Source organism: Cebidichthys violaceus, unplaced genomic scaffold (genome assembly GCF_023349555.1).
Source record: "Cebidichthys violaceus isolate CVI_PGR_0920_01 unplaced genomic scaffold, fCebVio1.0.p SCAF_123, whole genome shotgun sequence".
Lineage (NCBI taxonomy): Eukaryota > Metazoa > Chordata > Actinopteri > Perciformes > Stichaeidae > Cebidichthys > Cebidichthys violaceus.
Window position 1 is genome coordinate 284,740 of NW_027176289.1, and position 119,221 is coordinate 403,960.

General features: G+C 43.4%; 3 protein-coding genes and 1 long non-coding RNA gene across 5 annotated transcripts; all 4 read right to left on the reverse strand.

Annotated features, from left to right (window-relative positions):
* Positions 1-605: 605 nt before the first annotated feature.
* On the reverse strand, positions 606-1,602 carry LOC137869483 (uncharacterized). The gene is made up of 3 exons (XR_011102295.1): positions 1,515-1,602; positions 1,138-1,236; positions 606-999 (listed from the first exon to the last, which is right to left on the reverse strand). It is a non-coding gene; the product is annotated as an uncharacterized lncRNA (long non-coding RNA).
* A 6,576-nt stretch (positions 1,603-8,178) lies between these two features.
* On the reverse strand, positions 8,179-14,405 carry nr1d2a (nuclear receptor subfamily 1, group D, member 2a). The gene is made up of 8 exons (XM_068706911.1): positions 14,133-14,405; positions 11,576-11,803; positions 11,371-11,459; positions 11,119-11,263; positions 10,337-11,022; positions 10,027-10,212; positions 9,564-9,774; positions 8,179-9,375 (listed from the first exon to the last, which is right to left on the reverse strand). Exons 1-8 carry the CDS (start codon positions 14,161-14,163, stop codon positions 9,176-9,178), a joined length of 1,776 nt encoding a protein of 591 aa, XP_068563012.1. The 5' UTR covers positions 14,164-14,405; the 3' UTR covers positions 8,179-9,175.
* A 7,573-nt stretch (positions 14,406-21,978) lies between these two features.
* On the reverse strand, positions 21,979-31,084 carry LOC137869502 (ubiquitin-conjugating enzyme E2 E1). The gene is made up of 6 exons (XM_068706912.1): positions 31,003-31,084; positions 29,586-29,770; positions 27,049-27,099; positions 24,379-24,511; positions 22,763-22,910; positions 21,979-22,116 (listed from the first exon to the last, which is right to left on the reverse strand). Exons 2-6 carry the CDS (start codon positions 29,738-29,740, stop codon positions 22,019-22,021), a joined length of 585 nt encoding a protein of 194 aa, XP_068563013.1. The 5' UTR covers positions 29,741-29,770; positions 31,003-31,084; the 3' UTR covers positions 21,979-22,018.
* Positions 31,085-34,653: 3,569 nt separating this feature from the next.
* LOC137869503 (ubiquitin-conjugating enzyme E2 E2) lies at positions 34,654-58,524 on the reverse strand. Of its 2 annotated transcripts, none has more exons than XM_068706914.1 (6): positions 58,366-58,524; positions 56,585-56,800; positions 55,641-55,691; positions 40,749-40,881; positions 38,129-38,276; positions 34,654-37,196 (listed from the first exon to the last, which is right to left on the reverse strand). In XM_068706914.1, the coding sequence occupies exons 2-6, from the start codon at positions 56,761-56,763 to the stop codon at positions 37,099-37,101; spliced, it is 609 nt and encodes a 202-aa protein (XP_068563015.1). In that variant the 5' UTR covers positions 56,764-56,800; positions 58,366-58,524; the 3' UTR covers positions 34,654-37,098. The 2 variants fall into 2 exon arrangements, with proteins under 2 accessions (XP_068563015.1, XP_068563014.1); XM_068706913.1 differs by having other exon boundaries at positions 56,585-56,771; positions 58,366-58,523.
* Between the last annotated feature and the right edge of the window lie 60,697 nt (positions 58,525-119,221).

A 119,221-nucleotide genomic window follows, 5' to 3' on the forward strand; every position in this document is an offset into this window, starting at 1 on the left:
ACTTCTATTGAATTGAATTGAATATAATTTATTGTTAACTTCTAAAGGTATCTACAAATCTTTAAGTCTTCAAATCCCTTAGATGTTAATAAAAAACAGAAGCGAGGCATACAGAGAGGTCTACAATATACGTTTGATGGATATATCCAGGATTTCAAACTGATTCAGCTGCTAAAACAAGTTAAAAAGATAAAGATAGAAGCTAAAGCTGACAGATCTCAGTGTAAACGTAAACTACCACATCACCTGGAGATCGAGACAGAAGAAGCATGTTCTTACATTCAGTAGCTGGTGTAGAATAGCACATAGTTAATGTGTGCTAATGTTAGCTCCACAGGTTTTTACATAAATATTTACGTAGAAATGTAGCGTTTTAGAAACGTTTATACTTTTCCAACATCTCCTATTAACGAGTATCAATATTAGATTAGATTGTGGTGCAGGAAGTTGTTAAATACTTTTATTTTGGAGTTTCAGTCAGCACACAAACACTTAATAGGAAATGAATATACCAGAATTATCCTCTCATTAATCTATTTTTAATATATGTATTTAATGATTGTAGTTCTTTATAAATCCCTTTACAAATAAAACATGATGTACAAGAACAGCAATGCAAGATAATGAAAACTAGATCAATGACAACAACGTTCAGTATTATGGGAGACATTGATTGGAAAACAATACATCATTGTTATTAGTTTATATATTGGTCACACTCTATACACTAAGTCTAAGTTATACATAATGTGTAAAACACGCTGAATCAGAAATCAGAAAAGCTGCATATTTACACTGCAGATGCAACACTTTGATTTATTCAGTGTGAAAGCTAAAACAGAGAAAGTAAAACTGCTGCAATGATTCCAGTCTTTAACATAAAAGAGCACAAACATTCATGTATTCTTTGTTTCCAGAGTAACTGGAGAGTAACTTCTTTGTATGAACGATGCTGTGGTGCATCTCTCTGGGAGTTGTTCTCACAGCATCATCAAGCATCTAAACAGAAAGATAGAAGCATTTTTTGGTATTTGGAGAAGATTCAGTGTGTGTGTGTGTGTGTGTGTGTGTGTGTGTGTGTGTGTGTGTGTGTGTGTGTGTGTGTGTGTGTGTGTGTGTGTGTGTGTGCACGCGCACCTTGTACTGCTTTCATTGCTCAACTTGTATCTTCTCTGGAAGTTTCCTCCAGGTCAGTTGGAAGTCAGTCAAACCCTGCTGAGCAAGTGCTGCACTTAACTAAAGAAGAAAAGAAATGACACTTTAAGTATTTTGTTTCGTGCGCGCACACACACACACACACACACACACACACACACACACACACACCCTTAAAACCAAGTCTGAACTGTCAAACAGGCCTTTGAACAAGCGAGGACCGGTCAAAATGTCCTCACTTTGCAAAAATGTCCCCTCAGGTCTGAAAACTCCTAATGGTCCTTACAAAGATATATATTTAAAAGTGGAAACACACACACACACACACACACACACACACACACACACACACACAATACCTGCTTTAGCAGGTCGGCACTGAGGGCTGGATCTTCCATGTTCTTGCTGGAATGGATCCTTATCCTCACCACTGTTTCCCGTGCTTTGTAAACTGCACAGGGTCACAAATACCAGGAGGAAGTTTAAAACACACACACACACACACACACACACACACACACACACACACACACACACACACACACACACACACACACACACACACACACACACGAGATCTGTGTTTTCTATCAGCACCAGTGGAGCTAACCGGTGTCAGTCCTCAAGGAGGCGATTCAGAGCTAATCATGATTGATCAATGTTTCCATGACCACTGCAGTAAACAAACATGACACATATACCGATGCATGTTCAGCTAGCACTTTGTCAAACTGCACAGCTGTGGTAGTTTTGAGCAGAAGTGAACCCAGACAGGAGTCAGCTTTCTCCTGTCGTTTCATGCTATGGCGCCCTCTAGCTGCAACACTCAGAATGCAGCTTGCACTTGTGTTGCATTAAGATTTTTCAGGAGACGCATTCCTGAACGTGTGAAATCGATCTTGCTTAGCTCATCTGCGTTAGCCTACATGTGTGTGTTTGAGCCTTTAGTTTTTTTCAAACTCAATATAACATTTTAGACTGTTTCTGTGGTGGGTTGCAAAGGGTTCCAAGACATTTTCCAAGAAAGTCAAGATGGGGAATTATGGAAGATGTGCACAATTGAAATAAAAAAATCGACATTATCTTTTGGTGTGAACTACCGTTTTGGAGGGAAAGTTCAATACAACATTAAATGAGTTAAGTTCAACTCAACTAAATTGTTGATTTCTATTAGGAGGGTTTATAATTATGTCAGCTTAAGATAATAAAATGTTAGTTTCTATCGGCGTACAACATGATCAATACAGTCTAAAGAAATAAACTCTATATTTCCATTTTTTCCCCTGTTAATTCTCATGGAAAGTTTCCACCTTGAATATTCCCAAAATGGTGCAACCCTGCAGGAAACAACAGCAACAGGCAACAAAATTACAGCTTCAGTTTCTACTTTGGCTGAAAGCAACATTCAATCAGATCAATGCGTCTTCCATGCTGTGTCTAACATCTCATCTAACGGTAAGCTTAAAAAGGGGAAATGTTCGCGTGATTCACACCTCCAGTGCAGAAGAAAGGATAAGTCGAGTTGCAAGGCTTGTCAGTCCAGCTTCCGTTTGTCAACATTACGGTGGCACAGTTGTCTAACACGTTCAGCTCGCCGGGTTGTCCATTTTGCCAGTTCATGAATCCTTTGTTTTCTCCAGGTTCTCCGTACCAACCCCAGAGTTTACGTTTGTAAATGCCAATCCACGCTGGCCACACTTGACTACTAAATGACCCCAAGATTTGAGAGTTCATCACTGAATCTTTCATGGAGACCAGATCGCTTCCGTTAGCTTTGCAGCTGGCTTTGGCCTCAATCCAAGTACTTGGACTCTGATTAAGATAGTACTGCTCACCTGTTGAGATAAAGAAAATGAGTAAGTAGAAGAAATAGTTGAACAAAGGTTTTAAAAAGGTACCGTGAGCAAATGGATTCATATCACAGCTATTAGGTATTAGCCGTAGTACAGTAAAAAGGTGTGGCCAGCGTGGGCATCCGAAGTAAAGTATCAGTTGTTGCTAACTAACATTGATTACATGAGCCACTTGATGACAGGCCACCATTGTCAAGGATCATTAATGAGGGAAGACATCTCACTCCATAACACCACTGTGCTTCTCGAGTAAAATCATCAGTGGATTGCATCGTCAAATGTGCGTTCTCCTAGATAAACTTTCATTCATGTTATCATATCATATAATACATATAATATAGTAGTAAATGCATTTACTCAAATACAGTAACTCAGGACAATTTTGAGGTACTGTACATGAGTATTTCCATTTTGTGCTACTCTAATCTAATCCAAAATGTCAAGACTGTACCAACCACCCACCATCATGACAAACAAATGGTTTCTTATCGGAGCAGCTGGCATCTGTCCACGCCCCATCACTGCACATGGCCGCGCACATCGCAGCGTTTTTATTCGGAGGACTAAATTTCCAATTTGGAGCCGTGACTTGTCTTCCGTCAAGCCAGGTCCATTGTAAGCCATACACAAACAGTCCTATCCAGGCTTTGCCTGTGTATCCCCCCGTTGGAGTGTTGCAAACGGCGTTGGCGTCTTCCATGTTCTTTATTTGGGCCATTGTAATGTACTCTGAGTTGCAGTACCTTTGGGCATCCTCCCAAATCATCTCCTCTTCGATGAAGTAGTAGACGTATGGAAAAGAAGAGGAGAGGACGCAGAAACCTGAGCAGGGAAGTGTATTTGTTTTGACAGCTGTACTTTTTTTATACCAAATTGTAATTACCAAAAATTGAGCAGTGATACACTTCACAATTGGAAATGTGATGGTCCAATAAGATCTAATCTATCAATCATCACAAAAATCCCATCTCACCTGTGAGAAAGAGTGTCGCCAACACGGCCTTGTCCATGCTGACTTTGATTAACTCTAGACGAAAGAACATGAATGAACATAAAGTACATAAGTATTTGCATCAAAATATAGTTAAAGTACCAAAAGTAAATGTACGCTTTGTGCTAATTTCAGAATAAAGATTATAAAGATTATTGATCTATTAATGTGTTCATCACATGAATGTTGCAACTGTCAAAGCTTTATTTTTTCATTTTTACAATGAATCAATAAAGCCTTACCTTTATATTACACCATAATTTATGTGTTGATTGTATTTTGTATTGTTGATCTAAATCTGCAAACTTAACTATCAAATAAAAATAGTGCACTAAAAAAAGTATAATATTGGCTTCCAAAATGTGGAGTAGTTGAGTAGAAGTATAACGTAGCATAAAATGGAAGTACTCAAGTGCAGGTACCTTAGAATTGTACATTAGTACAGCACTTGAGTAAATGTACTTTCCACCACTGCTTGACACTAATATTACCAACAAATGAACCTAATGACCTAAACTGATATTTTGACAGGTATGAATACACGTTTGGCTCTTTGAGATTTCATTGATTTTGTCTTTTGTCACTTTGAAGTAAAAATGTTACAAACATCGGCCTCCTATTCGTTTCCAGAATGTAACCCAAACATGGTGAAGCTGCTTTGAGCTCATATGGTGCACAATACCTGAATATACACTTAACCTCAAGGCAAAATTAGTATTGTACTTTTACTTTTAATTAAAGACTCAGCTGTTTTCAGACCTGACTTCTCTTTGTGTTTACCTTTTGATTTTTTTGTTTTAGGCAAAACATGTTGAACCCTGTGTAGCTGTAAACAATTATGGAGACAATTATTTACTTTTTTGATCAAAGTCTTTTTTCACCCTCATTTTCCATTTTATCCTTCACGTTCATTCAATCAATTCAAATATGTATGTTGCTCTCAGTAGAGAGAAGTAAAGAATAAGAAACTCTCAAGTCAGTTTTGTATTCTATGGTGATACATTTATGACAAGCTGCATAAAAGTCTTTTCTCCTTTTGCACTAAGCAGTGTCAGATAGTTACAAAACCAATATATGAAGCTACATATTTACTAAGATTCACACTTACCAAATTTCAAATGTCTTCAGTTGATTGAGCTTGCGTGAGCATCTGTTTGTCCTCTTCAGTGTTTGACCACTACCGTTGTGTTTGAGGCTCCTTTTCTATGTTAATGCAAATCAGCACAGTTTGATCTACAGACGAACGATTAACTTTGAACGACACGGATTGGATGAGAAAACTGTGACCCACCCTCACTGACAAAAAAAAAAATAAAAAAAATAAAAAATCAACCTTTTCCACTGTCACGGCCGGAACAAAAGTTATTACTTGCAGATCATAACAGCAGAGATAATTTAGCTTTGTTTGATCTTTTTATAAAGACATGATTTGGAAATGCTCAAAACCTTAATGTCTGACCAAAAAAAAAACAGTGAATATTAAATCACAAATATCCTGAAATAACATTTTTTTTTAAATTACTAGATAAGTTAATAAGTTACTAGAAAGTCAATGTTTTTCCACCAGCCTTTGATATTTTAAATGCAACATCATTATTATTATTAATATTTTATCATTTTAAGAGCCTATTAAACTCATAGAAGGAACTTCAAAGTATATGTATCCCCTTGTGTTTAAAAGAAAGCTTCAATATTTTTGAGAAATATACTCATTTGCTTAGTAAGATGAGGTGATTGATACCATTCTGGTCTGTAGGCTATGCTTAGCTTAGCATAAAGACTGTAAGCGTGAGGAGACAGCTAGCCTGGCTAAACGAACAAGAGTATTCATTGATTAAGTCGAAGCTTTCTAAGTGCTGGTTGTTGTATTTTTTAACATTGGAAATGTCTATGTTTTATATGATGCAACAGCCAACAGCCGGCTAGCTTAGCTTAGCATAAAGACTGTAAGCAGGAGGACACAGATAGCCTGGCTTAACAATTATGATAATGTGTTGATTCGTAAGCTATAGTGCTGGTGGGTGTATTATTTTTTAACTCATGTTTGAAGGTCTATCTTAAATATAAGCAACAGCAACCAGCCGCTTAGCTTAGAATAAATACTGGTATTTACATTCTTTATGCTAAGCTAAGCTAACTTGCTGCCATCTGTAGCTTTAATATTTAACGTGTGGCATAACTCTTCTCATCTTCTCGGAAAGAAAGCAAAGAAGCGTGAAATGTCAAACTACAAGCTGCAGCTACATTCATGACACACACCTGGAGATTCTTGTCTTTTCTCTTCTATTACCACATTTACATCATCGTGAGACCCGAGTAGATGTCAACATCATGTGGTCAGTTAGATTTGAATGAATCATCTGGAAAAACAATGAATGCAAATAATAAGTTTGCAACATGTCTTTTTGGTGATCGGGTTTAAGAGAAATTTACCTGAACCAATCAGACAAATCAGAAAGAATTGGAGTAGTGCAGTAGTGATGTATGGGACAATGTGGAGGATACTTAGACTGAGTTTTGGTGAGACAGAGCACCTTAAACCCTTCAAATAAAACATACTTAAAAGGGAACAATCAAATGATCGGTTACAAAAAAAAAGTCACACCAAACAGATGGATTCATTCTTTTGTTTCCTGTCATTTAAACATTTGAAGGTAGCCTGCTAAATGTTTGATATTTTGAGTCCTTTTATGCCACTGATTTGATAACATGTAATAAAAAATGTGCCGCACATTGTTTTGTTAAATGATACCTGCTCTCCACGCTCTCACTTTAATTTCTACAAGGTCGATGACATAAAACATCAGACTTTAGTTCTTCGTCATCAGCTCAGAATGGATGTTGATGGTATTGTGTGACCTCGTGGATTTGAATGATACATTTAAAGAGATTTGAATACAGAGACGAACGTCGCGTTAAAACGTCCGTAGAGAAGAAATCTACGCTGACCTAAAAAAAACAATGAGTTTGAGTGAAGGACTTTGTGTGCACAGGTCAATATTTACCTGCTCATAGTTTGCGTGGGATGAAGTGGAGGAAGCAGCTCCAGACGTGTGACGCACCTCTGCAGGTGTTTTCACTTTGTGCTTGATGAAATGCAGCCGAGGTAGAAAGTCGTGCCGCAGGCTGCTCATGGATCATTGGACTCTAAACTCATTTTATATTTGTTGAAAATGTACATTCGGAGGGTTTTGAATACAAAGACAATCTCTTGTTAAAACATTGTCCTTTTGTGGAAAATAAATCTCTAAGTTGTCTTTCAGATACAGATATAAAATTGTGCTTTTAGTATAAAATCTGAGCGGTCAGGCTTCCTCAGATGTTTAAAGATTAGTTTTATACCTCTCTGGTCACTGATTTTGAGATTTGGCTCTTTGTCTTAACATACAAAATACGGCATGATGCTTGTGTGCATCTACTGTATTACCTGTCTGTGTGAGTGTATTCTGAACCCATTTTTTTAAGGTGATTTATAAGTTTAGGGTCTTTCATTTTGGCTGCAAGTCTGTGCACCTGCTCTGCATCAATCTGATTGTAATCAAGCCTAAAATGCCACCCGGTTCTGTTTTTTGGGGTCATCTGGGCTCAACTCAACCTCGACTAAAGGGCAGTTTCAGATCCTAACTGTCTTGTGTAGTAAAATGAGAGGTTCCTTCCTCGTATGTTTCTTTTTATTGTAAAGTTTCTTTGGAAAAAAAAAAAGTTGGTTATTGAAAAAAAAAAAAAAAAAAAAGGTGGAAAAACTGCGTTAATAATATATATTTTTTACACCCTGAGGAAATTTGAAACTCAAAGAAAATTGCACATTTCCAACTTGTGTACATGTGGTAGAACAATGGTGATGGCATGGGTGTTATGGGGCAATGTGGTGATGATGGGAAAAGTGAGAGAATAAAAGTTTCAGGTCTTCTTTAAAATAGATTGTTAGCTTAGCTGATTTGAAACATATGCCAGTAAATTGGAAAGTTGATCTGCAGGTGGATCGTTGGAGGCTAAGCTCATTCATATTACGCAACAATTTGCAAAGACAAACTTGTAACGTCAGGTTATCAAGTGGAAAGTGAGTTGAAATCAAGATGCTGCTGTTGAACAGCTCCACCTAGTGGAGAACAACTGCCACTCTGAAGTCAGCTTCATTCATTCAACAATACTTAGAGTAAACACACAAAGTACAAAGAGTATTTTTCACTTGTATTTATTCATACTATATCATTTATATTCTATGTTCATCAGATATTTATATATATATAAATTTATATAGTTATTTACATATGGCAGTGTTGCCAGTTGAAGAAACATATTTCAACAAAATGGATGACAAACATTAAAATTCAGTGCTATGCTGAAAGCACACAAAGCTCAATAAAAAAAAAAATATATATGTACACAAAAATGGGAAAAACAGCAGAAACACATGTGACAATGTTCACATGTAGCGTTTACATGTTACTTGGTTTTTCTGCTCCAGAACATGTGCAAATGTAGTGTTGCTTTAAAAAAAAATTAAAAAAAAAAAATGGCATCACCGACTCCCCCAGAAAAATCACCAGACAGTGTACAGGCAGTTGTAAAAAAAAAAAAAAAGGAAAAAAAATTAAATAAAAATAAAACATTCGACACTATTTACAGTGAAACTGTGAACTGATGCTTTCTGAGACGAGAGGGAGAAGACCCAAGTCAAAACTGTTTGCATTAAGTACAGCCATGCATTAGCAGCGGTCGTCACACATTCGTCGATACATTTCTCCGATTATCTCGCCGACATCAGTCAAGAATTATTGGACCAAACCAACATGCGGTGTGTCTGGTACACATCCCGTCTCTCACATTCGCCCGCTCGTCAGAGTACACACACTTTGGAATTAAACGGCTTTTGGGTCGAGCGATCGTTTTCATGAAGCCAGTCGTGTGTTCTTCGTTTCCTCTGGAAAATATAAAAAGCGCTGACACTTTTGTTTGCGCACGCTCTTCTATAAATACAGTACGTCTTTATATTCTTCTCTCTTCGGGTCTACTCAACAAAAATAGAATAAAAAATAACTTTTGAATACATTCTAGGAACAAACACGCGACTGGGTTGGTCGGGTGGAGGGCGAGGGCGCAGTAAGAGGCAGGTCCTGGTGGAGGTGTGTGGATAAGGTGGACAGGAAGCTTTTTTGTTGTTTTTGTTTTTTCTTCACGGGTGCACCGTGAAGGAGAGCAGCTCCTCCGAGTGCATGTTGTTGAGTGAACGCAGCTCGGGAAGCTTGAGCAGCAGCTTGGTGAAGGTGGTGGCCGAGTCCTCGCCGTGGTTCTGCATCACCAGGTTTCTCAAACCCCGGATCAGTTTGTCCTGCAGGGCCTCGACTGAGCCCAGGTCCTGGATCCCCGAGCGATCTGTGCCAGAAGAGAAACGGAGGGAGAACGGGTTAATGTTGGAGGCCAGAAAGCCCTTTCATTAACCATTAACGTTTTAGAGAGAGAGAGAGAGAGAGAGAGAGAGAGAGAGACAGAGAGACAGAGAGAGAGAGAGAGAGAGAGAGAGATTTCTATCAAAACCAATGTAAACAAACAAGTTTTCTTACCGGCTGAGACGAGCACCACGGCCGTGAAGAGGCTCATTTCGTCCGAGTCGAGCCGCAGCGCCGCCAGCTTCTCGCTGAACTCGCACATGGAGTTGAGCAGCTCGCCGGCGCCCAGCGACCGCAGCGTGTCGAGGCTGTAGCGTTTGCCGCTCAAGAAGGTCACCGTGCGCTCGACCACGTTGAACAGAGAGGCGAATCGGACCATCAGCACCTGGGAAGAGAGCGGAGGAGGTTGGTTTGAGTTGTGCAGGTAAAGACAAGTCTCATCTCTTATAAGTAGAAATGTCTTTTAATGCACCAAAAGAGAGTTTGTGAAGACTCTTTCATTTCCATTCCAACTGTTATCAGAGTAAATATTATCTGTTTAAAAAGCCACGGTGGCTCCTACATTCCGGGTATTCGAGGAGCCCGCCCGCGTTTGACTTCAAAAAGCGAGCGCAGAACAACACGGAGCGTTTATTACCTCAAAGGTTCCGGCCTTCAGCAGGCCGACCTGGTCGTGCTCGGGGAGGTCACGGAAGCCTGGGATCCTCTTGGCGAAGTCGACCACGTCCCGCACGGCCGGGGTGAAGCTCATGGAGAACTCCTCCCAGACCTCCTGGCTCGGCTTGCGGGGGTCCACGTAAGGTGATGAGTTCATGGGACAGACCTGGAGAAAAGTCAAGTCGGTCAGACAGGGACGAGGGGGGGGGGGGGGGTGAGGCGCCTAACTTTTGTTTTAGATGCAAGAATATTGATAGAAATTTCAAGAATGAGAAAGACAAACCACTCACCAAGTGTGCTCTGCTGTTCACGCAGCTGGTTGGTCCATTATAACCACTTGAGGCAGTTTGTGTGTTCACGCCATGCTGTCTTTGGCCGTCTTCTGATGGTTTACAGCTTGGGGTGCCGTTGAGCTGCTGCTGCTGCTGCTGCTGCTGCTGCTGCTGGTGAACTCCCCTCTCCTCCCTGTAAGCGGCGTTGGCGACGTGCTGGCCGTTACTGTAAGCGCCGTGCTGGTAACCCCCGACGGCCACGTTGTTGTTGTTGTTGTTCCAGCAGCTCGTCCCGGACGAGGGCGAGGCCTGGACCTGTTGGCTGTACGCGAAGGCGTCGCGGTGCTGCCTGCTCGCCGTCGCGGCCTCGTCCTCGCCGCTGTCCGACCCGCAGGAGGAGGCCGAGCTGGAGTTTATGTCCATTGAAACCACGGACTCAGAGTCCTGCGGGCACCTCGGGGAGGAAGGGTTGGAGCACGACGGGGAGTCGGAAGCGGAGGAGGACGAAGAGGAGGAGGAGGAGGAGGAGGATAGCGAGGAGCTGGCGTCGCTGGTCATGGCCTCCATGGGCAGCGACGGGCTCTGGTGGCCGTGCAGCATGCTGTGCAGCTGGCTGTTGTTGCTCATCATGTTGTTCATGGCGTTCTGCATCTCCAGCAGCATCCTCTGCTTTTCCCTCTTTGGGATGCGGCCAAATCGGACAGCTGGGAGTAAAAAAAAAGGAGTGCCGTTAGATTGTGTCGAGATTAAAACAACGTTTAACGAGCTTTTGGAGTTAATGATTCAACTCGACCGCTCACCATCTCTGGACATGCCGACGGACAGACACTTCTTGAAGCGACACTGCTGGCAGCGGTTCCTGTTGATCCTCATGATGGTGCAGTTCTCCATCTTAAGACACTTCTTGTACTGGATGTTCTGCTGGATGCTTCTCCTGAAGAAGCCCTGAAGAAGAACAAAAAAAAAAAAAAACACAAGAGGTGAGCACAAGTCGTTCCAAGTCAGCAAACAGGATGTGAATCAAGCTTCTTCCTCTGGGGAACTCGTCTCACCTTGCAGCCCTCGCAGGCGTGGACGCCATAGTGGAAGCCAGAGGCCACGTCGCCACACACCTTGCACAACAGCACCATGCCGTTAATTTCTGCGAGAGAAAAAAAAAAAAAATAAGACATAAGCAATGAATTATGGGTAACCAGATCAGATACGCAACATATTTCTCAATCGTCTTAATAATACGACTTTTGATGCTGTGCTTACTGGTAATGCTGCTCTTGGCTGATGTGGAGGAGCGCCCGGCCTTCTCCGCGCCGTGGCCTCGCTGCTTGGCCGGCGGGGAGATGTCCACCACCATGCCCACGGCCCTGCTGGGCAGCGACTGGCGGGACACCGACTGCGACGCGGTCAGGAAGCCTCTGCCGGGGGTGCTCATCACGAAGGACTCCGGGCTGGAGGCGGAGCCGGAGGAAATGTAGGCGATGACTCCTCCTGTGGAGAGAGAGAGACGGTGACACTGTTATAGCGCGGTAATTACCTCCCTTTTTTTTTTTATTTCAAGGCAATTACAAACACAGCATTCAAAATCTATGTTCTTAAGCTTTGTAAGACAAACACACACACACACCCATATCGACATCCAGATATTCAATGCAATTCCACTTTTCTAAATGCCAAGCATGCCACAGTCACTGTGACACAAGAGACGATAACACCGGTTAAACCGCAGTCGTTAGATCTTTTTTTATTGTTTTGTGTGCCAAATTACACTTGGCAGTACATCAAGTACACAAATGTGCCAACTTGACACGCCTAGACGAGCGGAGCGGTCCAGAATGTGTGCGTTTCCTGGTTTGTTCGCTGCTCAGATTGACCTGCTCTTATCAGCCACAGGGCTGGCTGGTTGGATAACACCGTTACATAACAAAACGCGTGTCTCCATGCCATGGGAGTGTGCTCCAGACAAGGGTCACTGAAGCACTGGAGCAACGAGAGCCGTCGTGGGAAGAAAAGAATGGCTTAAAAAAATAAAAAGAGGAAAAACAACCACTGGTGGGTTATGTAATGACAGGTTAGGCCAGATTACAGCTCCGGTTTGTTTTGTTAAAAAAAATAATTATAATAATAGTGTCACTGATGCACCAAGTAATAAATGGATTAGCTTTTAGGGAAAGTGCCCTTCGGCAAGGCACTAGAATCAGTGTTCATACATATTAAAAAAAAAAGCTATTATTTCCAAGACTTTTCAATGCCTTTGAGTCAAATGTCCATACATTCTCTGGAAAGACTTGTGTATGCAGAAAAAAAAAAAAAAAAAAAAGGTTAGAGTGTGACGTCACCCCACGCAGAGAACAAAGTAACGTCAAAACGACGTAACTGACGTTTAAGTATTGTTTTGCCAATGTAGATTTTTTTCCACCTCATGTACTCGATCTTAAAAGTTATGTGTGAAGTAAATCCCTATGGCTTCTCCAAAAAAAACAAAAACAAAAAAAAAAAAAAAACCTTTCGGGTTTATTTTTTTCCCCATGGTTTTCAAAAGACCGTTAAAACCCTGAAGAATGTAAAGTTAACTGGTGACGTGACTTGAGTCGGTAGTTTAAATTTTAAAAGCAGGTCAAATATGCTTGGTAAGTTTCCATTTCAAAATAAAACGTGTTTATCTTGGAGGTGACCGTGGCTAAGTGGAGAGCAGGGCTGTCTTTCAATCAGAGGGTCAGAGGTTCAATTCCCGGTCTCATGTCAATGTGTCCTTGAGCAAGACACTTAACCCCAAAAATTGCTCCCGTAGCTGTGTCCACGGTGTGTAGATAGACACTGAAATGTAAGTCGCTTTGGATAAAAGCGTCTGCTAAATGACTGTAATGTAATGTAATATTTGTGTAAAAGCCTGATTTTCTTCCTAAATTAAAACAGATGATTACCTAACCTCAACCATGACTGTTCGCTTTTTTTTTTTTCTTTACGGCCCACCCACACGTGGACCTGTCATGAATTTCTGTGAAACTGAAGCGCGAGGAGCAGTGAAAAGAAAAAAAGAAAAAAAAAAAAAAAGAAAATCTAGGTCAGTGGCTGCTGCTGTCTTTCCTCCTCCTCCCCTCCTCCTGTCTCACGTGTACCTCGCGGTGCAGCCTCGCGTGGCGCGTCCTGTGTACAGCGTGATTTATGCAACGTTCTGCGTCACGGGCTCCCCCTCCAGCCAATCCGAGAAGAGCTCTAACCTGAGACGCGTGCTCGCGGAGGACACGCCCCTCGGCCAATCAGAGGAGTGTTCCTATGAGAGCGTGTACACACGGAACACATGGCCTCGGCTACGCCGTCCATGTGAGCGGGTACGTGGGGAAGATAAACACGGTTGTTGTGTCAAATGTAAATGTAGCGCCGACGCGTCCTACGGAACTGGGGCACTCCTAACCCCGTTAACAAGACGCGGTTTCCGGGGAGCATTCGCGTTTTCACAGTTCAATAACTTATACAAAAATTGTGACATTGTTGACGATCATAGTTCTGAAAAACAGTTTAAATGGCAGGACTCCATTCATTTGTGTGTTGCCCTCTTAGTAAATACTTTATTCCCTGGATCCATTAAAAAAAATAAAATAAGTATGATGCATTCAGGGAACCACGAATGATTTTTCTACCACAAATAAAAAAGACAAAATCAAACGTGACGCTCTGTAACGGTGAGGTATTTAAAGACTGAACTGGGACTTTTAAAGAAGACCGTTATTCCCTTTAAATGTTAACACTCTGCACAGTGCATGCAATGAATGACAACGTTACATTCTCTGCCTAAAATCCTGATGAAGTGTCCTCTTACCGGGCTTGGTTGTCCCCATCTCCTCAGGCATCTCTTGATAGAGGAAATTAAAAAAAAAATCTCTCCCAACAGATGATTCAAACTGTCTGTCACGACGTCTGCAAATCTCACGGAAAGAACAATTAAACTTAACGTTTGTGCGCGAGTACTTTAAAGATGACGCTCATGTCAGAAGTCTATTTCTGTAAGTAATCTGCAGAGTTTCTCGATGGGAAGAAGGAGTCTAACACGTCTGGATCGATGGAGCTCCCCTCTTGTTGTGTGAGGAGCAGCGGCTCGTCAGGAGAACTAAATGTTCTCAATCGTGGGCTCGCCCATGTGACCTATTTGTCGGACACGCCCCCTCGCCATCCGCCCTTTGCGTCTCGAGCCACTTTAACCCAGTGACACACTTTCAGGACACCGGAGGGGGGGCGGAGCCAACGCGCCTCGTGGATTGTGCAGAGAGAGAGAGAGAGAGGAATGGTAACACGGCAGGTCACGTTGCAGAGCACAACGTGAACAACGCTGAACCGGAGCAGCAGAGTACAGTCACGCTGTCCGTGGACTACCAGGGCACCTTTGTGTGTGTGTGTGTGTGTGTGTGTGTGTGTGTGTGTGTGTGTGTGTGTGTGTGTGTGTGTGTGTGTGTGTGTGTGTGTGTGTGTGTGTGTTTTGTTTTTGTCAGTAACAAGCTGCAGCGGTACACGAGCAAAGGAGCACGTGGAGTGCGAATCTGTGTTATAAATGTTAAATGTTGCAGAGTAAAAAATAAAAAAAGTGTATTCCCTTCCAGTGCAGTACAGTGGAAGAGGGAGAAAATCATGTGTAACAAAAACACGCCGTCATGACTTCATCAGTTCATTAGCAGACTAACATTAAGACAATTGTTTTTGCTTTAATAGAAAATCAAATAAAGCAGTCTGGTTTAAAATAATGGATAATTTGCATATATTTCCAGAACAGAAATCTGGATATTTGGATGAATTCAGGTATGTTGACATTTGGGTTTTAAGGAGGGACCTTTGGATGTCTCTTTCTATCACTCCTTACATCTGAAAATACTGTCAACAGCCATTCACATTTTCTGCCATGTTTACAGGAATCAAATGTTATAAACGGAAAATTGGAGATGCAGCTTTTTTCACGTGTGCTCCTAAACTGTGGAACAGCTTACACCCAAAAAACACCAGAGAGTGCAGCCTCTGTTGACACATGTTGCAGCTGGAGGAGGTGGAGCACATTTCAGATACTTCATACTGTTGAATAGATGAATCTAAAGCACAGAATCACTTTTTATGAGTTCATCGTGTTGTTTTGTTTGTATAATCTAAACCTTTAAGGTAACTAGTGACTCCAGCTGTCGTATATTTTGAAGTATAAAGTAGAATAGAGTTGCAAGTAAAAGTACCTCAAATTGTAGCCTACTTAATGATAGTACTCAATGTACTGTGATTCCTTAACACCACTGGTAGAGTAGGCGACATGTACTGGTGAGGTGTACAAATACATTATATTAACTGAACGAACAAACAAAAACAAAGGCTAATAGAGTGTAAAACCATTATTTTATTTGTTTAATGCAAAAACATGTTCTTTTGAATTTCTGAATTGTATTACACATTTTTTTTTTTAACATAAATACTTCTTTAAGACAATTACTTGCTCTTGTCCTCTTCAAACATGTTTCGCAGTACAAGTATTATCACGGTACATAGTAGTATTAAAAGTACTCAGTGTGTCCGTTTCTGCCACTTTGGATTCAACCCAGTAATATACTACTTATATATTATGTGGTTACACGGTGTGGCGACCATGAATTTTGCTACATTTTTCTCTTAAATTGTTGTCTTTTTTTGTCGTTATTAATGGAGGCATATTAAAGGACACACTCATCAGAACAGGAGAAGGAAGCGTGGGCTTTGGATTAACTAGCTGGGAGCGGACCGCACGCCACTGAAAGCGGTGCGGAAAGGGAAGGCGAGCTGAGACTGAAGCTAAGCTAACCCAGCTAGGACCCCGGGGGCCCTATCCCGTCACCCAATCTGCTCCTTTCTGTTGTAGCAAATGGGCCACAACTGTCTTCTGTTGCGCAACCATCTTTTGCATGACAGTGAATTATCCTCAAACCACCCATCGAAATGTACTCTCGGCGGTTGACGAGCCCTTTTCCCACTCACATTCTTCAGGGCATGTTATAACCAAGGGACAGCTCATGGATATATATAGGCCGCTGTCAGCTGCCAAAGTCAATGCACTGAGGATAGCGTTGGGTAACTGAAACAGGTGCAGTCAGGCAGGTAAGTGCGGAATTAGGTGGGAGTGGGATCTATATTGACAGATATGGGACAATAACTGAACCAAACTTTACATCTGGAGCAGTTGTGGGAAGTAACTAAGTACATTTACTCAAGCAGCCTGTTGTACTTAAAGTTACTATGGGGAACTTTTACCCGCTTATGAAACAGACTCAATATAATAGGGATGGCTCTATATGACCTACATATGTAAACAAGAGCAAGAAGATCGTCTGTTTCTGTATAGTTCTTATTAATGCCTTCTTATTGTCGGATTGTACTTCTGTTCGCGATAAACGGGCTGTCAGGACAAAACGTTCTATTACGGAGCCACCGTTAGCAGGTGTATGAATGGTGCTAATGAACAGAGTTAACCGTATTCCAACATCTTAAATTATGAATCTTTCACAGCCACAAATGGAAACATTACCTCGTCGTTATGCATCCTGCAAACAGCTGTTTTAAAATGAAAAAGAAACATAGTATTGAAAAGAAGTCTCTTCTTTATTTCACCTTCCCAAAAACAAATGCACGTGCTGATCAACATCCTGGAAAACACTGCAGCTTGTGTCCACCGGGGGCGCCAAACGTTCCTCGTAGTAGCTTTAAGTTTAAGTTAAGTATGCTTTGTGTCATATTGGTGGATTTGGATGTGTCTTGCCACATGTTTAGTTTTCCTTTACAACCACACAAGCTCAATTAATGTCTTAATTATATTGAATACTTGGAAATATATGTCCCAGACTGACACCAGTGTCTCTTCCCACTGTGCTTTTAATGAAAACCTCTTTGTACACACAGTCGTTGAAAGTTGAAAGTGAAATTAAGTTTCGTGATTTCATTGCTTCACACGGAAATCCCCAAACTCCCCCAAGAATCCCAAAGATTTGACGACTGCAGGTGAAACGTCATACAGGTGTCAAAGTGAAATGGGTTTCAACAGAACTTCAAGTCACAGTGAAACCTCAGAGCGTCGTCACAGAGCAGTTAGTAGAGGGAAGGGACTTTATCAAATCCTTCCTACTAATCGAAAACAGACCGTTGGCCTCCACCTGCACGGCATTGTGTTCTCAAATTGTGACTAAATTAAACCGTAACCACATTATTTTGAAACCAGGTCTTTGCAGACTGACATCCAAACAACGCAAGTGGCGGTCGGGTTGCGCCATTAGGTCGTCATTAACGGTTTGAAGTGAAACGGTTCAATAACTATCGGATGTGTCGCCATAAAATCTGGCACGGGCATTCATCTCTTCCCCCGGAATCAATTGTATTCCCTTTGGTAGAACCCTTCACGTTTCATCCAGCGCCATCAAAATATTTGATTGTTTTACTGAAAGAAAACACTTTAAACATATATTTGACAATTAATTAACCAATTTAATTGAATGTAATTTAATGGACGCAGGATTAGAGCTTAGAAACTGTGTTTATTCTCTGTGCTCCTAACTCGCCTCTGAAATACTTCAACTTTAAACTGGATTTGTAACACAAACGTGACCTTCTAACACGATCTGTGTCCTGGATCAATTAGAAAACACAGTGTACAGCATGTACTATCAGCGCTAAACTAACCACAGGAATTGTACTCTGGCTGATCTATTTAAATATTCTTGGCAGCACAAAATGTTCGAGATGTTTCGTCAACCTTCATTATAATTATGTGTAATAACGTGATATTATTAAAATGCTTGATGTAGCATGCGTCAGTCCACTCTCAGGGCTGTTGTATGTGTGGAAAATGTTTTTGGCATTTGTACAAAATAGGAAGCGGCTTCAGCTCTTAGTGAGGAAAAAGAAAACAGAAAAGGGGGGAATAACCCCGTCACCCGTTCGCCCGCCCAGCACTCTTTGTGATTTAAGTTTGTGTTCAATGTTTGTGTTGTTCCTTAAATAATAAATTCATGAAAGATACATTCATGTTCAGATTCACTTGAGGGACTGTTTTCCCCAGAATGTGAGTAGTTCTATTGCTACCATGAGCCCATGTATTGTTGAAGCAGTTGATTTAAAGTTGAAAGCCTCGATATTCCCGGTGTAATCGGTCTCGAGTCATCGAATCATGGATGTAAATGATTAACATTTGCACTTGCTGAGTAAGTTCACGTTTATGATTTGTTACTGCATGTGTTCAAAGCCAGCTGTGTTTCTAAAATTAGGGAACTGTTAACTTTGGCCACTTTCTGTTTTGGAAAAAAAAAAAAAAAATGTTGGGTTCCTGGAAAAGACACTTTCATGAGAAGATTATTAAAAGAAGTGAGAGAGTCAAAAATCCCTGAGTCAGTTTAACAAACACGTGCACTTGTAACACTTGTGCACAGCGTGCGAGTATTTATTTACCACATTCAGCCGTCTGGCCCGAGTTCAGACTTCTGGGGAATGGCCTCCACTTGGCAGGTCATCTGGATCTTTTAATCATCCGAAGTATTTTAAGAACTGGACATTGAAACCCTTTTTTTAATAAATATTTAATATTCAAACACATCAAACACATCAATGCCCGATGCTGCGTAGTAGTTGTGTTCTTTCTTGTCTAGGAAGCAAACTTAACTGTGGAGAAATGAAACTCAACTCGTGACGTTGTGTGTCTGGTCATACTGGTTATAACGTTTTTTACGCCGCCCTCTTGGTCAGGTCTCTGTTGAAAAAGACACGTTTAGCTGGTTAACTAAAAGAACTTAAATAGAACACCTGAATGAATAATCTGTATTTTTACTGACTCAATAGCTTCACTCATTCCTAGTGAAGGGGTGAATCTTTGAAAACAGGCCAACTAATCTGTCACTGTGGGTTTTTTTCTTACTCTAGCTGGTGTATTTCTGTCAGCAGGCGTACGCGGGATTGACTCAGAACTAATTACATTAGTCACTACGGCGCACTAGCTCGGCTCATTGATGTGTTTTTAACGGACAATAAATTGGACAGAAGTGAAGCTCAGCGGCGCAGAGGAGTAAACTGACTGGGGTTCTTCAACGATAAGAAAAATATACTTATTATATAACATCATGTTTCTGAGATTCACCGCTGACGTTTACGGTTTCTGAGGTAAAAGACGGACAGAAAAGCAGATAATCCGATTAAAAAAAATACTGCATGACACGAGTTTATCAAAACTAACTGTCCCTAAAAATACCCAAAAAAATAAGTAAGTATTTGCCGTGTCAAGTTTACATGAAAGTACTGTATTATCATTGACTTTTGCCAACGTAAAAGACACATTTTTATCACCTGTCGCGTGAACTGCACTCGATACTCCCGCGTTAACATCTGGGGATAGGTCAGCGTGTTTCATACATCACGGATTTACGTAATTATATAGCAGTATTTCTATTGTAATAGAGCGTATTCCCTTTACTCCCATTGTTTAATCTCCCTGAGTCAATGTATCTAATCCACATTTACATCAGCAGTGCACCTGCGATGTTCCAGAGACGCTCGTTCACACCTGTTTAGTCTTTCAACCCACACAGGTTTCCAGTGGGGGGGGGTCTTTAAATCCCTGCCTGGCCCTTTAAGAAGGAGTGCACTGCCCCTTTAAATATCTGTGTATATCTCTTGACAGAGTACGTTTAATGAAAATATTTTGTCAAAGTACAATTGAGTAGCATTTACTTCCAAATGACGGGCGATTGATCCCACCTGCGTCAAACGATATCAGAGCCTGCGAATCGTTTTAAAGAGTATTTGTAACATTTCAACAGCTTCTTGGTGGAGATTCAACACTTCAACAGATGTGTGACAATTCACGAAAAACACCGACGTGTACCTGAACTACTCACTCAGTCACATCAGCAGACACTGAGTGAGTAGTTCATGTTCTACTAAAATACTCGGAGAATATGTAGGTGTGTTCATGACATCTGTTAGACATCTACAGACAAAGCAAAACCATTTAATTGATGAATCTCAACTATAAGCTGTTCATAAAAAAAATGTAAATTAAAATTCTATCAGTCAAACATTAAATTTGCTTCTTGTGCATTTTTGTCTTTTTTTTGCAAATTAATTACATTATATTAGTGTAGAGAGGTGAAGATAAGAGTCTGTAACCAACACTGTATTTAAAAAAAAAAAAAAAAGTATTTAAAGTTAGCTAGAGTATTTACACAATATTAGCATATCTCTATTATTAACATATCAATATTTCAGACAGCAGGTGACAGGATATGAAATGTTTTGGAAGACAGCGAAGCCATTGTTTTGTATTGTGAAGGTATATATATATATATATATATATATATGTATATATATATACACTCATTATCTAACAGTAAACAGTGTCACTGACAGAGAACACTGTGTGTTCTTACTCTACAGCGACGTGAAAAGCCAAATGTTTCAAAGCTGAAGTGGAGACTGAGACATCTGCCGACGGACGGAACATAACGCAGCTTTTTCTCGGCCTCTCCCGGCCTACATGATGTGGAAAATATCACTGCGACATTAAAAGTCATTCAGCCGCTGCGTCTCTGCAGCAAATCCAAACGCATTAACTACCGCCGAGAGAGAAAGGAGGTCACTAACACATCGGGAGCGTTATGTCATGCTTATAACAGAAGAAGAAACACTCAAGTGGAGAGCTGGTGCTGGTTGTTTACTGGTGAGCAGTTATGACGCCGAATTAGTTGGTGTGTTTTGCAACACAAGACAAAAATGAAGTGATGAATGAGGGAAAATGCGGTGAGCCTAGTGTTGAGAAATCATCCAGCATTGTGAGAATCATTTAGTGACGTTTAAGTTTATAATCTTCAAGGTATCCGTTTGGTTCTCTCTGGCGGTGAACCGTTTTTCTCACTTCCCAGAGATCCAAACGGTGTCGGGAGTGTCGGGAGTGTCGCCACAGACGCCACGTTCTAGAATGCAAATGAGTTCATCGATGTGCCAGAACCGTGTTGCATCATTCAGTGGTTTAACAGACGTTTATTTAAATAAAAATCCTCAGCGTTATTACTTTGAGTAGAATTCTGTGGTCTGAATATGTTGAAGCTTTTACCATGTGAAAGAGGAACTTAACGTGTGATGATAGATACTGGAATCTTAATCATATCTACTAAGCTGGCACAACTTCTGCAAACAGTAGTGTTGGCAGTATCATTATTATTAACTGCACTATTTATATTCATTTGGCAGATATTTGAAGTAAACTGTGAGCTCTGACACATTAATAAACACTTATTAGTAAATGTTAATATACAGCTTATGGATGCTAAATATGGAGGGCTGAAGTAAAGTGTTACCAAATAAAGTTACTCTGTGTTGTTAACAAGGTAAAACATTATTTCATTCATCACAGTACGACTTCTAATAGCCATGGGAGTGTTTTCGTCGTTACAGGAAGTGATCACTGGTGATATGTGCAGCAGGTTTGCCGGTGGAATCCAACCTTTAAATAACGGCGTAGAAGAAGAAAGGAGGAGGCCGACGACACTTCCTTTCCATTGTGTTCCTTTATTACCATATTTGTGGAGATAACTTAATCAGGAAGCAAAAAATATACCAGACAATAAAGTACTAAAAATCTGAGATAGAAATAACCCCCCCCACCCCCCAACACAAACACCCCTCCTCCTCCTCCTCCTCCTCCTCCCCCCCACGCCCTCCTCTGCGGGTCTATGTGGCGTATCTCTTGGTCCACTGTTTGGCTGTTCGGTCATGCTCCGCTCTGTTAGTCGTGTACTGGGTGGCGATGCTTCCCACCAGAGGGTCGGCTGAACGGAGGAAAGAGAGGTTTTAAGTTAGGTTTGTCTGCACGAAATGATATTTTTAAAAAAAAAAAAAGAAGAAAGAAACGCAGACAGAAGAGTTCGTATATCTTACATCTAGATCTACTAGGAATACCGTGTAGTAGTTTTTTTTGTGTACATTATAGAGTCAAATCTGTCGGCAGCAGTGCCGTCGGATCTTCTGCGGTACAAAATTAACTTCTGTTTTTGGCCCCAAGCGGCGGGTAGAATTCAAAACCCCCCTCTCTGCTTTCACTCTTACGAGGAGCAGTCGTTGAATAGGATGTCCAGATGACACGCGCACACACACACGCACACACACACACACACAGAGACAGACAGACAGACAGACAGACAGACAGACAGACAGACAGACAGACAGACAGACGAAACCCATGGAAAAGCTGTTCAGGCCGTATTTAACAAGCTTGAAAAGAGATTTTAAAATCGCTTTCTGAGAAGGCTCCTCAGCCTGAACGGTGTGATACGGTGCTCCTGTCTCTCCACGCGGACACATTAGAGACAAGTAGAGAGGAAAACGTGAGAGTTGACCAACGCCGGCGAGACAAAAGGCTTCCCGTCTGTCTCTAGTGTGATCTCTAAGTAGCTGAGCCTCGCTGCAGAGCCTCACCTGGGTTACAGTCTGTGAGCAGGGAGCAGATGGACAGCAGCACCTTGGAGATGGTGAGCGCGGGGCTCCAGTTGTCCTTCAGGATGTCCAGACAGATCACCCCCTGACTGTTGATGTTGCAGTGATAGATCCTCGTACGGAAGGTGACCTGCGGACGCACAAACCGGACGCAGTTCACAGTCGGGGTGAGAAAACATTCCGTATGAATGCATTTTATGAACGCTTACAATAACGGGGTTTCTCGGCCGTTTCCAGAACAAAAGTGCTCATGGTCCACAAATCGCCAAAAAAATAGCATTCCTGCAGAAATCTCAAAATGTAAAAAATGTTTTTGATACCAAGTCAGTGCAGGTCTTTTATCAATTCTTGAGCGGTCAAATTTAGCACCAAATCAAATGGTATTAACTCAAAATAAGTGAGTTAATACTGAGAACCTAAATGTTATCACATACTTACATTATAATGTTCTAATGTTCTAAGTCTAACCTGAACTACAGAAAACTCTAAACGTAGTCCTCCAGTGTGAAACCTGCTGTCAGGATCTTTATCTGCAGCACATGGAAGCCCCCTGGTGGCTGAAAGGAGGTACTGCTGATAACAGGAAATATTATAAAGAGATAGAGACTTGTCATTGATTTATTTACTGTAAATGTTCTGATGAATCACTGTTTTTTTTTTTTACCATTGAGATTGGCATTTTTATAACGACCATATTTGTTGCCTAATATTGCTTAATTGGTCCAAATAAACCTGTGGGGACGAACAAATGAGCCTCTATCCATCCACTCAGTGAACGTCTACAGAGGAGAACACTGACCAATCAGGACACAGCCGTGAATGTAAATGTGTGTTTAAACTACAGAGAGCAGGTTCTCCATAGAATGTCATGATTGTGTTGCCTCAAGATGAGACGTGAGCAGAAGACATTAAGCACTTTGTTTATGCTGCAACACGCCAGACAAACGCTAAATCGATAGCTAACAGTTGAGTGCAGGAGGCCTAATGCAGCCAAAAATAACCTGGTGTTTTATTTCTATACTTTTACTGTTGTCAACAAAACACCTCTCTCTCTCTCTCTCTCTCTCTCCACCTCTCTTCCCCCCCTCTCCCCCTCTCTCTCTTTCCCCTCTCCCCACCTCTCTTCTCTTCCCCCCCTCTCTCCCCCCCTCTCTCTCTTTCCCCTCTCCCCACCTCTCTTCTCTTCCCCCCCTCTCTCCCCCCCTCCCTCTCCCCCCTCCCCCCCCTCTCTCTCTTTCCCCTTTCCCCACCTCTCTTCTCTCCCTCTCTCTCCCCCCCCTCTCTCTTTCCCCTCTCCCCACCTCTCTTCCCCCCCTCTCTCTCCCCCTCTCTCTTTCCCCTCTCTTCTCTTCCCCCCCTCTCCCCACCTCTCTTCTCTTCCCCCCCCCTCTCTCTCTCCCCCCCTCTCTCTCTCTCTCCCCCCCTCTCTTCTCTTCCCCTCCTCTCTCCCTCCCTCCCTCCCTCTCCCTCCCTCTCCCTCCTGTAAAAAGCAGATTTTATATCACTCTGTCTCGTTTTTAGAACTGCTATGCGTGCACCACATTAATCTTTGTTCACCGTCTGCATGAGTAGCAGACCCGTAGGACTACCATCAGTACCTTGGGGGGTTTGAAGGGGTAGTCGGGGGTGAAGGCGATGTCCAGGAAGAAGACGCCCCCCTCGTACACGGAGCCCGGGGGTCCCAGGATGGTGGACCTCCACTCATAGATGTTGTCTCCTTTGGGGCCGGCGCTGCAGGCAGAAACAACAAAAACAAAGGCTTTCACTTACAGAACTAAAACGTTACAAAATAAATGTGTCAGTAAACACAGCGTAATAAAGAGAGTCAGAGGAAAAGACACCCACACACCCGTCAATATATCAATGTATAGATTAGATGCTTCTGTTCTGTTTGGCTCTACATCAGTGCAGTCATCCCTGCAGTGTGTACTACAGTGTGAAAGCCACACACACTCATTCATGTACTGCGTGTGTGAACCTGATGAATCGCTGCACAGCTGAAGCTCAGCGGCAGCAGTCTGGAGGACGTGGGCGTTGTACTTTCTGTCTGTATACATATATATACACTATGAAGGACACGTTTTCATTCAGGAGCTGCTGCTGCTGCTGCATGTGGCATTAAAGAGGCAAAATCCACCCAATTCATTCTGTAGGAGTAGATGAAGTATTCCCTAAAGCATCGTTGGACATCTTGTACTTCCACTGCCTTTGATGGAACACGTGTGAATGTATTGGCTCACATTTCCCGTGACCAAAAGTAATAATTAGGACCTAAAAATTCACCGATGCATTTCTGCAAAGTGACTTTCACAGATTAGCGGTCACAAAGATGGTAGTTCCCCCCCCTTCAGAAGTTTCATCCCCCCCCCCCGTGCATCACTCAGAAGACGCCTCAGTTCAAAGCAAATCCCCGGTGATGTGTCAATGCCTCATGAACTGTAATCTGTATTGATTTCTGCTCAAAGCAGCCGTGGCTTTTATCCCGCTAACATGCAGAACATGTGGTCTGGAACCCTGAGGGGGTCACGAGTACAAGACACAGTGGTATCGATCCTAAACTGGTGTGTGTGTGTGTGTGTGTGGTGGGGGGGGGGGGGGGGGGGGGGGGGGGGGGCAGATGTTGTGCTCTGCTGTGTGTGTTTGATCAATATCAACACTGAGTTTGCTAACTAAGACAGAGAAAATAGATCCGGGCATTCTTGGTTGATTTTATTGATGTGAACACAGTCCAACACACACACACACACACACACACACACACACACACACACACACACACACACACACACACACACACACACACACACACACACACACACACACACACACACACACTTCTCATCTGCATTTAATGATAATGCAGGAACAGGAGCGATTCATTTTGATATCATATAAGATACACGTTGGTTTAACTACATCAGATACGGTTGAAAACTGTCGCACAGGAGCCTTTTTCTATAAATCAAAAGACTTTCAACAGTCAAACAGCTGCAGCAGCAAAACTCATTATACAACAACTTCGGGTAAAAAGTCCCTTAAAGGGACAGTAACCCAGAGGAGGGGTTTTCATTGAACGAGATGGATTCAAATGATCGGTGGTTTGACCGATCACTCGTTTCCTGACTTGTGTGCCGTTTCCTCTGTTTTATATCATTGAATACTGGATGACTTTGGGTTTTTGACTGCTGGTTAGAAGAAGAAGAAAAAAATAATTGAGACTGTGACTTTAGGTTCTGGGAAATATCAAGATTTTTGCCATTTTTGTCTCAACCGGTGCGATCCCCGTTGATTTGAATCTGTGCCATAAACGAGCTCTAACTTCATGATACGAACCAGGAAGAAATGAAGAATTATTGACTTCCTTAAATTGATATCACCAAACATGCAGACGTGCTACCTTCCCCTTCACTAACAAGTTAAGCTTGAGTTTATTTCCACATTATCAACATTTAAACGAGGAGCTTGTGTTATATGATAACTTAAAACACATTTAGATGATAGTGTGCTGGCCTGGTGTAAGCTGTCACACTTCACTGTTCCAATTCGGTAATTTATGATGAATTTATTTAAATGGCAGAATGCTAAAAACCTGCGATGGCTGTAGTCCTTCAGCGTGAACCTCCAGCTGCAGTCGTCCGTCCGTAAGCCACAACTTAAGCCGTTAATTTAACCAAGAGCATCATCGCGCTGCAGTCATGATACAGACAGAGAGCATAGTTAAGATGGATGAGTTTTGCTGCTGCAGCTGTTTGACTGTTGAAAGTCTTTTGATTTATAGAAAAAGGCTCCTGTGCGACAGTTTTCAACCGTATCTGATGTAGTTAAACCAACGTGTATCTTATACGATATCAAAATGAATCGCTCCTGTTCCTGCATTATCATTAAATGCAGATGAGAAGTGTGTGTGTGTGTGTGTGTGTGTGTGTGTGTGTGTGTGTGTGTGTGTGTGTGTGTGTGTGTGTGTGTGGCTTAATATCAAACCGGTTTGAAAACATTCCAACCGGCCCAACCGTACCAGTTAGATCAGCCTCAAACCAGTATCAGTTGAGCTCTGCTGCCAGATTAGTTCTTTATGAATTACTGCCGTTTTAAACACCTGCCAGTATATTGAGCACAACAAACTAATGGATTAACAAATGATTTTGGTGTAGAAGTGTCTCCTCCCACAGTTGAGAAATGATGTGTAGTTACACCTCGTGTTGCTGAGGAATGATCAGTGTGTTCCCAAGGAGGACGACACTGGAAAGACAACGGAGAATGAAACCCACCTGCAGTTCGGCGGAGGGTCCAGAGTGATGTCAGCCAGCTCTTTCTGAATCCTGCACACAAGAAATAAAAGAATATTAAATATCAACATCTCTTCCTTCAGCCACGAGACACACGAAAGAGTGAAACGGGTCATGAACATGAACTACAATCAGACTCATGGAGCCACGTTTACATTACATTAAAATAAAGAACAAGAGAGTATGATGATGTGAATGAATGAATAGGAAGAGATGAAGAGGAGGAGAAGGAGAAGAAAGAGGAAGAGGAGGAGAAGGAAGAGGAGGAAGAGAAGAAGAGAAGGAAGAGGAGAAGGAAGGAGAAGATGAAGAGGAGGAAGAAGAGGAGAAGAAAGAGGAGAAGATGAAGAGGAGAAGAAAGAAGGGGAGAAGATGAAGAGGAGGAGGAAGGGGAGAAGATGAAGAGGAGGAAGGAGAAGAAAAGAAGATGAAGAGGAGGAAAGAGGGGAGAAGGAAGAAGAAGAGGAGAAGGAAGGAGAGGAGGAGAGGAGAAGGAAGAGAGGATGAAGAGGAAGAGAAGGAAGAGAAGATGAAGGAGGAGGAAGGAGAGGAGGAGAAGGAAGAAAGAGAGAAGGAGAAGGAAGGAGCAGAGGAGAAGGAAGAGGAGAAGATGAAGAGGAGGAGAAGGAAGAAGAAGGAGAGAAGGATGAGGAAGGAGAGGAGGAGAAGGAAGAGGAAGAAGATTTTTTTCAATCCTATTGGATGATTTACTCAAACCTGATGTAACCGGGAACATCTGCATGCAGCTGTAATGAATATGTTTAAAATCTGCAACACTAAGGTGTTAAATGCTTAGAGTCTTTGTATGACGACAACATGTTCACAGCTGGGAGGCACAACTCACACTTCACCGTGATGTCCTTCTCTTTCTGCTTCACAGACTAAATAAAGGTGACATTTCTGCACGGTTCTTTTCTATTGTCATCGTTTACATATTTGGTATTAAGGCAACACAAAAAGTAACTAAATATAATCAGATTACATTACTTTTAGACTGTGATACTTTCCCAAAAATCAATATTGGAATGTAAAAGTGATGAGAGCCGCTGTTTTTAGGCTGTTGTGACGCGTTTTATTCTTTCCCCAGAAAACTGAACTGAAACAAAACGGAGAACCAGTAGAGAACCTCTAAAGAACAAAACAGGGGCCTAACATGTTCTATATGGTTCTCCAGCTTAATTTAGTTGAAAGAAGAGAACCTCTAAAGAACAATACAGGGGCCTTACATGTTCTCTATGGTTCTCCAGCTTAATTTAGTTGAAAGAAGAGAACCTCTAAAGAACAATACAGGGGCTTAAAATGTTCTGTATGGTTCTCCAGCTTAGTTTAGTTGAAAGAAGAGAACCTCTAAAGAACAATACAGGGGCCTTACATGTTCTGTATGGTTCTCCAGCTTAGTTTAGTTGAAAGAAGAGAACCTCTAAAGAACAATACAGGGGCCTTACATGTTCTCTATGGTTCTCCAGCTTAATTTAGTTGAAAAAAGAGAACCTCTAAAGAACAATACAGGGGCTTAAAATGTTCTGTATGGTTCTCCAGCTTAGTTTAGTTGAAAGAAGAGAACCTCTAAAGAACAATACAGGGGCCTTACATGTTCTCTATGGTTCTCCAGCTTAATTTAGTTGAAAGAAGAGAACCTCTAAAGAACAATACAGGGGCTTAAAATGTTCTGTATGGTTCTCCAGCTTAGTTTAGTTGAAAGAAGAGAACCTCTAAAGAACAATACAGGGGCCTTACATGTCCTCTATGGTTCTCCAGCTTAGTTTAGTTGAAAGAAGAGAACCTCTAAAGAACAATACAGGGGCCTTACATGTTCTCTATGGTTCTCCAGCTTAATTTAGTTGAAAGAAGAGAACCTCTAAAGAACAATACAGGGGCTTAAAATGTTCTGTATGGTTCTCCAGCTTAGTTTAGTTGAAAGAAGAGAACCTCTAAAGAACAATACAGGGGCCTAACATGTTCTATATGGTTCTCCAACTTAGTTTAGTTGAAAGAAGAGAACCTCTAAAGAACAATACAGGGGCTTACAATGTTCTGTATGGTTCTCCAGCTTAGTTTAGTTGAAAGAAGAGAACCTCTAAAGAACAATACAGGGGCCTAACATGTTCTATATGGTTCTCCAACTTAGTTTAGTTGAAAGAAGAGAACCTCTAAAGAACAATACAGGGGCTTAAAATGTTCTTTATGGTTCCGCAGCTTAGTTTAGTTAAAAGAAGAGAACCTCTAAAGAACAATACAGGGGCCTAACATGTTCTCTATGGTTCTCCAGCTTAGTTTAGTCAAAAGAAGAGAACCTCCAAAATGTTCCATATGGTTCTCCAGCTTAGTTTAGTCAAAAGAAGAGAACCTCTAAAATGTTCTCTATGGTTCTCCAGCTTAGTTTAATCAAAAGAAGAGAACCTCTAAAATGTTCTCTATGATTCTCCAGCTTAGTTTAGTCAAAAGAAGAGAACCTCTAAAATGTTCTCTATGGTTCTCCAGCTTAGTTTAGTCAAAAGAAGAGATTCCTATACGTTTACCTTTTGGCGCTGGTGGAAAGCAGCTTGGAGGTCTTGCTCATGCTGGCTTTGCTCTCCCGTTTCTTTTTGCAAAGTATGTCCCTCTGTCTGGTCTGGCTGGAGGAAGGCGGCGATGAAGACGAGCTGGTGCTGGCACGGGAATCCTCATCCGACATACCGGTTTGGATTTGGAGATGAGCCGGAACCTGAGGGAGCGGGAGGGAACAAACAAACAACAAAGTAAGATATTAAGTTTACAGGAGAGTGGAGCCGTTTCAGAATGATTTCCAACCAAAGCAGACGGTAATATGTCTGCTGATATGTTTCATAACACACAAACTATTTACTATTTACAAACATCCATCAGTATGTATAACTGATGCTTTATCTGTTACAGCAGCGAGTACAAATACACACTTCATGTCAACATTAGTGTATTTGTATTTAAACTCACTATTTATAAACATTAACTTGCATCGTTTTCGTAATTAACTGTTGGTTTGAGCAGAAATACTAACAAACGTCTCCGTACTTTAACTTCTCTATTCTTATGACTGTTTTAATGGAGATGATTATGACGTACTTAACGTGATGATTTATGTATTAACAGGTAAACAAATAATAATCATCTGTTCAACTGGTAGTGGGGGGGGGGGCGGGCAGACAAAGCTCGTGCGCTTCTGTTTTTCACAAGGTATTTAACGTTAGCCAACGTTAGCCGTTAACTAACGTTAACTAACTGCCGTTAGCCGTTAACTAACGTTAGCTATAGCGAAGTGCACAGTTCGCACGCGCACGCATTCAAATTAACCCTTTCACACGCGTCAACTCACTATAGAGTCATTTAATTCATATTAATGTAGGCATTGACGGTGACCACCACCACCCCCCCTCCCCCAACCCATAAACACAGCTCGCGCTACCTGCAAACGGTGACCCCCCCAATCCACTTAACTCCAACTGGCAACGCACGCGCAGGCCCTACGACTTCTGGGGATAAGACTACTTCTTGGAACGGCGTGGGGAGAGCTGCTTGCTAGGCATCCCCTTTACAAGTGAACCGACAACCGGGTACCCGTGGTACAAAATGTACACGTCAGTTGTCTTGGTTATTCAACATAACGTGAATAACGTATTTATATTAAAACTAGAGCGTACAAATACGTGGTTCCGAGGCCAAGTGTGAAACAACGAAACATTAAAAACGCGTCAGACAGCAAGCCAGGAACAACTCCGTTCCAGCACATAGCCGCAGCCCGTTTTCCATGCAACCAACTATTAACCCCACGACCGTGTTGTTTATTTCTTTTAAGCCGAGAAATTGAGCTTCGACTTCACAAATAAAATACACGAAGGCGGCGGACCGCTTCGTGTGCTTTGACCACTCGGTAAAATATCGGTGTTAAATGATCTATTTCGCTCGCTAATAAAAACTTACCCCGTCTATTGTGTCTGGAGCTCCGCCACAGTCTAGGCTGGTGCCTGTCGCCCTCTGCGGAACGGAAGTAGCCTACCGCGGCTACAGCGAGCTGTACGGCCCCGGTCCTCCTCTGGAAACAGACCAGCCTACATTACATACATAAAGAGTTTTATACACATATGTACATTTATTGTAATTGTTTTAATGTTATCTATATAATCCAACATCTTTCTACTACGGCACGTGATGGTCGAACTTGTGAACTTTGTGTTTCATGAACTTCAATATGTAATTTGAGGATTTATGCAACCTGATATTACATTCTAACAACCAATGTATAATAAATTAGATTACTACATTTTACAGACAGCAGCTTACAAGCATAAGAACTCTCCCAATTAGTGTGGCGATAATTAAATCAAGCCACAAATTCAATGCCAGTTTCATAATTTAAAGACAATTTGGAAAGCGTGATGTGTTGTTTACTACATTTTCAAAGGGTTTAATCTAATAGAACTTCTGCAATGACTAAGTTTCTGCATCGCTGGCCACAGAAACTGAAAAACCACATAAACGGACCACGTGTCTGACTCATGAGAAACAAGGTATTATTATAACAGGGCCTGTGAGTTGAAATTATTCATTGCATGCTGCAGCCTAAGAGCACATTTTCACCGTTTCAAGAGGATAATGTGGCCTGTTCATATTTCTGCACCGAAGGCCATCGATTCTCTGCACTTTCTGCGTCCGTCGTGGGCAACCGGCATTTAAAAAAAAAAAAAAAAGTCATTTAAACTGCATCTGGTGCAATAACTGATAAATTACCTCGTAAGAGATTTGTTAGGCATTACAGCAGTTAAATGAGCCACGAAAGAACACGATGCACCTGTTACCTGCCGGTGGATGTGTGGGTTTGAAAGGTGAAACACGGTGATCTCGGATGCTGGGTCAATATTGTGACAGTAGCATGTGCTCATCTTTAACCCCTTTTAACACACCGAATCACACACATCCCATTCGGTTTGTTTGAATGAAAAGTAAGAAGAATCCTTTTTACACCTCATCCGTCATTGAGGCTGTACAGCGCCGAGTGGAGCCTAAGATGCACGGTTCAATTTGAGGATATTCTCCTGCACAAAGGCCACACTCCTCAAGGAGCCATGGAAGAACAATTTAAAGATCCAGCAAACACTCATTCATTAACATGAGCCTGATCCTTTCCTTAAATCTTTGGCACATTTATATCTGGTGTTATTTCAGCACCCATTGATGCGGGCGTGGAGGCTTTAGCCAGTTTGACTTTCTGCAAACTAAAGGCCAATCAGAACCGTCACCAAAATCTGAAGTGTGGTTTTTTTTGTACAGCTATCAGTATCTGGACCATCAAATCTGTATAAAGAGACCAAGAGCTGACTTGGTCCTTTGCTTAAAAGCTTTTGTATGATTAATTTATAAAGTCAAAACATGTTGTGGGCGAGGATTTGAGTCCGAGTGGTCCGTTCCTTCTGTTTTTAATACTTTTACTATAACCCAAAGATCAATGTTGGAATGTAAAAATGATGAGAGCCACTGTTCTTGTGACGTGTTTTATTCAAAACTAAACTGAAACTAAGCAGAGAACCAGTAGAGAACCTCTAAAGAACAATACAGGGGCTTAACATGTTCTCTATGGTTCTCCAGCTTAGTTTATTTGAAAGAGAACCTCTAAAGAACAATAGAGGGGCTTAACATTTTCTCTGTGGTTCTTCAGCTTAGTTTAGTTGAAAGAAGAGAACCTCTAAAGAACAATACAGGGGCTTAACATTTTCTCTGTGGTTCTTCAGCTTAGTTTAGTTGAAAGAAGAGAACCTCTAAAGAACAATACAGGGGCTTAACATGTTCTCTGTGGTTCTTCAGCTTAGTTTACTTGAAAGAAGAGAACCTCTAAAGAACAATACAGGGGCTTAAAATGTTCTCTATGGTTCTCCAGCTTAGTTTACTTGAAAGAAGAGAACCTCTAAAGAACAATACAGGGGCTTAAAATGTTCTGTATGGTTCTCCAGCTTAGTTTAGTTGAAAGAAGAGAACTTCTAAAGAACCTCACAAGGGTTTAAAAAGTTCTCTGTGTGGCAGCGGCGCTATATAGAACCTCAACCTTTAAGAACGGCAGAGGAACCGACATATTTCTGTGCTAAAGACAAGATGATAAATAGAACCAGGAGCATGAGAACAGTGAAGGCTCTGTGGGAGCAGAGTCTGGGATGGTGGAGGAAGCAGCAGGGGACCCCGAGCTGAACATATTTGGGAACATGTTCTCCTCGTCGGTTCAGTCCAGGCTGCCCTCGGTCTGTTTTAGTCTTGACCTCAGACCTTGTGATGTGTTTCATACCAGAACCACAGCTCTCTGACGTTGTTCTGCTGCAGCTTGTTTTCCAGCTTCAGCTTGCAGGCGTCTTTGGTTAAACTTTATTTAAATTGTCATATACATCTCTTTTTGGTCATTTTATGGCCGTTTGTAGTATTTATGTGTCTCTTTGTAGTGATTTAGTGGCTGTTTGTAGTATTTTTGTGTCTTTTTTTAGTAATGTTGAGTCTCTTTGTAGTATTTTGTGGCTGTTTGTAGTATTTTTGTGTCTTTTTTTAGTAATGTTGAGTCTCTTTGTAGTATTTTGTGGCTGTTTGTAGTATTTTTGTCTTTTTTATAGTCATTTTGTGTCTCCTTTTAGTCATTTTGTGTCGACAGCCACAGATATTGAATTATTTTCCCTTTTTTTTGTCAGAGCATTTGATTCATTGATTTCTTTTAGGGTGTAATGAGCAATAACAACAATATCACAAATGTTTTTGAAGACCAACCCTGCCTTTAACTTACACAAGTTGCCTGTGATGACCAAATGGTGAGGAGACTAACAGGAAAACACACACCTCTCCCAGGGACAATTACACTGATTACAATGCTGACATGCTGACGTTCAGCCGCTGTGATGTTTGTGCAGCATTGCTAACATTTGGTGATTAGCACGAAACACGTCAAGAACAGCAGAGGCCGATGGGAAAGTCATTAGTTCAGCTGGTGTTTCATCATAAAGTGTTGGAGAAATGTACATTTTGAATAAGGGTGATGAACCGTAACTATAATTCACGATGAGAGGAAGATGAATATCTGCACTGAATGTGGCATCAATCCATCCGATAGGTGTTGAGATACAAACAACCACACTGTCACTGACTGCGCTCCCTGAATTAAATATCATTTAACTTTTGGAAGAACAGAAAAAGTGACTTCAGCGATATTGAAGGATATATTTAGGATGTCAAACTGATTAAAAACAGGTTATAAAGATAAAGATAAAGTTTACAGATCGACACCGAAGATAATAAAATGAAGGAACAACATTGTTCCTGTACAGCCGGGTGGCTCTTCATTCTGTTACGGTCATTAAAAAAGCAAAAGCAGCACAGAAGCGCCAACGCTAGTTAATGACGTGCTAACGTACTCCGCTAATGTTAGCTCCCACTGGGAAAGTGCCCGGTCTGTATTTGAAGTCTGCCAGTCCTCCAAAAAGAGACGACTTTCATGGAGAATCTGTTGATGCTTTTCCTTGACATCCTGCAGACAACATCACACCTCCTTCATAGAGGTAATAAAAGATAGGGCCGGAGTCATAATGAGCCACACCCAACTGAAGCAGATATCTGATAAAAGCAAACCTTTATTGTAAATGAGCCGATGTTTCAGACTGTAAAGTTTAACAATCAGGCGTGTGTGTGTGTGTGTGTGTGTGTGTGTGTGTGTGTGTGTGTGTGTGAAGATCAGTGAGCGACGATGAGTAAATATTTGACGCTGCAGTCAAACACAAAATCCCAGACGAGAGCCGAGCAGTTTTTTTTTTTTGTTTTTTTTTTTTCTCACAAGCCGACCACAGTGTGTTTTATTGGGTGCTTCAGTAATACAAGTGCACAACAAACCACTCTGCAATTGCAAGAGGTGGCGGGTAGCCAGTAAATATACAAGTCCTGCCTCTTTCACAGGCAGACCTATACTTTTGTGGTCTGCCTCAAAAGCCTTTGAAAAAATACATACAGTACAAACAAAATCAGAGGAAGTTAAAAAGCATGAAGGATCCATTGACGCAAAAACCTTCCTGTTCCATGCAGATAACATATCGATGACAAAATACAAAAAAAAACAACCAAAACAAAAACGAGGAAAACAAAAGTCAAAGCATAATATTCTGCATGTTTGTTCCAGGTGCCACTAAGAAAAAAATGAGAATACATACTGTATAGCTGGAGGACAATGCGTATGATATTTATAATATTCTGTGTTGTTTTTTTTGTGTGTTTTTTTTTTCTCCAATACAATACTTCCAACATTCAGATATTGGAAAATAAAAATCCCAATCTACTCTTTGTATAAAAAAGAAGCTTTCAAGTCAACAAGGAACAAAAGGACATTTTTTTGACTTCATTGATTTTTTTTTTTTTTTTTCTAACACAGAAAAGGTAGATAAAGGAGGAGGAGGAAGGTGATAGGAGGGCAGGTTTACTGTTGCACTTAGTGAGTGTGCTTTGACAGACTAAAGGCCTTAACACACTGGGGACGGGGATTTTTTTTTTGTGCGATTAATTCGCACGTAAATCTATTTTTTCCCAAACAGTTATTGAGTACTTTCACACAAATATTATAACGGCAAAAAAGAGTCCGGATTTTTTTCCCCCCCGGAACGAGACGAGGTGTTCCGAGCTTTCGCAACGCAAATTGACCAACCATTGAGGTTGTGCAGAACGGGTCGAGTTATTCATAAAAACAACAACGCAGAGGCTCCATAGTCTGATTCAAGACAAGGAAAACTTTATTACTCCCTTCAACCTTGACAAAAGGCAGACCAGATCCACTCCTTCCGTTCTTACCTTTCACAATAAAACCCCCCAGTACACTGTACTTGTTTTTTTACCAGAGGGAACTCAAATTCACTCAAAGGAAACTCAAAAAGACAGCTTACAGCAGTTTAGGCTACGCAACAGTTCACCTCAGACAGACGGTAGGATCAATGATCAGTAGGATCAATGATCAATGATCAGTAGGATCAATGATCAATGATCAGTAGGATCAATGATCAGTAGGATCAGTGATCAATGATCAATGATCAGTAGGATCAATGATCAGTAGGATCAGTGATCAATGATCAGTAGGATCAATGATCAATGATCAGTAGGATCAATGATCAGTAGGATCAGTGATCAGTAGGATCAATGATCAGTAGGATCAGTGATCAATGATCAGTAGGATCAATGATCAGTAGGATCAATGATCAATGATCAGTAGGATCAATGATCAGTAGGATCAATGATCAATGATCAGTAGGATCAATGATCAGTAGGATCAGTGATCAATGATCGATAGGATCAATGATCAATAGGATCAGTGATCAATGATCAGTAGGATCAATGATCAGTAGGATCAGTGATCAATGATCAGTAGGATCAATGATCAGTAGGATCAGTGATCAATGATCAGTAGGATCAGTGATCAATGATCGATAGGATCAATGATCGATAGGATCAATGATCAATAGGATCAATGATCGATAGGATCAATGATCAATGATCAGTAGGATCAGTGATCAATGATCAATAGGATCAATGATGAGTAGGATCAATGATCAATAGGATCAATGATCAATAGGATCAATGATGAGTAGGATCAATGATCAATGATCAATAGGATCAATGATCGATAGGATCAGTGATGAGTAGGATCAATGATCAATGATCAATAGGATCAATGATCGATAGGATCAGTGATGAGTAGGATCAATGATCAATAGGATCAATGATCAGTAGGATCAATGATCAATGATGAGTAGGATCAATGATCAATAGGATCAATGATCAATAGGATCAGTGATCAGGATCCTGGTAGTTGATCCTCTGCCAGCGTGAATCTATTAGAACCTTTTACTTCAAGTCTTGCAACTAATTCGTTTTGATAGCGAGTATCGCGTTCTCGTGCCGTTTGTTGGTCCCGCCCCCCCCGTTGTGTGAAGGCCTTAAGGGTGAGAGAGAGAGAGAGAGAGGTAGAGAGAGGTACAGTGGCGGGTGAGGGAGGTGCAGGAGGAGACGGTCGGTGGTCTATGTGGCGTATCTCTTCGTCCATTGCTTGGCTATTCTGTCATGCTCCGTTCTGTTGGTCAGGTACTGTGTGGCGATGCTTCCCACCAGAGGGTCGGCTGAACAAAAAGGGTAGAAAAAGGCAGAGAGAGGATATTTAAAATCACGAAGCGTCAATAAATCACCTCAGCTTGGCGGGACGATCGCCCCTGGCGACAGTCAACATAGTTACTGTAGTACATATCAGAACACGGGAAGCTTCTTTAAATGTACAGTTTATAGTAGTTATGTCAGGTTAGAAAAAAAACAAACTGAACTACAGTTGAGTGATTTCCCTCCACACTCACCATGATTGATATAAATGCAATTCTATTTCATTCCAGACTGTTAAGCCATCTCCCAGACTCACGCTGGTTGCAAACTATAAAGAGTTTTGCCTGAGGAGGGGGGGGGCAGCATTCATTTTATTATGGTGTGGTTGACCTTCAAGTAGACTTGATTACACCGTCTCAAATTCAGCTGTATCAATAACCGGTAAATCATATTAAACGGGCAAAGACAACCCAATCGGCAGCAGCAGCAGCAGCAGCAGCGAAGGACTGCGGAGAGCAGCAACAATGAAAGCGTCTGAAGAGGATCGTTCCCCCGTAGTCAACACTTCTCACAAGATGTTCATCTGTTAAAAAAGAGGTGGAGCCACTGACCCATGTATTCTCGCTGCTTTGTAAACTCATTTCCCAGCATGCACGAGTGCACGACAGTTTGTTCTCAAGCCAAGGACAAATCGTCACTATCGTTGCTCATATTCATTTTTTCATTAAACACTTATTGTGGATCCCGTCTCTGCTGTGGACATGTGGTTTTATTATTTACAGCGTGCCAACGATCCGTCGCCGAGCGACAACGAGGGGGTTTGAATTGGTCGTGGGTCGCGGCGCTTATTACTGCACTGTTATTAGGCCCTTTGAGTAAGACGCGTTCACAGAACTACGACAGACTTCACAATAAAATAAAAAAAAAAAAGCATCAAGCAGACGCTGCAGAGCCTCACCTGGGTTACAGTCTGTGAGCAGGGAGCAGATGGACAGCAGCACCTTGGAGATGGTGAGCGCGGGGCTCCAGTTGTCCTTCAGGATGTCCAGACAGATCACCCCCTGACTGTTGATGTTGCAGTGATAGATCCTCGTACGGAAGGTGACCTGAGGACGGCGTGGAAGTTTAGAGACAGAAAATCGGACTTTGCAACAAAACAAAAAACGGGAACCGTTTGCTTTAAAGAGGAGAGAGAAGCCTGCGCTGCATTAATTATTTACAAATAATTATATTCCAATAAACAACAACTAAAATAGAAGGATGTTTCCATTTTAACACGATGAATTTTGCCGATAATGAAAACAGGAAAATAAAATGGGCTTTAATTAATTGCATAACAGTGGGGAAACCACGGCTCTACAGATGTTTGAGAACACTCCTGTTACGTAACATCGGGACGAACACGGAGAGTTCAGATCTGATAACATCTCAAACACGTTCGCCGTGGATCGAGTGAAGGAAGAGGATTTGGTGCGTGAGGATGAGGAGCTCGTTATAACGCAGTAATAACAGGCGAGAGACGGAGGACGGGCGAAGGCTGCTGTGGTGCCTCTCGCCTCTCTTATTTCACGTTCTATGGATCAGTACCGGAGTGATGGGATCGCTCCATCGAGGGACAGTTCACACCATTTGTCTCTGGTGCATGTAGCCACAAATATGCAGCACACATTAAAAAATAGATATATATTTTATGGCTCACAAACAGCATCTGGTATCCACCAATCCTCATGATAGTCTTAATAAATCACACCAACAGAGGGCAGCATGGTGTAAAACCACAACGACCGTTTTGAATATTGGACCCGAGTGTTGATTCATTCCTTTACAGCGGTAATGATGATCAACCAGTCTAGTGTTAAATGAATGAATTTAGGAATTTATGCTCAAACTGTGCCCCCCCCCTCTCAAAAAACGACCTTCCTCTGTTCCTGCAGTCCGTCCCGGCTCAGACGTTGAGCTTGACATCTGCTCGGTTCTGACACATGACACCACTGTTTTGCCCCCCCCCCCCCCGCTGCTCCAATCACCAACATCTGGCCCTCCTGACCCACCAGAGAAAACCTCTAATGAGCCTTGGCATTCCCAAAAAAAAAAAAAAAAAAAAAAATCACACATGGGCAGGACGTTATAAATAACCGACCGCTCCGCCTCCGCAGATCCAGAGCTCCTCTCCTGGCCCGAGTTCAGAAGCAGAGACGCATCCACCTGGTGAACTTGTCAGCGCTTGTTTCTGAGTTAAAATAAAATAAAATGAGAGTCGGATTGTGGATCTAAAGCTACCGAGCCTGAGGTCTGAGAGCATTCGGCAACTGAGCTTCACTGGAGCGTTTCTGTAGCGAGGGAGTGCGTGGCAGCTACAGGCCGAAGGGTTTGGTGTGTGTGTGTGTGTGTGTGTGGAGGGGTTTGGCTGCAGTTCACAGTGTGTCGGAGGGATAGGAGGTATTGGAGAGGGTGGGGGGGTGGGGGTGGGGGTGGGGGGCGGAAACACTCAAGTCCCTCTGGCAACAGAAAGCTGGGCCGGAGCCTGTGGATTTGTTTGAGTCTGCTGTCAAACACAGAGCTGGTGGTTACCCAGCACAAAGAGCGAGAGGAGAGGGCGAGCGAGCACGGGGAAGGGTTTCCATAACAGAGAGAGAGAGGGGGGGGGGTCCACTCAACGCCCTTAAAGCGCTCAGAGGACACAGAACCAGCAGACGGACGGGTCGGGATTAGAGCTCAAGATCACGACGATTCCTCACAAAAGAAAAAGTTCAAATCGAGCTGCAAAAGAGTGCACAAGAAAAAAAATACCACCACGACATCGGTTGTGACCGGTACGGGGCCGTGGACCGGTACGGGGTCGTGGACCGGTACGGGGCCGTGGACCGGTACGGGGTCGTGGACCGGTACGGGGTCGTGGACCGGTACGGGGCCGTACATGACATCTGAACTGCCTGAGTGACTGAGGGACTGAGAGACGTACGTCTGTGACGATAACGATGGAACAAATGAAAAGGTTTCGTTGTCGTTTAGTTTTGAATGCTCTCTCTCACCCATTTTTACAACTGGTATCGAGGCTTCTTTGTGTGATCGTTTGAAAGAGATGTCTGTTCATGCCTGGACCAGAACTTACACGATTTAGTGAACAGGTGTGTGAACCGGTAAATGAACAGAAAGCCCCGAGTCACGACTTCATCTTCAACCAGTAAACACACGCTGTCAGACCGGGCTCTATGAGAAGTAAGATGAGGAGAGTCTGTGCTGACAACACTCGTGTTCACATCAGAAGAGTGTGTGACATCTGGTAGTGTCAGCAAACCCGTCCACAATTATGAATATCTTTGAATATGAAAGGGCCGCAAATTATGTTTGTATTATGGAAGAAAATGTGCGCTCATACAGTGTGTGTGTGTGTGTGTGTGTGTGTGTGTGTGTGTGTGTGTGTGTGTGTGTGTGTGTGTGTGATCTCTTTAACTCATGTAATGACCCAGATATTTCCTCCACACTCTTCCTGTTGCTCTGTGCAGGAAGTCGACGCTTGTGTCCGCTCACTCAAAACATTAAAAATAACGTAGCAGTCGCGTCTGCTGGCTGCCGACCTTGGGGGGTTTGAAGGGGTAGTCGGGGGTGAAGGCGATGTCCAGGAAGAAGACGCCCCCCTCGTACACGGAGCCCGGGGGTCCCAGGATGGTCGACCTCCACTCGTAGATGTTGTCTCCTTTGGGGCCGGCGCTGCAGAAATTGAAACAAAAGACGTGTTAATATGTTAAATCGGCGCGTTGGACTCGACAGCCTGGTGTTACAAACCGCCAGCGGGCTGACGGAGATTTGGGGGGCAGGGGGTGGGGGTTGGGGGTGGAGGGGCAGGGGGGTGAACGCCGGCTTCTGACAAGTTAATGACGGAGATTTGGGGGAAATGCCGAAGCCGTGGGGGTTTGAGGGGTTTTCAGTTCAGGGTGATTTTAGTAGGATTTAGATTATCTTTCAAAATGTTGATTGGAAGATTAGATTACCTGCTATTGGGAGTAGTAAGTACAACATTAGTAGAATATTTAGAGGCCAAGCGACGCAGCATGATTTCATATTCCGGCCCGTCTTCATTCGCGAGATGAGTATTTAATGCCGAGGGTCACATCTGTTGTTTAGGCCCAGTAATTAATGCTATTTCCATATTAAGGGCTGCCTTCCCCCCTCCCCCACTGTTGTTTGTGGTAAGACCCGGAGCTGGCACGGAGCCAGGAGGAGACCGGGGACAATGTCCAGATCACAAAGCCCGGGACGGCGAACAATCCCTCCGGTTTCATGTAATTACCTGGGATGGTGTTTAACGCCAAGCCTTTAGTTTACTGGCACATGTGTGCACGCAAACAGCCCAACGCACGCACGCACGCACACACACACACACACACACACACACACACACACACACACACACACACACACACACACACAGGCTTTTGCTTTCACTCAAGGCTGTTGCATCACCGTTCACTTTTATTCAGACTTAAACCAATAATCTCAGAGATTTCCTGTGCAACAACCTCAAACTGTTAAAAGTCTGGCATCAAGCGCATCCTTGGAGAAACGGATCGTTCTCCTTAAGCAGAAAACAGAGACGTTTCCTTGCCTCCTTCAGCATCAACACATGCCTATTCAAAGTAATCTACTTTGCCACTCTTTCACACACGCTGCCCCTCTATTAAGCCTTCTTTAATGAGCTGATTATCATCACCGCTTCTCTGGGGAATTATTTTTCAACGTCGACAGCGACGTCGCCAATCTGGACACCGTGTTGTTTCGGGCACAAAGAGAAATCTTTTTATATTTTGTGAAAGTATAATAAAAGCAAAGAATGTAAAGGGGAGCGTGCCGGGGCCAGTGTTGGTCCACGAGAAGGAGACGCATGCGGAGAACTCCTCTTCGTAAACCTACTACTTAAACTGCAGTCGTTGAGAACTGGCACCAGAAACATGGAGGGGTGCTCGCTGTCAAGAACCGGCGTTAAAGAACATCAAACAACGTTGGGTTCATTTGTCTCTCTCTCTCTCTCTCTCTCTCTCTCTCTCTTCAAACGAACATCTGTGGTCGGACAGAGAGAGCGCTATCTGAACCGACTGCAGGAAATGACCCCGATATACAAGGATTCATAGGCTCCCAGAGGCAGATGTTGACATCCGATAGCCAACAGTTACTTGTGCTGGGAAAGCCTGTCATAACAATATAAAGTGAGGGGAGAACCGCAGTTCATTGGTGGTCGTGTTCAGCTGTTCCTACATTCTCCCGTTGTACTTAAGTGAAGTTCAATTGGAGCGGAGGGATTCAATATTTCCATCATGCCTCGGATGGGATGAGTTTTGACAGGAGGCTGTCAGGTTGCCAAAACAAATGTGTTCAATAAATGACTCACTTGACTGAAGACATTCGAGTAGGTAACAGAAGTTCTTTGACTAATTGATTAATCTGCTCTTTATTTATTGCCCCTCTGCAGATGAATGCAAATGGTCCTCCTTAGATCTGGTGGCTAAGAAAGAGCCGTAGATGGGACTACTTTTCATGTGGTCACAAATACCCACATTTTTGCCACCAGAAGTGACACGAGAGGGCGGAGCTAAGTACACCTGAACGCTGAGTTATGACTTTTTTTTTAGGCGACCAAAATGTTTCATGAACTGAAAACACACAGTGAAAGGATTTAACTCCCAGACAGGACAACAATGTGGCAGCGACCTGTCAATCACAGTAAGCCCCGCCCTAAAGCACACCCTGCTTTATGGTCTGTTTGACTCTAAATGGAGCATAATGTACTAAATGAACATCATGCTGTATTGAAGAAGACTGTAAACTAGAGATTGAGACCATAAACTCATGTTTACAATGTTTACTGAGGGAATAAATCAAGAGAGAAGTAGAGTCATTTTAGACTAGACTTCTATACAACCAGAGGAGTCGCCCCCTGCTGGACACTAGAGAGAATGCAGGTGTAAGGCACTTCCTCATTGACTTCACCTGGTGTAATAAAGTTGATCCTTATTAAACTGGTCTTCCTGGATGATCTTTCACGTCTCACCTGTACCTGAAGCAACACGCCTACACCAACAGCAGCCGCTCGCGGGTTTTCGGTCCGAATGCTAAGACGACGCTTCGACCAGACCAGGTGTGTGGAGGCCAGAAAGTAGGCAGAGATTAAACTCTCTTCATTCCATTCTTCACAAAAATTGCCTTGGAGGAAAGATTGTCTCAGGCCGTTCAGAAGAGCTATAAACACCTCAGCTGTAGTCGGGCGACGTGTCGCACAAACTGGTTCATGTCAAGTCCTGCTTGTCGTGATCCTGATAGAAACATCAACTGAACCTCCAGCTCTTCTCCAGCTCTTCAAACATGACTTCATACGTTTCCTGTGCTGCTGACAGAAAACCCTCATAGAAAAGCCTAGTTTTCCTCGCCCAAGGTAATCTTCCCCCCACCTTCTGCGCTCAAGTTAACAACTTCCTTTACCGCCACAGCTATTCACAAGCCTCCTTGACGACCGCGCTGAAAGAGGCCGACGACTATTCCTATTTCTAAACTTCATCCAATAAAAAAAAAAAAGCAGATGCTCACTTCCCTCAAAAAGGCCGATGATGGCCGTGATAATAGCTCGGACGCGGTGGAAGAGATAAGAGACGAGCGGTCATGGCGGAGATCCCCCCGCTCAGGAGGCGAGAGCGCTGTCGGGGGATCTGACAACCGCACAAGGGGCCGTGGATAAAGGCTAAGTCAATAGCAGAATGCGCATGCCGCCGCCGGTGGTTGCTCGGAGACGCCCCCCCCCCCCCCCCCCCCCCCCCCACCTACTCGGGCGTTCCTGCGGCGCTTTGTTGCAGCTCTTTCAGTGTCTGACAGGCTTTGGGATTCGACTCAATCCGCAGCATCAGAGGGAGCGTTTGACGCTCGCCAGGCGTTAATTAACGCACGCTTAATGGCGCCGGTTAAGTAGCCGATGACTCCTTGACCCTGGTTAATAGCGACGCAGGATACGCCGCTCTGCAACCGACGTATCCAATTCGCAGCGATCATTGGGTAATCGAGGCGTTGTATGAATTTTAATTCGGCAAGGGCGACCTCACGCCGGCATTTCTCCAGCGGTGCGTCTCCTCACTGAATCAAAGTCAATGGAGGCGTTAAGAAGAACAAACACACAGTGATCTAAACAAAAACAAGTCTTTTCTCTCTCTCTCTCTCTCTCTCTCTCTCTCTCTCTCTCTCTCTCTCTCTCTCTCTCTCTCTCTCTCTCTCTCTCTCTCTCTCTCTGACAGATCCGCTCGGCGCAAACGCGTGACCTGAACCGGCGTAAAAGTGCTGCTTCTGGGCTTTCGTTTTTTGGAGGCTGCAATAACACTCGTCTCTCTCTCTCTGTGTAAGTAGCGCTACTTCTGCAGTGCGCACCGTCAGCCAAATGCCTTGATTCACTGGGTATTTGGGTCATTAGTTTCAGGGGTCCGGGACCCGTCGGCGCGCGGGTGTCCGTGAAGGAACCCACTTTAGACAGCTGGGCTGCTTCCCTCCGTAACGGAGCAGCGTTCTTTACGTTCAATCATCCCGTGAGTATTTATTTACAATAGAAACAACAGTCCTGATCCTTCACTAGGGCGGCACAGTTAATCACGAAAACACTGCGTATTGTGACTTGAGTATTGCCATGATATATCGTGGGGCCTCTGGAGATTCCCACCAGAGTAGAAGAGCAATATACCGCAGAGCAGACGGGCAACACAAAAAGGACTAAACTCATGTGTAGAGGAACCCGTGATTTAAGCCTGATTTTGAGGCAATAGCGTGTTAATGAGCAGGAATGTAGCACAACTTGAAAGCGGTGCTCCGTTGATTTAAAGTGAGGGTGAAAGGTTTTCTTACAATGTTATTTTGCTTCCAGGAGTCTCTGTGAAGGAGGTCTTCACAGTACATTAGCAGGGGCGCAGCGCATCACGGACGTTTATTTAATCTGCTGATTTAAAATGTGAAAGCTCAACAAAAATCAGTGACTAATGGAGATAAATCATCTCAAAGCTGATGAAAGTGAAACGTGATTATATGTTTGGCGCAGTCTTTCACTAAACGTAGCATCAAGCACCACGACTCAGTGGTAGAGCAGTGTTGTGTTTGTGGAAGCGGCGAGGGAGTAATTTGCGTCCCACGCTGACCCGGCTCGGCGGTTTTCGCCTCGACAGAGACTCTCCGGCGCACACAGAGGCTGAGAAAGATCGGAGCGAGGCGGCTTTCAGAGGAGGAGGAGGATTAAGAAAACGGCTTCTTCTTCAAACATAAAGGAACACTTTTACCACTTCTTTCATTCCCTGTTCCAGAAAACTATCCGAGCTGTGACCCCCCCCCCCCCCCAACCCCCCGTAATAAAGACGGCGGTAATCATTTCCATATATATTGAATGACCTTTCCTCCCCCGCGATACAGTGCGGTATGTGAGACCAGGGTGCCCATTTAATCATCCTCAGAGCCTCATTTCATAGACAGGGCGATCGGCAGATTGGTGCCAATGCAGGAAAAAAAAAAGAAAGAAAAAAAAGATAACCTTTATCTCGTGGGCTAATCTATCGCCAACTCTTATCTTGTCACCCAGAGCCAATTCCCACAGACATCAGAGCTCGGGTTAAGTTGATGAAAGCGATGTAGTCATGAGATAGGACCGTACCACTCACATGGGGAACGCATCAATCAATCTACTCTGATCACATTGACGGGGCAGGTAAAGAAAAAAGAGAGATATGAAAGTACATTTTGGACGCTGCGACGACAAACCAGAATAAACTCTTACAAAGTGAAAAACTGGAAGCAACCACTGTTAAAGAATGCCAAACCTAGCGGGAACAAACAAGTCATGTGAAGATAGTAAACGAGTCTAACAGACACTTCCATTTAGAAATGTGCCCCGAGGCTTTGTTGTGTTCTTCCGACTTTGTCCTTTTTCACGTCTATGTTAGTTGTGTGTTCTACTTGTGTGTGAGGTTCTTTTAATGAAACCGCTCCACGGTCCACTGGTGAGACCTCAGAGACCAGCCTTGTTAGTGCGAGACCGTACGCAGGAGCTACCGACGATTCACAGCAGGCGTCATCGTCCACAGGTCAAGAATATGCAGACGATGCTAATCTCTTTTTAGCCAATTGTCCGGTTGTGTCAAACTAAGCGTCTAACCTGTAGGCTCGCGAGGGGTTCTGGTGGCGTTGGTGAGATGTCTCTTATAAAGCGGTCACAAAGTGATTTTGCCGCCCACGCTTTGCAGCCGATGCCGATATTGGTTTTATTTAGCTCAAGTGGAAAATGTCAGCCGCTGTAACGGATGCACCTCGTGGAAAATGTCACCGTGTTTGAGCATAAGGAGCACGTGGATTGACGTTGCTGCATAAAACCCGATGCCTGTAGGGATTCATCGCTGCCGACGTGAATCCATTCTGCCCACAGCCGTTCTGTGAAACGCTGTTTTAACGGCCGCCTTTCAAGCCTAAAGAGGGGGGGGTTCGTTTGATACACCAAGACGGGGTTGCATTCAAAAAAGATCAGATCGATGGAATATCGCTTCAACGCGACAACGTAAAAAAAGAAAGAAAAGAAGGTCAGAACAGCAAATGTTCCCGGTGAAAACACCAGACAGCGAGTCACACGGCGAGCTGTTTACAGGAGCAGGTAAATAGAAGTGCAGAAACCAGTAATTGAATGTGAATCGGTGTGTGTGTGTGTTTTTTTGGAGCTTGTGAATACCGCTGCGCACAAATAAAAGCCATTATCTGCATTATTCGCCGCTCCGGCTCGTTTCCCCCCGCGGCCGTTTTTTCCCCCCTCCTAATGGCACCGTCGTTCAGTTAAGACCTTCTTTTCTATCAGCGTGGCTGCTGCTGTTATCAGAAGAGGAACTTTAATGAAGCAATCTCCACCCCCCCCTCCACCCCCCCGACCGTGAAAGAGCCCCAAGACCAATTACTGTGCAGCTCAACGGTCCGAGGTGACACCTCCTTCCTCTGTGCTCTTGTCTTCATTGTCTCAAATGACATGGTTTGTTTTTTAATCAAGCCTTTTATTGTTCATGTGTCCAATGAAATATGCAATTACTGACCGGACGGTCTATCCAGCAACAACACGGGGGGGGGGGGTTATTCTCACAGGAGGGAAACCTTGCATCAATCTAAACCGCAGCCGGTGTTGGATTGAGGAAGTGGACTTCTAAAGAGAGGGGTTGAAGAACCGGCCTTTCACTCAGGAAGTTTGTCCCCGCCGAGGCTTTAGAGTCACATTAACTGAGCTGTAAGTGAAGCAGGGGATCTGTTTATTTTCCCCAGCCTTCCGTTTGAATTCAGCCCGATGCGTCTTGAGGTACGGCAGAGAGTTGGGTTTTTTTTGCTGCGGTAAGCATTTTTTTTCTCTTCTTTTCCTTCTTTCTTTTTTTTCTTCCCCGCATCTGAGCCGCTGTGCGCAGCAGCAGCAGCAGCAGCAGCAGCCGGCGTCTGATGCAGCGCAAATGTTTGCCTCTGGCTAAAGATGAATAATGCAGGGAATATATCTGTACAATAACAAAAACACACACACACACACAGGCTTTGCATGAAAGGAAACGGCATCATGAGTCATAAGAAATATCACTTATCCAACAGAGCGTCGCTGTAGCGTGTGCTCGGGGTGGGGTGGGGGGATGACACGGCGACGTGGAGGAAAATAAAAAAGCTCTTGTTCCATTAATGAGGACCTCGTGACCCTCCGAGCGAAGTTGCGCAATTTGGCAGAAAATAAAAACGTTTTGAGGTGCACACGGTCTGAGATATTAATCACAATTGATGCGGATAGTAGCCTCTTCTAAACAATCTCTGAACATTAGAGCAAAAGAGAGTGTGTGTGTGTGTGTGTGTGTGTGTGTGTCTTCTTCGAGGGGTGATTATAAACATTTGCTTTTGCATGAATAAAACGAGGTGGAATTTGTGCTGACGTGCAAATCGCTGCAGCAGTCCAGGGATTCACAGGAACACCGCTTCAGGAAAGGAAACAACAAAAAATTTGCCTCAGAGACGAAACTGCAGCCTCTTGCAATTTAGAAACTAATTTGGTCGAGAGTACGATGCTGATATTTTTTTAATTTCACAGGCCTGCGCCGAAGCCTCTTCAGCCATAATTAGAGACCCTCTTCAGCCGCCCTCCACTAGAGCACTCTGGGCGGCTGAGGGAACGGACTTATTACCGAAAAGGTCAGCGATCGGAAACAAGCCGAGTCCGATTGGTCGGTTTCTATTCCCCTCGACGCCGCGCCGGCTCTCAGGTTAGCAGGTGGAGGACGGGTTAAACGAATCAGCGCGGAGAAAAGAACATTCCTAAGAGACGTTATCCGCTGGTTATTATTCACTTTCTCCATCTGCAACCAGATGAGCGTTAACAGTTCGTCCCCCTCGGCCTGCAAATATCATTAAGACACTTTAAAGCGTCTTGGCAGGAGCTCTGATCTGTAGCTTCAGGGGGGACATCCGTCAGGCTCCCTCGCTCGCCAAAAAAAGATTCCTCTGTTTGCTTTCGTGTCAGATTACCCATCAGCCAAACTGCTGTCTTTAAAAAAAACAAAAAAAAACGAAGTGTCCACCGTGGAACCCATTCGTAACATTCTGGACAAGTGTTTGCCAGAAAAAAAGAAAAAAAAACTCGCAAACGAGGACATTGAGAATTCAAATGACACGCGTGAATCATGGCGGGCCGCGTTTTTCGCTGTCAAACAAAGTGCCGCGGTGGAAAACATTAGAGGATGAATGAAACCGGCGTACGCTACCGTCGCTCTGCAGGAGCACGTTTATTTCTTATGTGTGAGGAGAAGAGAAACGAGGAAGGAGCTCGGGGGTTGTTTTTTTTTGCTCGGGATGGAAACGATGTCGTGTCAGACGTTTCATAGGTAAGAGAACAAACCAGCAGAACCCGGTCTGGTGCCGTCCATCTGTACTGTAATGTCCTTCTGCTCCTAAGATATAATACATGTCCTGTAAATGTGATAAGATCTTCAAACTGTTTATTTCCTGTTCATTACTGCAAACTAAGGGCCTTTAGTCCCCCCCCCCCCCATAAGCAGCACACTTGATTGTGTGGTAAGTTTAGTCGTTTATACACCGTAAATTCCGGACTATAGAGCGCACCTATATATATGTCCCCGTTGAAACTACATACATACCGCAAATGCTTTTTTCTTCTTCTTCAGAACAGTGCTTTTAACAGTACTAAAGTTGTCTTCTTCAGTATCGCAACTGAACAGCCTGAAGGTATGTAATCACTTCGTCACACACATTTTCTCGGCGTCGATTCACTGATGCCGAGCGTACGTGCAGCAGCTCTACTTCCTTCTTCGACCGCCAGACGGATGGCTTTTAACTTGAAAGCCGCATCATATGCATTTCTCCGTGTCTTTATCCATGACGAGGGGGCGCGCACGAAGCGCAAAATGGGTGATCTGAAGAACTAAGTGCGAGTGAGTTTTGCCGAAACAGTTTCATTGGTCCACTGTGACCTGTTCGGTAATTTCCCTGGTCTGATATGACGAGGTTCAATGTGTTCGGCGGCGGGAAGCTAGTTAGCCTGTGAAAATTCATCAATTAGCCGCATCGTCGTAAAAGCCGCAGTCTCAAAGCGTGTGAAAAAAAGTAGCGGCTTATATACCGGAATTTACGGTATATATACTAAATGTATATATTAACACGTCCACATAAACAGGCTCAGGCTTGCTCAGTCGCGTCAACACGACATCAATCACAGCAGACATTTGTCACTATTTTTCCTGACTTTGTATAAACAAAGTGAATATTTGATCAATCGATAAGGAAGAAGTAGCGATTCACTTTGGTTGTACTTGCTTTTTAAACTTCCATAGTCGCTCTTTGCTTCCGCATTCGCGACAACTCAACAAAACCACGTGTCCGTTTGGTATTTGCTCGTTCTTTATCTCAGAAGCATTTCATCGACGGTTGATTTTTGACCCAACGTCCTCAGTCTCCGTGCCGACGCAAATGTTCTGATCTGCTTCGGGCGCGGATGTCTCCCAAGAAGAGTCCGTTTTTTTTATTTATTCTGCTCGGTGAACAAAGCGCTTCTGAAGCGGTCGTCTTCGCGAAGCTCTTTAGCTTTCCTGCAGAGCGATGAACAAGACCTTCGCTGAAAGGTCAGGAACAAGCCAGCGTCGGACACAGATGGCTGCATAGAACTCATCAATATTTATAAAAAGGCGCCGATTATGGAACGAGACATCGATTAGGGTCGATTCCTCTGAGGTCAAACGAAGCCGTCGTCAAAAAAGACAAAAAAAAAAGAAGCGTTTGCTTGTTTCTCGTTTTGAATTGAGTCACATTGCAAAAAAAAAAAAAAATCCAACACGGAAACATGAACGCACAACAACCGGGAGGTATCCCTGCAGCTCCTCCCCCTCCTCCTCCCCTTGCCTCCGGTCCTCATCCCTCCGCCCCCCCTCATGAATATTGATTACCCCCCCACCCCCCCGCTGTGCTTAATGGTGAAGCTGTGAAAAATGATGCTGGCACAGAATCCCCCAGAGGCCTGGCACAAACTAACAGGCAGCCGTCACAGACACCAAGACCATCCCAGAATGAAGAGGTCAGAAGCTACGACGAAGAGAGCCTCGTGATAATGGAGATACATATTCATGTCATGGCTTTAGCGTGCGTCGTGGCAACCAGCTGTGTGTGTGTGTGTGTGTGTGTGTGTGTGTTTCGAGAAAAAGGCCGTTCCCTGCAGCTTCGCATGATGTCATCACGGGGGCATTACATCACACCAGGAACATTCGGGGACCAGAGAAGCCTGTTTGTTCCAAAGGGGACCGGCCATACATTGCAGCTGTGCTAAAAAAAAAAAAAAAAAAGGAGCGACATTTGAGGTCAGCTGAAGCTCTAATCAAAAGAGGCAGACATTACAAAGAGTTTGCTTAACCCCCCCTCCATATTTCCATTTATAGCTTAACAGCCACATACAGTGTGAGATATCTTAATATAAGAACTTAACTCGCTCTACATTGCAGGACCAGAACAATGCTGATGCATTACAGTGAAACCCCCCCCCCCCCCCCCCCCCCCCGAAGCAAGACTCAAGAAGAGTCCAGCGGAGACATTAAAGAGTCAGTCAGAGACGACAACCACCTCACGGAGCCAACGGCGGTTTAATGAGCCAGCGATCTACAGCTGCTAATATCTGCCTGTGACTCATCCCGACTGGCAGAAGTTGACGCTCACCAGCGAGAACCACGGTGCTATTTTTGTCGCTTACAACAGCAGAGGCCTTTGCACACCGAGTCCGTATTTTTCTTTTTTTTTTTTAAATCTGTCATCCAGTGAAAGTTGTTACGCTCAGAAATCCAGCTTATGGAGCGATGTCTTAAATAAAGATCCAGTGTATTAATGTATATTCTGTTAAAGCGGTCTCCGTCTGTAATGTCCAAAGCATTACAGGAGCTACTCTGTAATTAAGTTTTGTAAATTACTTTCGACTCTCCGGCAACCTTATCCACTTCCACTTCAGTTAGCGGCTTCCTCCATTTCCCAGAACGACTTGTGACAATCTTGACAGAGGAAGGGGAGGGGGGAGGGTGGGGGGTGAACTTGTTACCCAAAATGCATCATGGGTCGTGGCTGCGTTGCACTTAATCTAGTTGAGCCGCCTCGGGATGAGAAATCGGTGTCTCTGCGTCGTCTGCAGACGGATTATTCTGCTGTGATTGCCGAACAATGGCAGCTTAAAAAAGAAGAAGAAGAAGAAGAAGAAGAAGAGGGGAATCTTTGAATCCGGATGGTTTGACACCGAAACCTGACATGTACCATTATGTTTCAGATGGCTGAACATTGTTCTGCCGTCACTCCACTGTGGCTGTAACGAAAGTATCTGTTTTGGCCATCTGTGAGAAGAAGATAAACACATCAAACAGCACAGCGGTCCGGAACCAAGAGGTACAAAACACCAGTAGCTGCTGTTTCAACCACGTCAAAAAGGGCTCTTTGTTTGGATGTGTGCTTGAAGCGCTGGATCAACAGCACAAGGAAGAAATAGTAACAAGTCACAAGAGTCGCAGCGCCGCAATAACAAATGCAACTATTGCCGTCGTAGAACAGCGGCAGCCAGAAGCACAAGCTGGAGGAGATAAGTATGGGAATATGAACCGAGAGGCAGAGAGGAGTATGTATTTATCAGACGTGGAATGTGATTCAGGCGGAAATGCGAGATAAGGCCGTTTAAGAATCACCAGCAGTGTTCCCTGTGGTCCTGGACTGACCGAGTATTTTGAACACTTCAGCGAAAGATCAAACTCAACTATTCTCATAATCGTTTTAGTCATTTAATCCAGGAGAAAAATGCCCAAAAATTCATTGATTTCAACTTCTGAAAATGTGAGGATCATCTGCTTTTCTGTGTTTCGTATCATTGTGTTTAATATCTTTTGGGGTTGTTGTTTTTTTTTGACAGTTGCTCGGACGTAACCGGCGCTGACAGGACGTCGCTTTGTGCTTGAGGAAACAGCAGATCAAATCAATTGTGGAGATAATTGTCAGTTTGCATCCCTAATTTCAGGATGTCAGGCATTCAGTGCACAACTTTTCCGAAGAAGGATGTACTGGAAAAAAAAGAAGAAAAGAGTCTGTCTATTTTCATGACAGAGGACATTCAGCAACACCGCTGAACCTGTCATGTTTCTCTTTCAGCTCATCTAATCCAACATGTATTCTCAGTAATATTACTGCATTATATAAAAAACAAAAACACACACACACACACACACACACACACACACACACACACACAGTGATCCTTTCAGATAAAAGCACAAGCCGCCTGTACAATATACTTGGAAGTGTAAATACTTGACAGTGAGAATAATTGCCGTGTCAAATCCTCTCGGGCGTCAACACGCCGCCGTTTGGTTTTGACGCACGACTACCTGCCGAGGTGACGAGTGAGCCGCCGCGACGCTAAGAGTGAGATAAAGACACATTCTAAATACTTGTGTGTTTTTTTCCCCCAAGTTGTGACAAAGCACTAAAAAGTAGAAAAAGACTCATTACTGTAACGGCGGTTTGTGATATTAAAACGGCGTCTTATTAGACTTATCGGAAAGGGGAAACCTCCCGCCACAGATGTTTCACCAAAATAGATCCTCGACACTTCCAAGGTGTTCCAACGGTCAATTCTGGCTCCTAGCGCACATCTTCACCGAACGACACAAAGCAGAGCTCTCCGTTATGTGAAGACAAACACACACGCACACGCACACGCACACGCACACACACACACACACACACACACACACACACACACACACACACACACACACACACCTGAAGAGGCTGTACAAGCAGACTTCGGATTTTAACGTGACGAAGACGCCAGATTCTCTAAGTGTCGGCAGAGTCAGCGAGGCTCCTCAGCCCCCCCCCCCCCCCCCTCATCCCAGCGCAGCGTTTGCGGAGATGTGCCGAAGTGAATCTCTTTAACACGACTCTTCCTCTCCGTCTGCCTCGTGAAGGGGGGGGGGGGGGGGGGGGGGGTCTGTGACTCCATTTGTCGCAGGGAGGAAGACAGGAATAACCTTTCAGGCTCACCTGGCCGTGAGCAAGCGGCGTACAAATGACGACACCGCGAACCCCTTCATGCGAGAGCGTAAATGGGGCTGCGATCGTTTGCGTGGGAAATTGAATGTTTGACGCACCCCCCTCCTCCTCTTCCTCTTCCTCCTCCTCCCCTGTCATTGTTAACAGAGGGCTAATCTATTTGGGTGCATCACAGAAAACACATTATTAGATTTTGGTATCATTTTGGAGGGCATGAAAGGGAACACACACACACACACACACACACACACACACACACACACACACACACACACACACACAGAAAAGGATTATCTTGAAGAAGCTTAATTGTTTCCCAGGCAACTAGTTCCCCACTAAGACGGCGACTGTGAAATTTCCGCTAGCGATTATTTTACTTTCAAATGACTTACTCGTGTCCTCCAGCTAAATCCTCTATGTGAGCCAACCTAGTTTTTTGGGGGGTGGGAGGAAGAGGGGGGGGGGGTGATGTATTGAAATAGATTAGAGTCCTCGAGGAAAACAACATCTCTTTAGCCCGCAGTACAATAACAAAAAAAAAAACAGGGCCGTGAGCTGGAATGAAAAGGTTAGCTCAATGTTTATCGTTAATGACGGTGGGCTTCTGATGAGACCCAGCGGGGGGGATTAATTCAGGCAATAAACACGGCCGTCCAGGGTGAAGTCATTCCAAATTGCCAGATGACTCATACAAAACACGTTTCCCTTAATCACTTTAAGCAGGTGACCGCCGATCCAAAATCAGCATCTCCCCCGCAAAGCATCCACAATCTTGCCTCCATTTCTTCTTCTTATTAAAGCGAGTGTTGGTCATGTTCTTCAGAAGCATTTTAAGTGATATTTGTCTCATTGGAGCAACACGGTGATCGATAAATCAAATGCACGGCCTCCCCGTCTGTACGCCCGAGTCTGAGAACAGCTGTGAGAACCAACAACAGCCTTGTGCTTCGTTCACGTTCATGGTGGTAGCTTTGGGGGAGTGGCTTTAGAGGCCTGAAGTGATTGGCTGTCAGTGTTGCCGACTTTCTCGCTACGTTTAGAGCTAGAGCTGCTGGCTACTGTCATTGAAAAAGAGTCGGCAACACTGTGGGGGGGGGGGGGTGGGGGCTTTTTCTGTCTCTCTGCTGGTTTCTCAACATTACCAACACTAGTTTTATTTGGCAGCGGTGTGCTGGTTCAGGGGATAATTGTTAAAAACAGCTAATAATCAATGACAGAGTCACTTTGTGTGTTTGCCTTTTAGTCACGTCACAAGAGAGACTGATGCACATGTGCTGTGCCGCTCGCCCGAGACCGTATCTCTTCCTCAAAGCGCTGCGAGCCGCGGCAGCAGCACACAATAACCATTGTCTGTGGTAAATCCCCAGCAGAGCGGGGGACACACACACACACACACACACACACACACACACACACACACACACACACACACACACACACACACACACACACACACACACACACACACACACACACACACACACACACCACACGAGAATCGAAACGGCTTTTTAAAGTCACACTGCTGCTCATTTTCCACCATTTCAGAGCAACCATAATACTGTGATCTAACAGGCTGCGCTTTCAACAGCATGCATTATGTAGCAGCAGCAACAACAACAACAACAACAACAACAACAACAACAACGCCAGAATAGGCTACAGTCTCTCTAATTCACCTGAGATTACCATCTCAAACAAAACACAAACAACAGCATTACAGGAGTGGAGACAAAAGAGAGTGCACTGCAGCGTGGAATTTCCTTTTTCTAGACACAAGAAGCCCCGACAGAAGCCCGTCTCCGCCACATCCACCGCAGCTGGAACATCTGTACGCACGAGTCATTGGAGGAAATGCTGTGAAAAGATCTTCTTACCTGCAGTTTGGAGGTGGGTCTAGTGTTATTTCTGCGAGCTCTTTCTGAATCCTGGAAGAGAAGGATGGTTATCGTTAAAAATCGAATGCCGGGGAGGGAAGATCTCCAGAGGACGATAACGGCTGAAAGGAACGGACGATTCAGCGCATGCAACCAAGTCAGTGTTTGGATCCCGTGAGGAGGTAAATGTTGCTTTTAATCCCAGCGACACGGCATCTCATGTATTCTAAACATCACCACGCAAGTTGTGACTTCATTTGCTGTCCGTATGAAGCATAAATAGAATGTAAAACATGCACGTTTTAGTGTCTGTGGTGCACAAACAAAATGAATAAAAAAGGAGCACCGGGCACGAGGGTGAACACTGTGAGAATTCACAGATAAACCGATGATGATGATGATGATGATTCAGACGGTGAAGGGCAGCGGAGTGCAGACGCCGCTGCTGAGCCGCCGTTAACATAAAACACTTCAGGCGACAGCGACGCCTCTCCGTGCCAAAGGCCCTCCTGGAGAAGGGGGGGGGGGGGGATGTCGGAAACATCGGTCGCTATTATGAGAAAGACTCGAGCTGGCCTCAGACAACTCTTTTGCTCAGCCGGTTGCATAATAACCCTGTCTTCTCCTGTCTGTTTTGGGAGGGGGGGGGGGGGGTAAGTGCTAAGACGAGTGGAGGTAAGCGTCGGAGGTGTAGGAGAGAGCTATTCAAACGAAACAGGCTGGAATGGGAACATCTCTTTCCAACGACATCAACGAGCTGCTTTCTGCGGGTTCAGTGTCGCACTGAATAGCGTGGATGTTTGAGATGACAATGCCTGTGGGACTATAGTCTTTATTTTATAACTTTCACACCCTCGGGGGCCAGGGGAGAGGCCTTTTACTTAAACAAACAACCCGCTCTCTAGAGCCAGCTTCTTTTTGTTCTTTTCCTCCTTTCTTCTTACCTCTTGGCACTAGTCGAAAGTTTAGCGGCGGTTTTACTCGAGATCTTGGTCTCCTTCTTTTTGGGCTGCGCTTGCTCTCGCTCATGTTCGGTGGGTACCGATTCCCTTTGTTCGATATCCGAGCTGCCCCCACTGGTGCTGGGGCTGTCGTCCGGTCTCTGCACTTCGCTGCTGGACATCGTGGGCCCTGAAAAGAGTAACGGCACACCACACGACCTGTGAGCACGGAAGGGGGGGGGGGGGGTAAGCAGATTCCCACTCGCAGAGAGAGGCAATAAAGATGTTATAATGTGGAATTTCCTCAGCAGACTGGGTAGCTTTTGAGGGGGGAACCATGGCTAAGATCGGTTTAATTAACGCTGCCGTACAGCTGGACGTGGATGAGAGTTAAAGCGACATAAAGACATTTGTCAAAGCCTACAGTGAATTACAGACGCATGGGTCCTTTGTTGAAATGAATATAATAATAAGCCTGTCCCCTAATGATCTATTAAGGGTTATATATATATATATAAAACTCGCTAATTGTTTGGAGGACTTTATGTGAGTAGATTTACTGGCCTAGATTTATAAAAACAGAGCTTATTGCTTCTCCCCTTTCTTTAAACAAATACTGCAGACTATTGTGGTTTGAGGTCAACAGTGTGAGCAAATACATGGATATAAAAGCTCTTTATAGCCTTGGGGGGGGCTGATTTAATCGGAAAGTAACACACACACACACACACACACACACACACACACACACACACGTCTCATCGGTGACGGATCAGAGAGGACACTTGAAAATGAGGAGACCATCCGTGAAGACCGAGCATGAATTCATGCCCCCCCCCCCCTCCAACCTCCTTTAACACACGACAAAGACACGGCTAACATACATATGTTGTTACCGTGTAAACAACCAGACCGGTACAAGCTATACGTGAAAATGTGGGGAAGTTAATCCGAACGACGAGGTGGCACGAAAGCGGCGGACAGCTCGCCTTCCCTGGGGGGGCGTTTTCGCGGTACTGATAGGGACACCAACGGCTAAAATGTACACGCGCTCAGTAGCCGTTGGAGATGCCGGAGGCGGGGGGGGGGGGGGGGGGGGGTCGACACGGAGACGTTATAAAGACCCCAAAAAATATCACCGGGGACAAGTTAAGATGCCTGTGTTTTATCGGACATCACTTTAAAATGCCTCGGTCAAACCGGGTAGGTCAACATTTGTGGGGATGAAAAGCACAATATGGGGGTCAAACCGAGCCGTCCGACAAACAGCGACCGTAGCTAACGTTACAAGGCCGGTGGGGAGGAGGGGGGGGTGTTACATTAACGTTACCGACGAGGGGGGGTCATTTAAATAAAAAAAAAAGAAGCTGAACAGGCCTCTGTTGTTTTAAAGTCATTGAAAATACGCATAGAAGAAGGCGTTTCTTCTGTCGGACTCAGTCCGAAACAGCCGACGGCGGCGCGGGGCTGATGGGAGGACGGTTCAGGGCCGGTGGAGCGGAGCGGCAAAGGAGGGGGGGGGCGGTGTATATGCGGGGATATGCGGGGATCCTCGTCGTTTGTGGAGTGTCCACATTGTGCGTTGGAGTGCGGTGACCCTGCCTCGGCACAAAGGGAGGCTCGTCCCACACATCCACCACCACCACCACCACCTCCCCCCTCTCTTTCCTCCTCCTCCTCCTCCTCCACCGTCTTCACTGGAAAAAAACCGACACTTTTCACGGGACATTTACTTACTTTTCGCGTATCTACGAGGGGCGACTAAAGGCGTGTGTCGACATTACCTGGCGGCTGGCCGTCGATGCTGCAATTCCGCGTCGTAATAATCCCACGGTAACCGGAAAAAAAAAGTAATATCCTCACACGGCCGTCTGCTCGCTCCCGTGTCCTAGCTATTTAACTGGAGGTAGGCAGCGGCAGAGAAGCGATTACAGAAAAAACTGAGGCAGCAACCGGACCGCCTCCACAGGCGCGCTCCCGGACCGCGCGCACACACACAGACCGCTCGTGCACGTGCGCTGCATTCGAAAGCGAGGTAGTCTGCGCGAGACCACGGTGTATGTTAGTCTGATTTAATTAATTAATTGAAATAGCAAACATAGAAGATGTTTGTCCTATTACACGTAGATTTACCACGTTTGGTTCTTGTGTGGGTGCAGGATTGTAGACAGAAACTGCGGGTCCCACGTGCACTAAATGTTGCCCCTTTATATACACTCTATGGTTGCCCCCCCTCCCCCCCATGCATTTTCTTCACTTCCCCAATAGTGGTACTCTGGGTACTTCCAATGGCCACTCAGAGGACGCGTGGTCCCCCTTCATGCTCGACTTGCTCCAATATTTTGGCAGCTTATTGATGCGACCCAGGACACCTGGAGGTGCCAAAACCTGACAAGGAGGAAAGCCTTGTCCTGATACATTGTGGAGGAAATGGGTTGCTACACTATAATCATCACATCACAACAGTAAATCATGACTCACCTTTTCATTGTGTGTAAGGCAAAAAGAAGATAACACTTTTTTTACTACATAAAGCTCATTTTATCTCAAGTTCATCGCGATAAAACAGTTCAACCACCCTCTCAACGTTTTAACCAATCACACCATTAACCTGGTGTGAACACGTTTTAATTTGCCCTTTGAGCTGCTACTTAAAATGTAAGACAGCCAATCAGAATGAGGTATTGTCAAAGTGTCCTTGAGCAAGACACTTAACCCCAAAATTGCTCCCATAGCTGCATCTACGGTGTGTAGATAGATACTGAATTGTAAGTCGCTTTGGATAAAAGCGTCTGCTAAATGACCGTAATGTAATGTAATGTAATGTCATGTAATGTATTGCCATGAAAGCACCTCAAGCCTGCGCTCAAGGGCCCGGTTCAAATGCCCCTTGTTACTTTGACCCAATTGGCTGAAAGTAAGCAAGCGCTCTGGTTGACGTTTTGAGCTCTTTACGCACACTTTCCAGACTGCAGACTCAAGGGTGTAAAACACAATGCTGTAGGCTAGTGTTGGTGACATTAGAGCCGCCATGACGGGGTGTTTCCATACATGCAGGATGAAACGTTCAGCCTCGCTACAGTGTCGCAGAAATGTGTTAAGGAACATGAGATCCAAAAGTGTTCCTCATTCAGTGTTTGAAGGCCTCATCATTGGAACTGCACGGCTCAAAAAATAGGGATTTAAAAAGGATTAAATAAGAATGAAACATGACAATTAACTTCAGTCTTTGTTGTTGTTTGATACCCGCTAATAAATAAAACAATTTGTATTTGGACAAGTAAAAAATGATTATTGGTAACAAACATTAACAAGTATCAAGTATGAACTTCTCAGTCAAACAAACATAGGACTGTCAGGAGTCCGCTGTTCGCATCCTTAACGTTTGTCAAGTTAAAGTCACCCACACTCTCTTCATGACCCTTACTAAGTGGTTTTGTTGCCTGAACCTGACTTCCTGTAAAAAAGGGAAGTTTATTTTGAAAAGACGCCATGCGTGTAACAGGTGGAAACCGACACGCCGTCCCATACCACGTCCAAAACCGACACTAGACGAGAACCAAGAGCGTCACGGTTCGAAGCGTCGGTATTTGACGAGTTGGGAGTGAGAACGTGTTGAACACGTGTACGGTGTTACAGGAAATGTAAGCTCAAGGAAAAAAAAAGCGAGTAGAGTGGGCCTTGAGTTGAGTCGTTTGTGTCAAACTACGTTTCTTTCATGATTGGTAACACAGCAAATGTGGTGAAAATGACCATAGAAATGTGCACATTAGAGTCACACGCTGGTGTAAATGACAGCAGTGGTTCCTTAAAAAAAAAAGAGGAACAGAAACTCCGCATTCATTGAGGTGATTCTTTTTGAGTGGATGTGAGGGAGCTGAAGTGTTTCCTTCGGTGGCAGTAAAATGCTGCTGGAAGCACAAAAAGCAACATGAAGGTGCAGTAATGTAACTTTTACATCTCAACCAGTCAACTTCTACTGATACTGGGGTTTCTTTGACAGAGTAGTTTGTGATATTTAGACACAATAATCCAAATTTACCAGGAACACCTGCAGCATTGAGACACTAATAATTTAGTCTGTTTTGGTGTAACGAATGCGCCAGAGGCTCTTCACCAGACAGAGACTATAGAGAGGCTGGCGAGCTGAACGTCCCCAAACCAAGAAATAGCTCCAACTGTAGCGGGAAAAAAAAAGTCAACGCATGAATTAAATGCTTTGTTCGACGATTCTCTTGTAGTTCAAACAACGCTGTGCCGTCGCAGCGCTTTCACGGAATATTTTAAGTTAATGGGATCTCACTCGCTTGCGAAAACTGTGCAAACTCTCAGCCAAACACCCACAACGCACTAAAACATTTATTCTGTCCCTAACACCCTGACTTCACATCCACACTTTGTCACACAACCACAAGGCAGCTGTGTTTAAGAAAGAAAAAAAAACACTCGAATAGATCCAGTCTGCGGCCGTTACTCTTCCCATTAGATGACTCCTAATATGTGTGGTGATGTGGATATAATTACGCTCTTCTGTCATCTAATTTCAGCTCCAGCATACCTCCACGCACCACTTTACTGGTGAATTGCTAGACGTATATCTTACTATTAAACACAATGACAGCTTTGGTGTTAAAGCCATACGAGGCCTTCTAGTCCCCTGTTTAAAATCTGTTTATTTTACGCTCAAGACAAAAAAAAAAAAACCTCAGCCGGGTTTCATTCCATTTAACTCACAAATGCTATAATGAATAAACTTTGATATTTTTTTTTCCTAGCTTGTGTCAGGTAACGAAGACGTTTATGTATTTCTTATGAAGGCTGTTTGCAGTTTTCTACATTTCTATCGATCCACTTTCCAAACATGAGTGATTTAAAATCCAGTTACAGTCATGACTATTTAGAAATATAGACTTTTCAGCACATGGCCCTGAATATTCTGGACAAACCAAGATGTCTTACAGTGCGATATCCGCTCACAGCAACTGAAGCATGAACACACTTTTTAATGCAGTTAAGATAAAGGAGAATTATGATTTTGGTTGTGAAAAGTCACTTGAAGAACAACATTTAACCAAAACCACAATCACTGGTTTACTTACAGATACAGCACCATACTATGAACATGTAAATGACATGTAAAACGTCTTAAACCAGACAACAAACAGTTTGCTTATCTACCGTCTTCATGACACACCCTGAACTTGTCGTCTTGTATTTATCTTCGCCGCTCAGCTGTTGCTCCTGAAATGACCCACATTCCCCACAGGGATCTGATCTCATCCAGCGCATTTGTTTAAACAGTTCACATTCCTTCCGACCTGATTTACATATAATTTGGTTATTGTTTCACATGTGAGAAGTCGTCAGCTGAAGGTCCACAAGCTGGATCTCACCTTTTTTTTACCGCCATTTTGACGGCCCTCATTATGTTTAATGCAAAAACAGAGAGGAAAACTGAGACCATATGAACCGCCACTTCCACTTACATGTTCCTTAAAGAAACCTGTTCTGTTCAGGAACTATGTAGTTTGTATTCTGTGCCTTTTTGACACCTTTAATGAGAAAATGAAACTGAAAATATATAAAATATAAACACAGTCTAAAATAAAGACAATTTGAATGAGATTAGGAGATGAATACTTATGTAATACTATGTTCTTTCATTTCTGTGGATGCTCTAATTTCAGGCACTTTTCCTATTTTCCATTTCATGTTACTCTAGACTTCACTACAATCACAGATAATTACACTTTTTTTTTTACATTTTTTAGTTACACTCAAGATTTTTAGTTACACACAAAACATATCATGAGCAATATGATGTAAATCATTAAAATGAGACAAAATAGAACAATTACAATATCAAATTCTACTTACACATAATATATATGATATGATACGATACCATAATACTACTTTCAGTATATTTTCCTTGTTCTGCATCAATCATAGACCAATCCCTTCCGTTAATCTGTTTATATTTTATGACCTAAACTGTTAACCTGATTTTGGCATTGTATATATTGTAAATATTTTGGATTTGCACCTTATTGTTATTGTAATCTTGAACTTTTAGATTTGAAATCTGCACAGCAAGAGATAAATACAGTTGTATCTTATCTTGCTTACTTAAATAAAGGATCTGCATTCTTCCTCCACCACTTGTTCGCGGGTTTCCACTGTTACCACTCATTGTTCCTCAAATTGACCAAAAGCCTGCACAATCCCCGTATAACTCTCTCTAAATGCCCACACTGTAAATGTAAAACACGAGTAGCTGAGAGCTAGAGCCTTCATTGTCTGGATTAATAACCCTGTAGTCAGAGGTAATGGCTTCCTGGAACCACAGTTCTTTTCTTCTTCTGCCTCCTCAAGAGTCAGTCCTCTGAGATCCGTAGGAACGCCTGAGGGGAATCTCGGTTGTAAACTACGAGGTATAAATTGTTCAATAACTGGCTTCAAACCAGCACTCGATGTGAAACCTCCTGTGTGACGTGTCAGCTAATTACACTTATGCAAATTTTGGGCAGAATTTCTCTCCTCAAATAAAAGGAAATTAATAAATAATGATTATCCAACACGGTTCACAGTCTCCCCTCCTCCCTGTGGAGTGATTGTTTGAGGATCAATAAAACACATACAGGCTCAGTGTGTGATTGAAGCACGCTTTCTTGCTTTGTTTGCATAGAGATTTAGTGGGTTGAGGGTGTTTATTTTCACGGTGAAATGTATAGCCTTCTGCAGAGCGTGTGGCAACGACAGACTCTAACTTTGAGCCAGGAAAAGATGTATTTGCATTTGTAATGTCAAAGTATAATTTATGGCTTTTACAAAAGGTTACGTATTCCACGTTGGGGCAAATTCAACATAATAATAATAATAATAACGATTAATCATTTGATTCACATTTCACGTCTTTTTTACGCAGTAAATGACACAATTTCAAGGGAAAGACAATGAGCGTAACATTAAAATATAACAGCCGGCAGCAGCCAGGAATAATTACCCACCCCAGAATAATGGAGGCGCTCTACTAAATAAAAGCCAGGCCGATTTTTGGACGAGAAAAAGATCAGCTGCTGGATGAGAAAGCTATCCAGTGTGAGCGGTAGAAAAAAGGAACATTAGTGGTTTCTTAAAAAGTTTTCAAGCCTTGAATTTCCTTTGACAGCTTTGAAAGAGTTTGTAGTCGATGCTTCCCAAGTCAGAGTCTCGCTGTGTGTCCTCACAGATCTCCTGATCCAGCTCAATAAACGCATTGATTCACTGTGACTGAGGGACGGGACAGATGATCATGGAAACAGCTGACATGCTTTTCTAAAGTATGGAAAAACTACAATTACCGCCTCGCGGTTTTGTGCCTCCACCATCCAGGTTCATTTGTGTGAAACTGTCATATGAAAGGTATGAATTCTTGTGTTATGGCCAAAAAAAACATGTTTTTTGAGGTCAACTTGAGTTACTCGTTCCTGAGATGTCGGGGTCACGAGAATGAACCGGCGGACAGAAGGACGGACAAACCTAAAACGGAAAACATCTGAACCTGGGCTGTCGCTATACAAAGCCTGTGTTTTATTTAGCTAAACTGTGACTTCTCTCTTGATCGTGAACTTGACTCATTTTGCTTGACCCATAAACGTGGCTCACAAGGGGCCCCACGGCAGACAATTGCTGTGGGCCCCTACTGACCCTTTTTCTGGTTGAACACAATCGTGCTTGTGATAATGCATCATGTACATATCAACACAGATAAACGGGACGTGTATTAATGCAGGGTCCGCTTTGAGAACCTCCATCATTCGAGTTGATATTATGATGTAGTGGTGCACATTCCGAAACAAATTGGCAATTCATCAACACCAACTGACACAAAATGAATATGAGGCCTTTGGGGTCTGGAGCCTGGGGGCAGTTACTCACTTTGCTAATAATCCAGCTCTGCCCTTAACGCTTTATATATCTCTCATCCCCACTCTTCTCTGATTCAACATTACAAAGACATTTGTCAGGGGCTGAGAAATGCCAGAAAATGTTACCTAATATTCCAATAAATGTCTCATAAATGTCAATGAATGACAACTCAAATATAACATTTTCTCCTCACTGTTAGAAGAAAACGATCTAATATATGCAAATTCTGTATTTAGATTCTTATCCTTCAATGATGCTGAATTACACTTACTGTTAATTGTATGCCTGCAGCATTGCATTGCACGACATCTTTTAGATGTCTACTGCATCATTATAAGGACATTTCCCCTGTAATTCAGAATTACATATTTGGTATTCTGGGAAACCTTGGGCTCTGGACTAGAATCAACAATTATGCTCTGGGTTGCAGCAATCCTTGTCTGCACAGCATGAGCTTGTAATAATGGACCCACCAAAGGGTCTGCTGGGCTGATGAGGTTCAGCTGCAACACTGAGAGAACACTAAGTAAAGAAGTGCAATGCTCTCACTATTAATTAAGCAAGACGGAGAGTCTGCAGCCATGCTAGCGGCTCTGTGTAGGCGCAGTGGGGCTTTGAGCTAAACGCTAACATCAACATGCGTGCAAAAATAACGCTAGCATGTTTGATTTTTTTAATCTTTATCACGTTTACAACCTTAGTTTGGTATGTTAGCATACTAGCATTCACTCGTTAGCACTAAATACAAAGTACAGCTGAGGCTGTCATTATTTTTAGCATGTTTAATATTTATCACGTTCACAACCTTAGTTTGGCATGTTAGCATACTAGCATTCACTCGTTAGCGCTAAATACAAAGTACAGCTGAGGCTGTCATTATTTTTAGCATGTTTAATATTTATCACGTTCACAACCTTAGTTTGGCATGTTAGCATGCTAGCATTCACTCGTTAGCGCTAAATGCAAAGCACAGCTGAGGCTGGCATTATTTTTAGCATTGGGCAAATTGAAATTTTGACCTGATGAAGGCTTTTGATTAAAGGTCGGGATAAACGTTATTACAACTCATACATGTCTCTTCCAAATGTCACAGCAATCCATCCCGTAGTTGTTGAGGTGTTTCAATTACAAAGCCTAAATATCAACTTCCTGGTGGCACTAGAGGAAAAGCCAGGGGATCGCCAAAGTAATTAGGATACATCCTCTGGGGAACATGAATGCCTGTAGAAAATGTTGTGCCCATCCATTAAGTAGATGTTGAGTTGAATTGAAAACTATATCAACTTCCTGTCGGCAGCGCTAGAGGAAAAGTCAGAGGATCACCAAAAGACGTTAGAATTTATCCTCTGGGGAACATGAATGTCCGGACAAAATTTAATGGCAATCTATCAAATGGTTAGTTGTTTTTTGATATTTCAGTCTGGACCAAAGTGGTGGACTGACCAACCAAAAGATCATTTCTTGAAGGCAAAAGTGTTTGTCTTTTCAAAATGGCCACACTTAAAGGTGGCGCAATCTGCACCACGCTGCGTCCCCATTGTCTCCTCAAGAACTCTGTGTCTTTTGCGTGTCTTTGTAGTCCTGTTGCAATGGATTGCACAAACAGGGATAACAGTTTCACACAGTCTCCCCTCGGTGTTGCACTTGGTTGTACAAACGTTGCGTAAGGGGATCAGTGCGCTTCAAACAAATGAGCTCGTTGGATCATCGAAGAGCGTCTGGAAACTCCCTCCCCCCTCTACACCTTTCAGGCAAGTTTTGTAACTTCCCGAGATCAACAAATTGAATTATCGCGCCCACTCGGTCAGGTGTGTGGAGGTGTGAAAGTGTTCTGGATTTGAACTACGAGTTCATGAAAGTGCAACACGAGGAATGATCCAATCCAATTATCACATCACTCCCGTTTGTAATGACAGCACGCCTAAAAACACCATTACCTTCAGATGTGGCTGGATAAGAAATAGAGCAAACTCGTGGATCAAGCGAACTCCGGTCTTAAAGGGCCAGCGTGTCGGATTCGGTGGCATCTAACGGTGACGTTGCAGATTGCAGCCGACTGAAACTTCTGCCGTGTTCCAAGCGTGTTGGACGACTACGTAGAAACATGGCGGACTCTGTGAAGAACACGATATAAATGTCTCATTCTAAGGGAAGGAAAACACAAAGATTCTTATTGTTAGGTGACTAAAGAAAACATACTTATCAACATTATCTTCCATCTGTTAGCTCCCCCCCTTGGAAGCATACTGAGCATCCAAGACCATAAATACAATGTTTTTGACTGACGTTGTGGCATTCAAGTGCTATCCAATTTATAATCAAATATTTGTGCAACCACAACACTGTTGTCACACCTGTTCCCACTGAGATCTGCGTTATTACCCAGCCTATCTATACATACTTATCAGAAAAGACATCTTCTGCAAAGTGGCCTTCCGGCATCATGTTATCTCTGCTGCTGCTGCTGCTTTCTGTCTGTGTGGGCATTGTATTGATCGCTCTTTGCATCTCTGGAGGTGTTTCAGCGATAAAGGAATTTGCCAACTGTGAGATCGAAATAAATGAATCGATGCATCATATAAAAAAAAAAAAAAGAAGAAGAAAAGCTCCTGCTACTTCTGCTGCCTTTGAAGCTCACCCAAGTTGGCAGGTATGGCGCCCAGTGTCAGCTCAGATCGGGCTGAGTGTGTAACGCGCCACCCTCATTCTAATGAAGGTCTTTTGGATTACCCTCCACAGTCATTAGATCAGCATAATAAAGGGGACTCTGGCCGGTGTAAGAGGAGGAGGAGGTGGGGGGCGAGGGGTCGGGCACTCGGTGTGATAGACAGCGACCTATAAGGCCTGCACGTGAATAGGGGGGGGGGGGGGGGGACGCTTCAGTGAATCCACTTCCTCTGTTTGTCCCTGGCAGGCCCCAAGGTCACGTCTGCTCGCTGCTGAGGAGGCTTTTGTGATGGAAATCCTGTGGATAAAGTTTAACCCCTATAACAATCCAAAACCTGGTCCTCCGTGTTCGCTGGGCCCCCCTTCTCCCCCCTCCACGGTCACCCCCCCTGCTCCAATCCAGATGCAATAGGCCGTGAGTCCCGTGGCAGATCCTTGTTGTGGGAACCTGCCTGCAGATTGGATGGATAAGCGTTAAGTATGGTTGAGTGGGGTGACATTGTGTTATTTAGATTCGACACAGATGTTGTGGTTAAAGAGGCGGTGGGAGGGGGGAAACAGGGCGAATGAAATCCATCGGTAATAATGTGCATGAATGATCGATTCATATGCTGTTGAATTTTGTGCTGATTTTAAGCCAACAATAATAAGAAACAAGCATGTAATTCTAGATAAGATGGTGCCAGGATGAGTCACTTAGGAGTACAAATTGGAAACAGGTTAAAGTAAGGCTCACGTTCCCACAGTGGCACATACAAAGAACATTTAAAACAAAATCTTGGGACCACCCAGCCTTAAGTTCCCCTGGGAGGGAAAAGTTAAATATGCCCTGCAGCTCGGCTTGTTTTATGCTCGCAGGAAGAGTAAAATCTGCGTAGACATCAAATGTACCTCTGCACACACTCCAAAACATTATTCATATAAAAATGAATCTGTTCCACGTCAGCAGGCTGACTGCAATGTTTTTCATGCCAAAGAGCCCGATTCATCTGCTCTGCTGTACTGCTGATTCACCATGATCTCATCCTCTGTTCTGCACAGCAGCATGCAATCAAATTCCCAGGCCGCGATGTGAAAAGCTGACTGTTTGCTGTTTAATGGCACATTTAAAAAAACAATGATATGATCGGCTTTAGCAGCAGGCAGCAGAAAACAAGACAAAGGGTCTACCGCCGTGTTAGCGGCTCTGTGAGGCTGCACTGTGAGCAAGATGCTAACGTCAGCATGCTAACGCGTTCACAATGACGTTTGCAGGCACCAAATAATATGTTTTTTGCTCTTATTCTGAAAAATGACTGATGAAAATATATTTTCCACGAATATTGTCGTTAACATGCGGTCGTGCATATTCCGATTAATGTAAAAGGATCCCACGACGTCTACGTCTAACGGCTACGCTACCGTCTTACCATCTGGTACAAGTGAAGAGTTCATCGCGGCCTCAAAACCGGGGCAAGTGAATCCCGCGTCTGCGCTATTCTCAGCAGGTGTCGATGCATTAACAATGTTGTTTATCACATCTAAATATGGAACTGTGGAACGGCTTGTGCCTTTATGTCAAAATATTATTTTCTTGCAAAGTTTTCCACCGGTGGCTGAAAACAGCCTTCTTCTTTCATTACTTCAACAACCAACAACCTTGTTCAAAAGGTCGGCGTTGTGATACCTATATATATATATAAATATATATATATATCCCAAAACCTGTTGATATCCAAGTCCTGCATAATGCTTTGAAGTAGGTGTGTTTCTTTCCTGTTTACGACCCGCTCTGTTTCTGTACAGAGCGGGTCGTAAACAGGAAAGAGGCCGTGTGCCGTAAAAGCTCCGAAAACCTGAATACTGTCTACATATCCCACATGCTTTAATCAGAAAATGCTCCATTCGGAATAAGACCTAATTCAGAATATCCAAACGGAAAATGCTTGAGTCAGCGTCAGTCAAAACAATCTGGGGGTTTGGAGTTAGAAAGAAAGTGAGTTTAGCAGACCTCTGAAGGCCGCTCCTCTTCTCTGCTTGAGGCTAACAGCTCGAGGCTACATTAGCAGCTACTGGCACTAAACGCCTGCATTTTCAACCGAGCTGTTGGCGGTCCAGTTGCATTCTGGGTGACGTAGTTGCCATATGTTGACAGGAAGAAGAATGTGTGTAATAAAAAGGTTCATGTCTCTGGTTCTGTTTAATTTAAACATTTAAGTCCGACAATGTTATAAGAGTGAAATGCTAAATTGCTGGAGAACTCTTTTATAACACGGTGATGTTCAGCAGGTCGTATTTACCATGTTCACCATTTTGATTTAGTGTGTTAACATGCTAACATTTGGTAACTGGAGGTATTTGGTTCTAAAGATTAAGGCCCACTTCTGATTGTTAAAACAATTCCAGGATCACCTTCCCAAATAAATGGGAACAAAATAAAACATGACAAAAAAATGACAAAAAAATAGCTGGGCTGTCAAAATGAGTATTCTACTTACCCTCTGTGTTGCTGTGTATTCGGCAAACTGACCAATCAGTTTTCCTGACACTACTGGGATCACATTACTCTGCCTCTCTCTTCATCCAGATCTGTGTGTGTGTGTGTGTGTGTGTGTGTGTATGTATGTGTCACTTCCTGCCTTCGAACACAAGGTGGGGCTGTGAGACCTGTGCTAATCACCAGACCTTCTATTCTCAAACCTCTCATCTCTCTGTCGACCTTTTTTCCGTCCCGTGTGGCGATGTTGGTGCTGCTGTCATCCTAATGTCACAGCGGTGGAGTGGAGAAGGTGGGACGGGATGTGGAAGATGGTGTGTGTGTGTGTGTGTGTGTGTGTGTGTGTGTGTGTGTGTGTGTGGATTCCTGGGGGTCTTGTTTTCTCTGGGATGTCAGCACTTGAGTCTGGGAGACATTGATTTGGACAACCGCTCTGTGACGAGACAAACCACAGCACGCCAAGGTCAGTCAGACCCCATCACCTCTCTATTCAAAGTAGGGCGGGCTGGACAGTGCTGCGTAAAAGCTTCCCTCAAAGTGCCTTAAGCATGGAAAAATGAAGTCCTGGTCCAGAATCATTTGATGCTCAATGATCCCTCAAGGCTTTAAATTCTTTTTCTCAGGTGTAATCGCCCTCCTGAAATGTCACAGAAAGGCATTTGGTCTTAAGGGACTTTTATAGCTTTTCTTTGATAGCATCTAGTCCTAAAAATCAGCCATTCGTTGGGATGAAAGTGGATTTTTTTTGTCTGGGAGAAAAAAGAGGTTACACTTTTCAGCTGATGGCCAAGGCAAACAAACCTAATCAGACTTCTGCCTGGTCCATTTTTTCAAATCCCCATTTCTGACATTCCTGTTCCCAGAACGGACAGATGTGTTGATCGGTCCCTTTAAAATAAAACATTCATCAAAACTGGAGACATGAGTTGTTTTTTTTCCCACAACAGCCCTCATCCAACGGTGCAGCAGAGCTCTTTATGGCTGTCTTGTTCTATTTCAGGGTCAATCATGTGAAACTCACTTTTCAAGCGGCGCTGGACGCATTCCAACTCGCTGAGTCAGGGCCGAAGACTTTGTTGCTGGGCAAAAGTGAGAAAATACCTCCTTTATTGGTATTAAGGGGTTTGTGTTGCCTTTATCGCAGCTGAGACACATGGTTTTTAACTTTTCTCCCTTTTTCCCTGAGGTTGTGTTAGCTGGATAAATGATGCCTTTTCTGTGTTTCTTCACATTTATGCATTCAGGCAGCAGGTTTATGGAGCACGCATGCTGTTCTTTATTCATGTGCTCAACACACAACCACAACTGGGAGTTCCCCAGCACTGGTGGCCTGCAGTATCTCCACTGCAACAGCTGGGTGTTGGATTCAAACCGATGACCCTGCCCTGCAATGTCCCAGTCCAGCAAAAACATCTGTTGTGCTACGTCACTGAAATTTAGTCTCGTAGTCAACCGTCAAAATGGATTTTACTTCAAAGAAGTAGAAGTTTAAAAGCTCAATTAAAGTTCATCCAGAGAAATACTTTTCATCTGCATGCTCTTAACATAGTTATGCTTATTTCCTGCGCTGTCATCTGAGGATCCTCTATGGTTCACACTACTCTAACCCTTCTGATTTACCCATTATACTGTCGCTGTCAGACGTCTAAACGGCTTTTTACTGCTTTCAGCTGTCATTTCACTGTTTCCTTGACACACTTCTCTGTCGACTCTTTTCTGTCCCAAAATGTGACTCAAAGTCCTGTCAATAGTCAGCTCCTCAGGAATCCTTATCTTCATTCTTCTCCTCATTCTCCACCAAAATACATCTTCACCAGGGTCTCTAATAGGGGGAAAGCCCTCTAATAATGTTTTTAAGTGTCATTAGTTTGCCGCGTTTAAAGCTGCTGTGGAGTTTTCTTTAAAACAAAGGTTTGAATTTATTGTTGGGAATGAATTTCAGTTGCGAGTTTGTTATTTTAAATCCTGCTTCGTTCGATGTCGTACCTCCTTTGTTTGTGCATTGCTACACTTCTTCGCGCCGCCAACTGTCCGCATGCTTGTTAGATTGTGAATAGAAAAAAGAAAAGTAAAAGAAAGAGGAAAAAAAGTGCGTTCAGTTTTCTTTTATTAAGGACAAATAAGGAAAGAATGACTCAATACACTTCCTGAGTTATTTTCCACAACACTGAAGGTTAGCTTCATGATAGCGTGCTAAAAGACAATGAAATGAATGAACAACACCGTTCCTGTGACGCCGGGTAGCTTTATTCACTGCTACAATCATTAAAAAGCAAAAGCAGCATGTGTTTACATCCAGTAGCTAGTAGCTAGCATAGCATAGTACTAATGCTAGTGCTACTGATGCGCTAATGTTAGCTGCACAAGTTTTAACGTAGAAATTAAACATTTAAGAAACGTATATCTCCTTCCAACCTCTCCGGGTAACGAGTATCACTGAGTAGCATTGATCTGAAAGCGTCGCATGAACCCCGGTCGGAGCCGGCCGAAGCTACGCTGTGATTGGACAGTCTGCGCAGGAGGGCCCGGGACTTAGCGAAGGGTCAATTGCCAACCGCTATAACTGCAAAGCACCACTACACCAAAACCTTCTGCTGCTGGCCTGGAGTGAAGAGAACTCATGTCAGTGACAGCTCATGTGAATCGTCCCTTCAGTCTTACTGGCGCCCCAAATTAAAAGGCTCCTATCCAGAGTCAAATGGCGGAAGGATGATTTTTAACCATAAATGATTGCGTTTTTCTTTTGTCGCTGTGTGTTTACTTTATGAAACCTTGCCAGGTATATGTAGCAACCGTTTTGTAACAGCAGTAAGCCGCTTGAGGCAGTGATTCACAGTGATTTTACAACAGCCAAGAGAGGTTTAACAACGCCCCTCAGCTGTTGTAAAATCACTGTGAATCACTGCCTCAAGTGGCTTTCTGCTCTACTGAGCATATACATCCATACACGTTAAATACTCTGTTGCTGTCTCGGGAAAATAATCCAAACCAAACACTTTAGCAACTTCCACCCTTTAAATTAGTCTGTCAGTAAGGAGTGAGATTATTACATACCATCGAACTGCAGCAAATGATTCGGGAAGTTTCTCAGAGTTTGTTGATTAAAGAAGCTCAATCAAGAAAACGACTCTTATTGTTGAAACACGTTGATTCGCATCAGAGAGAAAATAAATATCTCACTTTATTTCTTTGACTAAGTGCAATAACTATTGCGAGGTGAATACTGCGAGTGTTATTTCTGACACAGCGTGGCGCTTCATTTTACCCATTGCTCATTTTCCATCGCAATATACACTCTGGAAATGTATTTCCAACGACGAGTCTTCATTGGAGTCATTTCAGGTCTGCGGTCGGGACCTGATGAAGCTCAGTGTGTCAGGTCTTAGAAGTGGGAAAAATAATATTTTAGTTGGTTTATTTTTTTTTCTCTCCTCATACGAGACACACGGCGTGCACAGCTTGGCTGCAGCGAGGCTGCAATCAATCAGCGGCTATTCAAACACAATCAACCATGTTGTGCCTCACAAAACTCCTCTCCAATTACCAACACAATCACATCTGATTGCTCCTCGTGTGTGTGTGTGTGTGTGTGTGTGTGTGTGCGTGTGTGTGTGTGTGTGTGTTGGTCAGTTTCCAGAAGACTGCTGTGCTCGTGAGCTTGATTTCTACTTTATGACTTAGAGAGATCTCATGTGTTTAATTAGAACACGTACACATCGTGACATGTTCTACTTGTATATTTTCTTTTTGCATAATCTTCGGTCATTTTTTTCAAAACTGTTACCAACACATGTTTCTCTTTATCCTTCATGTATTTATTTTTTTTTTTCCCCCTCTTTACGCTCTGGCAGCACAGGTGCTTTTAAAGGCCAATAATAAAAGCTGCAACTGTGACTGTAATTGAGAGCGAGAGAAACGGAGCGCTGCTGCTGCTATTTCTAGTTATTTATTCATACTACACACCTACACACACACACACACACACACACACACACACACACACACCTACACACACACACACACACACACACTGGGTCGTTGTTAATATCCACACACTGACTCCAAACGTCCTCCCCGTCTCTCTGTGTTCCCCCGCAGTAATAAACTGTTCTGTTTGCAGTTTTAATGCAAATACGCCTTATCGTTTGCATCATCCTCGCAGCCTTAACAACATCGTCTAAATAAGCAGCAGAGAGTATTTAGGAAACGCTCGCAGTGTGGGCTGTTTTTTTTGCGCGGCAGGCGGAGATTAATGGCGTGTTTGGATTCCCCGCGTGCTGCTCATCGTCGTGCTGTCCCAAGAAACCCACCGCTGTATACACACAGGGGGTACAGGGTAATGGATGATGAACGTGGTACGAGGAAGGGGGGGGGGGGGTGACAGCGTAAGAGGAATTTACTGTTAACAGATGAGATAATGTTTCTGTTCGTGTTCCAGTTTGTTTTCTTTCTGTGTGTTTAGCTCCTGACCTCTGGACAGCGTAGCGGAGACTTCATCACTAACTCCAGCAGAGCTAAACGGGGATGTTGTAGTCAGTGTTGTAGCATGTAAGTGACAGAGACGTCCAGAAGGCGGAAGATGATGAAGTGGCTGCTTGAAGGAATCGTTCACCCCCGCCACCCCAAAAAAAAAAACCACGATATAAATAGTGCCACTCGCCTCCCTAGACTCTCTACCATCGCATAAAAAAAAAGTTTAGGAGAATGGAGCGCCTGAAAAAATGAAAACAACATCACTGCAAACAGACTTCGATGGAGGCCGAGACGCACGCGCAACACACATTCCACCAGGAGGATAACCTGCAAGAGGCACCATGAGGCCACGAGTGGATGCAAGACGCTCGGATAATAACGCCTTTTTAGACGTTTTATAACCTTTTATTCCGTCTTTCGTTCAGCCTCCGTCGACGTCCGTGTGCACCGATATGCTTTTTATTTATCGAGTGCTTCGCTTTTCTCGACACCCATCTGATAGAAAAGACCTTTCATGCGACCGTATAGAGAACCGAGGGAGGTGAGCGCTAAATACAATTTATATTGTTTTTGGGTGACCTATTCCTTTAAAGGGGGCAAGCGTACTCCGTCCGACCTGCTTATCTGATGGGTTGCAGAGCTTCAGAAAGCCTCCTCCCTCTACACCTCTAAGACATCCGACTGGAAGGAATTGAATTTACCTCGCTAGCTCTCTTTTTCTTTGAATTCTTGACACAACTCACTTTTCATCTGAGTGAAGGTTCACCTCACATTATCTGAAAACTCATTTTTTTTCCCCCCGAATTCCTCTCTCTTGTCTCTTTTTTTGTCACAGTTCAGTGCTCAATTCAAATCCCCAAAATGCTGGGAGCTTTGAAGACATGATTAAGATGCTTATGAGATTACAACAACTGACACATTCGGTTGACACTAAAAAATAAAAATGTTGAGTTTTTTTTTTGGCTGATGTACAAATTGGAAAGTTCCACATTTTGGGTTCCCATTAAGGTGCTGTCAGACAGGAAAACTATGTGTACCATAACACATTTTTGATTATAACCAATATACGTGGGGTGCTATTTAGGGTCACTGTTATGAGATGAATTATAACACAGTTTTGGGATACCTGTGAGGATGATTTACTAAATTATGAGCTTTGGGGTTTTAACAAATACACGTGGGGGACATTACACCAACACTTTGCGGCGATACAAACAAAAATCCAAACCATATAACAAACGTTTTGGGGACGCTGTGGCACATTTTGAGATTTGGGAAGCTGTGACAGGCAGTTCAACTTTTTCTTTTAATGTTATACCAAAATATTTGGCATGCCATTCTATATTTTGGGATTTGTGTTCATCCCGTGCTCGGGGCCGACATCGGCTCGTTCCAGGCCCGGCAGGTTCGCAGAAGCTGCTTCAGCATCTTTGTAAGTTATATGTGTGTGGATCAGCAAAGAAGTTTTGGCAGGAGGAAACGTGGAATGTGTTTGTTTATTCATCCCCGAGAGCCGGCGGGTTCTCACACGAATCTCTCGAGGACAGGTTGACGTCTGCCTTTGAAGTCCAACAACACGACGGTGATCCCCTTTTGAACTCAACCATAATTGGTATCAACCGTTGAAAGGAGGCGATGAATGAGAAAAAGTGACTGAAAAACAGGTCTCGGTGTTGCTCTACGTGTTAATTATTGGACTTATCCGTGTAATGAAACGGCGGGGGCCGCCGAATAAATGTGTTTGAAAAAAAGGGGAAAAAGGTTTCACTCCTGCAATCTGAAACGTATCAACATTTCAAAAGGACTTAATTATTTCATCGTCAAAAACAGGATTTAATTGGAGGCAAAGATCTGAAGACGATGATTAATTGTAATTTGTGTCTTTTTGATACAAAAGTTTGGAATGAAACTTTGTGACACAATCAGGTGCCATGAAAGCGTCTCAATCTTTATTCTGATCAAGTTAGAGCCGTTTTATCCGCACATACTCCGCGCTCACCGTCAAGAAAATGTGTTTCTGTCGAAACGGTTGGATTCAGATGTGTTTCATCATCATCACCATCATCATCATCAGCAGCAGCAGCAGCAGCAGCAGCAGCTGTCTACTTCCTATCCAGTCAGTTACAGATATTTAAATGAGCTGCAGAGTTAAACAAACATCTTGCTGGAAATTCAAATATAACACTTTCCATATTACATCTGGCCTCTATTTTCTTCTTTTCCCGTCACGTTGATAGATTCTGATCAGAATCTCCGCAGTGAAAATGTTTCCTTTTTGCATTTTGCATCTTAACAGACTATACTCTCTGCTATCAATTTGTTTCCTGGAAGCCCAAAGCCGGCTTTGCTTAGCCTTTTTTGTTTTTTTTTGTTTTGCTGAGTTGTCATTAACAAACCCATTGGATGTTATTTGTGGGAGGAAATCCATGCAAACATAATTCATGACAGAGGAGAAGCCGCTCGCTCTATTTCAGCCGCATCTATTTTTAATGATGTTGACTTTACCGGCGAGGGAAGAAAACAGATCAGGACGCAGCGAGGCCGGCGTGCAATGCTGAGTTTGCCCTGCAGGTGACAGCAGTAGCATATTTAAAATGCAAACATGTGCTGTACATGCACACACACACACACACACACACATATATAAGCACAAGCCCTAGGAATAAGAAGGAAAATAATTTTTTATGTTCTTTTTGTCAGATATTGCATGTTTTCCATCCATACAAAGTGATTGGAGATTAATTCTTTCCCAGAAACCAACACTCAGCTTTTGTCACTCCTTCAGCCAGCTCATGTCTCTCTCTGTGTGTGTGTGACATTTCGCTCAGACCTGCAACTCAAGACGTTTTTGTTTTTTTGTCCCGAATCAGCGTCACCGCAAGAAAAATAAAAACCTAACTATCAGCAGATCTGTAATTGTGTGAAAAATAACGTAGCGAGGCAAAAAAACCCAACTAAAAACATAAAGCCATTTCAATCGAAGAAGGGGACATTTATTTCACAGTCGTGCACAATTCCAATAAAGTCTTTTGAGATTTGAAGTGCCGCGGGGAGCAATTCAGACCCCGACTGCTGCTGTTCTCACCACACTCCAGCTGTGTTTTCACCACTTTGCCCACTAAAGAAAAGCAGTGGCATTGCTGACTTCCCCCGTGGGTTTGAATCAGCGACAAATAAAATGAGGTTTTCTTTGTACTCTGTGTTCGCATTCTGACCCCCCTCCCGACCCCAACCCCAACCCCAACCCCCCCCCACCCTTTATTTTTGACAGGTTCATTCGCTCAAAAACAAACAGAAAAAAAAATAAACACTATAAAAAGAAAATCACATCTAAGGTTTGCATTGCGTTAACTAGAATGCCATGGAAACCGCTCCGGGGTGGTTATCTTCCGACATTTGGGATGGTAGTCTTCAGAGAGCGCGGGATTCAAGGGCAGATAATCTGATATAATTGGTAGAAACCTTCAGCACAGAACAAGGTTTCCTCCATGAAGCAGTGAGGTTTTAATACCACCCCCCCCCCCCCCCCCCCCCCTCCGATCAACGCGAGTCAAGCCTTTTGCTGAGCACGCGTGTTGTTTTTCCCCGAGACGGCCTGCTCCGCGTTCACACGACTGCACACATCCTCAGCTGGAGGCGGGCCCAGCTCCACCTCTGGAGCAGCTGGCTGTTATTTGCCTCCCTCCACGGCAACAGCAGCGGCCACATAAGGTAACCAAGCAGACACACAGGAGAAAAAAAAAGGGGGGATTTCTAAAAAAGCAGTTAAATTTCCTGCTAAGAGAGCCGTCGAAGATCCTGTGAAAAAAAGGCAAAAGGCCTCATACATCACCAGATCCGGTTTGCTTTTTATTGGGCCGTCTTGGAAGTAGAAGTCGTCTCATAAAGTCATTTTATATGATGTGAAAGTACTCAGGACAAAGAGAGGAGGTTTAAGATTTGATAAAAGAAAAACCCTCAGCTGTCCTTAAAAGAAAGCCTCCCACGGAGAGAATGAAGTGCCCTCCGCTGTGCAGAAATGCTAACCATCACCTCATCAACACGCCCGCGTGTTGGAGGGAACCTCGTGTCAAAGTCTTTTGTGAAGACGTTCCCTGCTGCTGAGGATCAGAGTGTAGGTTTGTCTTCTGCTGGGTGACAGAGGCGACGTTGCCGTAATAACCTTTACTAAGGACATCCTTCATCCTCCTGGCTGGAGGCGGTCCCTGGGCAGCGAGGGGGCCGATGGGGGTGGGTGGGTGGGTGGGGGGTGGGGGTTCCTCCGTGTTTGGTGATGAAGTGGTGGTTGGTGAAATGAAGAGGGAGAGATGTGAGTGAATTGTATCATGTGAGGGGGAGGAGCCAGAGAAACCGGTTTGTTCTGTTCCTCAGGCAGAAAGGTGAGGAGGTCCAGCGACACCCTGTGAAAAAAAAATAAAAAGAGGACCTCGGCGAGTTTGTTTCCGAGAGGAGCGGTGACAGTCGGATCACAGAGATTTCATACACAGCAACGATTCTCATTCCTCTCCGTGTGTGTTCCACTTTTCAGATATCAGCCCCAAAGGGCACACAGCGTACCCTGCGGCGCCTTATCGCCGCTCGCGCCACGGTAATGCGACTTGTTGCCGGTTACGCCGCTCGGCATGCATTTGCGACGCCCTTTTTTTTTTTCTGTAATCCCCCGAGGAAGATAAGCAGCAGAGGCGTTTAGGTGGAGCATTTTGTGACAGAGCGTGCAAGTGATGCTGAGATCTTCCAGAGGCCCACGCAGGAACAGATGCAGCACCGATGGCAAACAAACACACACAAATAAACACAAACCCTCAGACACACAGGGACATCCGCATGCTTGCACACTTATTCAGACACACACTTTGTATCTCCATAACTTCCTTGTTTTTCGTTTCTTCACCATGGCCAGGTCATGAATCTTTTTGGGGGATGTACGCATGAACGTTGGAGTCCAGCGGTCATATTTCTTACAGCTGCCTCTAGCTGCTGCACCGATCAGTGTGTCCTCAGAGACCGAAGTGAAGTCAAGCTCCAGGTAGAACCGCGAATAAGCCGATGGAGCGTTACCGGTTAACAATTGTAACCCCTTACTCTACTCGTCACTGGATAGAGTAATCACATTACCGTAATGCACTGCTGCCCAACACTGTAGTTTCACAAACGTCCACGTTGAGAGCCGCAGAGGCGCGAGCACCTTTAAATAAAACTGTGGAACGGATTTATCTGGCAACCCCAAATAAAATCTCCGGCGACCCACCTGTGGGTCCCCGACCCAGTCTTTGGGAACGACTGGTGTAAACATCCCATGTTTGACGCTAAACCTCAAATAATGACTTCCAACTGCACAGACAAAACGTCAGCGTTGGTCATTTGATCAAAGGATTGATTTCATGGTGGAAGATTATTATATAAAGAAAATACAACAAAAAAGGATTTCACTGAAATAAAAAGCTAAATTCAGACATGAAATGAACCGGTGAACCTGAGACGACTTTGTCATGTAACAACAATGATATTTTTGCTACATTTTTGGGAAAAACAGAAAAATAATTTCAACTTCGGTGCAATTCTGAACTTATTTCCGAACGCTGAAATTCTCCAAAAGAAGGGATAAAAGGGTTTCCTCCCGTCGATGCGATGTTCCCACATGCATGCCAAACGCAGTCTTCAAAGCCTCTTTCTCTCGCTCTCATTCCGCTTTGCATTCGTTTCCATTCAATTTACCGAATCACATTTGTTTTGGGGGATTTGTTCATTTGAAGGGATAAAGTGCACGATAATGGACAGCTGCGTTCTTTTTTTTTTTTTTTTTTTTTTTTTTAAATTGCAGTGAAAAGCAAGAGGAGAATTGTAAAACACATTTATCTGTCTCAGACATCCGTCTCCAGGCTGAATAATTGATGCCGCAGCCTCTCTCTGTGTGCTGGTTTCGTCCTTGGGGCTTGTTGACTCGGGGCGCCGCGAGTCCAGGATGCCGGCGTGATTCACGTCGCCGTACGTCAGACCTCCAGAGCAGCTCGGCATGCAGAGGATGTCGCCTGAGTGGAGCAACAGAAATAATTAACCGTATTAAAAGCCGCCGCCGCACTGACTGTAAGTAACCGGTGAAGTGATGCAGAAAGGAAAGCAATGAGTGTGTGAAGGTGACGGTAAATAAGGACTCATATCTCTGTGATAACAAAACAGAAGCTGCACGCATTAAAGGAATAAAATGACCATTTGTGCATCAATCTGTCATAGAGGCAGAAGTGTTTTTATAGTAAGATATTGGCAAAAAAAAAATGCAATGTGTTTGGGAAGTAATGATCATACGACGGTATGAATGAGACTTTTATTATACTGTATAAGAATTCAAAGACACACACACTGCGAGTAATTGATATGCAAATGAGCATTTTGTGAAGGTGAAGTATTTCTTTAAACTGGTTCGAGTATAATTTGAAGCATACATCAATGGTTTAACTTTCGCCGAAAAAAACCCAACGTTGAATACAATTATACCATAATAGCGTGCAAGGAATTCTGTCGAAGAAGAGGTGTTTTAGATATTATGGGATGCATTTAAAGTGATACTGCATGCCGTCGAATAACTGATTGATATCCTGATATTGGCTCGATCTGACAGTTAGCGTTCGGGCACAACGACGCGCTCTGTGTCGTCGTTCGCAGATGATTTTGTATCCGGGCCGCGACAGTAAAGGTTACGTGAGAATAACCATACGACTCCATGTTTGCTGTCCGTCTCTTGCTCTTTGCTCTTTGCTCCTTGCAGGAGAACGTTGTGCATGTTGGGTAAATCTGACATGCATGTCGATCTCTGATCTACAATCCCCTGTAGTTTATCTCAAGACACTGTTTTTAACAACGTGTGCAACATGTCAAGACAAGGTCGACAAATGCCACCTTTAGACATATAAACTATATCTAAACCATGTGGGTCCCAACATAGGGGTTGGAGACCCTCCAAGGAGTCCCAGATTAAATCTCAGGGGGTCACAATGTTAAACAAGCCATCTGAACTACTTATCTGGAGGCGATTAAACACACTCAGTGGAGGTTATAATTACTTAATGCACTGAACATTTTTTATACGACTAAGACACGCAATGCCACCCACAGTGTGTTTTTTATCCAGTTTTATCCAGGTTCAAGGGAACCTCAAAGACATTCGTCAACTTTAAGGATCGATGTTTTGGCGGAATAATAAAAGAAAAGAAGTCTCTCCCTTTGCTTTTGTAGACTTTGTTATAATCAACTTGTAATGTTTGAAAACCCCAGAAGGTCGTTTAGAAACACTCACCATCGATTTGAAGGTACTTTTTTTCAGAATCACCAAAGACTCCTCAAAGCATCTGAAGAAAATATTCCATCCGCCGCACGAGAAAAAAAAAGATTTTGAACTCCCTTTGTTTTGTTTCGTGACCAGAGGCAGAGGGGGTGAGGAAACATTTCTAGAAGACAGGGTTTGCTGTAGAAGTACAGAACAACGCCAGAGTAACGCCTCCGACCTGCTGCCAGAAGAAAGGACAACGGAAAGACACTCAGAGAGCTTCTATTTGTAAACCCGGGGCAAATCCGTCTACCACGGCTTCACGAAGAAGCAGTTGTGGCAGATGGCTTTGCGGCGGATGGATTCCGTTCTGCGCACACTTGCCAAAGACACATCAGTTTGTCGCGGTCAGCCAATGTTTTTAGTTTACATTTGGCAATCCAGCACCGGGGACTCTTGGAGGTTGGAAGTTGGAAATTTGAACACATTTTTCACCCTAGTAATACCATTTCCTTCTTTACAATGCATCTTTATTTAAGTGACATTGCACATCCATTTGAGTGAAGCATTAAGCCCAATAAATCCTTATTGTATTTCTGTCTATCAAGCACTAATTACAGGGATCCTCTGGTGAACTGAGCTCAGCGGAGCCAACGATACGTCAGACCGCATACAGTGACACGCTGTATATGTAGAACTAGCTGAACTCCTTTCACATTCAAAGATGGGTTTTTTTGTAGGCGTTGAGTGTGTCTTTCTCCCCTGAGGTCAAGTGTCTGCAGGAACATGAGGAACACCGAGCCTGAGTGCCTTTTATCCATCACGGCCGGCCGAGATAATCCCGCAGACGGGCAAACGGCACCCTTCTGCCTCTCACTTCTCACATTTCCCTCGGTACAGTCGAGGCGGAATACAATGAACGTTAATCCTCTGCTCGGTCGCCGGCAGCTACAGCTCTCGATTTTCCCCTCCTTCGCATTATCACATGTGGAGGAAAAGAAGGCATTGATTACTGGTAACAGTGGATGTAGAGGATTTTCAGCAAATTAAAACACGCTGTTGCACATCACAGATTCTCCACCCTTTTTTTTCCTCGCCACTCGGCACCACCACCGCCAGCAAATCCAATAACTTCACTTTGTTTATTCAGCTAATCGTCTTCAGACAAAGACTTCAGCTCATCTGGGTTGTGCCAAAGACAAGAGCAGCTTAGCGAGTAGTCAGTAGAAAGTTCTCATGATTGATTTATGGTTTATTTAATGTATTCGGCGAGAACATTTGCTGCCTCTTAAGTCCTCCAAACAAAATGATCAAATGCGTAGTTTTGTCACCGTCTTCCAAAGTGTTGCATGTGAACGTTTTTTGAAACGGTCCCGGCTGGGAGCCAACACCGACGCCATGCCGCTGGAGGGAAGGGGGACACGGGAGGACCCGGACCCAGGACTGCACGTAGCAGACGGGCAGGAATCTGGTGCTCGGGAACATTACCGCTTCCATCCACAGGGGCCGCCAAAGATCGAAATGAAAGTTCCTTGTAGTAGCTTTAATCCAGCGCTATTCTGTGTGGCAGCTTCATAAATACATACACGGAACACCAAAATACCACAGAAACAGACAAAGCAGACAAATTCCTGTTTCAGGAAAAAAAAAAAAAAACTGTCGGAGCAGCAGCCTGTTGCACCAGGAAAATAGAGCCCCGTGTATTTAGTGGCCAACCAAACATTAACCACAGATTATTTTGTCACACCACAAGCTTTCCCCAACATTAACTACACCGCAGCAAGGAATTAAAGAAATGTTGGCTTTCACGTCACCGCTTTGCCTCCTTTAAAGCCTGGGAGAACACTAATACAGAAAGATGTCTGAAATAACCGTGAAATTAACATCGGCGGAGGTCTGTGTCGGTGTGTTTACGCAGAGACCTCTGTAATCCTCTCGTCTCTGTAACTGCATACCTGCAGAGATCTATACAGTGAAGCTGTCCATAGAAGAAGATTTAATGGCGGTTCGCTTTGTAAAAACAGTCCGCATGAATTTCCCTCCTCATAACGACGTCCTCACAATGTTTCAGCGCCTTTTCATTTTATGTAAATGTTTAAACTGCAGTCTGTCACTTTGCCGTCATTGGGAGGTTTCTTTCAAACGGAGGGGAGAACTTTTATACGCACCACAAAGGCTTATAAATATTTATATCCGCAATTGCCTTTTCATTCATTTTCTTTAGCTCTCCGTTCTTTGCCGCCACAGTGACCCAGTTTCAACCCCCCCCCCCGAGGGAGTCAATTAAGTGAATCTTATTACAGTGTACTTTACCTTAACATTGTTTGCGCAGGTCCGTGGCAAATGTGTCCTTGCAAGAACGCCGCGTGAACTTGTCTGTAGAAAGGAAATAAAAGCAGACATTTCCCGCTCACAAGAATATTGACACAGTATTCCTCCCCATAAACCTCCCTGGAAGATTCGGTGTACGCAGCAGGGAGAGTAATTTGATGGAACAAGAAGCGTTTGAACGATGCAAGAAATGACAGCGAAGGAAAGAAAGAAAAAGGAGTCAAGTTATTCTGGTCTTTTTAATAATTTTTCGAGGTGGCTCCTGCTGACAGCCGGGAGCATTGATTATCATTCCGAGAAGTCGTCTGTGAACTAATCTGCGCTCAGGAGCTTAGTGATGATAATTGACCTGCAGATGCCTCAGGTTTTTTAATGCTCTTTTAAGCGAATCTGGAAGGTAAGACAGCAGGGAGGCGACGGATCTGACTTGCAGGTGCTGGTCTTTCAACAAACTCAAATATCATCAGAGGCTCTTTGGCAGAAATGTTGCAGAACATGCTTTGTCCTTTTTACATTTTTTTGTTGTCTAATCCACCTGCACATTAGCTGGTGGATTTACAAGAAAGAGACCTTTATTACCCTCATTTTGGAGACTGTCCGCCCCTAAAAATCAGCCCCATAGGTCATTAGAAGCGGCTTATTACCGGGCAAATTTACGCTTATTGTTTGGTGGGACCTCTGGTGACCGTAGTAATAATAACAGGAGCGAAAGAGGAAGTCAGGGGACGAAGTATAACCAGACACTGTGCGCAAGAAGTGGACATCACCCATTGGTTTCGAATTTGACGATTTTGCCGTCGCCATCTTGGTTTACGGCCATCGCCATGTTTTTTTTTTTTTGCAACCGATAAATATAAAGATAAAGAGGTTTTTATTGTCATTGTAATGATACAACAAAATTCTGTTTGGTAGTCCTCAGCCAGCCAGCAGCAGCTGATAACAAACAATATACAAGATAAAAGTACACAAAAGGATAAACGGAAGTTACGATATTTGGAATGACGCAGAGACGCCGTATACGGCTCTGATAGTTGCAGCTATGACTGGTCGTCAATCAGAGTAAGTCCGCCCTAAAGAATACTGCAAAGAAGAAGACTTGAAACTAGAGATCGAGACCATAAACTCATGTTCACAACGTTTACTGAGGGAATAAATCAAGTGAGAAGTAGAGTCATTTTCTCATCAACCTCCATACCTTCTTTTTGCAACCCAGAGGAGGCGCCCCCTGCTGGTCAGTAGAGGGAATGGAAGTTAATAGACACTTCCGCATTGGCCTTACTCGGCAGAACCGGAGGTCCCCTTACTAAAGTTCACATTGGGAGGATGTCGGGGTGGATGGACGGGTCAAACAATCCAACGTATCCTGATATCGCGGTTCGTATGATATCCTACGAAAAGTTACTCCTCAATTTAAGTGCGTTTTCCGACTAAAGCCAGCCACACAAGTCCATTTCCACCCCTTACATGCAAACGGTCTTTCAAAATGATATCCTGTCTTGACAGGAAACCACTTAGTTAGGTTTAGAAACAGATCGTTTGGGTTAAAATAACTGTGGAGGTGGCGTTACTGAAGTCTGGAAGTTGCGTGAGAAATAAATCAACGTTGTCTTCTCGTTTCACACGGGGAACGAACATCCGTGTTTGTTGGACCCATCCACCTCCTCGCCCGCCAGCTTTCTCGTTCACGATTACGTGGATAACGAACATAATGCAAATTTTGTGGGATAGCTACGAATTACAGCGCTTCATGTTCCTTAAAGCTACGAATGCTGGATGAGACCGGCCTGAACAAATACGGGACTTTGACCCAGGAGACTGCAGTTCTTGTCCCACGGGAAACCAAAAGTCAGATCCAATCAGCTGCAATCAGTAAAAGTGTGTATCGGTAAATTACAACGTCACGATGCGTTCAAATGTAATCTTGTAAAATGTATTTATTTGGCTGGAAAGCTAAATAAATACAGTTGTCGTATAGTCAGTAGTCTCTTTGACCTCCTTATTGGACACTGTGTCCATCTCCAAAGACAAACATATAATGTAGTCTGATCTCACAATATCACAAATGTGTTATTGGTGAGGTCCATGACCTGTGAACACTACGATCTGATTATTACCTGTTATATTTGCTAAAGCATTGTCTCTATTTTTATATTGCAAACTGAAAGCTGAGATCAAATGTCTTCTGATATAAGCTTTATACAGTTTTCACAGCCATGATAAATAACATGATTTCAAAATCCGTGCCACAACACCATATTGTGAAAATTCTGTTTGTTTGTACCGACGATAAAATCAGCCGCCTCCTGCTTGTTGTTGTTGTTTATTAAAGCTTACTATCTTCTTTTCCTTTTTCCTTGAGAAAGTCAGAAGCTACATTTAGTTTTAACTGCTAATCTGTTTTATTAAAACGCCGCTCCGCCCGACTTTCACCTCTGCTGCACGACAGCAGGCCAGGCCGTCCGCAGTCCTCCCCTCCCTTGTTTTCGACCGCTCGCCGGTGTTTACTGAGGCAATAGCATTTAAGTGCTTTACTCAAGGACAGCTGCATCGTCCTCTTGAGGAAAACACATTAATGCAACAATGATCTGACTGCCAAAATAACCAGCTTGCTCGCCGCTACGTACCTCAGCTAATGCACTGTGTCTCTTCCTACTGCACGCTGATTAAAACCGTAATGGTATTTTTGTTGCCGGTCCAACCTTTTTATCTGCGCGGGCCTTTCTTCTCAGCTGTTTTATTGACGTATATATATCCAAAGAGTTTTTGAAAATGTCTGTCTTGACCACTATATACCCTATAATGTTCCTTTTGATCTAAATAAGTACCTGACGTTCATCAACCCTTTTTTTTAAGACTTCGTGGCACCGTTTGAGAGAGCGGGTTTTCTGTTCCGAGTGATGAAGATTAAGAAACACAAACACTCGCAGGTGGCTGCTTTTTTTCTTTTCTTTTTTTTTCTTTAAGAGAGTACATTTTTAGAACAACTGATCAATGGCCCCGATAATGCCACAGAAAGTTTTCAACATTTTCTGCAAAATAATAACAATGCACACGTCTGCAGCATGCATGTATGTAAGGCTCACTTTATATTGCTTTTTATGTTCATAAACATATGTTTTAATAAACTTCAAAAACCATACTTTCCATACTATTAATACCATAGACATAGAATAGGAGTAGAACAGACAGTGTTTTCGTGGTCATGAGACGAGCACAAAAGAAAATGGGTAGATGTTACGGTGAACAGGCGTCGGTGCGGTCGTAAAGTGTCGTAAAGTGTCGTAAAGTGTCGTAAAGTGCAGCTCGCTGGGAAGAAACAAGCCGCACAAAGCCGTCACCTGATCCGGTGCTGATGCTCACTTCAGTCGTTTCTGCAAAACTTCACCTCGGGAGTTTGCAGCTCGCTTTAGTTTATACGGAAGTTAGCTTCGCTACCACGGTGCACTTATTAAAAATGCTGCTACGATGATTTCAATGGGAATGTCCGTTCTACTTCTGTTCCATTTCTATGATCCATGCTGTTTGTTTGAGTTCTTCATGGTCACAGCTTCCACTAAGGACCCTGAGGTCATGCCCCCTTCGTAATATTTGGAATATTATGTAAATTTGGAATGTTTATAATTCTGAAGACTCAAATAATATTTTTGACTTTACGTTTGACTTTTTACAAAAAGCAGAAACCTAAATGAGTATTAAATCAGTATTTTCCTCCAGAATCGTACACATAGAACCAGACCGTGATGTAATAATGATTACAGAAAATGCAGTTGAACAGTTCCATAAATGTAAGTTTGTGATTTTTTTTTAAATATTCAGGAGATTGTGCAGAGTGCGGTTTGGGAGGCTAAACGTTCTGGGGTCAGCATCTCCTTGTAGCGGGAAATAAACTTACATGGAGAAATAAAATCCAGATGAAAAGCATTTTAAATTGATTCGCTAATGTGTTTGTTTTCAGTTCAAATCTGTAAAAAAAATATCAAATGACAATAAATTCGACATTATGAGTTGCGGTGAGAGAGAGGGGCTTTATTTTAAGGCAGTGGTTCTCAGACTCACACTACTGCTGTTTTATCTTTCCTGCCAGGTGGTTAATGGAAATTAATAGCATTCGCTTTGCATCCGGAGAATAAAATAGCTTCTGATTAAACAGCTAAAATTGAATTCGGCAAGAGCTCCGAGCAGCGATGACCCGGCTGGAAAACGTCTGCTTCAGGAGGGACGGCATCGCAGCTCGGTGGCTATATTGCCAATATAAAGACTTCCAGTATGAGGTCCATCTTCCTTCTCGCACAGCCAGACAGCTGGTATAATTAGATATTGATAGAAGGGCAGTAATTAATGATGAGTCTGCCAGCAACATTATCTGCCCGGCAATTTCAACCACGCGCCCCGTGCTGATTGGGCCGGTGGGTCAGTGAGACACAGCAAATCATTTGTCAAGTTCTCTGACCTGAATCTGCTGTAATGGGATGGAGTCGAGCAGTGATGGAAACAAGCAAAAATCCCCCGGCAAACAGATTCTAGGGGCCTTTACAGGATGGATTATCCTTAATGATCATTGGAGTCGATTTTTACCAATTATCACAGAAATAATCCCAATTATTCATACCAGATTTCTTTTTTTTTTTTAGGTTTCCGTGAATGTTTCCTGCTGCGACAGGACTCTGCAATCACTGTATCCTGCAACCGGTGTGCAGACTGCAAAATGGTTAGATTAAATGAAAAAATAACTCTCGATAATATACAAAGCTACCTGTTTGTATATCTTACTGTGCTTCAATGATCCGTTACGTTTGAATATCACCGCGTCGATCACGACACAGCAGCAGCAGCTCGAGACAGAGAGGCGTTTGGAATCATAATGGCGGTGATGGTGAGGGTAAGCAGAGGCATTGCTGTGTTATAAGTGGGCTTTAAGTTGCAACAGGTTGAGAACTCCTGTTCTTTAAAACTGATTGAGTCATACAACTAATGAATGAAATGTTCGAGCATAAACAGATAACTTAAAATAGTAAAAAACATTCACCCAACTTGTGACCCGTGCCTTTATCACATGTTAGCACATTTGTGATTTTCAGATGATTCACATGTGAAGGGTAAGACATCAAAACAGCAAATTCCCATGAGCGATAAACTCCCATAAAAGCACGTAAACCCATTTGCTACTCTAGTAAAGTTTTTTTTTTTTTGGAGACTCTTATTTAAAGGTATTTTACAAGGTGCTAAAAGCAACTGATGGAGATAATTGTAACCAATCTAGAAGGTGGAAAACACGAGAAATCGTTTGTGTGTTTGGACTGTGTTGAACTTTTAGCTCCAGACGGATGACGGTGTTTCTGGAGGAACGAGTGAAGAGAAGAGGGAAGGAAATAGATGCAAGTGTGCAAAAAAAAAAAAGAAAAAAAAGTGTTTGACAGTCACAAAGGTGAATCACAGGCGGGGTGTCTTCTCTGCCTGTAGGGAAGTGTGTGTTTGTGCGCGCGTGTGTGTGTGTGTGTGGGTGTGTGTGAGTGATGGCTGTGTGTCTGAGCCGGGGTTACGTGTGTGCACTGATGCGTGTAATGAACGCCACCGTCAGCCCGACTCCTCGCTTCTCCTCCACCCGATCCCCCACACTGCATCCTGCACATGACTACTGCCATAAGCAACACACACACACACACACACACACACACACACACACACACACACACACACACACACACACACAGATGGCAGCTGTATAGTATTTGCTCCTGATCATGATCTCGTTCGTAGACACACATCACATTCAGGGAGATCAGTTCCGGTTTCTCCGGTTTTAACCCACAGCCATTTGAATAATGGCTGGAGGCTGTTCGCGTAAAACACATTAGAATGATGAATTGGATTTTAAGGACCTATCAGACTGTTCAAGGACGGTGTGTGCCGTAAAAAAAAAAAGAGGACGGGAACAGATGTGGGACAGAGGGGAGATGTGGCGGCAAAAGCAACAACTGCTGCTGCAAGAGAGAGAAATGTGTGACTCACATCAGGCTTTGAAATCAGAGATGAGACGTGGGTCCACGACCCGGTGGGTTTTATATGAGAGGAAGTCAGCTTTCAGATTCGTGCAGTGAAATCAGTGGATGACAGTGTTTTTTTTCTTTTCCCTTTCCTTTTCTTTGTGGCTTCTTTCATGTCATACTATACTGATCATACGGTGAATATGAGCGGCCTCATGTCAGCATCCTTTGAGATATCAGACAACCTTTTGCAGACCGGTCCAATCATAGCGTAGCATCGGCCGCCGCCGCCCCCCCCCCCCCCCCCCCCCCCGGCGACGGGTCCGACAACGACCCGGCTCCTCTAGACTCTCATGCAGTCGCTTCACATTTTGATCATCTTCAGGGTGGTTTGGTGGATTTGGAGCTGGTCATGTTTCTAAAACATTACTTTTCTACGTAAAAAAACCCCTGTGGAGCTAGCATTAGCTGAGTATGTTAGCACATCATCAACTAGCGTTAGCACTTCTATGCTACACTAGCTACAGTGAAGGTATACTGAATGTTTACACATGGTGCTTTTGCTTTTTAAGGATTGTAACAGTGAATAAAGATCTACAACAATGAAAATTAAGAAACAACAATGTTGTTTGTTAATTTCACTGTCGCCAGGTGACGCTCACTTCCACACTGATCTGTAGCTTTAGCTTCTAGCTTTACCTTTCAACCTGTTTCACTGCTGACATGTTCAGTTTTGACATCATCAGGAAACACTTTTGAGTAACTGGACAACAGTCACTGACATTTTCTGCCACACTGTGAATGAAATCTTCCAGTTGTGCAAAGAGTTAAAGGACTGGTTCACATATTTAAAAAAACCTTACTGATCCTTGTGATTGTTCCTCCTGTCCGTGTTGGTTGCGAATATACTATTTTCTAAGGCAAAATCCACAGTCCTCACTCTGTGCAAAAATCAATTTAAAAGCTTCAGTCTGACTTTGTTTTATCAAGTGAGGATCTTCCAAAGTTAGTCTTTTTAGTGAAACTTGTTCTCTTTCGGCGGTGGAGGGATAGCATCACAAAGAGGAGAGAGAGTAACCTCCAAAGATACACGTTTGATTTGTCCAACTCCGGCTGCAGAGGGTTCACATTATCTTTGGTCTGTGCTTTGTAATTATTATTTTTTTGCAGAGAAATTGAAGTGTGGATTTTTTCCTTCATCGTTTATTTAAAAATCCTTTCATGAAGGGATGAGAGCGACTGTTCTTCTGCTCAGTGAAGTGGACACAGCTGCACAGATGTTTGAATATAACTGAAATATTCCAGTATTCCAGAAACTGAAACCAAACTCCATGTGAGAAATGTGAACGAGAGGAGTTTCATACAGCAAACCAGACGGATGGTCCACAAACGAACCATTAGCATTTGAAGAGGCCAGTGTGTGTGTGTGTGTGTGTGTCCAGCGCTCATCTTATTCATGCTTGGTTCCTCTGAATAATTGATTGGATACATCTCATGCTACTTCTAGAGAGACGTGTTGGTGAAACATTTCCACCCAATTAGCCCATTCTGCCGCGCATGAGCTCTTTTGAAGAGTTATAGCGCCGCAAGGGCGCGAGGTGGAAAGCAAACAGTGTTCTCTGAGCCAAACAAACGGTCGCAGAGGAGCGTGACGTCAGCATAAATTGGAATAGCTAAGAGAACCGTTGGCTGTCATCTAGTTTAGTTATTAGCGCACATGAAAGAGGTTATGTCGACGCTAAGAACACAGTTTAAACACAACGCCTTCAATGAATCACTCGACAGGCTGCAGACGTTCCAGGAAACAAAACAAAAAAGGCGTTCGCCGGACGGAATCCCCGGCGGCTCCGGCGTTAAAACCAAGAGGTGGTCCATCAAAGCCGGCGTGCCCCTGAAGCGTGACAACCTGGCTGTGACCGACATTAACCCCTTCAGGGTAACGCTGGCCGCGCATACGGAGTCCACATGGGTCACTTCTCTCGGCGTATAGTAACGAGCCGAGGTGATGGAAATCCCTCACTGTATTGTCTCTCTGACCCGCTGCGACACAGCCAGGCTGAGAACGTAGGGCCAAACCACCAGCGGCTCTAATTGTTCGGGTTGAGCTAATCTGGCGTAGTGTTTCTCACTTGGAACAATACGGAGAGAAAAATAGTCCAGGAGTGATTTTTATAGCGTCGAGGCTAAAACCTGGGAAAGCGAGCAGAGTGACTGCAGGGATATATATATATATATATATATATATATATATATATATATATAATCTTTTATTTTGAGGTTGTGAATTTTTTCTGCTGATGTTGTAAAAATGCTAATAATTATCCCATTTTTTTTTATTTAAGTCAATTTTCTTTTCTTTTCTGGAGCGTATGGGATGTCAGTGGTGAATTATTAGGCGCCAGCTTCAGCCTGCAGCTTGACTCGACTTGTTTTTTTCAAACCGTGCTACCAGGGGCCAAAGGTCTCCCCCATTCATCAGGAGATGCATGCCATCCAACAAACTGCTGCATATGGAGGAAAAATCTGCAAGCAAGGCAAATGGCAAATGGCGAGGGGAGGATGAGGAGGGAGGTAGTGGAGCTGCAAACATGCTACGTGATGAACAATCAGCGCTGCTGTCAGAAATTCTGATGATCAAAACAGATGCGGAGCGCTTCCCAGCAGCAGCCTCGGAAACGTTCGTCTGTTGACGGCGAGGCAGGGGAGGCGTTCTCCTCGGGGGGATAGGGACATCTGCCCCGATTAGTTTTTACCTCCATCATTCAAATTTCTTCACTGTCATGCTTCCTGTTCAGAGCTCAGATCGGAGATATGCTCCGCAAACAATGTTGATGTGTATTTTCCTGCAAGTCGGGGAAGAAAAAAAAAAATCTTATTTTGACTTTAAAATGCTGATCAGGAAATCCCCGCAGTAAACTTTCCAAGCAAAAAAAAAAATCAAAGCTTATAGTTTAGCTTTCTTCATCATTTCTAATTAAACTGACGATCTCTGCAGCTTAAATCTATTTACTTGCGGCACCACGAACTTTAGGCGATGCGCTGTAGATTGCGTTTAAATAAGGCCCTCTGTCTTTGAACAGAGCTGCTACTTTAGATTCAGTTAAAGTTGAATAATGTCAAACTTTGGGGCACAGCCTCTCTGCATTAGTCCCTGAAAACCAAACCACGGTATCTAATCTATTTACAAATTCTATTATTTCGTCTTCTGCACCGGTTCCCATGCTCCATGTGGACCATTTTACAGTTTTAAACAAGAACATTACAAACGAGCCCGAGCTTACTTCCTACTGCAGGAAGTAAACTATGTCCTATAGCAACAAAGCTCCAAATAAACAGCAGTATATACCTGCAGTGTTTTGACTTAATGACCCTTTAATGCAGATGATTGAAATCATATCATCTTAAAAGATATATATATATATGTATATATATATATATATATGTATTTATTGCATGAAATTACAAGACCAATCTCTATTCTGAGACACTGCTATCATAATTACAGCGATATTCACGCATTTTATTCATTGTTGAATGCAATCTGCTTCCATAATTAGTCTATAAGTCTAATGAAACTATGATCCTCTTTGAATGTTTGCTTTTTAAATGCAACATTGGGGTTTACTTTTGTCTAGTGAGCGAAAAACAACAGTGTTCAATCATCATTTAAATAATCACTGAGACGATCGGGGGGGAAAAGCCGTTCACCCGATTGTCTGTGTTAGAAAATGTAATCATGCAAACGATGGAGCACAAAGAAGGGCTGGAAATCATTTTTTTTTTTTTTTACGAGTGTATCAGCTCAGCTCGACAGCGTGGAACTCAAGTTTCACAAAAAAACAGACCTACTTGACTCCACCGAAAGGTGAAAAACTCTGTGATTTATGAAGATTTTGAAGGCGCATTAACAACCAAAAAACGAGAGCCATTCTTCAATATGACAAGACAAGAGGGCGCTCGCTCTCCTTTTTTTTTTTTTTTTTTTCCCGCCTCCCTTCCTGAAAGTATGTTGACAAGAAAGAGCAATGCCCGTGTCTCCTAACAGGCAGAACATTCCCGAGCTGTCAGCGCACCGCGAGCACTGACACACACATTAACACATCATCATGATGCAGGCCCATGGGACGGATGCACTGGATCGCACAATAGAGTGCAAAAATCAAATGTATTATCCCCGCAAAACTTCTATTGTCTGTGTTCATATTTTCCTACGAGGCTGTCGGGGAAACTTTGTTTTTTGTTTCTCGGTCTGAGAGGATTAAATCGCAGATAATATCACAATTTAAAGACATTTAATTTGACTACAGCTATAATAAATAAACTCTCTTTTCCGCAGAGGGAGGGATAGCAATCAGGCGACGCTAACTCGCCCCCGAATGGGTGACATGAGTCATAGCAAAATAATTTGATTTTGAGCGGGCATTTACGAGGACAAAAAAAAACAATGCAAGATTATGAGACTTCCCAGAAGCTGAAGCAAGTACCCATTAGATCCAGTAGAGAGATCACCAAGAGATTCTGCTCTTTGATACTGGCAGTGCCCCGAGACAGAGAGAGAGAGAAACAGAGACAGAGAGAGAGAAACAGAGACAGAGAGAGAGAGAGAGAGAAACAGAGAGAGAGAGAGAGAGAGAGAAGGACGGAGGCGATTCCATCACAAGCCCTGTGACTAATCTCCAACAATGATCTGTTCTTTATGAGGATTACATAACGTGCCATCATTAGTCATGTTCCATGAGACATATGTTGAGCTAATTGACAACAAGGGCAACAATCAGGGTGGAGTGGAAAAGCTGTGGAAAGTAGCACAGCGACCAGAGCAGATGGTTTTTGTTCTTGATATATTCCCCCCCCCCCCCCCCCTCCCTTTTAAAAAAAGAAAATTCACGTTCTTTGTCTTTTTCACTTCAGATATTTCTGATAAAAACCTTTGAGCGCAGCAGAGACTCATCCAGGTTTTTTTTGTTTTTTTTAATCCAGCTCAGGAAAATGTGTGCAACCTAAAGAATCAAAACTGTTTACAGGTTCAGTCAACAAAGAGAAATATCCTCCACCACACGAACGGCCCCAGATGTAAGTGAGGTCTATGGATTGTCCTGATTAAGTGACACCAGCAGCCGTTGCTGTCTGACCTTAGACTTTACACGGTGACTGACCATTCGCCGTATCTAAATTTGCATAATCATGACCCAACTTCAACTTTATGCAAATTCAGGCCCGCCCATCGCAAGGCAGCAGGTTTTTCTCGCCTTAAATGTGTTCAGAAACACATTTAAGTGAACTGTTCAGCTGTAGAATTAGAAAAGGTTGTGACCCGGCCGCCATGTTGAAATCAGTATGAGCCAAAAAACAAGCTCCGCCCACCAGCCGGAGCGAACACACGCCGTTGCTCGCGAAACTCAGATCAATTGCTGTTGCCTATTGCTCGCCTTAAATGTTCTCAGAAAACAAAACTTGATGCCCCGCCCACACCTCCTCAGGTGCTTTCGCCGTTTTCTCCTCTTTCCCGTCAACACGTTATTCAGACACCAGTGTGTTTTGTTGAGATTCTTTTTGGGAAACTTCCAGTAAAACGCTGCACATATAACCAGTGGTGGGTTCGCTTTCGAGCCTTGTATGAACTTCTGGAAAATTGGGCTATTTATGAGGATAGTTGAGGCGCAGCTGCTGGTGGATCTGATCAACGCTAGTACTCGAGACAACGCCTTTGATTCTACCGCAGCCTGTTTCACTCTGCTCCGCTAAAAATATGCAGCTAGCCGGTTTATTTTGTTGAAGCCGTCTCCTTTGCTGAATGAGGGGATGCACCCGAAACTGATTCCTAAAGTCTTTCAAGTCGGAGACGAAATGCCAGCTTTCTCCTCGTGCTAACAGCCGCTGTGTGTGAAATATAGATACGAAATAATGTTACGTGGATGAATGTATTTTTAACAGCTAAAACACAGTCACAACTTTTTAAATCCATGCTGTTCATAACGAGACTTTTAACAGTATTAACTTTGTCTGCAAGCTACGTCACAGCAAAGTAAGAGACAACAACAACAATAAACAACCTACAAATATTGGTAATTTGTAAAAAAAAACCAATACATTATATTGTGTCCTTTATTTCAGTGATCGTCCTTAATCCAATAGAATTGCAACTACTTATAATATGGATACGCTTACTTGGAATTACAACATCAAAATTGAGTTATAAATGTCTGTGGTTGAGTTTGGATAAAGGTCAATGGTAAAAGTTTACTATTTGTAATTAAGCTACAGATATCTACAATGAACATTTCCACTAGTAATATATGTAATCCAAATGTGACTGGTGATAAATGAATTGTCAATATCCTTAACTAGAATTGCTACTTGCCAAAAAGTACATTAAGGATTTGTTGGCTTGGAATTCCACGTCTACGTCTACAATTTCTATTACCGTTACTGATGTTTAAGATGTCAAAGAGTCTCGCCATCGACCGTGTAGCTCATTACATGAAATATGAACTTCTCATTGCCGTTCTCGCCCTGAATTGTGCCGTAATTCAGCTTAAACATCCGAAGACGACGGCCGTCTATTGAAACCCTGCCACCTCCCATCGACTCTGCCATTACTCAACCGTCAGATAAGGATCAACGGTCAGGATAAGCGCAGATAAAGGAGGAGAACGACATTATTCAACGGTGTGAATAATTGAAGAGCCTGCAGTCGATTTCCAGAGAAGAAGAAGCAGTAGAAGACTGTAGCGGGGGGGACTATCCTTATCGGCGGCGCCGTGGGTCTCCACCCCCGACACGGCCATCTGCCTCGTTTCAGTGATCCTGCTGGGTAGGAAAGAGGACACGTGGGGCGTCCATCATCCATGCAGAAAGGACACAGGAACCTTTAAGTCAGCAGGATCCATTGTTCAATGAAGGTCAGTGGTAAGGTGGGAATGAAATAGGGTGACACCGGGGGAAGAGTGATAATAGCTCATCACGGCGGAGGCTTCTGATTGGCTGCCATATACTTCATGGCGTCCTCTGAACGAGCACTCCACTTCTGCTTAAGACAAGGTCACACTGTTCACATCTGGCAGCGCACACTCTCCGAAAAACCAATCTAAAAGGTCGCGGCGGTTGAATGAGAGCTTCACTCGCATGAGTCGTACGGAAGTCATCGGAGTTGACGGTAATTGCCCACACCCTTCCATCCAGCCTTCCACAAGCTGATTTTTCCCACAGCGCCGCTTCCACGTCGAACCGCCGTGTTTCCAGTTCTTCTCTCAACAATATTTTTCCTGTTGGTTCCCTGCATGCCAAATAGGTGCATCGTCATGTTTGGGGTTTTCCAACTACAACATTTACCGAACCGCCAATACAGATTTTAAAAAGGCAACGTTTGAGGGACAAGAAGCGGAAAACATATTTATGGGTAATTTCACCACGTTTGAACGCATACTTGTGGCTTGATCCGACCGCGATGCCATTTAAAACCATCTTCCCTGTGTATGACTAATGCTGCGACTAAAGATTATTTTCATTTTAGATTAATCTCACCATTATTTTTCAACTGACTCTTTGTATAATGTAAGAAAAAAGTGAAAATGAACATCATAATATCCCAGAACGAATGTCGTGACCAACCAGTCCAAAACCCCCAAATATTCAGTTTACAAGTGTATTTACTGAAGTGTATAAAATGAACAGAGGCATATTTATGAAGCTGGAACCAGCAAATGTTTCTGTGTTTACCAGTGATGTGTGTCGGGGGTGTGATGGCTCCTGAAATAATGGTTTCTTAAGAGGAGGAGTGAGCTTGCAACTAGTCCCACAATAGGAGAGTAAAATTGCATAAATGAGAATGTCTTGCAGGATGAAAATGGGTTGATCCATGACCTCTGTTGATATGGACCCTGTTTGATTTTGCAGTATACCTATAGGAGACCTGAAGACATCCGGCCTAGTTGAGGGGTTCTCTACCATAAACAGTAACACCAGATCATTTTTTTTTAGTTTGTCTCAAAATCATACTCTGCTTTATGGTCTGTTTGACTCTAAATGGACCATAATCTACTAAATGAACATCATGCTGTATTGAAGAAGACTGTAAACTAGAGATTGAGACCATAAACTCATGTTTACAATGTTTACTGAGGGAATAAATCAAGAGAGAAGTGGAGTCATTTTAGACTAGACTTCTATACAACCAGAGGAGTCGCCCCCTGATGGTGATTAGAGAGAATGCAAGTTTTAAGACACCTCCCCATTGGCTTTACTGGGCAGAACTGGAGGTTGCCGCCTGTTAAATATAGAACAATATAGGAAGTCTACTGATCAGATTTTTGGACCATGAAAAGATGGACCCATGTGCTCAAAATGTTGCTAGGCTCAGTGTTGACACACTTAAGATTTGTGCAGATAAAATTACCGCAATTTTACAAGCCATTATTGCAGTTTGAGAAACACTTGGATACGCCAGAGTGAATGTTTGCCACATCACATTTGTCTTATTGTTGTATCTAATTCCCCTCCCTCAGTACTGCTAATCACCCAGGCTGAAGAATGCACCGTTTCCCCTCCTTCATTTATGCATCTTTTATAATGATGTTCAAGAACCCTGAGAGGGCTTTTCCCCATGCTTTCACTCGTTATTTGATTTGAAAAGTCTGCTGCAGGCGGCTCTGTGAGTGCGTAGCTGCTGACATTTGTTTTTGTGCTGTGGTGCGTTCAGAGCTGTGGGAACCTCCAACCTCGTGACACTGACGATCAGCAGCCCTTTTATTGGAACCGAATTCATGCATGTCATGTTGTTTGGTTATTATTTGACTTCTGGGCTTGATTTGATATCAAAGCTTGTAAACTGATACTCGACCCAAAATCCGTCTTTTGACTATAAACCATGAATTCCCTGTAGGCTTGAGAGAAAGAAAGGGTTTTATTTGTTGTGGTGAACAGTCTGTGTGAGGCTTGATAGTGGATTAAAAAAACAGAATGAGGGTGCTGTAGTGTATTGATATAATGTTCACGTCATTTCTCTAGAATAAATAATGAAGAGCTTGTCATAACATTTTCCTTTATTATTAATAAAACATTATTAACAACATCTGTTCTTTTGATTTCCAGAATATGATTTTGTTTTTCCAGAACAATCGAATGTTGGGCCAAACGTTTTGACTTTCATTTTTTGGGGTTTTATCTAGCTTATAGTAATAATAATAGTAATATCAATGGTCCAAAATGAAGTGAAATTGCATAGTTTTAAAGACAAAAAGCTTCAAATGTTCTTGGGGCGGATAATCTGCAAAGGGCACAACTGGGTCAGAAACAGTCAACAGGTCAACGTACCGGAAGAGACAGAGAACAAGGACGACATAACAACGTTGACAATCTTGTGCCAGGAGCCGGTGAAGAGGGGCTGGTATGAATACCGTGGAGGTAATTGGAGAACGGGGAACAGGTGAGCAGGTGGATGAAGGAGTCAGGTGACTGGGACTGGTGGGAGAGTCTGAGGGCATCTGGTGGATGGATAGGAAAGGGCAACAAATGGGCCCATGGGGGAGGTGACTGGAGACAGGGGACACTAAGTAAAAAGGAAACCAAGGAATCTATTACACATTACACAACAGTCCGTTTTAAGCATCCTATGTGTCGTCTAAGCACCGATGTGGATAACGAATAAATACGGTGTTGTAGTTCGTAGTCTGGTAAGTGTCATATTGGACAATTAGACTATTTCTGCAAATTTGCAGGGAAGAAGAACAAAGTTCATGACTTACAGGCTTACAGTGGAGATGACTTGTCGTGAAAGCGCAAAGAAGAAGAAGAAGAAGGTCTTGTAATGACTGACGCTGTTCTGTCAGTTTGGTATGAGCAAATATGAATAAAGACTGTGCAGCTGCAACAGATAATTGGAAACAAAAAGGCTTTTGCTTTATGCCTTCGGGAATTCTCAAAGGGCCATGGAGGTGAGAGTGACCTAACTCGGGCGTGCTTCCACAGAGCTCCGCGCTAGCTAAAGGTGCTGTCAAATATCGATGCGTCCGTCGTGACATCTACTGCGGCAAATGATATAATCGTGCACCATACGGTGAAACACAGGCTCAGCCACCGGCTGTCAGGTTTAGAGCAATGGTGCTTCTCTTCATGACTCAGATGTTGTGAAGAAGACGCACTTGGGAAGAACGAGAGCAGAGACGATTACAACAAATGTTTTAGGGGGACGCGGGATATTTTGAAAAATGTCACATCTGTGTTCCTTGATTCTCACGAAGACAGTGACGAAACTGCAAATGGCATACATCCAGATCTGCCGAACCGTCTGCCAAAGCATGACCTGGACATCGGACACGTCGCAGCGGATAATGCGGCCAATTTTGGAAAACGCCACTCTGTTTATCGAGCGGTGCCAACAATCGTATTACTGGAAGCTAATTGCTCGGCTCAAACGGCTCATAACACCTGCAAGCTCGCGACCAGCTGCCAGTGGATATTGAGTCACTTAAAGATCACGTCATGTGAGGACTTCTCTCTGGCTCTGCCAAAGGACAAAGGACTGCTTGAATCTGTCAAGAGCAGCAAAACATATCCATGGAAAAGTAGACTTGGTGAGTCACGATACCTCTTTTTTTTTTATCTATTTGAAAGCTCAGAAAAGCTCCCAGTTGTGATTTATCAATTATTTTGAGGGTTAGTAACATGAGCTTTCATAATCATATTAAATAATCTGAAAGCTATATACTAAAAGGAGTATACACATGTTTTGGCTTTATAATTAAATAAGAACGCACAACATCATACCTCACCTGCGTGGCGTCACAAAGGTTTCCTAGTCTGAACCAGGCGGCAACCTCTAGTTCTGAAAAGTGAAGCCATTAAGAAGTGCTTTAAACCTGCATTCTCTCTGATGACCATCAGGGGGCGACTCCTCTGGTTGTATAGAAGTCTAGTCTAAAATGACTCTACTTCTCTCTTGATTTATTCCCTCAGTAAACATTGTAAACATGAGTTTATGGTCTCAATCTCTAGTTTCAAGTCTTCTTCAACACAGCATGATGTTGATTTAGTAAATTATGGTCCAGTTAGAGTCAAACAGACCATAAAGCAGGGGATGCTTTAGTGAATTGACGCTATCAGAGACGTATACGGCGAGTTTACGTCACTCCTCCGCGGCCCAAATATGGTAACTTCCGTTCACTGGTTGCAAAAATCCAAGATGCCGAAATGCCGAACTCAAGGCTTCAAAACGACTCTTTTCAACCTTGACAAAGCCGCCGCAGACCGGATCCTTCTGTTCTTACCTTTCACAATAACAGAGCCCTAACTGCACAACTGTTTCCCAGAGGGAACTCAAATTCACCCAGAGCTTTTTGCTAAAGGGGGAGTCAATAAAACATCTTACAGTAACTTAGGCTATTCAACAGTGTACCTCAGAACGACTGCCAGATGCTGCTCTGGGTCAGCAGGATCCTGGTAGTCGACCCTCTGCCTGTGTGAATATATTTGGACCGTTTATTGAGAAAGTGTTGCAGCTGTTTCTTGCTGTGAAATATTCGCAGGTGAGTATTTATAGTGTGTGGCGGTTATTAAAACCTGACAAAATATGTTCCAATTATCTTAATTAAATGTGTGAGCTCAAACACTCAGGAGTACTGGGACATACAGTCACCTCCAGATTCAAATCCAAATTATGATCATCTTCACACATTACAGGTCGCCTGATAATTGGTACATAAATCATTTACTGTGACCTTGTCTTCATCAACTGATAGCCTTAAGTGATTAACTTAAGTATGCTACAATTTAATATTTAGTCTGCTTTTCCTTTTTTGAAGCAGAAGCTGAAAAGGGGCTTTGGACACAACTAGACACAACTGGACAAAGTTGTGTCTCCTAGTTTACACGCTCCGGCACGCTTCCCAGGCAAAAACACAGCATTTGTTTTGTGCTCCCGGTGGTTTTTGAGCTCTATTTCTTTCCTGATTACGAAACCTTGTTTGTGATTAATAAGCAGAGGAGATGAGCGAACAACAACAGAGAGTTTATCCCTGAAGAAAAGCAATATTCTCTTGCCTTTTCCAACAAGAAACCACTTGATCCCAAATAATAATTAGTCTCATATTTTTGGATGAAGGGAATATCAAAGCCCTCCTGTTTCCTATCAAGACCAATTATTTTAATAGGAAATGACGTCAGCTGAGGTCCAAGATGGGCCAGTAAAGCAACATAAAATTCCTCCCCTGCCCACTGGCACGCACATGCAACAGCCAACCCCCCCCCCCCCCCCCCCTCCCCTGTCTCTCACACTGAAATTAAGTGTATTTCCTTGCTAGTCTGCACCAACAACGGCCAAAAAACGATTATTGTGGGACTCGCACATACGCAGCTGGACGGCTCTGAGGGAAGAAAAAAAAGGAAAAAGAAAAAGGGAAACAATGAGAAGAATTTGCCTGAAAGAAGCCTGCTATTAATTACGAATGGGGTGATGGCGGCGGCTCGAATCGCCTGAGCCTCGGAAAGCATGCGGGATCAAAGGAGAAATGAGGGATGACAAATAACCTGCAGCCCCGAGTCGGCAGGAACACAAGTAGTGAGACGATGCGGCCGGTACGCTAGAAAGATAAATGGACAGGAAGATTCACAGAGAGGGATTTTAAGACGCATTCATATTGGTTTTATTCATCGTCTGCACCTGACATTAAGAAACAGAAACTTTTCATTGAAAAACATGACGACAAATTAATGGAACCGTTGAATTGCGCCGATTTAGATCAGGTTAGCATTCATCTTGCAGTTACAGCAGCCGCCGAAGTAATTGCTCACAAGTCTCTCAGCCAGCTATTTTCCTCTGAATTTTAATGGCGTCGCTGACAAAGGACAACTGGGGCGGCCTATTTTTCAGTTTGAGTCTCTGTTATTATTCGCCCCGGTTCAATGTGTCACCAGCGTGCTGTCAATGGAGCTGTCACTTTGACATGTTCGGAGGGGGGGGCTTTTTTTATAGTGAACACAGCACTGGTTAGAAACACAGGAAATGGTGTGTGTGAGTGTGTGTGTGTGTGTGTGTGTGTGTGTGTGTCCCCTCCCTCTCCACTGGCTTTGAGAAGCTTCCCAGCTCCACACACAGCATGACGTCCAGACCACCATTTACACGCTTTTAACCACAAACACAGTTGGTCATGTCTTTTATTACTTGTCTTTTATGAGTTTTATTTAAATTAAAAAAAGATATGAACTCTAGAAGTATCATCATATCCTTTGAAGAGGCCTGTAATGGGTTTTTATGTTACCCTCAGATGTGTCAAATCTGGAACAAAGCTCTTCATCTGCAGACTGTTCAGGGGAGAAAAAAACAAAACCGGGACAAGCGATGGAAATCTTTCATCCCGTTTCACCGACTATAGTCACCGTGTCTTTTAAAGCGGAGACACACCAAGTTTTGATTCCAGCTTCATTTCTACCTGGTCGTGCCATTCCTACATTCTTTGGAAGGAGAGCGCGAGATGATTGAATTATTGGGATCAAGCGGTGTATTTGTCTTGCTGAGTGGCTTCATGCGTCTGACTTGGGTTTAAGTGATTGGAATCTCAAAATTTTTAGGTGGACTGGAGTCACGCTGCTTTCACGAGGTTGACAGGAAATTGCATTCATCTGTCACTTTTTTCCCCCCTCTAAGATGTCATACGGTTTGTGTAGCGGAAATACAGAAGTGACTGAAGACACTATTATTAGTATTAAAACAATTAGCATGTGCAGGCTTTGTTGTATACAAATCTGCAATACATTCTGATCAAATGAATGTGGAATTAATAGAACGTCTCAACACAGATGGGATAATACAAACATTGCATTCCTCTGTGAACTTGACAGGATGTGATAATTATATGACTTGGACCTGCAGTTTTCTTAAGTTTATTAGAGAACAGCTAAACAACGGAAGGAGTATAGCTTGTTTTTTTGTAAAACTTTTGATGATAATAGTGAGTTAAATGTCTCCCTGTGCTAAGAATCAACAGTCTGCAGCTTTTTACATCTTCAAGCTTGCAGCTCGCTGATTTTCGTGTAAAAGCACAGATGTTTTTTTTCAAGTACGATATGAGAGCGGTGGCAACCGAAACCACAGCTGTACGTCAACACCAGTGAACATTGTGCTAACGCTAAAGAAGAGCGCTGCAGCAATGAGACCCGATACCAGGACATCCGTTAGCATCTTTGCAATTACACGTCATCCCTTGCAGCCCTCTATTGGAGCCTCACATTGCTCCGTGTGTGCTTGTTGTCCAAGTATGACATTTTGTTGCCACAAAAACTCAATACATTTGTTTCAAAAAGCGACCTTCTGTCCTCTTGGGGTCGAAAATCCACTTTGTACCAAAAGTGCCAACATTTTTATAGGAACGGGAAACCTCCGCTCGACTTCTTGTCTGACACGTAATCGTCCTCTGGTGGGAAAACCTTTTTGTTGTGCTTGTAGTATATATTTTTAGACATCGTGTTCATTTGTTTTGCTCCGAATCTGTGAATACCTGCTGCTGCTGCTGCTGCTGCTGCCGCTTCTTGTTGTTTGAGCATTAAACGTTCCAGGACAATTTGGGGGGCACCTGCGGTTATGTTACCAAAAACCATTAAGAGAAACCAGACAAAGCAGTGACCAATTAAAAGCTGTAAAAAAAAAAAAAGGATGACTGAGGTTTGCTGAGTGAATTAATGTGTGGATGTGTGCTTGGTCTTAAAAGTCCTGTAATGAGCTCAGTGAGCCATTAAATGTATTTAATTTGGACAAAAATGTAGCTGTTAGTATGTAAATTGTCTTTGTATAAAGGTTCTAAGATTGTCAGTTTGCCAGTCGTCCACTTAAGTCCAGACTGTAATATCTCAACAACCACTGGATAGATTGCCACGGAATTTGCTGCAGATGTTCATGATCTCCAGAGGATGAATCCTACCGAGTTTGGTGAGCCAGCGAACAGCAGGTCGCTTATATAGTGAAATCTACACCTAGGTGATGAATTGGCACTAAACGCTGATATTCATGGTTCCCAGATGATGTATCTTCCTGGATATGGTGATCACATGACTTTTCATGACTTGTGGTTTTTTTAGTCAAATGTCTCAACAGCTATCGGATGAATTGCCCTGACATTTGGTCTCCCGAAGGATGAACAGTAACAACTTTGTTGATTCTTTAATTTTTCATGAAGCTCCATCATCGCGAACAGCAACATTTCAACATCTACTTGTCTGGATTGCACAGGCGTTCATGGTCCCCAGACAATGTATCCTAATAACTTTGGCGATCCCCTGACCTTTTCTCTACGTGCCAACATGAAGTTGGTATTTTGGCTTTTTAATGAAATACCTCAACAACTACTGGATGCATTGCTGTGACATTTGGTGCAGGATTTATTGTCTCCAGAGGAGGAACTGCAATAACTTTGAAACTTTTGTCAAGCGTTAGCATCAGGTAAACATGTCTTACTGTCCAACATTTTGTTTTTTAACCAAATACCTGCACAACTAATGAAGGGCGGCACTGTGCTGCAGTGGTTAGCACTAGTGCCTCACAGCAAGAAGATCACAAGTTAGATCCCGGCCTTTCTATGTGGAGTTTGCATGTCCTCCCCCAACAAAAACATGTATAATCAATCAATGATTCCATCCAGCCTCAATTCTACTTGAAAATATGCAAACATGCAAATGAAGATGGTTCAACTTAAAGCCTGTATCAAACCTTCCAAAATGAGTTTATGCAGCACAAAAAAAGTCGTTTTTTTTCAGTTTGACAAAATGTCACAGTTGAGATTTAAGATAGTCTTAAAAGAAGTCCTGGGACTTTGAAATGTATGCATAAATCAAAATTTTGCACAGCTTTTCTGTTCATGTTTATAACATATGTAATGCATTTAGATTATCTTGCCTGCAGAGGTGCAGATTGGTCGATATCCTGAGCGAATCATACTGTGGCTGGTGCTTTGTTGTCTTCGTTGGTCAGCTTTTAGCGTAGTTTATACTCGCCGAAGTCAAGTTTGCGTGAGGCCCACGCACCGGAAAATGACATAATCGCCTTACACCTACAGTCTATGGCAGGGGTCACTAATAGGCGGACCGCGGTCCGGATTCGGACCCAGACGCCGTTGTATCCGGACCCTGGACCTAAAACCGATAGATAATTGAAAATGATTACATTTTGACGGAGCGCCTATATTTTAACCGGCGCAGCTTTTCTAGCCTTTACGGCACTCGGTCAGTAAACAAACCGTCCAGGAAACAAACCGACCAATTACATGCGTTGTAAATCACATGACGTGATGCAGCTCAGTCAATCAAATATGGGTATTCTGACACGTTTCCTGACTCGAGTGAGATGTAGACACACAGGGCTGAGACGAGGAAAGAGAACGAAGGGCAGGAGCATTGTGACGTGAGTCAGAGAAGTTGTTTCACATGAAGTTCTCCAAAAAGAGAGACGTGGTCAGAGAGACCAGAGAGACCAGAGTCTTTAACCAACAATGAACAGACTCTTATAGGTTAATTCTTCCCACGGACAGTTTAAAACCAGTGTGTCTCATATGTTCAGAGACCGTGACGATTATTAAGAGGAAATGGCGCATATTTACGAAATCATTTCCCCTCAGGTTGATGGCAGACCACCTCAAAGTGTCACTCAGAGAGAACCAGTACATTCTGATGTAGCATTTAAAAATTAAAGCCCTTCAAAATTGCATGCATGAGCTAATGTCAAATCACAAATTGTCTCATTCATGCGATTTTGAAGAGCTTTAATTTTGAAATGCTACATCAGAATGTCCTGGTTCTCTCTGAGTGACACCTTGAGGTGGTCTGCTATTAACCTGAGGGGAAATCATTTTGTAACTATGCACCATTTCCTCTAAAATCTAATCTGAAATTAGACAAATTGTCTCATGAATGTGATTTGAAGTTAGCTCATGCATGCGATTTTGAAGAGCTTTAATTTTGAAATGCCTAAGAATGTCCTGGTTCTCTCTGAGTGAAACCTTGAGGTGGTCTGCCATCAACCTGAGGGGAAATGATTTTGTAACTATGCACCATTTCCTCTAAAGATGCAAATTCTTTGAAAGTTTTCAGTTATGTCAGTTATTCTTTAATTTAGCCCTTATTTTACTTGAAATGAGAAGAACATTTATTCAAGTATTTCTATGTATTATTTATAATCCATCCAGTTCAATTTGAAAACTGAGAATAATAATTGTTAAAATATAATTGATGTGTACTTTCTTTATTTGATTTAACAGTTGTTGACTACACAGAGACGTTACTACTACTAGACTTCTTGTATATGAATATGTATATATATATATATATATATATGTGTATATATGTACATACATATGGCACTAAATAGCGCAAGTTAGATATTATTGTAATGTTCCGGATCTTTGCACGAGGAGATTTTCTCAATCTGGACCTTTTGGAATGTTAATTGAACACCCCTGGTCTGTGGGTTACACTCGTTGTCTTTTTGATTCTACACATTACATTTTGCTCGTGCGTCCTCTGCCGTTTCAGAGAATATTGCAACGAACGGCGCATTCATGCACGAGCGCCTCCATGCGTGCTCGGAAGCCAGTAGAGTATAAACAAAGCTTTAAGAAATGAGGGTTGAGGTTTGGGTTACAACATCAGGGCGAGATGAGGCAGAGGCAGAATATTGCGGATCAGAGAAGTAGAGCCTTCGCCATAGTAGGAAAACATTTGTTTTCTCAAGACTTCTTCATGCCGATGTCATCAAAACAAGACAGCTGCTGTGATGACCCCGCTATGCTCTCTGTAACGTCTTCCCCTCTGAAGCGCTGAGCACAAAACCCCAAATCCCACAGCGCCATAAAAACATATCCACATGTCTATGGAAGACACAGCTTTTCATTTCACTACCCATATTTTTGATTTCACTTCTGTCCCTTGGTAATAGTCGCTAGGGCACAGTTCAATAATGGAAAAAAACAAAACAAACAACTCATATAATTAATTTTCTTATAATTTGAATCCCACCCTTCAGGCATTCTTGACGGGAGCCATCTGTTTCCAAATTCGTTTTATTCCCTCTCTCCTCAGTTTTGGACTGAACAAAAGCCGCGTAGCTCTCGCTTTAGCTGCTTTCGCCCGCTGACACAACAATTGCAGCACTATGTCAGATTAAGGAGAAAAAAAAGCATGAAGTTACAGCGCACTCATCATCTGTGGTGGAGGTTACGTGGCCAGATGTTTTCAAGTCCATTTTTGGGAGTGGGAGCGCATCGCTCTTGAGTAATGTCCAATAAATTTCAGGCCCGCAAATTCCCTCTGTGAGACCCGTCTTGCACCATCTCTGCTGTCGGCGAGTACATGGTCTCAGAGAATTAGCCAACCTGGGCCAAATTGTTTCCATCTCCGGGAGCGCAGTGAATCTCACGGGGGGGGCTCCACTGTATCCCAGGAAAATGTAATTCTAGAGGCCTTGTAATGGATTGGGCTGTCCACTTCTTTGTATTGTCTTTTCAATATCCACCTCAGCGGGCGACACAGCGCGTGTCCGCGCAGCGAGCCGGGCTCTGAAGCAATGAGCCTGTTGTTGATCCTCTTTGGTCCTCCCTAAAAAATCTGGGCCAGGGAAGGGAGCGCACTCTGAAGCCGCACAAAGACAACTCCCAGTAAATAATCCAAACTTTACCTCCTCAGTGCCAACGATGTCGAACAACATCCTCCGTTACCACAGCAGCTCTCATTCATAATTGAAGCATCATCATCGCATATTGATAGCCACAAATTAATCAATTAAATGTTTAATTTCAAAGCGCTAAATATATTAACTCAGCAAATGGAGTTTAGTGCATCAAACTGTTGTCACACTGTTATATAAACCTGCGCCAAAGGAATAGTGAAGACGGAGAGCGACTTTTCACAAACGCCAGATATTTATGAGCTATTTTTTTTTTTTGCGATTCAATTCAATTCCATTCATTTTGTGTGTTGCCCAAAATCACAAATTTGCCTCACATCGGCCTCCCCAAAAAACTCTTTAACAGGAAGAAACCTTAGGGAGAGCGACAGAGGAGATACAACACATTAAATGCATATGACAGAAATTATTCATATAACGAGAGCAGTAAGCACATCTCATTCAGTGTGCATATGAGAGCGAGCGAGGGTTAGAGATCAGGTTTGTGATCGGAGAGTCACCAGTTCCCGGACTGACTGGGACAATTTGGTTAGGGGGGGGGATGAATGAATAATGCTTCCCGCTCGCTCCACAAGCAGCGTCCTCATAAGAAGCTCCATCAGATTGCGGCCGTGCTGGGAAAACAAGTGGAAGTGGGTTTTTGAATGAGGGGAAGAAAGGGGGGGGGGGCACGCTGTGCACAGCTGACATTCCCCCGGATAAATTAACGCTGGAAAAACAAACTCAGAGAGATGTTTTTTTCGCAGATTACGTTGCACCTATCGGGAAAATGTAACACAGCTTTCCCAGAGTGTGGAACGTGTCTCCAGAGTGGCATACCGAAAATAAGTGCTGATGTGAAACAGACCAGCTCTCCTCTCAGCTCACGTTTTTTTGTCAGATTGTCTTTTAAAGATATGAAGAATTTTTTAAAACCTGTTAAGAGCTCAAAGTGCTACATCTGCTTGCTGCGATGTTAAACAAAAAATAAATCAAACTTGTTGACAGCGCCGCTAAGTTTTGATTTAGATTATCGCAGATGTGCCTCTCTGGTGAGTGACTTTCCCATAAGGCTTTGCAATCTGTATGCAAAAGGATTTTTTTTTTTTCTTCTCATTTCCCCCCCCCTCAGTTGATAAATGAACGAGCCTCTGTGTTGTCAGCTCCTATTTGTCAGGTGAGGGGTTACCAGGCCTCGCGCATGTAAAAATGGAGCACATTTGTGCCGTTGCGTGATTCATACGAGAGTTTAACTCATCTATTGGGTGTTTCTAATGACACATTCATCCGATGGAGCAGGAGGGATCCAGCGGGGGGGGGGGGGGGGAGGAAAAAAGCAGCAGCAGTGTTTGAACGCATTAGCTCCCGTTTGTGTGATAACGGGCCGAGACGGCGTCAACGTTTCTCTGCTTACACGTACGGCGCGGATATCGCCGCGCCGCGTGTCGCAGCAGATAAGGCCTCAGGGAAACGCTGTGTTCATCACTTTTGAGCGAAATGAGATGGCGTCTCGCTGTCGCCCTGCCGGCAAGTGCGGATCTCAGGGCGCAGTCTGGAAATAGGATCTTAGAAAGAAAAAAAAGAGGAGAGTGTTGGCGCTGTGCCGGTGTCACCGCTTCTTTTTTTTTCGTCTCACTTCGTTCACACGTAAACTCCACTTGTTGTTTTGTCCCTGTTAGTTTTTATTACCTCTCATGTTCTTTCTTTGTCTTCCCGTCTTGACGATGAGCGTGAAGCAGCAGGGCTCCTTGTTTTTTTTTGTTGTTGTGTTTTTTAGCCCAGTGTTTCGCACTAATGAACCTCCGCCGACTGTAAGGCCTCGTTGATAAGTCAGACACGGCCGCCGTCGCCGCCGCTTCCTCCAGATTCACGACATGAAGCCTTTGTCTTCACTACTTCCTTTAGCCTCCTTGTTTTACAGCCTTTATACACTCTGTTTATAATATTATGTCCTACTTAATTTGATTGCATTCTCTATCTTGTTGAAACGTTTGTGCTAAAAAAAACAACAAAAAAAGAGCTTTCACAAATTTAACCAGACATCTTTTCACCTGCAAATCAGCATAAATGGAGGCATGCATGATGGAAAGATTCACTGAAGAGTCTTCTTTTAAGTATTCTGAAGCCTCTGCGGGAAACAGCTGCTGGACGAGATGGGCCTTTTATTTCTGGCTCTATTCAGATGTCTCAGAGAGTGGTTTTTTTTTTGTACTCCTGTGGATTCATTTTGCAGAAGGAAAGACGAGGACGGTATTTCCACCGCAGCTGCAATATTCTTCCCCATTGCTGGTGTGATTCTGTGGAAAGATTACCAAAATCCCCCCCCCCCCCCCCAAAAAAAAAAAAAGTACTTTCAATTTGCTCTGTCCTAAAAAAAAATGAAACATGACAAATAATTACAAATGTCACAGATTTTTTTAAATCTGACGTTTTGCCATAAAACGCTAATAGTTTTGTACGTTTAGCAGTTTTTAAGCGATCGTGAAGCTTCGAACTTCCCCCCAAAAACACTCTCACCCCGAACTCATACGACATTAATCTTCTTTGTATGATCTGATCCATACCTGCGCTTCAACTTGAGAGAATATTTTGCATTTATTTTTGCACCATTTGCACTAGAGCGGTCACAATATCAGATTTGAAATACACCATCAGAGTAAAATCATTTAAAAAGTGTTTGTAGTTTTTGTTGTTGTTTTTAGTAATTGGGGATTTTTGGGGTAAAGCATGTATAAAACAACAAAACACAAAAAACAGATGCGTTTGAATACTGATTTTGACTTTGATTACCACGGGAACGGTCGAAGCTTCTGAGCATTCGGGTCAGCCTTGGAAACAAATGCTGAGAAAAACATATTTTGTGTGTCGAGTTTAGAGCAATTTGACAACAAAACACGAACAGAAGTAGTTCAGCTGAGTTCAGTTTGGAGGTAAAAGTACTTTACATCAGCGTTTACATCTTACAAAGCTTGTGTCAGAGATACATTTTCTCCTGTTCTGTGCTGAAGTACACCGGTGAGGAACTTGTACAACACAACTGTAGAGCTGTTTATTGTCTATAGGACAAAATTAACATAATTACTTATTTCCTCAACATTTTAATGGTGTTGTTTTTTTATTTATCATGCCACTAACAGCTTGAGATGATAAGGATGAAGTAGAGAAACAACATTTAGATTTTGGGAGGTTTAACGTTCGCTTCGGGGAGATTAAAACTCAACTCTGTTTTGTTGGCCGGACCAGCGCTAAACCACAAACTTCAGGGTTTATGGAACAACTGAACACTTTAATGAACTGGCTTGTTCTCGCCTTCGTTAGGCTGTTGTTTCATTGGTAAGCGGCCTCTTAAGTCTGGTGTGGGTTTTTTTTCTTCTGCTGAGTCGACTTTGGCATGTTGTGGTGTTGACGGAGCCAGAGACGAAAATACTTTCCCTCGCTGGAGCCGACTGTGGCGAGAGCTTTGTAATGTTCCTCTTTAGTTACCGATAATGAAATATCTAATCATCATTACGTTATTATTGTAATCGCTCTTCAGCCTCCCATCATACTCATCTTCCGGAGCATAAAATCTCTGTTGAATGCACAAGGTCGATTTTGTTCGCTTAACACGATCCATATGGCACCAATTCTTCCTAATATCTTACTTAAGCTTCTCCTCTTGCTATAATGTCCAGCTCTACGTGACGCATCAGACGCAACAATGACGCCTTTGTGTGAACTCACATGGCGGCGCCGTCCTTTCTCGTGTCTCTCTGACTTTGTTCTAATGTTTCTAAATAAATTAGCCGGAAAACATATTCCACCATTTATGAGTCAGTCACCCTCACAAACATGTAGCAACAAATATGTAAACATGTTTTGCCGTGTTGGAGGGATGAAAGCATGCAAAGCAACAAGAGCAGCTGCATTCGTGTGGTTGTAGCGCTACGGGCTACGAGGAAAAGAAGATGAAAAACATACCTGCCAGTCCAGTTTCAGGATCAAATGGCAAGAAGTGCACAGCAATTTGTAGAAGTCTGGGAACTCTGGTAACTGGCAGCAATGATTTTTCTCTTAGAAGTTACACAGGTGAGCGGCAAAACGAGACAAGCACACCTACACTACAAATTATTAGCTTGTAATATAGAAGTGGACGTCGTCAGCCCGACGTCAGAGGAGTCGCCCCCTGCTGGCCATTAGAAAGAATGCAAGTTTAAGGCACATATATGTGCTCTTCTGATGCACCACTTTGTGTTTTTATTCGGTCAGGATCAGATGGCAACTTCTGATTTTGCTGAGTGAAGCCATTGTGAAAGTGTCTTTAAACTTGCATTCTCTCTAATCACCATCAGGGGGCGACTCCTCTGGTTGTATAGAAGTCTAGTCTAAAATGACTCTACTTCTCTCTTGATTTATTCCCTCAGTAAACATTGTAAACATGAGTTTATGGTCTCAATCTCTAGTTTCAAGTCTTCTTCAATACAGCATGATGTTCATTTAGTAAATTACGGTCCATTTAGAGTCAAACAGACCATAAAGCAGAGTAGGATTTAGGGCGGGCTTATCGTGATTGACAGGTCGCTACCAGAGCTGTATCCAGCATCTCTATATCATCTCTCTGCATTCCAAATATGGTCATTTCTGTTTGTTGGTTGTCAAAAAAACAACATGCCGACGGCCGTAATCCAAGAGGGCTAAGTAAGGAGACACTATTATGTAACACTTGTCTGACTTAGCTCGCTAGCTACAGCAGGTTAGCTCGCTAGCTACAGCAGGTTAGCTCTTAGCTGTCACGGCAAACTAGCAGCAACAGCTAGCTATCTTTCTTATAAATCCCTCAGGAATATGTCAGTTGTGCCGGCTTTCTTACTACGGTAATCTTTACTAGTCTTCCGTCATGGTGTTTTACATCAAAGTCGCCATAAAAACATGTTGGCATTGTGTGTTTCTGCAAACCAGGGATACGTTGAATGTGGACGTTTTGGCATTCGGTCAAAGCAAAGGGACGCTAAGGGAGTTACGTGACAAACGAAGTAAGATAAGTTTGGGTTACAATAACTACAGTTATGTAACTGAAGTATGGCAGTTGAGTGACAAACGTGACTTCTGGTATCAGACCACCACAAACAGCGGGCTCCTGGTTGATAGTCCGATGTTTCTAGACCCACCTATCCCCTGTCCTGGCTCACAATTAGGCGGATTACATACAAATTGAGCACATTGCTCTTTGTGTAGGTATAGCTTCACGAACAGTGTATGAGAACAGTCATGTGTGAAGACATATGAGGGATAGCTCTCAAAATAGTTGACAAATGTCTATCATCTCATGTCTCCCAGACTTAGTGTTTACTATTCATATTTAGATTTGAATTCTAATCAATGTTCCCTTTTTCCATCAGTTGACGATTTAGCTTTTTTTTTTGGGCTCTGAACAAAAAGCGGTTTGTTGACTCTGCCTGTTGAGGTTTAACCACCCAATATGATTATTTCTGCTCCCAAATGCAGCTGTGTTTGTATAACGAAAAACTGCAATCTGTGTCTGAGATATTGTGCGTGACGAGGGAATGAAAAGCAAATGAACGAAAGAAAGACGCCCAGGGAAGTTTGGTCGCGTCGCGGCGCGAGCATGGGTTTGACTGCAGAGCGAGGTGGGAGACGTGAAGAATATCGCCGTTGTTTTCAACCCCTTGGCACGATATTAATTAAAACTGGAACATGAATAAATAAATGCTTTTCCTTTTGTCTGTGGTTCCCGCAGGGCAGCAGAGTCGTTTTCCGCTCAGCCGTCACTCAGCCGTCACTCAGACATCACGCGGTGACCCCCCCGCCACCACCACCACCACCACCACCACCACTTCTTCAAACGGAACATCTTCCACTTCAGCTGCATGGGCTCCAGGACTACAATGACGTAAAATAAAGAGTGCTGATCCCACACAAAGTGCATCGCTCTGGGTAACCTTGACAGTGACTGCTGGTGGAAGGTGGGGGTGCAAGCAGTTCGAGGGTGGAGGAGGTTTCCATTTGTCTTGCGGTGCAGTGGCAGCGGCGGGATTTATTGGGCTTTGGGTGTCATCCTGTGACAAGGCGCACATTCTTTCCGTGCATTATGGGCCCAGATGATAGCGGTGTGAAGCTCCCTGTAAATAACCTCGAGGTTATGTCTTTTATTGAGTTATACATTGTGTTAAATTTATGATTGAAGCCCTATGGAAGAAAATATAAAAAACAAAATATATATATATGAGCAGAATTTCCGCGGAGCGTGAACAGAGGTGGAGGAAATGCATTCGAGCAGCTTAACGGGGGGGTGGGGGGCGGTGGGGGGGGGCGGACAATGATGCCGCAGCAAATGTTAGGCACCAACAACCGCAAAATAAACAGAAGAACAGCGATGGAACGGTATGAGGGGGACAAAAAGAAAAGGGAAACTTAAGGAGACATATTACGCTCATTTTCAGGCTCATGCTTGTATTTGGGGTTTCTATTACGACATGTTCACACCGTCAGCCTGAATGTACCTGTAATTGTGAAAAAGACGTGGCATTCATTTTCTACAATACGTGACCTTTTACTGTTCTTTATTTGTGAATGAACCAGAACGGAAACACATCTGTTGTTCTGTAAAAACGATTAAAGTATGTAAAATATTCCCAAAACGCGAGAGTATATCCACTTAACGCTGGATAAAGATAAAGGGATTAATCATTTGCCCACATTCGTTGCTAATTATTGTGCTTATTAAATAATAAAAAAAAATTCCTCTGTACAAGTCCTGGAAAAAACAGAAATTACACAATAAGCAAGAGGTAATAAAATGAACACACTCGATAATGATTTCTGGCTGGTCCTTTGGCTGTGAAACGATCGATTCATTCAGCAGAGGTCTCGTTCATACGTCGGGCCTCGGTGCCATTCATTTCCTGCAGCTCCTCTTCTCTCCTCGCGGCTCGCTAATCCGCCGATGCTGGAAAATACAGCAAACATTTTCTCAGATGGTTTACAAAGGCAGCCCTTGTTGACCAGCCAAGAAAACTTGGATCGGATCACAAATGCATTTTAAGCACGGCGAGTGGATGTATGACATGCTTGTATAGGCAGTGGACTCACGCTGGTGCATTCCTGATGTCAGGGAAATTCTCGCTTCTTGAAGCACAAAAAAAAAAAAAAAAAAAAACACGAATGAAGACTTGATTTGATGGAAAATATAGCTTTTAAAGCCCCGGTAAGCTGCACTGCATGCGAGGAAAATATCCACTGGGTTTTGTTCTGCAGTGACGATTTCTACAGTTTGAGAAATGGGACACTTAAAGCCTTACACACTAAAGGGGGTTTCCTTGTGTGATTCATTGTTTTTGTCTTCATTACGTGCGAACAAGCGCCTCAGCTCTCGCACCGCAGGGAAAGGCCTCAACCAATCACGTGGTGCAGAACGTGGTGCGAGACATATTCAAATGTACTCTATGTTGCACAACAACCCGGAGTGTAGTCCGGAACCAAGGCAGCAAACTTTATTACTCCTTTCAAGGAGTAATAAAGGAGCACTTGGAGGAGTGACGTAGAGACGTTGCATACGGCTCCGGTAGCGACCTGTCAATCGCAAGGTAGCCCCGCCCTAAAAGCATACCCTGCTTTATTTCACAGGCGAGTAATTTGCATTTTCGTGCTGTTTATTTGTCGGCCCACCCGCCCCCCCCCATCCCGGTGTGTAAAGGCCCTATGCTCTATGAAAATAATTCAACTATTAATAGGGTATTAATAGGGTATGGGTTGTGTTTCTAATGCTTCTTATAATTAGTTTCTAATACCTTGGCTGCTAATAATGAGCAGCTATGTCTCTCCGGTAAGAGAAAGCGATTATTTTCATATTGAAAACAACTGGAACATTGTAATAGATGAATGAAAAAGATAAAGGTAATGGAAAAAAAAAACAACCCCAATGTCAAAATTAGAATGAAATCTATTTACATACTAATGAAATTCATAGGAGTGTGTACGATTATGTTGGGTTTATTGGGTTGGCTCGTTATGAATTAAAAATGGATAAACCGGCTGACAACACAACCAACCAAACAACAAGACTTCTCGCCGCTGTTTCTGTTGATCCAGATGGAAACGCATTGAAACAGTAAGTGCAGGAAAGATAAGTCTGGCTTTGTCTCAGCTGTCATTTCCTCTTGCCTCCATAATGACCTCAATACACACTCAGCAGTCGCAGCGAGCGTTCTTCTGGATATTTCAGCGGGTGTGTGGGGGGAGGGGTGTGTGTGTGTGTGTGGGGGGGGGGGGGGGGGGGGAGGCTTTCAACTCAGTTTTCTGAGACGGTGATGCAAATCAGATCCGCATTGACCAGAACATCCTGAAGGCTCGGGGGTTGAGCCGCGCGGTCAGCGATCGATACGTCCGCACCAGATCGGCTTTAGGGCTCGCGGGTCCTGTTGCTCTGATTCATTCCAGAGAGAAACGCCTCATTCCTGGCATGTTCAATTAAGCTGTGAGACGGCTAACAACAACAGCAACAGGGGAACGAGTCCCAGCCAGAGATCAAGCAGGATGAAGTGCAGCCTCTTGGACGACACTTTGAAGTTTTTAAGTCATCGGACTCGACTTGACAATGTCACAGCGACACAGAGCAGTGGGTCCGGAGCCGCTCGTAAAGCCGTCTCCGGTGTGTGTCTTTAACGACATTCCGCAGCACATACTTTCGAGATAACAAGAGTCAGATGATTGGCCGGCGGCCGGCCAGTAATAGTTCATCATGTTCAGCCACAGCAGAGGCCTCGTCCGATCCGACAAGTCTTCACGTCTGCACTTCTGTCTTAATTAAAGTAACGGTACGCGTCCGCGTGTTTGTAATCGTTTCTCTGTTTGCATCTCCAGGGGTTTACGGAGAGCAGCGGGCCGCAACGACAACAGTTTACTCTTTCTGTTCCTTGTAAAAAAAAAAGTGTTTAGATAGTCGCCATCTCGTTTATTTTTTTTAAATCTGATTTAGTGTCGGCGATGGCTTTCTAAAAGGGAAGACCGCATGGAGTGGAGATGAAGGAGGAGGTCATCGGAACACATCGGTATCCAATTAGACGCTGCTAAAAGTGGGAAGCCCTGCGTGTAGAGTTGGCGAGAGTAGAGGTTCAAACGTTGCTCCGGTGTCAAAAGGTGGAGGGGAGAGCGAATAACCCTCGCTGTATATTTTGGGGAGTGACAGCCGCTGGCGGTCGAAAGTGCAGACGGACGAAATTCATTTGGGACGCCCGTTGTCCTCGAATCACATCATTCCAGCGTTCACCAGACATCCCCGTGTTTTTACAGAATTTCAGAACTCTTGTTTTGACTTTTCCTCTTTTTTTTTTCTTTCTTTTTTTCGTGACAACGGAGTGACTTCATAGCCGAAGGGCCTCCACTCAAGCCGGCTCTTTACTACAGCCTTGCGTGTCCGTATTATGTCTCAACACTTTGAGAAGGAGCGAAATGTCCAAGCTTAGATGAAAATAAACCAGCAGAGCTGACATTTAGATCTGAGCTCCGACGAGCTCAGAAAGCTTTCCCTTTTAATAATCTTTAAACTTTGATGCCTCTTTTGTCAAAGCACTTTGGTTAATCTCGTCGTCGTCTCCCCCCCCCCCCCCCCTCAGATCTCTTTGAGCGCCGGTAAACATTTATCTGAAGCAGACTTGTCTTTTAGGCGAGTGATGAGCTTTTGACACCAATTTGTGTTCGTAAGACTGCAGCAATCCCCCCCCCCCCCCCCCCCCCCGAGATCAATACCTCGGCTCGTCTCTTTCTGCTGTTCGGCTTCTACAAGCTGTAAAGACAGATAAAGTGGAAAGAAAGAAGGGGAGAGAGATTGAAAAGGGAGAGGGAAGTCGCAGGTGGAGGGAAGTCACAACAGCCAAGCCTCGGAGTAAAATCTGGAATTGGTTTTATTGCTAGAGCATGACTTCCCTGATGTTTTTCTGCTTGGCCAGTGGGACGTTTTCAGATCAAGGTTACCAGCCTTTTTTGCACTATTTTAATCCAATGAAATAAATGTCCCAGACTAGTTTCTGGAGCCGACTTGGCTTTATCTTTGAAATTGAACCACTTTCATGCTAAAACACTAGAACTTTCAGCGTATTGGGTCAAAAAGACAGAGAACTCGACAATTCTTCTTGAAAGTCTGACTAATCGAATTCTTGAAAGATTAGCAGGCTGTCAAAGGCAGGGCGACCCATATATTGTACGGTAAAGAGTCACTGGAACAGATTAGGCCTTTAAATTAAGGATTCACTTACAACACATCAGTATAATTGAAGTCTCCCACAGTCTGATAAAGGCATTACAGTTGAAACGGAGGGAAGAGCGCCGCGGTTCCTCTTAAGCATTCAGAGCATCTTCTCACTGTTTCACTACGTTGAAGCTTTTCGTTCACTGCTGCGGACACCGCGACATCCTTCCCGCTATAAAGGAACAATTAAACAAAAGAAAACCAGATTTCATTACGGAGTTACAAGTGGAAACGCCATCATGTCAAAGGTTGAGACGGTGACATTTTTTTTATTTATAGGCATCTAAAAGTATCCGCTTTAGAAAATCTGAAAACTTTTTCACCCGCAATAGAACTTTTTGTATATTTGCTGATATTGTGCTGAAATATAAATACTTCAATTCACTTAGAACCTTAGACTGTGTATAAGGAGTGGAGGTAGTTCTCTGTTAGGGACCTGTCAATCACAGTAAGCCCCGCCTAAAGCATCCCCTGCTTTATGGTCTTTGTGACTCTAAATGGACCATAATGTACTAAATGAACATCATGCTGTATTGAAGAAGACTTGAAACTAGAGATTGAGACCATAAACTCATGTTTACAATGGTTACTGAGGAATAAATCAAGAGAGAAGTAGAGTCATTTTAGACTAGACTTCTATACAACCAGAGGAGT

Bases quoted from the DNA above. Each gene is read 5' to 3' on its own strand.
- LOC137869502 (XM_068706912.1), bottom strand. From the start codon at position 29,740: ATGTCGGATGAGGATTCCCGTGCCAGCACCAGCTCGTCTTCATCGCCG. The intron at 27,100-29,585 runs GTAAACGTATAG...TCTTGTGTGCAG, and splicing joins CTTTCCACCAGCGCCAAAAG to GATTCAGAAAGAGCTGGCTG. The intron at 24,512-27,048 runs GTGGGTTTCATT...TTCTGCCTGCAG, and splicing joins GACCCTCCGCCGAACTGCAG to CGCCGGCCCCAAAGGAGACA.
- nr1d2a (XM_068706911.1), bottom strand. From the start codon at position 14,163: ATGCCTGAGGAGATGGGGACAACCAAGCCCG. The intron at 11,460-11,575 runs GTAAGCACAGCA...TTTCTCTCGCAG, and splicing joins AGCCAAGAGCAGCATTACCA to AAATTAACGGCATGGTGCTG. The intron at 11,264-11,370 runs GTGAGACGAGTT...GTTCTTCTTCAG, and splicing joins ACGCCTGCGAGGGCTGCAAG to GGCTTCTTCAGGAGAAGCAT.
- LOC137869503 (XM_068706914.1), bottom strand. From the start codon at position 56,763: ATGTCCAGCAGCGAAGTGCAGAGACCGGACGACAGCCCCAGCACCAGT. The intron at 55,692-56,584 runs GTAAGAAGAAAG...CTTCTCTTCCAG, and splicing joins CTTTCGACTAGTGCCAAGAG to GATTCAGAAAGAGCTCGCAG. The intron at 37,197-38,128 runs GTGAGGCTCTGC...CTTTTTGTTCAG, and splicing joins GCTCACAGACTGTAACCCAG to CCGACCCTCTGGTGGGAAGC.